Source organism: Ciconia boyciana, chromosome 9 (assembly GCF_034638445.1).
Source record: "Ciconia boyciana chromosome 9, ASM3463844v1, whole genome shotgun sequence".
Classification (NCBI taxonomy): domain Eukaryota; kingdom Metazoa; phylum Chordata; class Aves; order Ciconiiformes; family Ciconiidae; genus Ciconia; species Ciconia boyciana.
This window is the reverse complement of record NC_132942.1, coordinates 2,285,362-2,415,124: the sequence shown is the minus strand read 5'-3', so window position 1 is coordinate 2,415,124 and position 129,763 is coordinate 2,285,362. Positions and strand designations below refer to the sequence as shown.

General features: G+C 47.8%; 2 protein-coding genes across 14 annotated transcripts; one reads left to right on the top strand and one right to left on the bottom strand.

Annotated features, from left to right (window-relative positions):
- Positions 1-3,796: 3,796 nt before the first annotated feature.
- Positions 3,797-35,463, bottom strand: P4HA2 (prolyl 4-hydroxylase subunit alpha 2). Of its 13 annotated transcripts, none has more exons than XM_072872440.1 (18): positions 35,391-35,463; positions 26,667-26,766; positions 24,524-24,620; positions 22,189-22,340; positions 20,489-20,626; positions 18,981-19,220; positions 17,006-17,217; positions 16,033-16,209; positions 12,020-12,090; positions 11,686-11,785; positions 10,452-10,505; positions 7,934-7,993; positions 7,800-7,865; positions 6,785-6,857; positions 6,579-6,604; positions 5,582-5,650; positions 5,030-5,126; positions 3,797-4,301 (listed from the first exon to the last, which is right to left on the bottom strand). In XM_072872440.1, exons 2-18 carry the CDS (start codon positions 26,746-26,748, stop codon positions 4,231-4,233), a joined length of 1,785 nt encoding a protein of 594 aa, XP_072728541.1. In that variant the 5' UTR covers positions 26,749-26,766; positions 35,391-35,463; the 3' UTR covers positions 3,797-4,230. The 13 variants fall into 13 exon arrangements, 8 of the variants coding, with proteins under 8 accessions (XP_072728541.1, XP_072728543.1, XP_072728544.1 ...); XM_072872442.1 differs by having other exon boundaries at positions 35,415-35,463; XM_072872443.1 differs by lacking the exon at positions 35,391-35,463 and adding an exon at positions 34,090-34,204.
- Positions 35,464-69,057: 33,594 nt separating this feature from the next.
- On the top strand, positions 69,058-123,673 carry PDLIM4 (PDZ and LIM domain 4). The gene is made up of 7 exons (XM_072872552.1): positions 69,058-69,258; positions 85,028-85,179; positions 95,924-96,008; positions 112,855-113,033; positions 115,420-115,577; positions 119,775-119,895; positions 120,855-123,673. The coding sequence occupies exons 1-7, from the start codon at positions 69,166-69,168 to the stop codon at positions 121,057-121,059; spliced, it is 993 nt and encodes a 330-aa protein (XP_072728653.1). The 5' UTR covers positions 69,058-69,165; the 3' UTR covers positions 121,060-123,673.
- Positions 123,674-129,763: the final 6,090 nt, after the last annotated feature.

Here is a 129,763-nt window from a genome sequence, read left to right as displayed (position 1 = left end):
TACACGTGGGTTAACCGTATCTTCGCATTGCTATTATTTTATGTAATCTTCACACTCTTGTCCAAAGACACCAGAACAACATGCTTTCTTTCTGGGCAGTGTGTCCCATGCCAGTCCCCAAAAAGATCTTGACCCATGCACTGCGTATCACTGCAAGGTACATGGAAGATTAGGTATCCACCGTTGCCCTCGCGCTGCTGGCAGTGCCACACAGATGCCTCGCCAGAGTTCAGGCGATGTTGTAGAGGAGAGGGAAAAGGGAGGCCAAGACAGGAGTCGGCGAAGCTGGAATCGGAGTTCCTGGGGGTTCCTGGGGGAATAAGGGTTCCTGGGGCTGCACCGGTCTGGAAGCACTTAACTGGAACCATCCTCCTTTTCTGGTTCACCTCTACCTCAGAGGGACAGGAGACAACCATGCCCAGAGGGCAGCACAGAGGCAGTAACGACATGAGCGTTTGGGAAGGGATTATCTGAATCACTACAGAGGACAAGTGCTGACCTCTGGTTAAATTAACAGATCCTCAACACGCACAGCCTATGTAGTCTTTTCCCTGCAGGATCAGACAGATTGAGGACTACACATGAAATTGGTCTCTTTAAACTCCCGCCACCTAGAGCTCACAGGTGCCGGGTTTGGCCCTTTTCAGAGCCCTGACAGGGATTCCTCTTATTTGGGCCAAAGAAGCACATGCCATGCTGAACCATACCCCAAGCATCATCACTGGTTACAGGAAGAACAGAAGGGAGAGGCTTGGGGGACAGCTATATCCTTGGCTGCCTTTTATCTACACACACACCCCCACACCATCCTCATCTCAAATAAAACTTGGCATCATTGAAAAAAAGACCCTTCCTCTTCTCAAATCACGGATGTTATAGCTCAGCTGAGGTACACAACTCTTGTATAATATAAACACGGTCCCCCGTCCCAGCAGAACACCCCCATTGCCCTCTGCCATAGCTCATGTGGCTTCCCTTGTCCATCACAGCCAAACCCTTTCTCTGCACACTCTACACATTTTAGTCTGGATGCCAGTTTTCCCCTCTAAGGTGATTAGATAGGTGATTTTCACATGTTTTTCCACTGTAACAGGAAAGAGAAGTAACTTCTAATGCAGAAAAGAAGATAAGTACTTCGCAGAGTCTATGCAGCTGAACATTTATGCTTTAGGTGATTTCCTAACCTAGCTGGAGGGCTGCGCAATTGCTCAGTGACACAGCGTATGTCCACGCAGTAGCATTCAGGCCAGGAGGTAAGAAACCACGTGCTCGAACTGGATGTGGATTACTGGCATGGCTGGGGGTGGCTGTTCTTCTTATGACTACCTAAGCCACGACAAAAGACCATCTTTCCATGAGAGTTCACATGGTACCCGCTTTCACCAGTAGCTGTTATGCAAAGCAGCGCCTTAAAGACCACATCAGCAAACTAATGCTAACAGATGTAACCTGAAGACCTCTCTGAAAGGTCCCAAAGCACTTCAAAGTGTCTGGCAGCCACCTGTCCACAGGAAGCCTTTGTAGCGCGCATAAATATCTGTACTAAGTACTGAAACCCTGTGAAATCAAGGAGAGTCAGCAGTATGTCAAGAGAAAAACCGTTTCAGTCTAAACAAGATTTAAGTACTTACCATACCAGTGGTACGCTGGCAGAAGCTCCCTATGCCTAGATGGAGGAAGGCTTATTTGTTCCAGCATATGAGTCTTCTCTCTTTTAGGTCTACCCCTTAGGCTTAATTTTAGGCTAATTGCCATATTCCGTTCCTCTTCTAGAATGACAGAAGACAGAACAGGGAGTATAATCTACCAGACTACACAAACATGCCTGGGAGGTTACTGAACACCCATGAGTCACATACGCTTTTTTCTCTAAAATAGCTATTATTCTTCAGAGCAGATTAGCAGTAAGCGAATCCCGCACACAGCACAAAAGCAAGCTTAGCATTCGAGCAGTTCTGCATCCACACTCATCACATCCTACTTCAGGGACAGACTGAAGCAAAGCGGAAGTCACCTCAGAGAAGAGGATAGAATTTTTCCCAGAGAAAACAAGCAAGTAAAATTAGCTTTAAAAAGTCCAGTATAACACAGTTAATGGTATTTCCCAGGCAACTACACTATTTCAGAAGTGGGATGTGCAGATTCTTGGCCAGAGTCCTGATGTGAACTTTATCTGTCAACATACCACGTTGACAGAAAGTCTAAGTAGATTCCTCTTCCTCCCCCTGAAATCCAAAGTGTTCCAACCAGAGATTGTGGGTTTGGCTCATCAGCAGTTCTTCACATCTGTGAGGCTGTCATTGTTGAATGCTTTTTTTATAAAGCAAAACTCCTTATTTCCTAAGTTTATGTTGTGCTGAGAGATTTTACTAAGAAAACTAGAGGTCAGCAATGAAATATTCTGAACAGACAGCCAACAACCACAACGTTCATGGCAAGTGAAGGAGTGCTGAGAGAGATACGAGAGCAACTATTGAGCTATGCTGTGCTAGGTCATTAAAGCTTTTAGGAAAAAATCTTGCCATTTTTATAGCTACCTTCCCAGCCTTTCCTAGGAGGACAGCAGGTTCATTGCTTCTAATCCTGCCTGACAGTTGTTTTAATTACCTCATTCTAGCTCATTCAGTCTTCACACGACATAGGGCAATGGAGAAGTACAAAGGAAACCAGTGTTTGTCATACGACAATCATGACTGCAACGGGATGTTTCAGTGTCATTGAACTTTCTTTCACTCTGTCGAGCCAGTTTCATATGTTGCTGTATTAACAATGACCCAAGCTAGTCTTTAAGCAACAACTTACGGTTGTAAAACCAGTACCATTTTTGGCTTTAAGTTCACCTGCAGTCATCCATATTCCCATGAAGTCATGCCCATACCAGAAACAGCCACCAAGAGATCTGAAGTCAATCCACCCTGCACAGTGGCATATCGATACAACAGTCTGGTACTAACAGCAAGTTTCTACATTTCTGAAACATTTGTCTATTTCTCTATAACTTTGCTCATTTATTTTTTTGCAATTAACTGCTATTTCTTCTGAATTATAATTCAAAAATGGGATTTCCTTTCTATTGTGGACAACACTGTCTTCCATGTGTGGGCTTGTGGCCGTTACACAAGAGCCAACAAAGCAAAAAGGCAAAGGAGAATCTGAATCCCTGTGTTCAACGGGCATAATTACTCCCAGCCTGTGTGAAGGGCAAGACAAAACCCTGCTCCGGTCTACAAAAGTAGATTAAGATTTGCTTGCAAGCCATCCTACTGACTTCCATAGGTGTCACGCTCTGCCAGATCAAGTGTTACTGTGGTAAAAATGCAGTGTTTCCTCAGCAGACACCCCTACTTTTCGGATCAAGAGTTGTCAAGACTGTTGAAAGTCTTGAAAGGCTTCAGATTTTTGTAAATGCTTGCATCAAAAACAGATAGCACCCCACAAGAGAAAAGTTAATGTAACAGGGAAAGGCTTCTCATAAGTGTAATAACACTGAGGTCGCAGTTGCCATTGGCCCAAAATGTGCAGCCTGCCTGCTCCCAGGATACATTATAGTTTCCATACACAAATTAAACCTTTCCAGCTCCAGCAGAAGGTGCAACAGTTCTGTGTCGTGTGCTGGAGCCTTAAATAAAAGTGTCCAAAACCATGATGTATTTTCTACAGGAAAAGGGCAAAGCAGCAACAGGCCCTCAAACAAACAGAAAAAGTAAAGGCCCGCTGCTCCCTAAAACCAAGTACCGATATACCTGTTAAGGACACAGAATAGAGAATCACCTTATGGAAAGAACATTTATTTTTGTTTCAAAACTTGCGATCCATAGAAATACAACAAAATCAACATGTACACAAAACTTTAAAAAACCCCGTTGGTTCAAAGAAATATTTAACATCTAAATCTTCTGAGGTACAAAAGGCACAAGACCAGGCACCCAAACATACTGAATCGCCCACAGCACTGTTTGCACCACTAGTACGGAGAAAGTTGGGAGGGCGGAAGGCAGGTCAAAGGAGGACGGCAGGGGCGGGGGGAACATGGAAATAACAGCAACCAAAACACAAGTATGTGTACAATGCCATTTACTTTCTTTCACAGGTGTTACATATTTTGTTGTCCTTTTTTGGTAAAGTGCCAGGACTCTTGGAGAAAAAGATGGACCATTTCTTAGAAATGAACTGGAACAAACAACAGTAGAAAAGGAGACAGAGAAACAAAGGCTTGCAGCAGGTTGGGTTTCAGTCAACCTCTGTTCTCCCACAAGGTCTTAAGAATTCGTTTCCTCTTTCGTGAAACCATTTGTTTGAAACTGTGGAACAAGGACGTGAAATTAGTTACCACCACATACCCAGTGCATGTATCACCACAAGCCAGATGGTTACTTCAAGTAAAATCTCATCTTTCAGTCTGAGGATCCTTGCTTATACTTTTCTACCCATCCAATGGGGAAGACATAGGAAGATGCAAAGGGCTGGGGAAGAAAGGATCTTTCCAATTGCACAATTCGGGGGCCCTCAGTAACAGAGCAGTATATTCTGAGTCTGGTATCATTTATAGATCAGTATGCTCTGGCACTCCAGGGGAATACCGTGGAGGCTCAGGGAGGTGGGTATGGGAATGGATGACATGAAGCTTGAGAAGCTTTCAGCAGTTAGCAGAAATTCCCAGTGTCCAGACATTCACGTTTACCTTACAAGGAGGCCTCCTCCTTTTGCAGCTAAAACTATGCACAAATCTTTGTAGGAACAGACCTGATTCCAGTCAAGTGACACTACACAAACCCAGTGACATTCTTACACACTTTGTGCTGTCACTAACACAAAACAAACTCAGTAGAAGAGCTACGGCTGAACAACGTAGCTGCTCAATACTACATGATATTGATGGCGGGAGTTTTCATTATGGCCAAATGACTCCAGTAGTTAAAATGGCAACACCCAGGTTATTAAATGCTGCTATATGGGTTCAGTATATCACCAGCTTTGCATACACATGAGCCTTCCCTTCAGGTTTTGATCCTAAAGGAGTATTACTCACCCCATTTACACCCTACTAGTACTGGACAAGCTGCATGCCTTGTTCTATAATCACCCTCGCCACTTCTGAAAAGATTGTACCAAAACACTGCTGTTCCCTGAAAAGTGAAATCAGATCTGGATTAGTCAGAACCTAGTCAATATAATTATTCAGGTTACAGTAAGGTGGGGGGAAGTGCCTATTAATTCAGCTGCAGGCTCTTATGAAGCACTTTAACATAGGCCATCGCTGACAGCACATAAAAAACCCCTTAGTCCCACTCTATTAATTCAGCCATGTTCAGAGTAGAGAGGAGTTCTACCTGAACACCAATGTTCTTGTTAACAGCTCTACGCAGGAACTGTTCACATTATACATTGTAAAACAAAGGAAGCAGCCCTGCAGGCTGCAAGATCAGCTCCAGCTGCCTTGATGCACAGCAGCCTGTTGATCAAGTTGCAATGAACAGCACTTTGTCACATTTGCTGACTTTTAAATGGATGTGGGACTGTACTGAGGAAGAGACAGTAACAGGAGAGAGCAGAAATCAAACACCGCACAAACAGACTTTACCTTCTTGGGCCATATTGCTGCCCCAAAATCTGGGAAAACTGTAGCTCCTCCAGCTTCTACATCACTCATCTGAGAAAACAAAGTCCACAAACTCTGTCCATTTACAAGACTTTTTGCACATGCAGTCCCAAACGCTAAAGTGCCCCAAGCCCTAACACAGGGAGATTTCTACTTGCACCTCTACGAGAGGCACTGGTGAGGAAAGGACGCACTTCAACCAGCACGAACTGCAAAAGCAACAGTACTTGCTATTGAAGGCTTTTATTTCAGCTGAAGGCTTTTGTTCAGCACTTTGTCTAGATTATATATGATCTACTGCACAAACAATTAGCCATAAGAAGTTGTGTACCTGCAGTGTTAATAAGCTAGTACTCTAGAATAAGGGAGAGGACTTCAGAGTAAGTCAGTTTCAAGAATTTCATTCCAGTTTATGATCCAATTAGGAAAACAAGTAAGCGTCTGTTAAACCACATGTTTCCTCATAAATTGAAACCATGTCTTTGGAACTGATTTTCATAATTTAGTTTATGCATCTTGGTAAACCACTTCAAAAACCATACAAACTATTAGAAAACCTCACTGTCTGCACTGTTTCTATGCTGTTCACCAGTGATGTTATGCCACTTCAAGTGCTTTATGCATCTCAAGCTTTACTACGTACAGCTATGTGACTCAAAACAAAAGCATATATCTTTATGCTTTGCCCTTCTACACTGGAATGAATTTAACCCTACTGAATTCATCAGTAACGATGGATTCACTATAAATTCTAGACTTGATCCAAACCCCACTGAAGTTCCTGGAAACACTCCCATTAAAACCAGAAAGTCTTTCCACTGATTTCCGTGAGTTTTTGATCAGATTCTATTTAAAGGAAACAAATGAATCAGATCCAGCTCCCACCAAATTTAAACAGCAGAACTACTATTAATAAACTGCCCACATCCCCACATTCTCTATTGTAACTTGGATTTCTGTTTAAAGCAGATGTTATTACCACTCTGGTGTCCTCCTGCTTGGTACCTACAATAAAAGGGCATAAGATGCCATAGGTGCACAGGTTTTTGCCCCTTCCAACTAGAAAGCACGTGCATGCAACTTTGCAAGTTAATACCTACATCTCAGCAACACAACCACTCTTTTTAGTAAGGGTGTTGGTACACGTATGGTATGTTTTACATGGGACATACAAGGGTAAATCACCTTCGACCATGTACAACTGGTAGAGAATAAGGTGCACGTCATTCACTCTAAAAATCAAGGCTTGCCCAAAAGTCTGAGAAGCAAACAAAATACAGATAAAGACAATTTAAAACTAAAGCCTCTTAGCAGCAGACTATTTCACAGCTACTTATCTTATTCTGATTCTTGTTTCAAAGATTATTTCCTCCCCCGCCATATCAAGTTGAAAGTATTTCTGGTTTGAGCTGCATTTCACACAGAACATACCAGCTCAGCCATAAATATTTCATCACAGAATTTTAAATTTGACGTTGTATGACTCAGAAGTTAGGCACAGAAGATTAGGTGATCCTAATTACTGATATAGTAAGTATAGGTTGATAGATAAAATATTGTCAGAAGACTACTGTGCAAACATTAGGCCACTAGCATCAGTGGCAGCTACGTTTATGATTCCAGTGTACATGGTCTGCAGGCTGTATAACGCATGCAGCTAATGAATCTTTTCAATTCTGCATTTGTAACCCAGTTGCACCGAGTCTATTAGCTACGTCTCCTCCATTTGCTGAAGCGACAGCTATGCCAGAGTAACTCTAGCTTTGACAACCAGCTAAAATGGAGGCTGACAGACCACAACATCAAGTGCTGTCAAACAGGGGTGGAAGAACATGACTGTCTCACAGGAAATGGCTGATAGTCAAGTTCTCAAACAGCGTACCACGAGGAGTACCCCAAGCACCCGCCTTTGAGAAACAAGCCAAATTCTCCTCTCCCACCAACAGGAATCCAATGAAATCAAATATTTCATAGTAGAGTGGCCAAAAGGGGAAGCTGGGCCCTACATTCAAATTTTCTGCTCTGAGGTTACATACCACCAGAATTCTGTCAACTCAGATGGGACAGCACCTGATGCTGCAGGAATAATGAAATCCCTACTTCCAGGTGCCAGGGAATCTCTACAAATAATCGACTGCACAAGCTGTAAACAAGATGCTGCTAAAGTTACACTCAATGCACAAAGGATCATCATACTTACATAGTTTAAAAAAGTGGCCACACGATTTCCAGTCCCTAACCGCTTGAAAGCATCTGGCTCATCTTTCTATAAAATTAAATGAGAATAACTGCAAACTTCAAGCTCACAGACAGCAGACAAACAGAGGTACTTACATAGTTAAGAAACGTCGCTAGCCTATTTCCTTCCGATTTGAGTGTGCTGTCAAAGGGTCGCTGTAACAGACAACAACTTTAACCCAAGTTCCAAACAGGCTCACACTAGTGCTACATATGTGTAGCTCTGCAGAGAGATCCTTAAGCCCAATTTAAAGAGTTGGAATAAACAGGGGACAACTGATACAGGGCAACATTAAAGCCATTACAAATTGCAGCCAGGGGGCATAAATGCATGCACAGAGCACTCAGATGCTATAAGGAGAAGTAGCACTGAAGCAATTCTTCAGGCAGAGTAGAAGCAATGTTTTCAGGGCCTGTGGCACAAATGTTATCCAAGTAAAGTTAAAGTTAACAACAGGCCACTACTGTACTGGGCACTGATCCAAAGTCAACAACTGAGGCGATCATGAAAAAAACCTCATCTTCAGTGGGCTTTAGATAACACATTAGATTCTCGTAAATGTAGCAGTGACTTAACGAAATACTGTCATGAGAAGAGAAAATGCATTTTTTGCCAGCAAGCAAAATTGCAGAATAGCAATATGAACTTCTTTCAGGTGGTTGACTATCTAGGATTAAGGACCACATCAAAAAGATCAAATTGTCTTTACTCTGTAGGAAACATTGAGTTTCATTTGTTGAAGTATGAGATTGTGTTGGTGCCAGTTTAGAAGCGGAAAGAACATCTAGAATATCGATGGGTCTCCTCCCTTCAAAAAAGATGCAATTAAAAGTTTATTTACATTGCTAATAGTCAGGAAGTAATTTCAGCCAGGAGACAGAAAGGTGCATTCTTCTACACAAACACAATAATCTCCAACATTTAAAGAAAAGCAGAAATCAGTATTAGAAAAAACAAACAGCAAGGAAAACCACAGCCACCATCTCTTAAGATGTTAGAGTTCAATCTACTTGAAGCCTATTTCAAGAAATAAAAGGCCTTTCCTGAAGTGGCTTCATAAAAAAAAATAAGACTTTTGCACCCGCATATGCAAATTCCATCTAAGAGCCAACAAAAGAGCATTGAGATATAGGGGATTCCCTGGTTTCTGCCACCACTGCCAAACCCAGGTCCAGCCATGCATTTCTGAACTTCAATATCAAAAGATTTCTCTAACTTTTGAGCAACCAGTAAAATCTCAAAATTGTAATACGTAATTATTAATGTGTCCCTATGAGAACTGCAAGGGAACAAAAAGTTGCATGGCTGATCAGGAGGTGGGGAGACACAGCAGTATCTCTGTATTTCAAATACAGAAATCTGTGATGCACAGAGAGCCTAGAGGACCAGTCCAAAACTATGGCAAATCCTGCGACTGCCTTGCCTTAACTGATGACTGCAGCCAAGGTTATGTTCCAAGTGGAGCTCTGCCCCAGCTGCCTAATCCAAAAGTCAAGTCCACCCTGGCCAGTTTGATGGCTGAGGTCCTTGAGTTCAAAGGCTTCGAGGAGAATTTAAGAGCATTTGCTTGACTCAGGAAACGAAGCAGCCTTGAAGTTAACAGGAAAATTCTCTCAACAGGCCAAAGCTAACGAATATGAGCTTCCACAGTGTTGAAGTTCAAGATTTTTTTATTTTTATTTTTTTAAACAGTGCTAAGTTGGGTGGCTTCAATTCTGCACTCAATTATTGGGTTGCGCTCTGGCTGCAGCAATCCCTTCTACCAGGTAAAACCACCGGGACAGCCTGAATTAAGCCAGATTCCATTGCAATGCCACGGTTCTACTGGAAACCAAGGCATCAGATGGATTTTATATTTGAAATTCCCAGGCGCCATAGCTCTTCAGTACGATTAGCATGTTCATAAACTGTTTCAGGGTGACAATTAAGAATTTCTGTTCCTCTTCTCTCCCCACTTGCAGGAAACCAGAGCTGTTACCTGCCAGGTAGAGCCCTCTAGTGCCTACTGCAGATCTGGCACCCACCAGCTGACAGTTCTCCTGCTCACTGTAGCACTGCCCTCCTGAACACCGACCCACCAAACCCTCTTTGGACCCTATAACTGCAGCCACACTAAGGGTTTTGTCAGAAGGGCTCTATGACACATGAATATTTCCATAATGGCTGCTTTTCTGAAGGGAGGTGGGATGTCGTCTCCTCCTCAGCCAGCTCCTGCAAAGTGCTTTAAAATATCCACCAAAGGAGGACTCGGATAACCTTGCTGAACTTGGAAGCCTAACGGAACAGCACAGACTCACAGGGCTTGCAGACCTCAGTTTCTGAATGAAGTAATGGAAAGAGCATATTCGAGTGCTGCATGACTATCTTTTAGTGTCTCTCTACTGTGCAAGGAACCGAGGTGACAAAGATAAGCAGGCAGATTTGTTCATTGTTCTCTTGAACTTTCAGCGTCAGAGAAGGCAGCGCGAAGGCTTTTCAAAAGTCATAATCCATACATGCAACAGGGCTATATATTAAGTGTTTTAACAGAAAACAGTTTCAACAGTTTTCTCTCAAAATAAACTGTTCCCCCCTCCCCACCCCACTAAGAAATAACTGAAAGTGTGATCTTACCCTAGAAAAATCAAAGTGTGGCTCATACTGCCCTCCCATTCCATAGTTGGCAACCTACAGCATGGGAGAAGGAAGCATAAACATCCATTGAACTGCAAAACACTGCTGCAGGAGATACCATTTGCTCTTAGAAATCCAAACCATGCTTTGAGAAACAGCACTTTGTGGCACGATTGTTATCTACAGCACATTGAACTTCTGTTTAGATTGCCAGAAATTATGTATGTGGATGAGAAACAACTTAAGTGCTCTCTCCCTTTCACAGTTTAAAGGTTTCACCGAGAATATTTCTCAGTACCAAGTGTTTCTCAATGGCAGCACTCTACTTAACACTACAACAGCCTGTTTAACATGAATTAGCAGCAATAATTTTACCACTCTCTTGCTCCCTCCTCTAAAGAGGAGGGAGCCGAGTGCTTGTAGTTCTCTAGTATGCGCGTCCAAACTAGGAGATACACAACCTAGAATTACATTCTGTGTCACACATGTATGATCTGTTACATACACATGCCCATCCAGGAACACAGAATGCTCAAAGTAGCTTAAAAGCACCACTTTGCTTACTTTATCTGAAGATCACATAACTTACAATTTAGTTACTCTGAGGCTGCACATAACACGTCTCCAAGATCACTACACAATTACCTGGTTTCTGTGGACATCCAATAATCAACAGCACTTCAATCAGGCTCTAAAACAGGAATTCGAGGAGCATGGAGGAAGAGAAGCAGTAAACAGGCTAAGGCACAGCTATTCTGGCAGCGCTGTACCACTCCTACTCTCCTTCCTCTTCCCAACAGACAGCCAAAGATCAGGCGTCATATGAGAATACAGCAGGACTATGAAAGATATTTGCGTCTGTGAAGGGTTCAACTAGGAAGGAGGTTTAACTTTTGCAGACTTGAAGATAAGTGGCAGGCATTTCCCTCAAACTGATAAATCACAGATTCCTGCACAAAGTTATCTTCTATTTCTTTGATATCTCCACCCTTCGCTGCCTGGCACACAAAGGAAAAACCATCTACCTGCCAGGTCCTTACAGCTAGCAAAAGCTGGGAACACTGCACACACCATAAACACCTTACCTACTCCGTGTGCTTAGTCAGCAGACAACAGAACCCCTAAGAGGGACTGGACAAGAGCCAGCCTATGTTTATATCTGCATAAGCACCAGACCACCCTGACCAGCAGCTAATTTTACCAGGATGAAGTCTAACAAGACAAGCGTACCAACCTGCAATAGTTCGGCTGTTTTCACTGTTAACCCTGTGATCTGCTGCATTCGTTGATTCACTTTGGCCACAACAGGATCATCTTCCTCCTCCAACCACGAGCTAGGATAAGGGAAGGATTGAAACATGTTATTTTGGAATACCAACCACAACAACCCATTTCCCAAGGCAGAAGGATTCTTCTGCCCTCAGTCAGATGGCTAAAAGAGCCATCTACCATGCATTTGTTGTGCAAGCTTTTGCTACATGCAAAGCACTTCAATTTTTCAGCTGTAGGTAGCAGATAACAGCTGTTAAGCACAAAAACCTTAAAGCTAAACTCTTCTCTATGCTTACCTTTTTGATACCCTGTAGCTAGCCACTGTAAGGACACCGGTTTTGGGATCACGTACTGTGGCCCGTGCCAGCTGTGTCAAAAAAAGGCCCAAGGGGGAAGAAACACATCAACTACAGGTTAGAAAAAAATTCTCTCTCATCTTAACCAAAATAAACACCTGATTTGTCCAACTTCAATACATCACTGGATAAAAGTTATAGCTCCAACCTAGAGTTTGTTCCGATTTCATGTTAGAACAGTACACGCAGAAACACAAGTGCAATCCATCACCTGCATTTGGTCCTGGAAAAAGAATTGGACTGACTGCACAAGCCATGATATTCATTAAATCCACAAATACTGCTTGCTTAACAGGTTTTGAAGGTACTTTTTTAAACAGCTGGAGTCAATATTAGCAAGAGGGAACAAAACAAAAGTTAACAACATACGAAGCCCAAGTTCTTGGCAAAGAGAAAAGCATTAGATACTCCATAAATTTAAACAGCCTGCTCCTCATGTGGACTGAAAAACCTAACCTCATTCTTAGGTGAAAAATAAGAAGTGAACACTTTTACAGAATGAGTTACAAATTATGGGGCAGGCAAATCCACAATGGTAGAAAACTCCTGAGGGCAACTCTCAACATTACCATGCTCAGATTTTCCAGTTGGAAGATGCCTGGAACATCTGATTCACAGAGACGGTTTGAGATAATGTTACTACATTATGAAGGTAATGCTGCAAAAGCACAGTTCACCTATACATTTTAACCAGCGAGTAATGCATCACCACCGTTAGGCCACATCACCATATTTGTAGGAAAAATTTGGAACTTGACAAAACTGATCATATTTGCTGTGACAAAACACTAGACTACTGCTAGCGTAACACAACAGGTCACTTTGGTTTTATACCTGCAACTGAGAAGAACTGGGACACTCCTTTCTTTGACTGTAAACTCAGACCACATCTAAATTTAACTCCTGCAAACCACAAACACTTTAAATCGTGCCTCCTTCCTTCCACTTAATTATAGGTCACAGAAAGCCTTTTTATTTGCATTTTCTTCAGCGCATGCAGTCATTATTTCCTTCATTTTTCCTCCATTAAGTCTCCAGCCAGCTTTACAATCCATGTCAGCTGTCTTGTCCCTATACAAGAGTTCTTGGCACAGCTGTTCCTGTAATTCTGAGTCACTGTTATTTTGTTCCAGATTTCTCCTGCATAAATCATAACAGAAGAGCCAGGCTGACTGAATGTTGTTCTTCACTCGTACAACGGAGCATAGCTTTTAGGGTATAATTTAGCTTCCCAAGCTTTTCATTCCACTGCCATTTTGAAGCTTGTATTTCTGCTTGATTGCTTGATTTCTGCACCTAGCATTTGATCTAAATAAATCAGAACTAAAATAAGCCTGCCTACATTCACATTATTCCGTATCTCCTCTTCTCTTTCTGATAGGCAGGCTTCTTCATTTAAGACATACAATCTATACCTCACTTGGTATAGCCAACTGACAGTGAGGCTTCCTCTCTCAGGGTGGAGAAAGCAGCCTTATAATAGGCATTTGCTGGGCTTCATCACAAGAGATGATTCATCATCACACACTGGACTGGTCAGAAGCTTCAGCCAGCCTTCCTCTTAGAGTCTGTGTTCAGCTTAGCATGCACTCCATTGGCTTTTCCTTCTGAAATTCTATATTGCTGAAATCCTATAGCACTGAGTTGAAAGATATTCATGTGTCCACCCCCTCCATGCCATATTTTTGCCTGTTCAGGCATGCCTGTATTGCAGATAACATCCAGAATTTTGGGAACAAGGTTCTCCTACTTTCATGGCAGACCTGTCCCGATACTACCCACACCAATAAAGTTAAGAATTTTCATGACCCTTCCCAGTCAGCTCTGATGTATTGCCTGACAAGTTGGAACTACTTTTTGGAACTGGAGTAAGTGATTGCATTTTGCAAAACAAGCATGAAAACCAACTTGAATACAGTTACTCTCAATCACGTACAGATGTTGTTTCTCTACAAAACAAAAAATATTGGCAAGTGTAAACTGCAGATAATGTTAAAGTGCTCGGACCCAAAAGTAGAAGTTTCTTGCAAATGCATTTTAGAACAAAGGAAATGCTTGTCTTTCTGAGCCCAAAACTAACATACTACTTCAGAGTTCTGTCTGAAAGCTTCCACGATTACTAACTAAAATTTCCTGACTGAAATTAAGCTATATTTATTCAGGACCATCTCATCACAGGACTTGCATTTTCCATTCTTTCAGTAGTACTGCAGAATTTAAATCTATTCCTGCAGCTGAGCTACAGGCAGATTTAGAAAAAACAAGTTTTAAGAAAATGATTGCCTTTTTTTAAATTGAAAACTTTAATCTGAATCTTAAGACTACAATATTTACCTACTCTTACAGGGACTGATCCCAGTTCTACACTTCATAGGCTATATGAAGAATTCCTCTGACATTAGTAATATAAGCAAAACTCAGTGAGCAAGACTTAAGACTCTCCACAAAAACTTTGAACAAAAAGAGAAAACCAAACAAAAAAATTAATAGCTGCCTTATTTAGAATTTGCTTAATTTGATAAAATAGATTAAACTATACGCTTTATTTGAATGTTCCCATTTTATCTGAAGCTCTTGAAGTTTTATAGTATGATGTAATAGGAAAAAGTCTCCATTTATGGAGGTGAGGGTCCTCATCAAGACAGGAGTGTTCTGCCAACGCTCCCACAGCTGGCTGGTAGTCACAAAAATCCCAAATTATTAATGCTCTTAGGAAGCATCAGTTTCTCAATCTGTTTCTAACTGTTTACATTTAGAACTACATACAGAAAGGTAATTCTTGACTGGAATTTTAGTACCACACTTCATAGCAGTAGCTAGAAGAATGCTAAATTTATAGATGAACCATTCATCTATAAAAATAGAAGTGTTTAGTTTTACATGCTTGCCAGACCTGACAGAAAAGAAAGCTGTAGCATCTACGACTGACCGCACACTGCCATACTTTTTTTGCCAGAAAGGAAACAGACAGGAAATTCTACCTCCAGAAAAATCAGACAAGATAATTCCTAGCTTTGCATTAGGTAGCTGCTTTTTTATTGTGTGCAGAGTCACTAGAATTCACACCACAGGTAACAGGTATTGCATCAAAACTAAGGTTCCCACTCAAAGCTGCTGCCTTTGCATTGGATCTATAGTTAGCATACTGAAGCTGTCGCATCTGTTTCTCTGCTGCCCAACAGACAGCTATCTGGGTTGAAAAGTCAGATCTAAAGTGCTCTGGGAGAACAACTGCGTTGTGCATTCATCCTTACAGTACTCCGTCCTTCCCAAGTCCCAGATTGGGAATTACTTGAGAGCACAAATGATTTTTTCTCCACTTTGTGTTAGCTGTATCACATTATTCCCCATGAGCTGTGTGCGGCTTCAGGACAACACTGCAGTTCCACTTGTGGGTGCACCATGGTATCTAAAGTACCTGCCTCTGTGCAGGTCTAGACTATGGTTTAACACAGCAGCAGTGGATTCCAGGTTACCCAAAGCAAAACACCAAAACTCTAGATAGTCTTCTAGCACAGCTTAAAAAGAAAAAACAAACAAACATTGTTTCTTCCCATTTCTGTTGGGATTTGGGCTTTTTAAATTTTGTTTTGAAGTTCGGCTCCATTTCAAAAGGCAGACTTAAGGTATATTGGACACCTACTCCTATCACTGTAAGGCAGTCACTCATCTAGCTTTTCAGGTCTAGTCCCTAGTTTCCTAAAAGGTTTCTATGCCACTGACTGAGAACTTTGCATAATTAAGTGCAACAATGCATAAGTACCTTCAGGAGCCTGGGCTTTATGGTCCTACATCACCAGGCAGTTTCGAAATCGTTCCCCTTACACTGCAGTTGTGAGCCTATCATCTGTAGTATGAAACCAGATCTTTCAAATCCTTTGCCTAGTCTTTGCTAACAGAGATTAAAGCACGGAATTGCCAGTCATTAGTGAGATGGAAGAGGGGAAACTTACCCTTGGCTTAGCTAGTTGTTTGATTTTCTCAATTTCTTCATCAGACATGACATCATAGTATCGTACAATATGAGGGCTGTCCCATTCGTCTTCTTCCTTAAAGGGAGCTATGAGCAGATGAGGGTTTCTGTTTCCATCATGGTACCTACAAAACAGCCTTTTCTGTCTTCGAGGTGTCTGAAACAAATGCCAAACAAAACATTGTTTGCTCAACCACTTTTCATGAACTTAAAACAGGCAAGACAAAAAAGAAAATGAGTTTCATTCTGCAAACGCTGTAAAAGCCGTCAGCTGACTAGCAAATTTAAGAGGTAAGCATGGGTGATTCTGCAATTTACTGCAAATAAAAAACAACATATGCCACTCAAGATACCACTGAGCAACATCTGAAACACTAACCTTCAGGAGAATTAAATCATAATAGGTTACAGATTAAGCAAATAACTACACAAACAGCAAGCTGTAAAAAAAAGTCTGGTTCTTATAATTAAGACTATGCAGATGGAATACATTGATTCCTTTCCCTGCACTGAGAATTAAAGCTATGTCTGTTGAGAGGTACTGGAGACTGGTTGGTCAAAATAGTCACCCCAGAAGGACATGTCTTTAAGAGGCAAAAGAGAAGGAATAACGTGATTCCTTCTTAAGCGTGGCAAAGCATAACCAGTTCTCAGTGGAAAAAGCCTCCTAGTATATCTGTACAGCTGGCATTTGAAATGGCTGAGTAGACCAATTGAGGAGAATCAATTTTCAACAACCTTTAAGAGGTACAGTTGAGAGCTGTTTTTCTGTCTAGGATTAACAGCTAAAGAGGCCAAGACATAAGGCACAAATCTCAGCCTGGACAGAACTACATTTAGTTTTTTCTTAAAAAAAACCAGCTTCACAGAATGCAAAGCTTAACATGTCCCACCAAGCTTGATCACCCTTATGCAAAGGCAGCATAGTCAGGAAATTCTTGCCTTTCTCTTACCATTTTTACCCCTTCACCTCTGCAAAGGGCCTCATAGATATCACGCTCCGGCAAGTAGTCAAGGGGCCTCTCATAGGCACCACTTTGCACCACTGGTTCTGTCGTTGTCATGGTCGTGTTTATTGACTTCTCTTTCTCCTTCTCCTCTCTCTCCTTCTCCAGCAACTTCTCAAAGTACCGCAGATTACTGCCTGCTCTCTCATGAGTACTGTCTTCATTGGGAGAAAAACAGACAGAACCAGTGATTTATGCAATCTCAGAAACTGTTAATACAAACAAGTCTGTGTTGAGACAGCAATAATTCTCCCCTTCTTAAAGCATTAGTTGGCAACCAAAGAATTGGCTCCAGTCTGCACTGAAAGCCAGCACTGGGAAGTTTCTGTCTTTGCAAAGGGGAGGTAGGTACAGTCTGCAAAATAATCTTTTCTGGAAGGACCTATCACAAAACTTGTATTCCAAGGGGAAAAAAAAAAAAAAAAAAAGAGTGGGAGTTTTTGATCCCTCCTTTTCTCTCAACTTTTCTGCCCAGTTCTACCCAAGATAGCAGATCAGAGCTCATCAGCAGAGATCAAGCTACTCTACTGGTTGCACCCCTCCTCTCCACCATGCCTCTCATCCGCACTGCACAAGCATGCTTTAACCAAGGACTGCAGTGGGGTCCCAGCCGCACACGCAGTCCCAAAGACCTTCCAAAGTCGGGAAGCTCAGAGGTATGCGTTACCACTTAACAGCCCACCTACAGCATCCATCTCTAGATGTTTATAACAAGTTTCTATGGGAGGTATCCTGGGTCACTAGCATCATTAGACCTATCATTAGTGATTTATTAATGATGTTGGTATGAATCAATAAGCATCATCAATAGATCTTTACCCAGCATAACTAAGAAGGAACAATTCCCTGTTCACCAGGAAGTGTTTCTGGACACTAACACCTAGAACACTTTCTTCCCCTTCTGACCCTCCCAAGCTTATTGTTTCTCTTATTTAACCAACCCAGAAGGCCACAGAAGTATTAACCACTCATTAGAGCATAGGCTAATAGTGGCCAGATAAGGAAGTCAAGCCCAGAGCAAAGCAAGCTGCTGCTCCCCAAGAGGACTGCCAAGTCTGTTCCACTGTTTGGTGCTGATAAGGATTTGCACTCTGCTATCAGTGCTAAACCCTATTATTTTAGAGGGAGCTAGATTCAATACATATTCATATTCTCACAAATTTTAATCTATGAATTCCAGTGTCTGCAGAAATTGGACTGATACATATTTTCCAAGAGAAAGGCTTCACCCACTCTCAGGATACAGCTAACATGTAAATTAAGAACCACAGCTGATTAAAAAAAAATATATACAAATACATAACACAGTAGATGTTAATTCTAATTGGAGAGGACAAACCTTTCCAATGCAGGAAGTAGGCAAAGTTGTTTAGGAAGCAATGCTTATTTGCTTACTCAAGAGAAAGCTAGAAACAGACCAGAGATAAAAGGAGGTTTTAAGAAACTCAAATCTGTTCTGAATATTCAGAAATAAATACTTTAAGATCTCAGGCAAAGTATTCTTCTAGCATCAAAGAGTATCTGCACTGAGGAATAAAGAGGAATATGTGAAGTCAGTAGGACTTTACAGAAGATACAGCACTCTGCCTAAGTCCATGGTAGCCCTGATCTCCGCTTGAGACAACCCTGGCTTTAACCAGTACCAAACACAACATCTCAGTACACTGAAGCAAAGCACACAGGTCCTGCAGTCAGACACACATTTGGTCTTTGGGTAATAACAGCACAGATTATAAGATAGCTTGTTAAAGATACTTCATGTATAAGACTGGGGGTTTTTTTCCAGGACCTATGTTTACTACAAGTCATCTGACAGGATATCCTTCCCGTCAGCTCACCAATATGTATGGGCCATGACTGTTCTTGGCTCTGTTGCTGGCAACACTCCCCAGCACTAGAATAGCAGGTTTTTTGTTCTTACCAAGGGATATCAGACGTCTGGTAAGCTCCATGGCTCTGTGTAAATCCCCAAACTGGAAAACAGCATAGCTGAGATAATCTAGGATCTCCACTTTGCTGACTGTTGTATCCTCCCCCTCATCGTGTTGTTTTAAGGCTTGTTCCATCCAGAGTACTGTGTGATAGTAGTCTCCATCATTGTAAGCAGTCTTCCCCATACCAAAGCAGTCACCTACTGTCAAAGTGGATCTATATTTTGTTCCTAAAAACGGAAAGATAGCTTTAAGCATTCCACACAAAACCATCTTCGCCTTCAAATACAGGGGGCATTGAGGCATATCTGTAAATACATGCTTCTATCATCCAAAAAGGCTTCTAAAAGACAATGGTTTGACAATGCTTTAGGTTCTGTACCAATACTTTAGATTCTGTACCACCTTCAGAATTCAAGATTACATTCCACCATAATTCTGTGGCATTAATTCCTTTGGAAACCAAGAGAAGCTTAACATAGAAATTAGTGTTAAGCTATTGCATTTTCTGTTGTAGACAAAGGCAGAGCAGACTAACAGCTTAACAGATTTTACCTAACCTACAAATTAACACTGTTAGATGATCAGAGAAGCCTGACTATATATATGCAGAGCTAGCTTGTTTGCTCTTTACTGGAGATGTATATTTGTGCATAAGGAAGCTGATTGTTGTTCAGACAAACTGGGTACCCATTTGACTGTAACTGGGCACTGATTTCTGGTTGCTCCAGCTCGGCAGATAAGACTTAAAATTAAGTTCATTGTTAATAACCTACACGTAACGACTAAAACTGTTTTGTCAGCTTATCTACCCACACTCTAATGAAGCCTATTCAGTTTGTAAACAGTGTGTTGCTAGCAACCATAACCTGTTTCAGTAAGTCTCTCATAAGCAGCAGCAACAAACATTTATCAGAACTCAGCTGCCAAAACACTGAAGCATCCCAATATATCTATGTACTTTCCAAAACATCTCTCTATGGCAAAAGCTGTTAGTCCCCATTTCACAGAAAGAACAGCAGCAAAGTGATTCAACCAAAGGCTCACTGGAAGACCATAGCAAACAAGAACAGAGACAAGCTTTTTAAGAGCCATCAGAGCAATGAATTACAGAGCAGCTCCTTCCCTCGGTGTGTTAGTTATTGGGGACAGGAAGTACCCATGGTATTTGCTTACACAGTAACCAGCACAAGAAAGTATGTCGTCCTTTGGTGTTTTGGTATAGCGATTATAAAAATCAGCATTTTCTTTTAAAGCAATACTAATTAAAAAAATGCTACTTGAGCTGGTCACTGCAGACCATGGTGCCTTGGCTTAGGTGGGAACAACCTCAAGGTTGTTCTCAAAGTGCTGAAGTAGATACACCCTCAAGCATCTAAGCCGCATGGACTTCCAGCACCATGGTTCTTCCTCACTACTGAAAAAGGACTTTTGGAGAGAGTTTAAGGATGCCACCACTTCCTTCCTTTTAAAGCAGAGGAGACCTTTGTGCACTTACCTGGTAAGTTTCCTCGAGAGAGAGTTTCAGGATCCAGTTTGTACGTGTCCTGCAGGCGCATCAGAGCCTTCGCAGCTCCAGTCTCATCTTCTTCAGTTGGAAAAAACTGACGCTGAATTGTAAGATTTGCAATAAAGCCTTTGCAATAAAAGGGAAAGACGTTACTTCCTGAGTTTGAATAAATATCAGTACTAGATTAAGACAGAAGAGGAAACATCTGCTTTGTTTGGGGAATTGAGATTCAAATAATCCAGGTTTAAAGCCTCTTATTAGGCTCTCAAGTTCCAAAAACATTGTTTTCTGTCTCATTTTAAGAAATACAGCTTACAAGCAAAAGATAAAGGATAAACAACTAAACCCCTCTGTTTTCTTGTGCCACACTATTACTAAAGTACAATGTGAATCTGATGATCTTCATTCTCCTGTAATGTCTCCTTCTAGCGTGAAAACTTAATAGCTTTCATCAGTTCTCTTGCAATATCCACACAGACAACTGCAGATCATAGTACTGGACAATGATTTCAGACTCTGTCCTCCAACCTGTAAAACCACGAGAGCTTTCCAAATCTCAGCTCAAGGGACAGAGAGCCTGATCCAGGATCCCCTAAGTAGGGGTAGGACCTTACTCAGTAAGAGGCTTTTAAACCTAACAAGTAAAAACAGGTGACGTGTAGGAATAAAATTAAATGCACTACATAAATATATCAAGGCTGTACAGCAGGTTGGTTGGGCAGAAGCGGGGGCAATCAACTGAAGGAAAACAACCCAGCCATTTCTAGTCATGAAGCAAGGAGAACTGGAAAAGGAAGCCTTTAGAAAAAGAATTAGTGACAGAAATACTCAATAAAATTGAGTATTTTATTTCCATCTAGGATGACTATTCCAAAAGGCAATAAAAATCTTGGCTGGAAAAAACTTCCAAGTACCTAAACTTTAGCATATGCAGAGTAAAAAGGGAAAACATGCAGTGTTCTGCCTGAAAAACATCACCTCTTCTCCTTTACTTTTAAGGAGTCCAGTAAAAATAAACCCGCATTTAAAAAAAAGAAAAGCTATGGAAGCAAATTCAGGCAGACACTTTGACAATATGATGCAAAAGCAAAGATTAGTACTGGAAACATTTCATATAGGATAGGTTTACAGATAGTAATGGTATATGATCCTGTTATCACCAGACTGACTACAACATCTGCCAACTGTTAATGCTGGGGCTGATATGAATTCCTTCACCAGTTCAGTATGGGTCTCATTTTGATTCTTAAGTCTTATCTACTGATCAACATGGTCAAAAAAAACAATGATCGCCAACAGCAGCAGCCGAGTGGGAAAGCAGATGAGCAAGTCTTTATATAAAGGAACATAAAGCTCAAGACTAGGTGTAAAACAATAGCTGCCAATACAGCTGACCACTTCAGTATATCCTATTCTCCCCTCTGCCCCAAACAGCACAAGCCAAACAAAATGTAAGAGGCCTAAGACAGATAACAGTTTCTTTGAGTCTTGACAGATGTTTCAGTGGCAAGGTTCACTTACTTGCATAAGCAGTAAACAAGAGGCCAGTCATTAGTTTAAGTTTCAAACAAACTTGACAATAATATTTAAACCATAACTGAGTTTGCAGCTTTCCAGAATACAAGGAGGATAAGCAACTGTGTTTAAGGCCAGCTCCTACTAGTATCTTCTCCCCTGTAACTCCTTACCATTTGTTGTATCCTGAAGAACCAGGTTTTCCAATTCCAGCCAGTCAGTATTTAAACGCTTCACCAGCTTATATGCATTTACAGGATGTGCCAGATACCCTTCTGGATCAGAGGTTGATTTGCTAGTCAGTACATCCATTTTTTCAGCCCAGCTGGAACAAGAAGTGTATGTCTCAGTCTGAGAATAATTTATGAATGCATGTCTTTTCTTAAGTCACCCTAATTACACAGCTAGAATCAATTTATTGCTGCTTTCGCCATCATAACTAGCTTTCAAGCTTTCAACTTCACAAGGATAAAGTGAAGTAAAACTGATTTTAATTACAATCGTCCTTTTCTTTTAAAAGGCATTTGTTTCCCTGCTGACTATTTTAAAGCTTACTAAAGTGGGCATGCATCTCACTTGCAATGAGTCTTAGCCATCAATTTTCAGCGTACTGCACTTCAGAAAACAATGAGATATAGCACACGATCACTGTGAGTATCATTTATCTATCTTTGTAAAAATATAAGCATAAATAAAACCCCAAGAGCTTTTTAGCTGTATGGAAACTAAACCATAAGCTTTCATTTTCAGACTGGAAACCCTCAGACAGCGCAGTGGCAGTGCTGTCAGTCACCTAGATTGCATCGCCGGTCAGCTCCAAAGCAGTAGTGGGAACGTCACCCTCTGTGTTACAGTACATTTGAACTGCCAACTACATTGCTGATGCTACAGTGAGAATTTCTTCTGTTGCCCTTCATCTTACCCCTTAAAACAAACATCTGGTCCAGCTGTGTGTTCCTCTCAGTACTCAATAGGAAGAAAACACTCTGCTGAGATAAGCTAATAACCGAACATAAGAAATCCCCTTTGAGCCTATAATCTCAAACTCAGTAAGCCAGGAACGAACCACAGTTACAAACAATTTTACATAAACACAGGTAAATATTGTCAGACTACCTGGCTTCTCTGTACTATGACCTTGCAACAGAACAAAAGATGTTTCTTCCATAAATCCTTTGCAGGGATATCAGATTAACAATATATATTAAGACCAGTCTCACCTGCACTCTCTTTTTAATTTAGACTTTCACTACTTCTAATACTTATTTTGCAAAGTAGTAAATACTGTCAAGTTCTAGTCTCTTTATTCCCATCACAACATGCTTTTGAATCATAAACATATCTCTGGAACTAAAACACAAAATACTGAAAAGTGTTACCATATTCAAATTATAAAATTTAGCACCTCTGTTACAGAGCATATGCCTCGTACACTAGCAGGGTGCAAGGGCTCAAATATTGACGCAGTGGTAGAATGCTCTTGCTTACAAATACACCAAAATACAAGTCAACTGAAAGTTTAACACATTAAAAAAGCACTTGCTTATGTCTGCCCATAAAAAAAGACTTTTTTTTTTTTTAAAAGACCAGTTTATACATAGATTGAACTGACATTCTTTTTAACAATACTTGAAGAGGAGATTGCTTTTCCTCAAAAGGGCAGCTTTTCAAGAAATGAACATTTGTGTATACAAGTGACAAGGAATTCGTATCATTTCACTTACTCCATAGCCCCATCCCCAGCCTACACCTCCAAAGGGAGATCAAACTGCCACATATAGCCTGGAGTTTAGAAATTCTTTGGAAAGCATAGCTCCATTTAGAGGCACTCAGCTCTTCTGAACATGGACCTCATTTAGACTATTCTAGTGTCACGCCCTATTAGATATTACTTTCAGCTAGATAAGTATTAACAGCCTTCTTAAGGAACACAGAAAATAGCGGTTGTCAGCAAGAGCCTTTCAAGTGATCAAAGCAAACAGGATAATGTCCGAGATGTGCTGTAGCCAGGTAGGCGACTGAAGAGAACAAGGCAGGAGAGCTGTCCCTGAGAGCAAAGCCAACACAGGAAGGAAGCCAGGGATTCAGTGTGTGCTCCACTAAACGCAACTGGCACACTCTGCCGTGGTAAGCAGTGCTGATGCTGTGAAACAACAGGTAGCACTGAGCGCTGCCACCCACAGGCATTTAACACGCATGGACAAGGCTCCTCTGATATGAGTAGCGTCTTCTCCAAAGGAGCACTGTGATGGTACACGGACAGGGAAAAGTGGGAAGAGCCCAGCAGACAACGGTTTCTAAACAAGCAGACAAAGTCAAAATGAAGCAGGGCCTCCTCTCTGCAGGTTTACAGGAAGAAATTACAACCAATTTAGTACCTATGGTCTTACTGTGACTACCTACTGAGGAAATACTAACAAGATCTAGCAGCAAAGAATGGTGATGTGGTGTAATTGAACACGGATGAGCCATTTCGTCCCCCTTCATTATGCAAACCTCTCCCCCTACCTTTTAATCTGAGAGAGCTTGTTCTCTTCTGCTCGAATGTATTCCTTTAATGACTGTACCAAGTCTTTCTCTGCATAAATCAGGTCTGTCATTTGACCTAAAAACAGAGTATGAGCAAACGTTTATCAGACCTAAAAAAGTAACAATTTCCAACAGCACAGAAGACAGACCTTAGATGCTCTAGGGCTATTAAAACCACCAAAGAACAGACAAATTAAGGGTGTGCACTTCAATGCCTGTAAACCACAAAAGCCATTATACATACAGGTCTGGCATTCAAATGCTTCCAGGGGCTTTTAAAATCCCAACTTCAATGGCTTGTGTAGCTTTGCTGTGACCCTTCCACTGCCTCCGAATTACTTTTAGTATTACAGTTGTATGCAAGACAATCAAAAGAAAGGTTTGACATTAATACAGCTATTGAGTCAAAGCAACGAAAGATCCACATAGCTGCCAAAGCATCTGTTCTACATATGGAGAGAGATTAGGTCACACTAATAAATTATTAGTCTAACCATTGGCATCACTTAAAATTACAGCTTTTCAATATGGGTAACTGTGGAAACACAACCTAACATTAAGTACAGAGGAATTTCAGACTAATGTTTCTAGACTGACACACACACTCTCTCCTGATTAGCATTACTGGAAATTGCCAGCATGTCAATCCTAATTGCCATGACAAACTTTGCTTTTCAAAGACCAAACACTGAAAAGACCGGATGAGATTTATAAATGCAGCCACAGCTTTAATAATTACTTTGGAATGCTGAAACTAATGAGGCATGATTAAGCAGATGAAAGTCAGCAGGCTGTGCTATTTTCAGAGTTAGGCAAGGTTCAGGAATAGGTGAGCGTAAAGAAAAGGTGATCCTTCACAGTAGCTTTGTACAAAAAGCCACTTAACTTAGGAAAAAAGAAAACCAAATAATACACATGTAGTTAAATACTGTTTAGCCAACTCCAGAGCACAGGAGCATGTGCTGGGGGTTGGTAGTGAAACACCACTCTGCCTTGCTCTGGCTGAGCAGTTCCACACAGCGGTGCAAAATAAACCACCGGAGTTTTGAGTTTTACCATTCAGAAACATAGCTCCACTGAGCTCAAAGCATATTCTGCAGAACAGCCAGTTGTAGTTAATCAATCTCTATTGTCCTTATGGGGGTAAATTCCCCACACTATTCTACAGTAAAACATTAGACCAAGTCACAGCAGAAAACTCAGCTTGTATTATTTTTAGGCTCTACCACAGTCATGCATGGTTATGTATGCTCTTAGAACACACAAGCTATTAGAACACAAGAACTGTGGGTTCACAGCTATTAGAACACAAGAACTAAATTGTCATAAAAATCCATCTTATTTTCAGGACTTATAATCATGTGAATTCTTCAGGATTTACTCAGGTCTTACAAAACACACATAAGGTAAGGGGGATATTAATTTTTCCTTCTGACACCTAAGTCCAGCTTTTTGAGAAGACAGGAGATTTCAGGTTCTGTGAAAGAAAAATATTTCACATACTTATCACTTAAATTCTATCATAGAATCATAGAAGAATCCTTTGGCTTGGAAGGGACCTTTACAGGTCATCTAGTCCAACCCCCCTGCAAGAGCAGGGCCATCTTTAACTAGATCAGGTTGCTCAGAGCCCCATCCAACCTGACCTGGAATGTTTCCAAGGATGGGGCCTCCACTACCTCTCTGGGTGCTTGGGCCAGGGCCTCACCACCCTCATAGTAAAAAATTTCTTTCTTAAATCCAGTCTAAATCTGCCCTCCCTTAGTTAAAACCATTGCTCCTTGAATTCAGGACAAAGCTTTTTAGCAGAAGGTTTGTGCTGTGTTCAAGATGACAACAGGTGCATAATTCTTAATAAAACACAGGAACTGTTTATTTTACTGACAGTCCCCAGAGAAACTTATATCACGTTGGTCACAATGTGCTAAGTTACCCAACTGCAAACAAATTGCACTGACGCAAGACTTGCAGTGCAGAATAGCATCAAGGATGCCGAAGAGTAGCTTTTCCTAATACGGACGGCGTTTGATAGGGCCATATGAAGAAAGCCATATGCTTCAACTGTAAACTTTAACAGTTTTGGCATTAGCTACATCACATCATGCATTGGTTCTTTCCATACCTATGGAGGTGAAGAACTCTGCTTCTGTGTGCCAGATCAGGAAAATACAGGTAAAGAACACCAACTGTGGCCAGGGCTTCATCTTCCAGATAGCTCAAACCTGTACAAATTAAAAGGAAAATGAGGAGTAAAAACAACTAACTTATTTGTGAGAAAAAAAAAAGAAACCAAGGCATTAATCTTCATCCTCAGTCATTTCACCCTCATGAAAATTATTTATGTCCTTGAAAGACTGAATTCTAATCAGTAAAGCTTGGAAAAAGTTTTCTTTAACCACAGGAGCTGTTACTTAACAGTCTCAAATGCTATCTGGTATACTCTTTGGGATTTACATGGAAGACACTGCAGTCCATGGAAGGCCCACATGACGGAAGTAACAGAAGCAATCTATTTGTCCACAGAGACAGTGAGAAGATATTCTGCAAGGGCAGCTCAAAGCCTTCCACATCATGCATAATTACAGCTGGAAAATAGGAGAGTATATAAAGTTGTATTATATTCCAATAATAATAAAAGTCTAATTTAAACAGTGAAACTTGTAGCATGCTGTGAAACTCAGTTATATAAAAACTGTCTAGAAAGACAAATAGTGAGAAAGCCAAATAGAGAAATATAGCCTTTTGTAGCGTGGAAGTGGCAGCGACGGTTGGAAAAGTTGAAAGCAAAATTTCCCACTCTGCTTATTCAAGATGCATCATCCCAGCATATTGGCCTCTGGGCACAGCCCTTACGACCTCTGTATTCCAAAGACTGTGCCAGCTTAGAAACTCAGCCTCTCGAGAGGGAGACTGAAAGCAGACCGTTACATTTCTAAGAGCACAGCCACCGAGGGCATGGAAGGGAAAGCCCGTCCGAGCAGACAGGCAGACAAGGCAGTAGACAAGTGAAGTAAGGGATGCAAGGTCTGTACAGAAGAACCTCCTGGGAGCTGTAATTCTCCTGGTAAATTTGATGGCCAGGACTGCCTCTTCCAGGGAATTTATGAGGAGCCTGCACTGCACTTGGATCAGCCCACAGCTCACTCCAGAGCTGCCTGTTCCCTGAGCACAAACAGCCACCACAGCCAGCCCTCACATATGAGCACTGCTGCTCAGCAAACACTGAGCTCTCGTAACACCCATGCACACAGCGTCAAAAGGAAGATGACAACTGTTCACCTTAATCCAAGAAGCAATTATTCTTTTTTCCTACCCATTGTAACTGGGTAAACTGGTGGCTGGAAATGACCACTTGCAACCTGCTCTTACTCCAAATACAGTAAACAGCATGCAGCTATTTGGGGCAAAACGGAATCTCTTAAATCTGATGAGAAAGGGGGATGGAAGGGAGAAGGGAAGAGAAAATACATGGAATATCCTAAAGTTTCAAGCAATGCAGCAAGCGGGAAGGTATTGAAATAAGATAATGCTGGAACAACTCTAGCTCATTGTTCCCTTAGGCTCCACGTATCTGCCCGCACAACGTGAGGCAGAAGGCGAGAGGTGGATATCGCCCTTTCCTTCTGGGTTTTCCAAGCCCACAGCATGACAGAAGCCCTCACCCTCAGTTGAGCTCACCAGTGCCATGGACATAAACATCAAGCACACCGTCAATGATGCTACCATCTCTAAGAACATTAGAAATAGCTCTGTTCTCTGCTATGTATTATCACGTGGCAAGATGATAATTTTTAAATTATTCTTTTGATTGCTTTAAAAGACCTCATGAGAAATCAGAAACATTTACCGCAACAGTTTGCAAGCATGAGTAAGCAGGAAAATGTCTCACAGCATCATAATAAGTCTTCTCCTTTCCCTCTTCTGTTTCCCACCCCCCTGAAAACCGCATATTCCCAAACTGCTTGTTTAAGTTAGTTCAGAACTAGTACATGGGTAATCTGAGAATTGAGTAAAGCTGAATGAATAGTACCATGCAGAGGTCTGCCAATACTAAAAGCCACAGTAAGTGATGTAGCAGAAAGCACAGCAAGTCAAGAGCACTTGGGAAGTACATTAATTTGTATATATTAAGCCACAACTGTCCATCTGCATAGTCTGTCATCGTTTCATGGAGTGTTTTTTTGGATGCACTACACAAAGCCTGGCAAAACAATTACAAGGGAATTTTCCAGTTAAAACAACACAACTCTACATTCTCCGCCCTGCACCTCCTCACCATGTTCTCTCATGGCTGAGGATATCTGCCAAGAACACTTACAACAGCTAGCAGCTTGTCTTTATAGCAGATCTTTAACAGCTTTGCCATCCTACTCAGATTTGCTTGAGTCAATAAACAGAAACCTCAGTAAACAGAAAAATCAGCTCTTGCTTGAACAAGCAGGACACCTGGCTGCAGGGTTTGCAAATTGTTTGTACACATTCTTTTCACAGCTGTTACTTGGAAAACCAGCACAAATAATGAATTACAGGAGGCTGAGCATAATGTTATAACCACATTCTTGGACAGCACGAGCATGTGTGCATGCACACACGTATGCATGCCCACCCCACCACAGCTAAACCATCTGCTGACAAAGAGGGTAAGAGTGGCAGAAGGGACATTAGCACCTCCTACCTCAATAACTAAATTGAGACAAATGTTTATTATGAGTTTTATTCAAACAGAGAACGGAAGAACGTAGTTACATAGAAATGCCAGATAAGAAGTCTGTGTAGGACAAATACTGCCTACATTCCTGGCTTTTTTTCAACAGCATCTTCAAATGATGAAGGCATCATACCAGACAGGTGAATTTATGACCTCTTTTTATTTAAGTGAGAATAACAACGTTCCTCTACAACAGACTGAGAAGGCTCGAGCAGAGCCACTGGGCTCAGTTCAGCCTCGGGCTACAAGAACCCCTCATGCAGGAACGAGGTGGCCAGCTCACGCTGCCCTGAACTAGGGCTGTAAGATGGCCCAGGACAACAAGCGTGCTGCCCTGGCTCATCAGGCTACGCCAAGTGCCATCAGCACAGGGATCCTAAGGCCACGTGTTCCTCACAGATGAGCACTTACACAACTGCCTTACCGGAGGGACTGTTCTCACTGTAGCGAGAAGCTGTTGCAGCAACGCTGATAGAGCTAAACTTCTCCCCATACAGTACCAGATACTTAATGCTTTGCTGCTTCCCTTAAATGTGCCCAGCCAGCCAACCAAGTGGATATTGTACAAACACTTCTTCGGGAGTGTAAGACCTCAATGAATCACTGCTCCCACTGGAAAGAGTGCTGTCAGACTTCAGAGAGCACTGGCAGAAGGAAAAAAAGGTTCTTCTAGACAAAATAGACCAGGATGGAATTTTTCTCCACAAGTTAGACTGAATTCTTTATTAAATAAGCTTTCTAAAAATTCTTAAATCAAGAAGATATAAAAACATGGACCTGACTTAGAAAAGTTACTTGCACATCTACCAGGGTTATCAGTTTCTCGCCCACTCTGAATTTCATATCTAGTCATGGGGGATTCAAGCCAGCTCCCACACAAGCCAAAGGGAGGATTTTTCTCAGATCAGAAGAGGAAACAAATACCTATTACTCATCTAGTCCCTTTAGGGCTCCCACTTCTGATCAAACTGACAGGCTGCAGTCTCCTTCGTATGCCACCGAACAAGAGCATGATCCTCACAGAGCCTTCCTTTAGACAGGAGGCAGCACATCTACCCACACAGGCTGAAGCTAGAGGGACTAAAAAACATTAACCCCTCTCTCCCCCTTCACCCCACAAAAGAGCCTCAGCAAGTACCATTCAGTTGGCACAATGGTGTATAAGGGGACGATTTGGATTCTGCAGCTTTTTTAAAAAAATGTATAGTAGCAGCACACATGATAGTGCAGCTCGCATCTCGTTACCTATCTCATGGCCGATCATGCACTCCTGATGTCAGTTTTCATTCCCAGATAAGGGTGTGCTCAGAAGAACAAAACAAGTCAGAAGAAACCCTCCGATTGCCTGACAGCCTAACTAAAAACAGGGACTAACAAAAGTGAGTCCTTCATCCAGGCTCCAAAATTTGTACAGACTTCTTATGCAGAAGAATTAAACTAAGTGAACCCGGCATAAGACCCGTCCATGTAATTTAAAGAATAAAAGTCACACCCCTTATCCTTGCTTATTATGGCAAATCAGGCCAGAGTGCGACTCCTGCTGTATTGTGAACTCTCATTTTGATCACAAACTCCAGAAAAAACCCACTGTATTCTTCCACTCCACCGCTTACACATGATAGCACTCCCTTTGCTATCAGGCTTCTCCTGGGGAGGTATGGAAGTGGGGAGTGATTTAGCTGCTCCAAACCTCTACCAGCAAAGTCACCTCTCTTCCCAAAGACTAGGTGGGGGGAAAAAAGTTTCACAGGGTTAATTTCAGCCCCCGTGAATGCATTTCTTTAAGTCTATATTTCAGTCTCCAATCCACAAAAACTCAGACGACGTTACCTCACAGCCACTGCAGGCTCGTTCACATTCAGTACAGTGATGCAGTTGGATAACAGCTAAGACAGGCATAATGGATAGATCAAAAGTGAGAAGAGAGCACTAGGCGTGCAGTACTTCACTGATCCATACGACATTACAGTCAAAAACCTGCATACCATCACTGGTCAGCAGACTGCCAACTCACTGCGTCAGAACATTACCAATACTGAGCACAGATCACAGCAGAAGTCACTGCTCTGTCAGTATCTTAGGTCACCAGACATTCTCTGCAACATTTCCTTCATGACAAATTTTAACGACTCCCAACAGATCTAGTTTCCTATTTCTTCCAGGTTTTTGGTTTGGTTTTTTTCCCCAGAGCATACAGCAATGGTTTCTTCCAAGCAATTAAGACAGACTACTGTTCCCTAGTTCAGTTCCATTCTTACAGACCTATACCCACACTTTGCTATGGAGGAATAAAGTTTGTGAGACAAAGTATCATAACTAGATGCTGTCAAAATCCGATCAATATACCATTTTTCTGAACCATCACAATGCAACAACTTACAAGCTGATGACACAAATAAGGGTTACAGCCTGCCTCCTATTAAAGACACCTGGAAAATCACTGCAAAAACAGCTGCTTCCACATTGTATCTAAATTTAAAGTATCATGGTGAAATCTAACAAGCAAATCACTACTTCAAAGTCACCTCGGGCCACAGATGGGTTCTTGGTGCACATACAGTTGTGGCCCACATGCCAGGCTGTGAAGAACGGTCCATCCTCAAACAGCAATTTGAGGTTGGACTCTTGGAAGAGACAGGTTTGTTTGCAGATTCTCCAAATGCCAGTGCCTTCCACCCACTGCCTTACAGACACAGCAAGAAGTACAGAACTGACTGCCCAGCTGGCTTCATCCCCTTTCCCCTCCACAAACAACGGAGCTTCAAAAGTAGGCAACAACTTGCTATATCAGTATTGATGGCTGTAGATAAGGGTAATTATACTTAAGTGGAAAATAGCACAAACAAAAAACTGCAAGATTGCTTAGATGCTTATTTAGAGCCAAAAGATGGGCTGAATTGTAAACAGATTTTCAGGATGTTGCCAAGGAAGAGCTTCTCTCAATACCTCTGTAAGAAAAGCAGCCATAAAAAACCTCCAGCTTGTAGCAGTATTTCAAGTCTTGCAGATTAGCCTGACACACTAGCCAGGAGATGCCCGGAACATTATAGCAGCTATAAAACTACTTAAAAATTATTAACTAGTAAGGAAACATATTAATTTGATCCTAAGAAAGCAAACCTTCACCACTGGCTGAAGACTTTGAAACAAGTAATTCAGGGCTGAAATTCACTATCCACAGGAACTCAGATGCTCCAATGTTCAGCCACTCCTCTGACCCAAAGAACTTTGGATTTAAACGCCTGTCAGTGTCCTACCCAGACCGCACTGCCACGTCTTAGACCTCATGTCAGGATTCACCACACTGCCAGTGCAGCACGCAGTTAGCTACCTTGCTCCAAATAGCTAGCTCTCGGTCATACCCAGGGAGACACAAAAAGCATTGCTCCCTTTCAATATCAGGTGCCTCCTCGCAAGCAAATTCTCTCTTCATCATCAAATAACTGCTTCCCAGCTCCTTCCTCCAGTACACGTTGGATTTACTGCTCAAGACGGCTTATGCCAACATCACTACCTTTCTTGCCAAAGGGTTTAATGTGCATCTGAAAACAATTATAATTGCCTAGCAAATAATACAACATGATTGCCTTGTATTTTTCAAGGCAAGCCAAAAGAAAAGGAGGAAAAGCTGTTCATTTGCACACATTAACAAGGATACAGTACGCTCATGCAAAACTGCATGCATGTCTGCTAATACAGAATGGCTTGTTATCCTTCGTTATAACCACCTTATAAACTATAAGCATCTTGATTAGCTCCCAACAGTTTGGTTGGTTTTTTTTTAAACCATAGGAAAGAATATTTCTTCCGCACTCCAGCAGGCAAGAAAATTCATGCTAGTCTAAGGCACAGCAAATCTGCCGGCATCTTACTCTGCAGTGTCTGGAAGCTCATCCCATATGAAACGGCCTAGAGTCAAATCGCTACCGTTAGCGAAGATAGGACAGCAAGATTGCATGCTCTTTTCCCACTAATTTTTCAGCATTAAAATTTAGACTGCATTTTACTGTGCAAAGCCCATAATTTTAGGACATCATGATACTTAACATAACCTTCCATATGCTCATACCGCATTAAAAAATCTTCCTGTTCAGAAAGAAGGGGGTTTTTTATACATAAAAATGGTCTACCATCAGTGAACCGTTTCTTTCAATTAATAACAGCAATTTAATTAAAATCAGACATTATCTCAGAGGTGCAGGGGTTGACTCTATTCTGAAATCACCCTGGAACGTGCCCCCTACCATACTTGGCATTCTCATTTCTCAGATGTATAGAAAACCATACACAAAAATCAGAACTAATCATAGGAAAAATATCTGTGTTTACAGCTTGCTTCTTTGGAAGGCTGCCAATATGCACAGCATGGAAATTATAAACAGACTGGATTCCTCACTTAAACCTAGAATGAAAAACTTCTTATACTAAATGGTAAATCATGCTCCCTCTGCTGTTACTGTCTTTGAAATACATAATCATCCTCTGGGCTCGTACTTCCTGCACTGGGAAGAGCTACATTAAAAAAAAAGGAATCTCAAGAAATTATGGCATAAGCAAGAAGCAAAATTCTTGTCTGTTAGCGTCATAGCAATGCCAATTTACAACTGTAGAATAATGCTCTGCCTGTAAAATACAACTTCCAGTCATTGGTTGCTATATATATATTTACAACACACCTGCGGGATTATTTTCTAGGTCTTTAATGCCAGAAAGCTGAAATGTTACCCTGGTGAAGATGGCTGAGGTGGCCTTTCAGCTCAGCTTCACCCTCACAGAGGGCCTATAAAATTAAGGGGCAAGAGGTTTTGTCACAAAAACATCTTCTGGGAAAGCCTACCTTCAGTACTTTCTACTGAGGAACAGGGGTGATTACCGGCTAAGAATACCAAACATCACAGAGTCAGCTCCAAACATAGTCTTTATTTACACATCCTCTTTCCTCCTTCCTTCCAGGTTATAAGGACGTTCTTTGCTGCTTGAAATAAAATTATTCCTGTCTGGTCAAAAGCATGTTTTGCATTACTATGACATAGCAAGTTACTATTCCCCAGCTGAGCTGTCGTAACACCCTAGGGAGTGCCTTTAGCTTTCAGGCCAGCCTGCCCTCCACTGCCTTGGCACAACCCTTTTCCACCAAGGCTTCGATTACTACATCGTACCAGTCGCGCACAACTGCCTGCGCTCTCCTGGCTTATCCACAGCTCGGCTGCACGTCGGTGTGCTTTGACAAAAATAAGGACAAGCATTTTTTTGGAAAACAAACCTCAGGTCCAAACAAAATGAGACAGGAGTAGCACAAGCGGGTTTTGAACATCTTTATGAAGCTTAAGGGATTGTCTGCTCTACCTTGAGCCTAGGGCAGGCTGGAACCGCACATACAGCCAGTTAATGCAGCTGACACACGGTAATCTAAGTGGTAATGATCAGTCATACCCAAACCCCAAGGGCAAGGAAAAAGGGAATTAGCCCTTCCACATTTTCTGTAACGATGATACTTCTGACATGTTTACAAAACCCCAGTGATTGTTTTGAAGGGTAATTTTCGGCTTTTTCCCCCCCAGCTAAGCTGCAATCCCCCGGCAGAGGCCAGCAGCAGGGAGGCAGGACAGAGGCCGGAGACTGCCATTTGCTAACCCCGCCGTGAAGCCCCGTAACGAGCCGCTGAACCGCGGGTGCTGCTCCCAGGCAGCTGCCCGGGACCCGCGGACACCAAGCGACGGAGAAGGCGCCCTGCGGGGCCGGTCGAGCGTTTAAACGGCGGCCCCTCAAAGCTGAGTCCCCCTTTCCAGTCAGCTCCCAGCCGGCTGCCCAAAGGCGCACCCGCCCTGACCCCCAGCCCAGCCCCGGGCCGCCCCGGCCCCACCGCTCTCCCCGCTCTCCTCACAGCGCCCCTGGGGAGCCCGCTGCCGCGCCAGGCTCCCAGGAGGAACACCCGCGAGTCCCAGGGGACTGCGAGCCCTGAGGGGACTGCGGCACCGGGCACAGCCCGCCCGGGGTGAGCTGCCGCTGCCGCCCCGCGGCCCCTCAGCGCGGGGGAACGGCTTCACCTGCGGCCGCGCCGCCGCCCCCTGCCAGCCCGGAGGTGCCCGCTCCGCTCCGCTCCCCTCCCTCCCCAGCCGAGGCCCCCGCCCGGCTCACCCGGCAGCACGCAGCCCCTCTCACCGCGCTTCTAGAACCGCCCCGGCCCTTCCAGCCGCGCCGCCGCCCGGCCCCGCCCCGCCCCCAGCCCCGCTCCGCTCCTATTGAGCCGCCGCCACGTTTGAAGCCCCGCCCCCTGCCCCGCCCCTCCTGCCGTAATGCCGCGAGTAGCGCCGCACAGACCCCTCAGTATTCATCCCCCGGGGCGCCCCGCCCCGCCCGGGATCACTTCAGGCCCCTGAGGCGCGACCGTCGGGCCAGGTCTGGCCTGGAAGCGGGGTGTTCTCCGGTTCAAAGCGGATTCCACAGAGAAATTAAACACCACCTGCGAATTCTGCTTGCTTTCTAAAACTGCCTGCCCAGCTCTGAAAGCCTTCCCTGCGGGCTCACTGTTCCTGCGGCTCCGGCATCGCCCGCATGGCCGCCAAGCCAGCACAAGTCGGGGTACCTCCATCACCCGACATCTCCGTGTAAGCCTTAGGCAGCTGGTAGTCTCATAAGGAGAAGGAAAATTACGTTTAAAAGGGAAATGAGAAGGTGATCTCTGTAGTGGAACGTGACCGGCACGTACGGGCAGGGTGTGACAGGTTAAGGAGGGAACTGCCGGTCTCCATGTTGGCACCGGCGGCCTGGGCTCTGCCAAGGAGCGGCCCGAGCCCCTGCTGCGGTTCACGGGGTCACGGCACACTTTCGAGCAAGGACGGACTCAACGACTGAGGCGTGGACAGAGCTGAAGCAAAGCCAGAGATCATTTCCCCAGCTCAGCGGGAACATCTAATTTACTTACTTTCCCCTACACAAACCAGTATTCACGCCAATTCAGAGCGACCGTCATCATTACCAATCATCGTAACAATTACCTTAGCCAAAAAAACATATTTTCAACATTAAATAGAGTCAGAAACCAAATCAGACCGTACAAGACACCAAGAACAAGCTACCTCTTGCTTTCCAGATTCACTCCACCATCACAAGTCCATTCGCTGAACAGAGATCTAGCGAAATGTGACTGAAAAAGCAAGGTTTGGGGAGATGACTCACCATGCCAGAATCCATAAAGAAACTGGAAAATAGGGAAAGAAATATCTAACATAAGGGTGCAATTTCACTGAAGCTTTTAGCAACTGCTAATGTCGTAAACCATAATAAAAGGGTCCGGCTGTCCTGTCACCAGAACATCCTATCAGAGCTCCATATGTTGCACACACATACACTTTGTACATTAACTTGTACATTAATTGTACATTTATTTGGGTGAAGTTGATTTCCATCATATATGTAGAAACTATTGCGTTACTATCAATGAAAGAAGCAATCTGTAAGTCTGTGACTGCACTAAAGGTATTAGTTCATTTCAGAGACTGTAAAAACAGCCTTAGTCTGGCATCTAGACAATGATGTGATTCAGAGCCAGTTCTTAGTCAGTTCTAATGCTGCTTTTTTAACCTATTTTTATGATAGACTTTTTGCTTTTAAGTTATGGAGATTTTTTTTCCTCTGTTTCATTGGAAAGGACTAAAAGTGTGTTTGTAGAGGGAACACAAGAACACAGGAATCTGTCTTTGCTCATGTGAATAACCAGCTGTGCAGTCCTTTTGACTGTACATACAGACCATACGATGTAGTATTAGCACAAAGAGCCTTGACTAGTTAATGTTTCTAAATACTATATTGTGTTAGCCTTATAAAGTACCAGTTTTGCTTTATCTAGATTGGCTTTGAAATTCTTTTACATGAAGCTGCTGAGCTTGCAAAGTGGCCCTGGCTGGCTCTCAGGTTAAAAACACCTCCTTTGCTTCTGCCCCTGGAACGAGGGCGAGACATTTCTGGTAGAAAAGAAGAAGGAGGAGACACTGCTCACTAAGCCATGGTCCAGCGAGAGCAGGGGGCAACGGCTGGAAGTGTTTTTTTAACATCTGATTCTACCAGTCCAGGCTGATGTCCCTTCAGCACAACCCCAGCTGGCACCTGAAGAGCTACGACATGGCGATCTGGTTTAAAACCAGGAGAATCAAGCATCCTGTGCGTGTTTCAAGCCCTTACCTTCTGTAAAAGTGGAGGCAAAATCCCTTTGTGGAGAGCTTGGCTGCCAGATGCACACACAAGTATTTTTGGATGCCCCCTTGTCTCTCATATTACAAGGCTTTTGTCTGAGAAATTAGCAGAGGAAATATTAAAACTATCTAAGAGTACTTACATAGTGTAGTATAGTATTTCCCATAAAACAATGTATTGAGTCAGAACGGAGGAGACAGGGCTATGTCTGGATAACAGAAGTCTTTCTGACCTCAGCGTAGCTCAGGTCTCTCCCTGAAACTGTAGCTAAAAAGTACATGTGTAAAAAGACCTCGGACATAAATAATTCTAAATTTAGCTGTGTGTCTGTTGCTCTTCTCTTATTTTTTATGAATGAAAAAACAATCATACCAGATCCTCGAAGAGCAGGAATGGAAGCCAAAAACCAAGGCACGCCAACATCCTCTCTATGCTGTTCAAAGATTCAGCCAAAAGTCTGACCAGTGTCTTTACATCTACCATAGCTAGAAGATCATGCTACGCTACAGAAGTGGTGTCTACTGAAGTATCACGTAATTATTAGTCTTCCTTTAGTGTGTGCGCAGATGGATCTTACAAGCTGAGAATTTGGCGCACCAAAGGAAATACAAACTCCATCGTCGAGGATGGGCAGAAACAGGGGGACTTCTGAAGCGAGGGAGAGGGTGGGTGCCAGACTCGGATGAGTCTCCTGCGCTGGCTGTGCCTGTGGGCTCAGCGCTGCTGTTACTCAGTCACTGTCTGGTACCCCGCGGATAGCAAAATCACGGAGCATTTGCTGATAGCAAAATTCCTGAGCATTTGTCAGGAAGCTATCCTGAATCAGAACCCCTGAGCATTAGAGAAACATGGTCCATCACCAGGAAGAGGTGTCACTAAGATGCAAGATTGGCCAAACAGGGGAAAAAGGCTACGCAGCCGGGCATACACACCTCGTTATGAACAGACTTGGGTACAAGTTCCTCTTTGAATGATACACGGTGCACAGCAGCAACGGAAAGCTACGCCAGGTTATTGCACATCCGTAGTGCAGCACCACAGCCCACTGCTCCACGCACTCACGCTGCTCCTCCGCTTGGCATCTGCTCTCTGGATTGCAGGTAAATTTGTCCAGCGGCCAGCTCAGGCCAAGCTCAGGTGTCTCTGTACAGGGCTGCCCTGCACAGGCTAAACAAACCCACAGTGTGTGAAACACTGCGGTGTCAACTACACCGCGCTTTGTCCTCTGACAAAACTCAGAGACCTCGGCTGCAAACAAACTCCTGCTCTGAACGTTTCCCGAGCAGTCAGACCTGCGCCAGGGTCCTCCTGGAATGGGCAAAAGGCCCTTTGCGCTTACAGTCGTTTGGGAGCTCAGTCCTGCGAGGTCCCGAGCCACCCTGACGCTGGTGCGCAGCCGAGCTGAGCAGACTGGGGAGGCTGCAGGCAGCAGTCAGTGTTATTCAAGATTGCACCCCTTGAGGACACCAAAGTGCAACCAAGATGAAATGAAAGGATGGGATTTATTTGTTAAATTCTGCTGCAGATAAGCTCGAGGAGCTAACGTGAGATAAACACACAGTGTGCAGATGGAAAAGGTCTGTCATACGGAGCGGTAGCTCCAGCTGATGCTGTGCCAGGTTTGGGAAACTGAAGCTGGATTCGCCGGGAGCGTCGGGAAGATGAGCCCAGGGAGGAATCCGACGGCTCGTGTTCCTATTTAACGTAATTATGGTACAGCCGAGGCTGGTCTGGCAGCGCTCTGAACCGTGCCCAGCTGCACGTTCACAAGGTCATTTAAACTTCTGCGAACATAGAAATAACTAGTAATTGCCTGACGAGCTTATTTAAAACTGTCTAAGTGCACCCATACGGAATTAGAGGTGTCTGACTACAGGGAAGGGAAAAGACACATATTCTCCCTGTCTTATCTTATTTAAAATGACACTCCCCATGTTTTAATCAGATTTTCCAAATTGTCCAGGGATGCCCAAAAGAACCAGGGGACGTAGGGATGCAAATCGTAGCCCTTGCTAAGCACTGGAGGGGCTTGCAGGGAGTGAGGCAGCTTTTATAGGTGATGTTCAGATGTTCTGCTCCGAAATCTGTCCATGAGCACTTAAGGCAGGCAGCTCTGCGAAAGCACTGAGCAACTGCAGCCCCAACCGTTTACGTGCATAGCAGGCACTGTCCAGGCTGAAACATTTTTTAAATCATATCCACATTTTTTAATCAAAGTTTGGCCCCCTCCTCAGCAAATGAGTAAGCTCTTTTGTAAATTTGGCTAGCAGGAACGATGAATCACCCTGCGTTCCCTGTTTGAACTAAGGGGAAAATGCTGCAACTCGTGGGAGTCCAAGAGAAGATGCCGATCGCTGTGGCAAGGTTCAGCAGCAGCCCCAGCTGTGGCCGAAAGACGCATTCCCATCTCCCCGTGTCCCCGCACTCTGGGGTGTAAGCGATGTGGAAGGCACCTGGGCTGCTGGCAAGCAGGCAGCGGCCGAGCGTTGCCCGTCTGACCTCTACATTCACCGCATAGCAGTCATTTTCACTGTTAACAACAGTAAGAAACAAAGGCTTTGAAGTAACACGGCCGGACCACCCCAGCTGAAGCTCAGAAAGCAACCTGCGAGGGATTTAGCTTTGCAACGCGTTTAACATAGAGGTTTGTGGAGGAGAAGCACATTTCGAGACAGAATAGAGAAAGTCCAAGAGGGAGCGTGGAAGAGGAGTCGGGTCATCCCGCACTGCACTGTGCAGACCTTCCTCCCTGCATGCCCTGGGTTTTAACACAGATCTTGTACAAGACTGAGCAGCCAATGTAAAGCAGGCTCTATGAGTCATTCTTTCGCAGACTCCAGCATAAATCAAATCCAGAAATAGGAAAGGCCAACTGGTCACATTATTCCTTTTAGGTTTAGGGAAAGATGCAGTTAAGAAATGTGGGTAAAAGACATTACAAGACCATGAAAAAAAAAAACCAACCAAAATCTCAACCTGTATTTTATTTAGGCTACTAATTAGTGGATGAAAAGCCAGACCTTAAAAAAACACATATTGAACCAGGCTGAAGTCTGATCAGTATGAAACCTTTCTCTCCAGAGAGAGGATAATTTGCAGTCACTGGGCTTTAGGTGGCTATCATCTTCCGGGCATAGCTCCTTCTATGTGTGTGGGTTTTCTACATGGAACTGAGATATATTTATCCAGAAGAGATTCCACAAATGAGGAAAGGGTCACCGCATCTCTTTTTTTGTACTAGAGAGAGCAGCCCAGCCAAACGCTGCCAGCAGGCTCTGGGGTTCCACGGCTGACTAGCTCCAGCGCTGACTATCAGCTCCATACCATTACTCATTCTGCGTCAGCCTGCGCCGGCTTGTCACATCCCTTCTTCGCACACAATGTATTTTACAGACACCTTAGAAGGGAAACCCAGCTGCTGAAAAATGCTCACGCGGAGGACTCGTTAGCTTTGTGCTGAGACTCTGAAATCTCAGATCTCAGAATTAAAATCCTAGGGAGGATGACAGCATCCTTCCTAAATTTGCTTGGTCACAGATGTAAGTTCCACTCTGACAGAGCGATGTTCATCCACGACCTCCAGGCCTGCCAGCAGTAAGCAAGCAAAGGGAACGTATCTGTCCTCCATCTGCAGAGCACTTGGTCCTACAGCTTCTCATCATTCTCACCCATGACATCCCTTTCATTTGTGTTCCGTATCAGTCGTGGCTCACGCGCAGCCTCCCCGGTCAGAAGGTGCTAGGGTCAGGCTTCTTCCCAGAGGTCTCCCCTCTTCCGTCCGATCAGGAGCTGCTCCTGCAAAGGATCTTTTCTGAATTCCCATTTCAGTGTTGAAGCAGGGCAACCCTGGCAGCGTGAGTCCTGATCCTTCCTCTGAGCAGCAACATCTGCACAGCAAAATGCAGCGGTGGAATTGTTAACTTCTGGAGTTCCAGAAATCCTTTCTGGCACATCACTCCATTTTAAAAATATTTGGCTAACTTGAACAGTAGATCTTTATTCCTTCCCAGGCAGAAGAAGAAGTACAGTGTGTGCACTGTATACTCAGCGTAAGTAAACAGTCAATGCCTGAGCATGGACATTCATGCAGAGGTATTAAATAAGGCAGTGAATTCCTTTCACTTCAGCTGCTGGCAGGGGAAAGCACGTCTTCTACGTATACCCATGCTCCAATTGCATTCGTAAATTCACACCGTGCACTTGCTGGGGTTATTTCAGAGCAAATACTTGTCCTTGCTCTGCCTGTGATAGGACACACAAGGCAGTTCATTTCTGGCGTGATCCAGGGGAAGTGTAGGAGCCAGAGGCTTCTCCCATAATGACTGGTTCTACAGCAAAGAGCGTGTGGTGGAAGCACCATTCAGCTCCTCGTTTTCTAAGCACATTTGAATCAACCAAAGAGCTTAAATCAGGATGGGGTGTGTTCTTCCCTTACATTATAAAATCATCAACAAAAAGAGGAAGAAAGAAGTAGACAAGCAAGGGATTTAAACTGCAACTGCAAGAAATGTAATTCCATATCTGTAAAGAGTATATACACTTAACAATTTCTGACATTTCAGCAGATTCAAGCATTCTTTATAGGCACTTTCATAAGTCCTGATATAATTGCGATGATATAACTGTGTGTTTTTATTTCCTAGTCTGCTCTTTGCTATATATGTCTTTACTTCAGCTCTATTTAGCAATTCCTGAGCTGAAGCATTCTAGTTAATGAAGATTTAAAGCTCCATGGTTAATGCAGAAAAATAATATGTTTGGACAATGTGTATTAATACAACCAAGAGGCTAAGTAACAATATCTGCTGTAAACATAAAAAATGTCCCTTGGCTTTTTTACTTTCTCTAGAGCTGGATGGAAATTCAAAAGAAAATGAAATTATATTTTCTCATTTCTAATTCAAGAAACACATTAAAATACTATACAATAAATCTTCATTCACCTTTCCAGTCTGCTGAATCTGGCTTATACTGCATGTATGGGTGTGACAGTGGAAACTTATCATGCGAAAAATAATTTTGGCCCTACAGGCAAATCTTCAGCTAGTATAAATTGTAAAACCCTACTAATTTCAGGAGAATGACTCTTCTTTAATTAGCAAGGTTTCAAGCCCCGAGAGACGAAGCTATTTTTAATCAGCTGTGGATCAGACCCTGGTATTGTGGCCTAACATGCTGTCCCTGTAATGATTTTGAGGATCCAAAAATTAAAAGAATCACCCTGGGCAAAACTAGTATTTGTGTTAGGTTTTCTTCAAGGATGCAGCTTGCGGCACAGCTTTGCAACTGCGGTTTTACACGCCCGCGCACACGCTGCCGGATGGGCAGCCAGCAGTGACGGGCAGCCCAGGGAACACGGCCACGGCTGCCCAGCTGCCCGCAGGGCTTCGCACGCCAGGATCTGCCCTTTCCACATCGCTTTTAGGGATCATTTTGCTGCAGGAAATTAAAGGACACTCTTGGGCCGTTGGAAAGTTCCCTTAGAGCCATTTGGCTGGGCAAAGTGACTTTTCATGCCTCGTTGCGGCAGTATTCCCTGTTCATTTCACCGCAGCCATCTCGAGGCAATGCTGTGGTTTCTAAGGTGGGCTCAGCGTAGCGTTGGCCCCGCGCTGCCGCCCAGGTCCCCGCAGGACCCTTGGGAAGTGTCCTTAAAATGTCACTGCTCGCCAAGGGCTCCAGCGGCATTTCCTCCTCTAAAGGAAGGTGTTACAGCTGTTCTCCCCCAGGCCCCGGCTTCTGGCCAATGCAGCCTACCAACCCTCTCCCACGAGGGCGAAACACCTCTTTTTTTCATGATGCAGAATTAAATGTGGTTCCTAATACTTTATTAGCTCCTCATTAGTTGTACCTCACCAAACTGCATCCCAGTAAAAGCTGGCACTAATCTTCACCCCCAGGGCCACAAACAGCTCAGCTTTACATTCTTCTGGGGACCCATTCGCTCTCACCATAGCCAGGGTTACCGAAAAAAACATATCCACGCTGCTACAGGATACCACACGTACGAAGAAACACCCTACCTCCTGCTGGTCCCAGTTGCCCTCCCTTTCCCCTCCGGCAGGCCACGTCCTCTGCCTAATTCCCTAAATTCCAAGTGAGGTGTTGTGGTTTAGCCCCAGTCAGCAATTAAGTACCACCCAGCCGCTCGCTCACCCTCCCTCCCGGTGGGATGGGGGAGAGAATCGGAAGAGCAAAAGTAAGAAAACTCGTGGGTTGAGATAAGAACAGTTTAATAATTGGAAAAAAAAATAAAATAATAAATCGTAATGAGAAGGAAAACAAAAAGAGAGCAAGAGACGAACAAAACCCAAGGGAAAAACCAAGTGATGCAACCGCTCACCACCCGCTGACCGATGCCCGTCCCGTCCCCGAGCAGCGATCGCTGCCCCTGGCCAACTCCCCGTAGTTTCTATACTGAGCATGAGGCCATATGGTATGGAATAGCCCTGTGGCCAGTTGGGGCCAGCTGTCCTGGCTGTGCCCCCTCCCAGCTTCTTCTGCACCCGGCAGAGCAGGGCAAGCTGACAAGTCCTTGGCCAGTGCGAACACCGCTTAGCAACAGCCACTGTGCGAACACCACTTAGCAACTTAGCATCAGCGAGTTATCGATATTATTCTCATCCTAAAATCCAAAGCACAGCACAGTACCAGCTACTAGGAAGACAATTAACTCCATCCCAGCCGAAACCAGGACAGGGGGGTCCTCCGGTACAATTACTGCCCTCGGACAAAGCACAGAGCACTCCCGGGAGCCCCCGCCCTCGGAGAGCGGCCATGCCCGGGCCCGGAGAGGGGCCAGGGGCTGCTTCGGCCAAGGCCGCTCCGGCCCCGCTGCTTGGGCCGCCTGGGCTCGGCCGCGCTCCGGGCCGGGCCCGCAGGGAGGCGGCAGGGGGGCCTGGCCCGGCCCGGCCCGGGGAGCTCCGGCGGCTGCCGCGCTGCCGTTCCCGCAGCGGCCGGGAGGGAGCAGGCCGAGCCCGAGCAGGCCCGGCCCGGCCGCGGGGCGGGCGGCGGCTCCGGCCCTTTCCCGCACGGCGGCCGGCGGCCGGTCGCGGAGGCGGGGGGGGCCCGGCTGCCCTGGGCGAGCTGCAGCGGGCCCGGGCGCCGAGCGCAAGCAAAGGCTTGGGCTGAAGGGCTTCCCCCCCAGACCCCCAAGGCTGGGTGGGCGATAAATAGCATCAGGTTTAATTTGCAGCAGAAGAGATTAAGCTTGAAATTATTATTTTCTTATCAAGCTGCTGGGGCTGCAACTCCTGCAAGCAGCTCTGCGGGCAGGACGAGTAATCTGCCAGCCAGCTGTCGGAGGAGTTTGGGCTGGCGTCTTCAGCGAAGAGCAGGATCGACCAGATCCCTGGTCAGCCAGAGCTTTCGCCCTCTGGAGAGAGGGGCTTTCGCCCTCAGGGTGAGGGGCTTTCGCCCTCAGGAGTGAGCTTTCACCCTCAGGGTGATGCCTTGTCTAGCTCTACATGTCCACGCATCCATTTCCAACCTAAAAACTTCCACAGCTGAGGCTGAACATTGAAATAATGAACATCTTTTCTTGCTGTAGGTGCCCAGGACAAATCCATTTCCCCCCCGATGGTTGTGCTGGCTCAGCATGGCTGTGGTAAAACAGTTATTATCCCCGAAGGGAAGAATCTCGGCCAGCCAAGGAAGCAGAACTGGATAATATGCAAGTACTAGTTGCCTCCCATCAAACTTAAATATAAATTCACATTTTGCCAACATGTTGTGGCTACATATGTAAGCAATATATTTCACTATGCCTCACACAAATAATTATTAACATGATACCAGCTTCTCCCAAACACTAACAAAGTGTTTGGTACTAACAAAGTAACTCTGGCACAAAATTCAGCAAGTAGATTTAATGGCTCCAACGGTTCTGTTACAACCCAGCTGGAAAACGATGGGTATTTCTGTATTTAGGATGTGTGCCATGCTTCTTTTAAAGTAAAAGAATGGAAGTATGTTCTGCAAAACGTGAGGATCCTGACCTTGTCCTTAAAAACATTAAACATACCCGAACACAGACTCAGCAGCTTGATAGCGAAACACAGAATTAGTGGGATCAATAGGCTCTCAGTCACGCCGGGATGGGTAATGCCACGCTTACTCTCCTGATCTTGATGGAATTATTTTGGATTAATCTGATTCAGCTGAAGGGGAAATCTGCTCCTGCCAGGCGGTCAGTGCAGGAGCCCAAGCTGGCTGCGAAGGGAAGAGGGTTTGTGACGGCCTCTGTGAATCACTGGCACAAGCAGAGCAATGTCCGGATGGCATCAGCCGCTGCCATGGCTCCTGCTAAATGCAGCCTTTGTCACCACTTCGCCAGGGCGGCCAGGACACAAATGAGCAGGAAAGAATGAGCTCCCCCTTGGCACTCGCCCCCCGGGGACCTACGGAAAGTGTGCGGCCCGAAAGAGCCTGTTTCTAAATTAATTTACTTAAATTGGCACCGTCGCTTGCTGGGTGGGAAATCAGGTGAGTGGGAAGCCAATGTTAGCTGCTCTGCATCTGACCTCACACCGGCCAGCCAGGAGTTGCATCACAGATTCTGCTGGCTGAAAAATCAACTGAGACACAGCAGGACTATTTCTTTGCATGGTCTTACAGACGCTTTCTCAAGGAAGGCGAAGTGAATTGACACCAAAGTTCATCATATTACTGCCTGGACTTTACCCTGCATTCCCGCCCCTCTTTCGACCGTGAGATGAGCACCAGCGGCCAGGCGCCGCTGGTCCCAGCTCTGCGCAGCTGTGCAGCGTGGGCTGCGCACGCCCGGGGCCCCGACGGAGCCGTCACCGGCAAAGGGCTCAGAGCTGCTGCGGCAGCACCCCACGCCCTCCTGGCCTTGGTTTTGGGGTGGCTGCAGGAGGAGGGTGCGAAGGAAGCGGAGACGAATCATGCAGAGGGAGAAGGGATGGAGTCACCCGCAAACCCTGTGCGTGCATCCTGGAGCACGGCTGAGCCGGGGGGACCCACCGCCCGCCGCCCTGGGTCAGACCTTCCCTCCCCTCCCGGCTGCCCGGAGCCGTGGCCGCCCTCGGCCGCTTGCTCGGCCCAAGCAGAGCCCGGCACACACACACACACACACACGCTCCACACGTAACCTCCACCCCTTGGGAGAGGGCAGAGGAGCCAGGGCTGAAATCCTTCTTGAGAGAGAGAAAGTAAAAAAGAAATTTAACACAACTCCTGAAAGCTAACACAGGCACGTAGTGCAAAGGGCAACGAATATGTTAAAAATACAGCAGGAATTTAGCCAGTCGTGAGCAGACACTCCTGTCAGCTGGGTCTGTTTCTCACCGCAGTACAGTATGTTTAGTACACCCTCCCTACAAGATTTTTTTAAAAGCGTTTTTAAAACTCCTGTGGAAAGCGGCCAGCAGCTGTGACGCTACCTAATAAAGGCAGGCCCTGCCAGGAGGGCCTGACAGCCCATCCATAACCCTGCTCCCTCCTGCACGGCCCCGGCCGATAAGGCTGACTCAGCCAGCCGAGGGCTTGCTCAGCGCCGCCGTCATGGGCCTCCGGCTCAAAGCCGAGGGAGTCGTGGCGTGATCGCCCCACCCTGCCATGTGAAAATCACTCCTCTGTGCTAGCTCAAGCTCTTTATTCCTCCTCCTCTGTTGATACGATGTTTGGCTCTGCCTTCCGGTGATGCATCACAGATGTGGATGTCGTAAGCCAGCAGAAGACCAAATTCCCACCAGCTTTGAAGAAACAGTAATTTTTGAGTGTCCACCGTGGGACCCCACTTCTCGCTGGGTGTTTTCGGTGCCTTGACATGGCTGGGGCGGTGGCAGAACTGGGCAATCACTGCCTTGCACTCGCCTGCCGCGTGTTCGTGCAGGTGGAAATGCCCCAACGAAGAAACGATGGGAGCTGGTTCCTTGCCGTGGCCTCACTGCAAAGCTGCAGAAGTCCATAGTTTGGTTCTAATCGCATCAGACCAGCTATACATTAGCACAGGGTGGATCCCAGTAGATGCTGGTGGGAAAGGACTTTGGGGACAGAGGAAATTGGGGCTGGAGCTGGGTGCGATGCCGAGCTCCATTCTTCCAGCGTTGGTGGGAACCAGCCCCAGCTATTTAAAGTACCTGCACCAGCACCGGGGAGCTCGTCAGAGTCACGCTGTCTACAGGACACATGTGGGGCAGTTTGACCTTCCTACTCCTCCGTGGCCTGGCGTTTTTATAGCTGCAGATGTGCTCACTAACCACAGAAGTGTTCAGCTCTTCTTTGAATCCGACTCGTTCCTAAATAAAAGCAACCTAGTGATAAGACTGAAAGATGAAAAGCCATTACGTCGAACATCTGGGTACAGACTGCAGAAGGTCTCATGCATTTGTATGTGAACAGAAGATATTTATGTGGGCTGAAGGTGAATAGAGTCTTTCATTTCTGGATGAAGTATTTTACTTTCAGAAAGTCACACAAAGAGAGAAAAGTCTCATTTATTAATGCAAGTGCATGAAAAATCACGTACAATATAAGATTATATTATGAGACAGTCATAAGAGGGACAGTTTATAGTTAAAGGTCAAAAGAAATGGAAGACTAACCCACAGAGCAGCTCTTGGCCTTTCGTGTCTCATTCTTTTGCTATGTCATTGTTCAAAGACAGAACTCTGGGCATCCTCCACAACAGGCAGCCTTCCGCCATCTGATGTGCTGTATTTCTGGTTTGAGCTCCCATTCCCACGGCAACAAAACTCAACAACATTATTGGTATTTTCCATACGATCATGCAATTTCCCCTCTGCCGGGAGACGGAGGGCCCCGTGACCGCCAAGGGGATCCAAGCACGTGGGCAGGCGAGTACTTCTGAAAGTGTTGGAGCAAACAGAGCAACAAAGTAGAGGCTCAGCTTGAGAGAAATCCAGCGTGATGGTGGTAACGTCCAGACACGAAGCCGAGGCAGACAGGCAGAGCCAGTGCAGCTTCTCTTGTTGATACCGCAGCCCAAAGTCACCCCAGCCCGCTAAGGCAGCTGAGAACTGCCAGACATCAGTGCAGCTCAGAGGGGGAAGAGCACTGAAACCAATGGAGTTAAAGGGCATAAACCAGATCCGAGTGATGGGGGTCAGCTCTACCGTTACAGCTCTGTTTCCAGTCAGTTGATTAACAGCATCAAAAGTTCTCCAAATACCTGCCTTGGGATAGGTGTGTGGTTCAAGCTGCTCCCCCCACCATGGGAACCTTTGCGGATGGGTTATTACATGACACATCGCCAGCACAGGCCTGTGACCCACAGGATGAAGCTGTCCTCAGAGTGGTTATAGTAAACCGCTGGTTTACACACAGAGATCTGCAAATGCCACTTTTGCTCCTTAAATAAAGCCAGATTTTTTAAAAACCAAAAGCACAAGGGGGGAAAAGTCTGATTTCAAACCTCGGTTACAACCCACCAACACTGCGAGATCACACTCGGCATGCCAAAAAGTGGAATTGTCGAAGAAAGGTCACTTACTTCATGGCACTGCTCCAGAAAAGGACCAGCGTGCACCATGCACAGCCGCACCGGCTGGGACCTGTCCCGCAGCAGCACCGGCAGAAGGGTCCCTTCGTTCGTCTCGCAGAAAGCTCTCCTGCGTGTGCTCCGGCACGGTGCTGCGCGTCCCCGCGGGACTCGCCTGGGGCCGGTGATTTCTTTGCCTCCCACCTATTCTCAGCAGAAGTGACTGGTTGTTCCTCACTTTGCAGCTACACAGTTTCTGTACTTGGTACGTGTCCCCACTGAGCTGGGTCATAACTTATTTCAGATGTTTCTCTTTAATGAGTTTGCAGCCTCTTTTAGCTTTGTGTCTTCTCCAGCTCTGATAAACAGGCTGCCTGCCCTTGGCAGGAGCCGGGACAGCTCCTACTGCATTGCTTTTTGATAAGGGCACTCAAGGCTGGAGGATTTTTCTGTACCCCCCTTACACTGGAGAAAGGCTGTTTCCTGGGTGACCTACGTGCGGATGCCAACACCTACGGCCAGACAAAGCCCCCTCCCGAGCGCCCGTGCTTCTAAGGAGTTAGTCCAGAAGGTCTACCCCAAAGCAGCCGTGGTCGCACAGTACTAACCCATAAGTCAGTCCGGCAAGAAGGCAGCGAGTGGCCAAAATTAAGCTGCTGGTCTAACACCTCTCTCCATCCGAAGGGAGTTGGTTTTTTTCTGGGGGGTTTCATACTGGATGAGTCACTTTTCCTTTTAACCTCACTACTCCGAGTGCATGGATGTACATCTGTCATCCCGGCCACGGCTGGGGTAATGCAGAGGTCAAAGGGATAAATAGCAGAGAGGCTTTATGAGCACTCTCCCCCACAAAAAAAATCCCCTCTTTGTAGCCAGGAAATAAAAATCACACAAAATCGATCAAATTGCTTGCTTGCGTAATAAGACATTACTGTAAAAAATACCTTCTGTTGACTTTCTTTTCCTTTTTTTCACCTCCTTTCTAAAACCCTGTGGAACAGGGTTCCCTGTTTTCCATGGTCTCCTGACACCGTGCCAAACAGCAGAGAGCAGCTGAGGCCGTATTTTGTCAAATAACCCAAAAGCCAACATACTTGGCAATAAATGTGCACAAGATGTTACGGTCATTTTGATACAATGAGTGGATTTCATTCCGGGCCAGTCTGTTTTCATTGGTCTTAAAGTATTCGTGGCAATGCTCTGGCAGGATGATTAGTTTCATTCACAATCAAGTTAGCAATTTGGCCCTCGCTAACACCATTATTACGCTAAATTATCAGGAGAGCTTGCAGTCCTTGCTCGCATCTGCTGTCCACCTCAGAGACCAGAAATATGGACCCAGCACTCCTAATTCTGTGTGGTGTTGAGTCTGGAGGGAGAGTGGAGTGCATTTCTGCCTCTCTAAATCCTCCCGACGTGATTAAAGAGATGTTTGGAAAACGAAGCAGGGAGCAGCCCCAAGGAGAGCTGCTGGGAATTACCAGGGTGCGGAGCTGAGGCAGGGGAGCCCTTGCCCTGCTCCTGCAGAGGAGGAGGAGGAGGAGGAGGAAGCCCTGTGTCCCACAGGGAGAGGGAGGAGGAGGAGGAGGCAAGGCAAAGGGCTGTGATCTGGCCCAGCTCCTGCACCACCACCCTGCGCTCAGCACAACACAGAGCAGCCTGGCTACGCGGAGCTCTTTGTAGACGGGAATGTTTGCAGCGGAGCCGGGAACCAAACGCCTTTCGGACAACGGATGCTAACCCTGGAGGGCAGCGGCGACGAGGGAGGGCATGTTTCCCCGCTCTCTCGTGGCAAGCAGCTGGGGCCGGCTGCACCTCTGCCTTCCCCAGCCCGTCCCATCCCCGTTGGTGCATGCAGCGGCTCCTTGTAGACACCCGCTTGTTTTCCATGCAAACGGACATCCTCGCTGATCGTGGTGCTTGGCCAGGCCTGCCCTCTCTGTCACGTCCGAGTTTCTGGGTAAAATGGGTACACTCGAGAATCCAGACTCCTGTGCTGTCTTTGCCGGTAAAAATCCACATTTAAGAACCACCACTGATTTCCCCAAATAAATAATTAGCAACGAGTCAATCAGCGCGTGAGGCCAGAAGCTTAGCTGAGATAAATTGTCAAAGCTCCGTTTGCAGAGGTGCTTTCCAGACTTTAAAGCAAACAGAGAGTCTGAGCGAGCTGCTTACAGTAGTTGTGCGACCGGCTAGCTCGAGCGGCACCGTCCAGCCATGGGGAAGGGCAGCAGCGGAGCTGCTCCCCACGCCGCTCCCCGGGCTTCGGGCAGCCGTGGCTGGCTCCGCTGGCTCCAGCCTCTTGGAGTTGTTCTCCCCAGCCAGGACTCACAGCTGCAACCACCGTGAAGGTGGTGACAGGAATTTCGGGCTAAAACGCCTCCATGTATTTCATGCCGGGGCACAGCGATGCGAACAGCTGGAAGGGAAGGAGAGGGCAGCAGCTGAAAATAAACTGTGTTTAGCCAGGATGAGCACAGCCCAATAACAATGAAGTGATGTAAACCCAAAGCATATCTTCAGCAATTAATTAACGTGATTCCATATAAACAACCCCAATGGTAACCCTAGCTTGCCTTCTGCTGTAAAAGCAGACGCTGGCTCACAAACGCTGCCGTCTGAGATTTGTAATGGCTTTTTTGGCTACCGTCACATAGAGAAAGGGCAAAAAATTGTAGGTTGGGCTCAAGGAATAAATAAAGAGCAAATCCTTATGAACCTCAGAGCCTATTTTAAAAATGAAATAAAATCCAATTTATTTAAAAACTTCTCTGAAGCATAGTGCCTTTTGGAGTTTCTAAACGAGCTAATAATCCAGAATACTGCGCTTTATTCAGGGGGGAGGCAGACTCCAAAAGAAAGAGGCTATTTCGGAGGGGTTTTATGCCCAGAGCAATAGCAGCAGTCTCAGATGTTGCTCCCTCTCTGTGGATCTCCAAGTGTTTTCCAGCAGAAGCCGGAGACGTTTCCCTGGTTTACCGCAGGACCGGAGGAGCGCGGGGCTGGGGCAGCTCCCGCAGCAGCAGAGCCAGGACCGGAGCAGACGCTCTCGGGTCCCAGCCTGCAATGCCCAGGGCTGCACTGATTGCCAACCCAGGCCACGCAGATACTCAACAGTCAATCAGGGCTGTCCCCCTCTGTCATTTTAATAATTCAAGGAGAATGGGTTACTTTTGTTGTTCTGAAATGGGGAAGTCCGAAGGGAGGTTGGTTTTCTTTCCGTGTGGAATTGGCTGATGCTCAGCGCAGCAGAAGCTGACATTCGTTAGGTGTCCCTCATCCAAAGATTTGCCCTCTGATTACTAAAAAGCTGATTTATAAATTATCTGGTTTATAAACTGATTGCAGAGAGAGTATCCTGAAAAATCTGAAAAATCCCTGAAAATCCCTGAATCCCTGAAAAATTTTAGGGACATGGTGTAGTGGTGGACTTGGTAGTGTTAGGTTTACGGTTGGACTCGATGATCTTAAAGGTCTTTCCCAACCTATACGATTCTGTGATCTCACATTCATGAGAGGTTATCTGTGGCGCTAACTGCAAATGTATGTCGGATTTCAGCAGCTGAAATTCTCCTTCACTAAGCACTGTGATAAGGAAGAGCTGACACATCCAAGCAGAAGATCCATTCACTTTAATGAAACATTTACTTGAATTAATCAGAAACCCAGATTCTGTAGAGCATTACTGCTGCCCTGAATTCAGTTACAACAGTATATTCAGTAGTCAAACTCAAATTAATCACGATCGGCTGAGTTCAACTCAAGATACGCAAGGTACACAAGACACACTAAGAGTTGTGGGAACATATTTTCTTAACAGGATCAAATTATTTTTCTGGTCACGTTATTAATGCTGTCATTACACCAGTGGTGTAGATCAGCATACGTGCACTCGTGAGCACCTGGTCCTAGAGCATAGAAACAAAAAGCCTAAAGCTAAAAAAAAAATCCTTATATTTTTTTCCTTGGCAATCACAGCAAGTGAAATATATGATTTCTTCCACATTTAGAAAACAACAGGTTTCCTCGGGGTTATCCTGAAGTGAACTCCGTTTAGGGCCCCAGCCCAGCCACAGCAAGTTAAAAGACGACTTTCCACTAACTTTGGTGGGAACCAAAGATCTGCGAAGGAAATGTTGGCACATCTTTAACAACACAGGAATTTTGTACCGAGTCCTTTAGGGAGTAATTCCTTCATTAAATGCAGAAGAAATATAGGGCTGTGTGTTAGTTATCGTCCGTGAAGAGAAGCAGGTGCTCCTAACGTGACTTCCAGACACCGAAGGAAATGAAGACCCAGCGCAGCCCGTAAGCTCTGGCAAGCAAACTTCACGTGGAAAACATCCATCGCGGCGTGCTTGATTCTCCACGTGCTTTCGAAATACCCACTGGGAGAGCAGCGAGTGCCAGGGGAGAGGAGCCGTGGGCCCCTCCAGGCGTGACAGCCCCGGGCTGGCTTCTGCTGCCCGCTGCTCCCACGCCGCTGTTCCTGCCGGAGCGGTGCCGGCTCCCCGAGCGAGCGCGGTGCACCTCCAGCCAGCCAGAGGGGAGCAGAAAGGGTGGGTTTGTATGAGTTCATGGGACTGCAGATTGCAATTCAAATTGAAAGACACGGACTGTGCTTTTGTTCCCAAAGGCCTCTGTAAGGTCGCTTCATTTCTGCACGTCTCAGCTTTGCAACCTGAAAAAAAGCTCTTCCTTCTCTCCATCTCACAGCAAGATTTCCAGCCTCCGTCTGTTAACACTGGCAATACCAGGAAGGGAGCCACACCAGATCCTACCCGGTGCCAGGCCGTGCTGGCTGGTTTTACCCCCACCTGCAGTTGCAAGAGGGCAGGAGGATGGAGCAGAGCCAGGGCCAGCTCAAAGGGACATACCAGGGGGCTTGGGAGAGCCACCAGCCAGGAGCCACAGAGCTGCCCTGGTGCCAAAACACTCCCTACAGCTCCGCCGTCGGACCCGCAGACGGACGATGCTATAGAAATAGTAACTATTGCCACAGAAACTTCTCCTCACCCGAAAAGACCAAAACCACAATATCCTACTCACATCCACCATATGATTTTATTCACTACGATCACGTTTTATGACACAGGTGTGTTTTGCTTCTGGAAGAGACAGAGCACCGCTCTCAGCAAAGCATGTGCATTTGCACTGACTCCAAACTATTAAATGCATTTACTGGTCCAGCCATACTGCAGGATGGAGTACGGGGCATAAAAGGCCGGCAGAAATTAGGATTAAACATGTGCTGTGGCATAACAGTGACACGTTCATGATAGAGATGGGTCTTGTGCCTGTATGGGCTACACTGTGCTAGGAAGCGTGCACTGTTTGCACAGGGCAGACGGTGCATGAACGTGCCCAGCGTCACCCAGTGGTTAACGCTCTGCGGCGAGGTGAGATGGGGCCGGGGGTCCGGCTGAGCCCGGGAGACGGGACTGTGGGAGCAGGGCTGGCCTCCTCCATAGTATCTGCTCAGTGGTGGTCTTACGGGGGAATTTCCTTACAGGCAATGGAAAACAAATGGGGTGGTTTTATATGTCACATAATGCTGGGCTAGGAAAAGCAAAACAAAGGCTAGAACTTCATTATGTTTAGAAACATCCCTCTTTCATTAGAAACCAAATACATTTCGTCTTCAGTGACTATAAAGCAAATGCCTGGCAAATATCACAAGCAATCCATTCCTTCTTCTGGCCTGCTCCGAAAAGCCACATTGACGGGAAGGCTCACGTGGGTTGGATCGGAGCCAACACGCGAAATGTTTAGGGGCCCCTGAGTGCGTTCGGCAAAAGTAAATCCCATTTAGGCTCCAGCCTCACTCAGAAACTTCCCTCTCAGGCACCTCCAATGGGCCAGAAAGGCCTTTTCTACACCCAGAAATCATTTCCGAGCGTCTATGCATGACGTATCACCTGGAACTCGTGTCTGTCTGCACCCATCCGCTTCAAGTCTCCTCTTGCTTGCGGTGAGGGGGTCAGCCGAGGAGGGACCACGCGCCCGACAAGGAAAACCCGAGTTTTATCCACAGCCCCGTGGAAGCGTCCCCAGGCACGACAGGGCACAGCAGCCCTTCATTCAAGTCCCCAAGGCTATGCTGACTCACAACCCGTGAGGAGGTGACCCTATGTATTTTATAGATCTCTAGGAAAACTTTTTTTTAAGAGTGCTAAGGATCTGTCACTAGGAGCTGCAGAATTGCCATGCTGGAAGGGTTTAGGAAATCATCAGGCTGAGGATTCGAGGCACACAGCCTCGCACTTTTGTTCTCCCACGGCGACGGGTGCCAGCAGCCGAAGGTTAAGGCACCTGCGTTTCCTACTGACATGCAGGCCAGGAACGCAGAGGAAGTGCCTGGGAAGGGCGATGGAAGAGAAACAGATTTCTTTGTAAACTAACAAGCCTCAAATGAACGTTTAAAGGAAATTACTTTAGTTTCTTGCATAGAAAGCTTTAGGTGAATGTGATCTGACTGCCTACGAGAGGAAAAAACAGGAGACAGAAAAAATCCCCTCCTGAGAACGCTTTATAGCGGAGTTACACAACCCCGGGAGAAGCAGAGACCTCCAGCTACAGAGAAACCCTGTCCAAAGCAGCGAGATGCTGGGATGCGGGAGGGGGGAGACGCGAGGGGCTGGGTCCGCTCCAGCCTCGGAGGAGGCTCTGCTCAGCAGCTGCAGGACCAGAGCTTGAAAGCTCTGGTGGCCACCAAAAGGTCTGGCTTTGGTGGCCACCAAAAAGCCACCGGGGACTGCTGTGCCCCCAGCCGGCTCCGACCCGGGCAGCCTCCTTGCCCTTCTTGCAAACCAACACCCTTACAAAATTAAGGTATTTCTTTACCACTTACCACAACCATTCCGGCTTTGTTAAGCCCTGTTTTTTCTGTATCGCAACTAAGTTAAGAGTTTTCTCAGTGTAAGAACATGAAAATACATGAGGCAAACTGTTAGCTGGCATAAAGCAGCAGAGATGAATGCACTTGGACACAGCTACGCAGACTGACACCAGCCAGAGATCCAGCCTCACTGATTAGCCGCCCACGAGGAGGATTATATAAAAAAGGCTTTTAAAAACATGAACAATAAATTTGCCACCTGGGTATAATTTGTGGATTTTGGTATTTGTTTAGGTCATCACATATTTTGTCTCAAATGAAGCAGCCATAAAGTAGCATAATATTCCGTCTGACATAAAATAACTCCATAAATGGAGATAAATTAACAAGAGTTCAGTTCAAACCAGGATCAGGCTTTGCGGTTTGTTTGGGCTTCTGCATCCTGCCTGCTCTGCCGCTTGGGTGCGATTCCGCAGCAGAAAGCCTTTCCCCGTCGTCCCGCCTCGAGCTGATGCTCAGACCTAATGGGGCGTGCAATTTTGTCTCTTTTTAGCTTTTCACAGTGGGCAACCCAATCTGATGAGCTAACAGGAACCTTACATCATTACAGAGGAGAAAGCTCTGTCCGGGACTAAAAATACCACGTTTGATTGTCCAAAAGGAAAGAAAAAGTGTGCTTCCCTAAGCATGTTGTAACTATTCAGTTGGACACCGGCCGTAACGGCCTCTTACTCATTAATTCTGGCTTCATAGTCACAGAAATAGAGAAAAGACCTAATAAGCTGCCTCACTCATTCAGTGAAGAATATTTTCCTGACAGCACTGTCCAAACTTTTTTTGCCACGTTCAGCAAAGGGACTTCCACTATTTCCTTTGTCAAATCCCTTACAGGATCAGAAACTCTTAGGGATTTTTTTCCCTGGTATCTACTGTTGTCAGCTGGATTTCATCCCTGCCCGACAGCACGGAAACGGCGTGTGCACGCGGGGGTCTGCAGGAACAGTCGATGGAGGCGGCGTGCTGGATGGGGACACGCTGCCAACAAATCATTTCCAAATGAGTCATCAGCAGTTGACGCTCACTGACCGTGAGATGCAGAGAAACCTCTCTGCTGTTGAACTCAGCTACGTGCCTGCTCCATCCCGGCTTTAGTTTAGGAACCATCAAGATGCTGGAGGTTTCTGTGGCATTTCAAGAGCACTACACACCTCTCCTTTTTCAGCTCGTCAGACCCCATCTGTCTTGGAAAGGGGATCTAACTACAGAGCTGGCCCTGCTTTGAGCCAGAGCTCAGGTCCGATGACCTCCGGAGGTCCAGTCCAGCTTCACGTGCCCTGTGATTCTTCAGGGTGTTTCGTTAGTGCGTGTTGGCCAGCATATGCTAACAAGTGCGTTTCTGAAAGGCGAGTGTGGGCAAAGCTTGTACCACATACAAAAGCCATGGCCGGGGTTCCCACGGCTACATCTGCACTACGCTCCTGGACTGAGTTTGCCAACACAAAACAACTGTGTAACTGTAAAATCTTTCTCTAATCAAGCCTTTGCGATGAGCATCCACTGGGGACGGGCGGAGCAGGGCCAGGAGCAGCCGTTCCCGGGCAGGGTGCATCGCCCAGCACCCGTCCCGCAGTGCTCCCCGTTCCTCACGCCGCTGCTTCGCCACCTTTGGGCCACCGACCACTGGAGACATCCCAAAGCAATCTGCGAAACTGCTGCCAAAACCCGTCCAAACCCATCCACACGTGTTTCTACATACAAATGAAACGGGGAAAAACACAACCCCCAAAGTAACCTCTTTATTTGGCTGTAAATTAAAACCATTGCGCCAACGCTACACGAGAAATCCAATGAATTTTTATTTCCCCCAGAAGGTTACATTGACCTCTGGTGAAGAGGATTTGAGAAATACTCACTTGACACATACTTAAAAGGCGTGAAGAGGTTGGCCATGCTGTCCTGGAGGGATGCTGCCCGTGGCCGTGGCGTGGCCGGGCTGTGTCTCCCATGGGAGCCGGGTGGAGGGGCCGGGCGCGGGAGCCCCCGGGAAGGCGGGCGAGGGGCTGGAGCTGTGCTGGGCTGTCCCTAGCACTAACTCAGCAATTTACTTCCTTTGCAAAGTATGGTCTAAAGAATACTTCTTCTGTCCAGAACTATTTTTTCAGTCTCTTTTAGAAGAACAATAGTACACCTATTCAAGAAATTCTACAAAAACACAACTTGGAAAAATACCTGGGGATCCATAAACTAAAAAAGCTTCCTTGAACACATGTTTAAACTATTCATGCTTCTCCCGAGACATTCCGAACAGGCACAATCGACTCCACGTCCATGAAAACAGAAAAGTAAATATCGACCTGCGCCAAGTATTTGTATTCTCTTTCCCCTGGCAGTGACACTGATCGCTGTAAAAGTAGTGCTGAAATTAAGATATTGAAAGAAGCAGTGAACGGTTCTTGGGGTGAACTCAAGAAAAACGATGGGACTTGGGCTTGACGAGTTTTTCCTGAAAGCAGGCGAGCAGAGGCAATGCCATGGTGCTGTGCGGCCGCGCGGCAGCGGCAGCCGGCCCGAGAGCAGCTGCTGGCCACGCTCAGCAGAACCATCACCAGATCGAGGTTACTGCTGCTGAGAAAAAATAACGAGCTTTAGAGCACCGTTAAGGTTTCAAGCCAACCAAAAAACCATATTAAATCTTCAAAGAGGCACAGAGGAATTAAAAAGGCTGAACCATTCATCCTTCCTGCACATTTTATGAGCCCCCAGAATTGCTAGGATTTGTTTGATCTTGTGACACCTCACCTTGCATTCCTAAACATCCATAAAAATACCATATTCTTTGGCAACCAAGTGTTATTTTGTATGATATCTTTAAAAGATGCAATCATTTGGTGGAATACCCCTAGCTTCTCCTGCTAACTGTTGGTGTATCCAGATGGGACCTCGGGGCAAACGATGGGGCAGAAGAGGACCCTCAGTCCTGCGTGGGCTTTTGAGACACATCCACCTTTTGCTTAAACCACAGGAGAGTGAATCAGAAGACCGAGTACAATCTCTTCTAGCACGAGCTGCCTGTTTGTCTGGGAACTGGTTATTTAACCATTCGATGCCACCGTCTCACTCATTTGTTAGAAACACTATTCATCCTGTCTGCCAGGACAAATTTGGAGATGAGGTTTGCAAAAGGCCCTCAAATGCCTCAGTCAGAGAGGCAGATGGGAGGTATTTTCCTAATCATAAATTAAAGTTCAGATATTGGTTCATTACCATAATGTAATACTGTGCTTGAGGCAGACAAATACTTCAAATGTTCGTAACATTTGCTTTCCATGTTCCTTAAATTGTAAGTGGTTTTTGTTATTTTTTCAGAACATGAGATATTTTTAGTCCACAGTCAGGTCATACCCTTTCCTAAGAAAGCCGGAGGAAGGCTGAGAAACACAAGGAGCTGCATGTGTTAAAAAAGAAATAGCGAGATCCGACTCTGTATTAGGTGGAAGCGCTGATTATCCTAATGCCCACTAAACCCTCGGGATAACGGCCAAGCCGCTCGGTGGAATGACATTCCCACCGTCACTGGTGGGAGCTTTTCTGTTGACGTCACTGAATATTGGATCAAAGTTTTCAATGCTGTTAGACACGTTTTTGTACAATATCACCTAACAGCCTTGCAGGTTCTTAAATATTGTTTATTTTGTTTAAACTCTGGGGGCAAATTCTACTCCAAATCATGCTACGCAGCTCTCTCAACCTAAATGAGTTGCCCAGATGCAGCCGCAGGCAGAACTTTGGCCTGGCCGATGCAGTTTCTGAGTGACACGTTTCTTTCTCTCTGCTTCCTTGCGCTCCAGTAAATGTCAGACCTATTTCTCTGAGTAATGACAAATCCTTCAAAATATTTTAAACGTTTGTTTCAGGCTCAGCTTTTCCATGTCCAAGTAACTGCATGCTTGGAATGAAGGGAAAAAGAAAAGGAAATTACCATTTGTGCAGAAGTAGTTTCTTCAAGGAATACGCTCCAGAAGGTAACCTAGCACAATGCTCTGAAGAGATCAGAGGAGCATCGTCAGTGGCAGGAGCCTGCAGCTTATTAGCCACGTAATTATGTGTCAAGAACCTAACGATACCAGAGGAAAGGGATGGACAAAGATGTGCTTGGCCTTCTCTGAACAGGGACGTCGATGCGTGTTGTCCTCTGACTGCAGCCATCGCGTTCTCGGTCTCAGCCTAGACCATGCCCATCTTAACCGTCGTTTCAGTCCCTAGTAAGAACGCCCTACGACGAAACCTGTTAAAACTAATCTTGTTTGACTGAAACCTATTCATGCAACCAGCCAAGCAGGTACGGGAAGGGTGCTGCAGAACCGGAGGGGATAACTTCATCGCCCACATGGCTCCGGCAGAAAAGGATGGGCATCCAGAACGACAAAGACGGGGGAAATCCAGACAGCTCAGACCTGAGGGGGCAGGTACGGAGCTGTAGGCGGGCGGCTGTAGGGCCTGACAGATGAAAGGAGCACTGATGGATGGTGTTGTAGCAACAGTCACTGCAAAAGCAGAGAAGAAAACAAAAGAAACAGGATACGGCTGTTTAAGGAGGTTGATATGTTACATTCCTGCAAGCATTTATGAATCCCTGCTTATGTGCTAGAATACAAATACTGGCAATTACTTTTATTTTTTGCCTACTTGGTAAAGTTACTGCCTGTATTCAGGGTTTCTGAATTTGTGCTCTTACATTTGTGTAATCTGGGTGCACAAATGCAAACTTAGGGAATATGAAAAGAGAAATAAGACAAGAGACATACTAACTCAGAAGATCAATCTTGAATTGTTATGGCGATCTTGGAAATTATATTTGCATGTTATTCGCCTGCTTTTGGTCTCACTTGGTGCCCAGGAGATTCACTCCCAGAAATGGCAGGATTTGGACACCAAAGCATCTTAATTCTGGCCTGCAGGCCCTGGCCCTGGCCCTGGGAGGCTTAGTCCATTTGTCTCTTTACAGTAACCAAAAAATGAGGGCTGAGCTGAAGCCCACGACATCCGTAGGGAGCTTCTTCATTTGGTGTTATTGTTGCGGAGTTTCTTCATTTAATGCTCATGGATGATGAATGCTTATTCTTGTGTCTAGCTTGAGCATCTCATAGCATTTCACCTCAAAGTTCAAGCAAAATATTTTTCGAAAGATTTTTGGAAATCCTCCTCCAGCAATCCGATGAACTCAGGAAATTGGGAGAGTTCAAATTGTTAAACACGCCTCTCGCATCCAGGATAAACACCACCAAATATGCGCTGCATTTTCCATTTAATTCTAGGGGATGTTTCCTTCAGTTCCCCCAAGGCAATAAGAAGTGATGTTGCGACTGTGTATTAGTGGTTTTTCACCTGTGGTGTGAAGATGCTGGTGCCTCCATCGATAACTTCTGCAAAAGTCCTGTAAGCGATGAAGAACAGCCTGCGTGGAGGGAGAAAGCATCTACGCCAAGTACTGAGCTAAGTGTGTGCCTGACATCCTGTTCTCATGCCCTCAGCAATTTTATCGGCGTTGCTTTGCCCTCGCCATGAATGCAGTTTATACTTTGCTCTGGATGAGGACTGCTCGCTCCAGGTTCTCCCTGGCCAGCGTATCGCATACCCTCGGCACAGCGTGAATGCCTTAGCACGGGGCGAGAGAGCAGCTGATGAACTGGGCTAACTGAATTCTGGCAGAATGCACAGGGATAAGGTATCACAAGGCTTATCCCCCCCATTTTTTAGCGTAGTTTGTCCCTCTGTCCCTATCAGTGTAAGGCTCTGGGACATTCTGAAATGAATGGGGACGCGTCGGTGAAACCCACCTACAGAAACCTTTGTGATTACTGAGGCTTAATCCCGGCATCTGTGGAACTCAGCCTTTCAAAAACAGTTTGCTGTACTTATCTCTGAACGATAAAAGGCAAACTTTCCTTGACCTGCATAAATTGGGAACATTCAGCTTAATTTTCTCCAGTTGTCTGCATTCTGGAGCTGTACAACACCCAAAAAAGGAAGCATCGCTATCAACGGAGTCAAGAGTTGGGGCGATAAATGCTGAAATCCCAAAGAACAGCTGGGGACTTCCTCTGCTGAATAGGTACAATCGCTTGGTTTCTACTGTATGAAATAATGATACTAAAAATGTACCAAATTCGTTTGCAGAATATACCAACAGCTGACATCTGTCATGATTTCACCAGAAAAAAATACAAAAGCTTAGTGTTTAGCTGTTTGGTGAAGTGACTCACATTATACCAGAGGTTTTGACTTTGTTCTTCCAGGCACCATTTCTGACGGGAAATCAATCAGTTTAATCCCATAATGGGAACAATTAGCCTTGCAGAAAAAGCAGATCACTTGTAATCTCATCTTCTGCTTACAATATTATGCCAATATTTCTTCTTATTTTCTCCACTGCTGCTCATCGGCCACATTGCCGTGCCTGCAAAGAGGTTACAGCTCACGTAGAGGAAGAGCCGGGGTTAATCCTGCCCTCGCTGTCAGCACCAGGGCAGCAGCTGAAGCCGTCAGGAGGAGGTCATGCACCCCCAAAGCAAACAGACCAGCTCCTTACATCTGCTCGATATATTCCAGGCTTGCAACCTCACGGGTGAAATGAAGAGGAACCGAGCATCTCCTCCGGTGCGGCCGCTGGTGGTGGCCAGGCAGCGGGACGGCCCCGGCAGCGGCAGGGTCCCCAGCTGCCCGCTTCGTCCTTGCCAGGCTTGTCATGGGTTAGTCTCAGTCTGGGGATCAGCGATTGGGAGTAAGATTAGACCCGAGCTAACAGGCATTTGCTCATCTGTTTGCTCTGCCGCCTGAGATGGAAAGTGGGACTGAGAACGGGGTGAACACGGAGCCAGTTCATTTTTCAGCAGAACTGATAGGGAGCAGTGAATATAGAAGGACTGTATTTCATTTGTAAACAGTACGATGGAACATTTTGTGAGCTTTCCATGAGCCCCGATGAGCTGCCTTGTCCTTCTCCTCCACAGCCTTCCTTGAAGCTGCCCTTCATCAAGACCAGGCTGCTGCTGTGCTCCGACACGAGCCGACCACGCTGTGTCATTGCTTCCTGATGTTCCCCCTTGGGAAATCCATCCGCCGGCTCTTATCTCCTGTTTAGTCTGCAGTGCTTGTGAGGTAGGGATTTATCCTTGCTGTTCAGTGGGCTGCAAAACCCCAGCCCTATGACGTTCTGGTAAATGGCTGGTCTGATGAGCAAGGATTAGAATAATGTGTAAAAATTGTCTCGTTAATATTTGCCAGAACACAAGAATAGACTGCGTGTTGGGTCGGGCCCTGCTGCTTTTCACCCTCTGAATATATTTTACAAAAACAAAGGATTTACCTTGGTCCTTACTGTGAATCTGCATCTGCTGCACGGTGTTTAAGAGAATGAAAGATAGAACTGACCTTGCACAGTACAGCTCCTTGCGTACAGTTTTCTCCGCAGCAATCCTACAAGGCTAGAAAGCCTTGGGAGGCAGCAGTCTGCTCCACCTGAAGGCGATTACAGAATAAGAAATTCTACTGGACCCACGCGATTTCTTTCATTATCCTAATGATTTCTATCACAGCTGGATTTTTCTCTGAGGGACGCTTAGATCCACGAGATAAACCTTTTAGAAATGATTTAGACAAACAAATGCATTCAATAGAATTCAGAATGACAGCTCCCAACACTTGGGCATCCGCCAAGGACCTTTCAAAAGGCAAAATAATAACTCAGATCTGAGAGATCCTGCAAAGCCTATAAATTAAGTAATCCTTTGGAAACCTGCTGTTAAATCTGCCATAGGGTTGAGATTTGCCTGGGCTCAATCCAAATAAGGAGTTTCAAAATTAACTGTTTTCACAGGACGTTGGTTTTTTGGATATTTTGGATTTTTTTAACTATTAAGTAAAGAAATAAACTGAAACCCTTAAGAATCTGTTGTACATGAATCCCATCGGGTTAGGAAGGCACCAGAAAGGACTCATTTAGGCAATGGAAATGGAAATTAAGATGAAACTGTCAGGGACTACTGATGAATGTAAGAAAGGAAAAGAGGTTATACTCTGAGAAACGCTGACTACTGGGAGGGCAAAGCGCACAAATGCCACGAAACATTGCTTGGAGTCTTTACTCCCACAAGAATTTTGAATTCCTGGGATCAGCATCACTTCCAGGGACCGTTTCCAATCACAAATACTAAGAGGAACAACCAGCCTTAGAACATAGAACTCAACATTCACAACAAATGAGTTTCAAACACAAAGCATGAGCCGCTGAATGTGAAACCCAGCCCACGAGGTAACATCTAGTTTGGTGCTTAAAGCTACATTTAAGTGTCGAAGGTCTGTATTAAACTGTTCACAAATGGTCCAAAGGGCCGTTATTGATTGTTCCACGCTGCAGCCAAGGACCTATCGTAGATTCCCACCTTCATATAAAATTAAATACGGATGCTTTTATGGATTTAAAAAGTGCATCCTATGAAACATATATGTACATTAGTTTAAAATATTTCCAACAGCAGCTACACTGAAAGGGAAAGATCTCATGCCTTGGGTAACCATCGTGAGTTGAAACAGAGGGGCTATAAAAATATTTTCCTTACCTTAATGATAGAAGTATTTAAATTCTCATGTGATAAAATTAACTGGAGTTTGGGATTTTACGTTTGCTACGTTAGACGTCAGTGCAATAAACGCTCTTTCAGAGAGGTCATCCATCTGGAACGTCTGGGTAAATAAGCTGCAAGAAGTATTTCTGAACTTGATGAATGTTACTTCAAAATGAACTTTTCATCATATTGGAGTTTGCTACTTCAATGAGCAATATGGGGAGTTGCACTTTCTTGCGTGCAAAGGATGTCTTTGGGCTGGTTAGTCACCAGTCCCCTCCGCCACTTGGCTGCCTTGCTCCGGGTCCCCTCCCGCTTGTAGCTGCGCCGTGCCCAGCGCCGGCACACAGCCTGGCTCGGGGGGACGTCCAAGGATTCAGGTGGCAGGAGAAGGACCAGGGGAGGGGGACGGGCATCGCGTGGACTCCGCTGAGAAGCGGCTATTGATAAAGGTCATCTCTGCGTTACGCAGGAGAGGCGTCTTTGTAATATAAAGGAATTACAGACCTCTCTTCACCCAAAGGCATGTGAATGCAAGAGAAGTTCAGTTAATGCTTTTCTCAAGAGCTTTCTATATGAAGCAGGGACCTGCCGAATGAAGCCTTATTAAAACTTCTTGCAGTTTAATCATTGGTACTAGTACCAAATAATCACCTTCCCACACTTCAGATGCCCTTTTAATCCATGTCTTCGGCCAAAAAATGTCTGACTGTTAACTTCGTCTTCTTCAGACGCCATTCCATCAATGTACTGGATTAGCGTTTCCAAATGTGCCCTTTCTAGAAGGTAAATTAGGCATGACTGATGGATGAGTGAAAACTGTAATTCCCAGCACATTCCCAGCTACAGATCCTCGTTGAATAGTTAATCGTGCAGTGAAACATATTCCGGCTAGGAACGGAGAGGTAGCCAGCGTAACTACCAGATAACAGAGGTGCCAGCAGTCATGCTGGGGACTCCTCAAACGTTTGGTGGTTCTACAAGAAGATGCTGCTGGTTTAAGGGAGTCATAAGTGCCACATGAATCTCATGAAGCCACTTCAAAACCCAAGCCGTGCCTGCCAGGACTAAAGCAGAAAGTGCATGATGATACGCTGAGCAACTTGTCAAGTTGAGCTGTATGCAGCCAAGAGAGATGCCCCTGCTCTAGCAAGCAGAGTTGTACGGGTAGAGATTTTTAGGCTCTCACATAAAAAACCCCATCCATCTATAGAGGGGCTGAATTCTACCTTAAACTCTGAAAAACAAAGAAGCTTTGGCTTAGCAAGCCTTTTGCAGACCTCTCTGACAAATGTAGTCATTTATTGAAGTTACAAGGTTTATCAGGTTGGGTTTTTTTCACAGTCTAAAAATAAAATCTTTCATGAAGGGCCTGGGGGCAGTGCAAAGAGGACAGCAATTGATCACTGACTGATAATCAAATCTACCAAGCAATTTATGAATGACTTGGTGTCTACCAAGCAATTTATGAATGACTAACTTCTAATAAGAAGGAAAACACTGAAGAAAACGTTCGTAACAACCCATACATCAACTTACCACCCTTAAACTGATGTGAAAATATCAGAGGATCTCATTTCTACTTCCGCTAGGCCCAGCCTGCTGCTATAGAGGACTCATGGCTAACTTCAGCCTCCCGAAATCGCTCTAAGGAGAAAAAGCCATAGTCCAGAAGAAGGCAATTTGTAGAGCAAGAAAATCTCCTGACCTGGAGAAGAGCTATCAAGCCGTAACGATGCTTGAAATCACCCTCATGTGGGCAGATGTTCAAAAAGAGCATCGCGGGGTCAATATCAGGCCTCCCAGATAAGCACGGGACCTCTGCTAGACATTGGGAGGGTGGCAAATGGAAAACCTGAATGCTCATTCAAAATGGGACACAGAGATGGATATCCGTAGTTTGCCCAGTCGGTCTGTGATAACAGAGGAAGGAAACCGAGAGTGTCACCAGCGGCAAAGGAGAGCCAGAATGGAATATTCAAAAAAGAAACAAAGAGGTGATAAGACTTTGGGGTGGAAAAATACTGGAAACAAACACCGAGGAAAATATTGGGGGGGGGGGAGATAAAGTGAATGGAGTGATGAGATTGAATTCATGAACACGTTTGACCTCTCTTTTGAATAATGTGTGGTCTTTGTTAGAGCTCGCTGTAGGGTTTCAGCACTCGGCAGAAGAACGAGCATGTTGGAGATACTGTATTTTAGCTGGGTGTTAAGGCTTGCTCCCACAGCAAGGTTCATACCATCTTCTGTTGGTTCTGTTGATTTCTGTTCCAGAAGTAGAACTCCAGTTAGTTTTTGGAAATGACTTCAAATGTAATTTAAAAATTCTCAAGTTATCAAAGACAAAAAAAAGACATTTATGAGCCTACTTCGGTTGATTGAAGTGAGAGCGCGACTGGGTTCTCTGCAGGCTGCAAAATTGTGTTGGCTTTGCTCAAAGAAAGCACGTGCGGAAAGGTGTGCGAGCAACTGGAGGAAAATGAGACACCTGTGAAATGTGGAGTTCTTTAGCTAATGTTCTTACTCCCCAGATCCTGGGAAAAAAACATCTATCGCTGATAGAGGGGTGCCAAATGAATTCCTGATGCAGTTCTGAAATCTGAGGGCTGCTCTGCACGTGGAGGCTTTCCATCAGGAGCAATTCAACTGCAGATACTTTTATTCCGAGTAAAACTGCCTCTACTTCAGCTCAGTTTAATGTATTTTGGAATGTAGCCTCATTTGGAATAAGCACACCCACAAGTTTATACCAATTTGGCTAATTCTAATTGTATTTTACTTGGGTTAAGTTTTGACAAGCCATAAGTTACATGAGGGGTAACCCAGGCTGAGCATTCAAAAGGCCTTGAAGAGAAAGTGCCTTGGAGCCAGCAGCTTTCCCATCAGCTTTTGAAATGAATACTTTAATAGTGGGGATTTCTGTGTTTTGATCATCTATTTCCTATGCCAGCAATTACTTTGAAAACCCCGGCGGTTTGCTGCGCAGCAGAGCCTGCCACTCACAGCCCGAGTGCAATTTAGAAACCACCCGGTAATGAAGCCCTGATGAACGCCAGTGGAAAATGTTCGACTCCACAGAGCTGCTGTCTCCATTTTTTTCTCTGCTCCTTTCATTTTCTCTGTTTTTATTGTTGCTATTTTCCAGCAAACTTCATTTCTTTTACAGAAAAGATCTTTTTTCTTTCCCCTCCGAAGAGGGAGATGCCAGCGCCAACACACCGCATTTGTGCACATCTTTAGCTCAGTCCTTCGGGGCAGTGCTCCTTGTCACCGAACAGCGAGAGCAGGAGAGGTGGGACATAAACTCGTCCTCCAGCTCTCTGCAAGACAAATTTCGGTGTTTGGCTGGGTGGATTTTCTAACGCAAGCAAGGAAACCTCAGGCCAGCCTACTCCCAGACTTCTGCAGGCTCGGTGATATCATACAGGAATGATTCATCACCAGTTGCACAGACAAAAGTCAGCTTTTATAGCCTCTCCCGGTGGAGGCACGCGCACGCGTGGAACAAAGAGCACGGGTGAGAGCTCTGCTGGTACCAGCTGCAGCTGAACTGCTCCTCTGGAGGCACCTTTCTAGCAAAGCAAACAAAGGTTATTGTGTTTTGGCTTCGTAACACAGAACGCTCACTGTATTCACGTTGCTAAATCACAAGGCTGCAGCACAGCTCGGCAGCGTGTTTAAAAGTCTCAGCTCCCACCCCCGTCCCGGACCAAAGCCTCCCGGATAACACGGGCACGGCGGTGAGACGGTCACACGAACCTTCCTGTGTCACGAGCAAATGCGTGCAAAAAGACTTCACAGCAAATGGCACATAAATCAGAGTCACAGAAACGGAGCAACGAGAAGGTAACTTGATGAAATGGGACTTTTCAAACAATGAATCCTTTGTTAGGCCCTTTTTTGAAGTGGGATATTCCAACCCAGCCCTTTCCAGGAAGAGAGGGAGTTTTCCAAGCCCAGGCATTTTGAGTTTTGCTCTCAGCTTTCGGGGGAAGACGCTGAGCAGCTGTGCTGCCCACCCATCCCACCTCCGAGCTACCGCTGCATGCCTACAAGCCATCGCTTTAAACACCCTTTGCAGCACGGACATCTTCTGGGTGCTGTGATGGGCACCGATTCGGGAAGTGGGGATGCTCTGCGATGCCTGGTGCCGCCCCAGAGCCCCCTGCAAAGACAGGGCGAATCTGGGGTGCATTGGCCAAGTGATTCCCAAAGTGCTTTAAACCCAACGTGATTATTTTCTTGCCATTTTCTCTTTTCTCCTTCAACACAGAATCATAGAATCATTAAGGTTGGCAAAGACCTCTGGGATCGTCTAGTCCAACCGTCAACCCAACACCTCCGTGCCTACTAAAACTAACGAACATACTGCTAACTACTAACATTAACTAAAACGACCGTCACCCTGCCTGTGGCGAATCCAGCGGTCGTGACTTCACGTTTACCGACTTATTACATCATTTTCCTTCCACTCCAGAGGAGGAAGGCGCGGGAAGCAAAGGCTTCGACCTCACCAAAGGCAGACGCTTCACTTTCCTACTGCCAGCGCTCGCTCCGAACCCCACTGGTGACAACGGCCAGGGGAAAATCTCTGCTAAAGCTCCCCCCCACGACGATCGGGACGGGTCGGTCCCGCCTCCCCGCCACGCCCCGCCACGCGGGGCGTGGCGGGGAGGCGGGACCGACCCGTCCCGGGGATTAGGAGCCGCGCGAAGTGGTTCGGTCGCCGGTCGCGAGTGGGAGCCGCAGCCACAACCGCCCGTGGGCAGGGAGCGTCCCGCCGCCGTTATGTCCCACTCGGTGGTCCTGCGTGGTCCTTCTCCGTGGGGTTTTCGCTTGGTGGGCGGGAAAGACTTCAGTGCCCCGCTGACCATCTCCAGGGTGAGCCGGGGCCGGGGGAGGGAGCGGAGCGGGGACCGGCGGCAGGTGATGGGCGGCGGCGGGGAGCGGGGCCGCGCCGGCGGGGACGGGACCGGGCTCGGGTCGCTGGGACCGGGGACCGACGGGCAGCAGCGTTTGGGCTCTCTTTCAATCTATACGCTTCTATATACAGGCAAATAAGCGTTCCCTTCCGAACGCAGCGCCCTTTCAGCCGCTTTTCCCTGCCTTAACGCCGGGCAGATCGCATTCTCCATGCTTTTTATTTTTTTGTTTTGGATGTGAATTCATAAAGATCCGCTTTCAAAGTTGGTTTTTTTTTTTAGTGCTCAGCACTACAGAGGGCTTGGATTCGTGCCCTGGACCGAGTTCACAGGCTATTGGGGTTTTTTTAGGAAGGCACGAATAAAGTCAGCAAGAAGTCCCTCCGCGCAGGCTGCTGCGTTGTAGGGTCCCCGTGAGCTGGTAGTAAGTGCCCTCACCCTTGTACTGAACCTCACAAAAGATGTATTCTGGAAACTTCTTTGCTAAGACACCGCGGCTAGCTTGAAACAGGCTTTGTGTGTAGATATACGTGAAAACAAATCATCCCCCTGTGCAGGAAGGAGCGCAGCGAGGTGGAGAGATCGGCTGCGTGATGGATGAGGTGCTGGGCACGTTCCCGTGGGCATCGGTGTTTCCATCGCCATCGGGCTGCCCTGGGAGAGGGCCGGACACCCGAAGCTGCCCTGCCTTCCCCCGGCGCGGGGAGGCTGCGTGGGATTGCTGGGCTCCCCTGGGCAGCTGCTGCTGGGGCGCTGGGACGAGCACTGAGGGCATTGAAAGGCTTTGAAAGGAGCTTTAGCTTAAAAATATTGCCGTAACGCGTACAAGCTGTTTGCCGTCTCTTCATTCATCTGCCAAAGCTGTGATGGAAAAGGGAAAACATGTACCCTGAGTTTTAAAGAAATAATTATGGAAGAGAGCGTGTTTTTAAAGAGACTTGGTTTGTCTTTGAGTTCAAATGCGCCTACTACACAGCTTTATGTCTCTGTTTTCACTTTGGGCTGTCCCTTACCAAGTGTTCCAGCGAAGGCTTTTTTGGAGGAGTAGCAGGAGGAGACAGATGGAGAGGAGGGAAGACCCGGCCCAGGAAAGGCCGGGGCGGTGGAGGGAGCAGCAGCCGGCGGGGCTGGCCGTGCTGTCGGGGTCGGCCAGGCGTCCGCACACAGCCGGGGTGTCCGCGCTGTAGGGCAGGCACTCGGCTTCTGGGGCTCAGCCTACGCCTCCTGGGCACAGGGAAGTCCTCTTTCTTCCCCCAGTAATGTGGGATGTAGCACAACAAAACACAAAACTGCCTCTCGGTGACTGCAAAAATGTTGCTGTTGTGAAGGTGAACATCTTAATTTAGCGGAGGGAGTCTGTTTTCCTGTTACTTTGAAAAAAGTTTGGTTTAACATTAAACAAGAAATAACAAAGTCTGCTTTTGCCTAGGCAGGTGGCTTGCCAAATTCCTTGTTTGATTCAGCAACCTGGGAGGTGTGGGGATGATTCTCATCAGGCTTTGGATCACAAGGAGCTGTAACGCAAGTAGCAGTCGTAGGGTGTTATTTCATGTGACTGAGTGTGGCAGCCTTTTAAATTGGATCCTTTTTTAATTCTGCTCCCACTGAAGAGAGGAGTGATGCTCCGATGTGCTCTACGCTACCGGCTGCTACCAGAGGGTGATAAACAACTCGCTGGGAACGTGAATGTGGTGTAGGGTGCTCTGCTTGGGCTCTAGTCTCTTAACACGAGAAGAGACCTCACTGGCTTTGCAAATAATACCTCAAAATGTTAAAATTGGGGAAGAGTTAGCTCCTGCTGCAGCTCCTGGCCGTGGGGGTGCAGGAAGGGGCTGCTGGAGGGCTCCCTGGGGAGCCAGGGCTTTGCTTGGCGGTGGGTCCGTGCAACCCTGCCTTCTTTGCAGAGCACCGAGTGTGGCTGGTGTGCTGCCGTGCTCGCTTTTATTCTGTAATTGTCTAGTTAGTTTAATTGTCTAACCAGTAAATCTGTTCTTTCCAGCTCGAAACCCAGGCAAGGGGGCTGGGGGCTCCCAGCGTCCCGGGCTGGGTCGCTGCAGGAGGGCGGGAGCCTCTTGCTGTAGCCTAATTGTTGAGGCTTTTGGCTGACTTCTGCTTCCTTCAAAGTGCTGCTTTTTTTTTTTTTTTTTACATTTTATTTGTTTTATATTAAAATGCCATTAAATTACAAACATATTTTGAAAAGCAGAAATTCTGCCGGGAGGCGGGACCAGACTCTGGGACTCCCGCATCCAGCTGCGAGCCCGAGATGCTGACATGCTCTGGGTGCGATGGGCTTCCCGGGGGATGTGGGTTTGCTGCACCCCACTTCTGTGCCCGAGGGGGGCTGAGGACCGATGTGCCACAGGGTGTTTGGGCTGTCCAGCTCTGCAAGCATCCTATCTGGACTGGTTACGTTGGGAATTTATAGGTTGCTGTTTGGGATTCCCAGCATCCAAAGCCACCCACATTCAGTTCTGGGTGCCAGAGGCTGGCTGGCTGCTTATAAAACACAAATTCCTCTGTGTAGGGGTTGAAAAAAAATTATTCAGTCATTAGTAGGTTGGCTTTCTCTACTCTGTGCTAAGCTACTACAGGAAACAATTTCTCCCCAGACCTCTCACTAGCTCTAACAGGGCAGAGATGTGTCGCTGCCCTGGGAGCCTCAGCGAGCGATGCTTTGCTGTCTGCTGGGGGGACCCTAGAAGGGTGCAGCTTCTTCTCCAAAGCCTGCCTTGAGTGTCGTTGCTCCAGGTTAAGTGAAGGCAGAGTTCCTTAATGTTGCGTTTGTGGGACCCGAAGCTGAAGCGTCACTGCTAGAGGGAAAATAATGAAGCAGTCGGTGTGATTGGAGCTGCCAGACTGGGCTGAGCTGAGCGGGAGGCACCGTGGTGTGGCTGAACGCCTGGCGTGGGGCAGAAAGGAAGGCTGAAGGTGGCTTGTGACAGTATTGTCAAGGGATAAACTTGAAAAAATATGGATTTGGCAATAAGGAAAATAACAATCATGCAGTCCTGCTTTGGAATGGGACTTGACTCACTCACCAGAACTTGCTTTTGCCTTTAGCCCCCTGCGAGGTCACTGCATCTGTGCAGGTACAGCTGATGGTGTTGAGCCCATCCCTTGCAGCTGTGTCAAATATGCCCATGAAATCGAGGAATGATCTGTTTTTTTCTTGAAAGCAGGTTACTTCCCTCTGTGGTTTGATCAGTCTTAAATGGCAAGGGGTAGAGATCTGATTGCCCAGGTGACTGGGACCAGCTGATGCTGAGCCCTGCCCTAAAGAGGCCGGGGCTCCCATTGAACTGTTAAGTTCTTCAGTATTAAAGATAAGGACAGATAAATGCAAATCCAGAAGGGTGCGCTTAGGGCATCTTTCTCATGTGGTCACATAAAAAGCTAGGTGTGCTAGCCACCCTTTTTTCCCCTGTTTTTTCTTGCGTTTTCTGGGGGACCCAGATGAGCAGGGCTGGCATTTGCTGGGCTGGTTTGGGGGTGCGCAGCCCCGAAGGGTGCTGCAGCGGCTACGTGCAGGGGTGATGCTGGTGCGCTGTCAGCACAGTGCTGGGAAGGGAATTGTAGCTCAAGGCTGTGCTCTGGGGAAGAAACCCAGCTTGGTTTATACCCACAGTTACAGTAAGAGAAGGCTGGGAACCATCATGTAATTGATGGTTCCTCCTCCTAGTGATATTTATAGGGGTAGGGGAATGACCCAAAACATCTGCTTAGAGTTGGCCTTAATGACTTGATAGAAAGTGGTTTTAAGACTTAATTAAGTTTCTGGTAGCTGACAGCTGCTTTTCCTTGGTTGAGCTGGCTTACAACTGGACACTGTTTGCCCATGGTGGGAAAGGAGGCTTGCTGCAGGGACAGCGTTGCCTTCGACCAGCAAGCACGGTTCAGGAACAGACATGGAATAACTTACTCACTGCTCTCAGTGTTATGCTTGTAACCACATCACTGAGTGCTGCGGTTGTGTGTGGGATCACAGTTGATCTACCCCTTGCCTGAGATTAAAAGATAATGGGTCATTAGTGTAACTAGAGGAGCTGAATGTATTTAATCACTTGAACTCGCTTGTCCAGCTCCTAGAGCAGTCAATGTCATCATCTACCCAACTCTGCCAGTGTTAATCCAAGCACTTGCTGCTTTTAGAATCGTAGATAAATTACGTGGCTAAACAGATAATTGACGATGGACTGATTCCAGTATTTTAAAAAAGCTTTTATTACAGTTTTTCCTTCATCTGCTGGCTTCAACATTAGTTCACCCACTAGTCTCTAGCAGAGCAGCAAAAATGCATTTTTCAGTGTTGGCTTGGAACTGTAACACAAGAAGGGTGAGAAATAATTGGTCTGCAATCCATTATCCAGGTATTGTTTGAGTTAAGGCTGACTTTTAAATTTAAGGAGCTTTTGTATTTGAGCAAATACATGTCCTGTTAAAGGTTAGGATACTCGAGAAGGAATTCTGCTGAGGGAGGAATTCCAGTAAAAGTTGTCTCGTTGACTCTGTTGGGCAGCCGGCAAATGCCCGAGTGCGTTGCTGTGATCCCACTTGAATGCATAGTACCCCCTCGGAGTAGTAATTTCTGGGGTGGCCTGCGAGGCTTCTCCTTGTGTGCTGCGGGCTGGGGATGGCAGAGCACGAAGGGCTCTGCAGACCTGGGGCCGGGTTCAGTTACCCCAGGAACTCCACGTATGTTGGCGGAGAAGGCAGGAACCAGAGATGCCAGCGAAGGGAACGGGGCTTTTTGCTTTGCTTTCCATAAGGTTTTTTTCCTGGTTTTATGTGTAACTTGTACGTATTTGATCATTTATTAAATGGAAATGATGCACTTTCTGTTTAGAGCTCCCAAACGGACTGCAGTAGTTGCTCTGTGTTGATGAATCCGAACGCTACGAGCCCAGCTGATTTCTGCTGACCTTTGCTGGGTTCATTGCCTGTATAGAACTAAGTGATGCTAGCTCTTTCTCAGTTGGTTGCATATTAAAGTTTGCTATAACATAATAGTTCAAGTGGGATGATTTTTTTTTAAGTGGAAGGAAATAGTTTTGCTTGTCATTCTGTTTTGTTCTCATCATTCTTCCAGCGATGGCTGCTTGTAAGGTCTGGAGTGAGAGGTCTGGGTGGCTACACTTGAAGCTGTAGTGGTACTTAACAGTTAATCCGAACTACAGATAAGAACTAACAAAAGTATGTAACAAATATATTTGCTGCTGAAGTTATTCTGTCACTGAGGCTTTATTTAATAACTGAAGAGAAGAATAACTGCTTGTGCTGGTTCAGGAGACGGTAATGGTAGAATATGCTGGAATGAAAGCCTAATGCTAATTACCGTAATCAAGCACACTGATACTCCAGAGTGGGAAAGCAGGCGGAAAGAATGATTCATGTAGGTCCATTCATGCAAGGTCTGACCTTGGGGCGAGTTTAGCAAAATAAACCCAGCACACCCTTGAAAACACTTCGGGCCTCTGCCAGCTTGAACAGAGCAGAATGGGCTCAGTGTAACTGGGGAATTTGGAGTTGGGGCTGGGGCTTTTTCTGGTTTGGGGGGTTTTTTGTTTGTTTTACTTTGGTTTGTTCTTTTAAATGATGGTGATGTCAATTTTCTAACTTCTTGGGAGATTGAAAGATTGCCTGTTGGGACAGGTATTCAGAGTTACTTCGGGAAAAGTGCATGGTTGTATCCCACTTGATACAGGGATAAAAGAGAATAAAGTTAAATAGCAGACGTACTAATATGGCCCTGTTAGTGTAGGAAGCATACAAGGAAATATGTGGAATTTATTATTTTTTTTCTTAAACTTGTTGCTGTATAGCATAATAGATTATGACAATCCTGGTCCTGCTGGGGTTAGATCAGTCCTTTAATTTTAATACAAATATGCCATTATGGATTGTGTGGAATTAATGCAGACTATTGCAATTTAATTTTTTTTATTGTTGCTTGGGGGGAAAATGCATATCACAAGTCTGCAAGAGTCACATAGCAAATCCTGGAAGGCACAAGTCCTTTTAAATATAGTATTTCTGAATTTGGTATTTGATTTCTGAGCTCTTAAAATGCATTGACTCACGGTTGTTAGATACCCAAACGCTTAGTGAAAATGTTTTTGTTTTTTAAGTCATCTGTGACCACAGGTGCTAGAGTGTGAAAGAAAACTCAAGATCTGGTAGTGTTGATAAAATAGCTAAAACAAACATGTTCACAGAAAATACTCTGCTTGATTTGTCGTCAGTGCGGCACTGCTAGATGTGTGCCGAAGCCCACCACGGTGTATCTGGCGAGAGCTTGTTAATGTAGTGGATTTGTACACAGCCGTTAACGCCGTGCTTGCCCCAAGCCCTGGAAGATAAGGTTATGTTTGGTTTCTACTTCAGGACTTAGACAAAAACTTCAAGCAAACCCAGGATTCATCGGGTTACTTGGAGGATTTGCAAAAATGTTGAGCTGCAGTGTGGCATTCACGTAGCTTTTACAGCCGGCAGACACCTAAAATAAACCCTGCTTTCTCACTGGAGCGAACAAGAGCTCTATTTTAAAAAAAAAAACCAACACAACTTTGCTGTGCAAGGGTTTTTCAGGCAATGAATTTTCCAAACATCATAAAGATGCCTCAAAGCCCATGCCACACTCAATCCTTCTTGTCAACCAGAGCAACTCAAATTCACACCCGTTAAACCTTAAGTAGTTTTACGTGTTGTGTGGACTGATAGCAGATTACGTGCGAATGACATTTTACAGTACAAGCTTCAGAAAGCAAAATATAACAGATTACAGAAGATTATTTAAAGTAATTATTCTTAATTACCAGATACGGGCAATGCACAGCTAGAAGAGAAACTTTCTTGAGCAGTTCGGTGCAGGACTGTTCAGCAATGGGCACTGTGGAGTAGAAGCTCAGCTGGGAGGTTTACAGTACGCTGAGTCTTAATGCCGTCTTTCACTGTAAGCCACAAAACGCTTCCCAGGAGCCTTTAGCACATGTAAAGCTTCTGGTACAAAAGACCAAACCCTGCAAAATACCTAGTGTTCGCAATTAAACTGGGAGACAGCAGCCGCGTTGCAAAGGCACAAATCCCTGCGGTGTGTGTGAGATTAACCTCTTTCACAAGAGCGAAGCTTCAGGTTTACTCACCAGCAGAACTGCAACTTTTTACGTCGGAGAACTTTCTTCTGTTTGGAGATACCTCTGTGGCTGCTTTCCTTTTGATAGGAAAAAAAGTATCAACCCACCTTCCTGGCCGAGAAGGCCGGTGGTTTGAAAAGGAGAGCTCCAGCAGCTCCTGCGTGTCTTCTGCTAAGCACCCAGGGGTTTCTCCAAACAAGGGTTGAGGAAGCCCTGCTGCTGGCTGAGAGGTGTCTGAGAAGGGGAGGCTTCACTGGAGAGCTGAAGATCTGTTGGACATGAACCAAATATGATCATAAAAGCTTTCTCTGATGCTGCTGAATCCAGTTTGCCAAGTGGCATGCAACGGTGCAGTGTCTCGGGGACTGCGGTGATGCTCCGAGCGCACCCACGTCACGGGTTAGCCGGTGTCCCCTGGGGCAGGCTGTCCAGCCCTGGCCTTGCTCCCCAACGTACCAGAGTGAGGATGAAGCAGACTGAAGTGTCATAGCAGCCGTAGTGGTTACGAGCGGGTCATTCTGTGTGGCAGAGCAATGCATCTGCAACGTGTCCTGGGAGGAAGGGGTAAGAGGGCTCCTGGTGACGGTGAACGCGGCAGGCAGCGCGGTGCTGCGCTCGCTGCTGCTCCTGCTCCGAGTGCTGCTCTGGGTGCCCTTGGGCCGAGCAAGGGAAGCTTTTGGCAAGATAAGCCAGGCACAAGTGTCTGAACAACCTCTGCCTTTCTCAATCAGCTCTTCGAGGTTTGCACTTGGGTTATGTGGTTGGTTGCTCTAAAATTCATTGATTTCATTGATTTTTTTCCAGCCTTTTCTTTGTACAGAGACCTCAGCCTTTAAGCTGGATTAGGATCTACTCGAAGAATCTGATTCTAAATTTGGATTTGGATCCATCAGTACTTGAATTCAAAAGGATTTTCAAGTGCCTTGCCTTTTTATAATGCTCGTACTCTGGTTCCTTTCCTTGTATGCCCTTAAGCTGCTGCTTGTTTTCTTCAGTAGTTACATGAATTCCCGTCGCATAAACGATGCTCTTCGTTTACTGTGCTGTGCAGCATACCTAAATAACGTCTTGATCCGTTGGACTTCTATATAAGCAATTAGAAAAATGCAAATGGATTGGTGAGGAATGTATGTCAGTTCAAGGCATGATGCTTTGAAAAGCTGAAGAGAATCCCTGCAAAGAATGCTTGAAGGATTCGGGGAATTTATCTTCATTAGTCATTTAACTCTTGGTTCTTCCTGTTTTAAAAGGTATTGCTACCGTAAGATCATCTGCTGCCCCGTAGCATGCTTCCTGATAATAGAACAGGCTTGCTTTGTTTAAAAGGTGAGAATTTTGTCACACTATCTTGAAGGCCTCTTGAGGGCTTTAATCAGGCCCTTTTGATCACGCTTGCAGAACAGAGAATTTCCCCAGACTTGCCTGTAACAAGCTACCCTTGATTTAAGAGAAGTGATGTGGTCAGTGTAGGCTTGTATGGGATGGTGTGTTTTAACCCATTAAATTCTGGGAAGATGGCTTAATTAATTGATGCGTTGTGTTTTGTTACAGTAGCACTTTTTTTAAAAAGTGAAGGAGATCCATGAGAGAGAAAGCTGCCTTTATTATGCAGCTGTGATCGGCTTGACTAGGTACCTTTTGTTAATTTGAGTAAAAACTACTGGGAGACTAAATACTAAGTTCTTCTTTCCGACGGCTGTGCCAAGACCCGCGCAGGCAGCGAGGAGGAACCGCGTCCCTCGTCCTTGGGTCCTGGCGCAGGTGACGTTACAGAGGCGGGCTTCTGGGTAAAAGAGTTAAAAAAAAAAAAAAAGGGGGTGAGGGAGGTTAAGTTACTATAACAAATTAACCTTTCACTAAAGCGTTGATTGTTTCAGCTTGTGGTGTTGGCCCAATTCTAGAGATGGCTTGAGCAAAGCTGCTTCTGAGCTGAGCCGCTGCCGTGGCGTGTGGCTTATCCCTGCGAGATGCAACGAGGCTCAGTGCCGGGTCCTGCACTTGGGTCGCAACAGCCCCACGCGACGCTACAGGCTTGGGGAAGAGTGGCTGGAAAGCTGCCCGGCGGAAAAGGACCTGGGGGTGCTGGTCGACAGCCGGCTGAATATGAGCCAGCAGGGTGCCCAGGTGGCCAAGGCGGCCAACAGCATCCTTGTATCAGGCTTGTATCAGGAATAGCGTGGCCAGCAGGAGTAGGGCAGTGATCGTCCCCTGTACTGGGCACTGGTGAGGCCGCACCTCGAATGCTGTGTTCGGTGTTGGGCCCCTCACTCCAAGAGAGACATGGAGGGGCTGGAGCGTGTCCAGAGAAGGGCAACGGAGCTGGGGAAGGCTCTGGAGCACAAGGCTGATGGGGAGCGGCTGAGGGACCTGGGGTTGTTCACCCTGGAGAAAAGGGGGCTGAGGGGAGACCTCATCGCTCCCTACAGCTACCTGACAGGAGGGTGTAGAGAGGTGGGGTCGGTCTCTTCTCCCAGGTAACAAGTGATGGGACGAGAGGCAATGGCCTCAAGTTGCACGAGGAGAGGTTTAGACTGGATATTAGGAAAAATTTCTTCACTGAAAGGGTCACCAAGCATTGGAACAGGCTGCCCAGGGCAGTGGTGGAGTCGCCATCCCTGGAGGTATTTAAAAGCCGTGTAGACGTGGTGCTTAGGGACATGGTGTAGTGGTGGTCTTGGTAGTGTTAGGTTAACAGTTGGACTCAATGATCTTAAAGGTCTTTTCCAGCCTAAACAATCCTATGATTCTGTGAGACATGGGGGACTTTGTCCCCTAAGACTTGATCTGCGCTGACTGGTCTTACAGCCCTGACACGCTTCTGTGCTTGATCTCCAGGGGGGAAAGTATAACACTATATGTGTTTCAAGAGTAAACTCCTCTCAGCGCAAATAATCTTGCTTACTAAATTAGATTGCACAGCTTCCAACACCAACTGGCTTAGTGCAACGGTTGCCTTAATGTGCTTTATTTTATTGGCCTGATGTCAGATGCTAGCACTTAGTAAATCCTAACGAGGCTCCAGCGGCCAGATAAGATAGCCGCTGCTGGCTTTAGGGTTTTTCCAATCTGTTCCATAGCATCAGAGTATCCACTTGGCTGGGGATACTTGAGGCTGGTTCCCTTGGAGGAGAGGAGAGTGGTGGGTGGTAATCTTGGGAAAGGTGGGGGGGAAAATAATTGGGAAGACTTATTTAAAAAAAATTGGTTTGTAATTGTGCAGATACAGTTGGTCGACAGCAGAATTGGCTGGTCGATGACTTGGCAAAAGGAGACACTAACTTGTGGGGTGTTGGTCCAGTGCCACAGCCTGTGGGTCACATCCCCCCTCGTTGTCCTCGGTGTGGGGGTGCAGCTCGCAGCGCTGTGACCGAACCTCCTGCGGTGACGGAGGAGGCAGAGGACAGTGAGAGAAGGGCTGTTCAATCTGAAGTCTGTTTAATCAGGGGTCTCTTTCTTTAAAATTCTCCTTTTCCTGCTGGAATAATATAAAAGGACTGAGCCAGGCACCGATACTGGACCTCTAGTATTTTTTGAAGCACAGCGCTATGCGGAGGACGTGCAAAGGCGTCACAAACGAGACTTGTCCTGAGGGGATTAGGGAGAATAATACGCTTTTTAGAAAAGGGGGGAAAAAAATACGTGCTGGCTTCCTACTGGCGTGAATCCCTGCAGCAGGCACGCTGTGCGGGGAGAGGCTGCTCTGTGCTCTCGAGAGCCTGGAGCTACTTACCAGGAGCACACGCTCTGCAAACCTCCACGTGCCCGGCTGTTACAATATTTAGCTGTGCATGTTTTTTGTTTCTCTTAGTATTTTCAGTTTCTAAATACTCTTATGCGTCTGCATTTTTTTGAGAGAAACGAAGCAGCAGCTGCTTATTTTTGTGGAGGGGTTAAATGCAGGACATTGTTCTCTCTTGGCTTTATTTAATTTTGGGAGAGCACTAAAAATGACATACGTTTACGCTGCGTTCCCGGAGCAGACGCCGTGCTGTGCGTGCGCGGTCTTCTTGGGCAGAGTACACGCAAATGCGCTTCTACGGGCATAAAAGGAGCGGTGAAAACACGTGTGCCAGTGACCTTCCCAGCACACTGGCTGGTCCCGCACGGATTTCGTGCTCGGTTCCTTCCTGCTGAAGATGCAGAAGTGACGAGGTGATGGGTAGTGGGTATTGCACGTATAGTGCTGTGCGGGATCTGCTTAATCATCTCATGAAGAGCTCACCACCAGCTAACTCCATCCCTCCCCTGGGCCCAGATGATGGGTCCAGTGCACTGGATCCATTACTCGGAGTTCCTTTGATTCACTCTCAGAAAACTGTTCAGCTCTGCTGAATTGCGTCCCAGGCTGTGCTTAAAAAAAAACAAACCCAAACCTGCTGAGCACCAGGGCTGGCACGAGGGAAGAGCCTGGATGGCACCTGGGAGGGGGAAGGTGCGGAGAGAAGGTCCTCTCCCCTCTCGTGGGCAAGCTGTGGGGTTGGCTAAGCTGTCTGGTGCAACTTCACCCCAAGTCTCCATCAGTTGGCTTTAGATTTATGTTGGTGGGAAAACATCTTTAAGTGCAGGGCAACCGTAACTAGCAGCCTAAGTTACCTGGTGGCCTGGAGTTCCCATCAGAGCTTGGGTCACTGCTGTATAAAGTTGTGGCTTTGGGAGCTCGGAGCTTCCAAATGAGGCTGGATTCTTGTCTAGCTGAAAAAGAAAAACCTTTAGGGGAACTTGAATAAAAATATTTATGTTTCGTTAAGCCTGCGGTGTTTGCTGTGGGTTTGGCTCTCAGTGCCATACGCTTGACTGCTCTGAACGCGTAGGGCGCAAGCAGAGCTCTCTGGGCGCTGGGTGCCTTGCGTGGAACGAGACCCCGTGAGCTGCCAGCAGCACGAGGGCTCAGACCACCCCGTCCACCCGCGTGATTCTCCACCAGCCCCTTGCTCCGGCACCGAAATACCAGCACCCACGTGGGGCCCTGCAGCCCCGGGGGTTAGCAGGGTGTGAAGGACTGGGCTGGCTCCTTGCTAGCGTGGAATGCTTACCCTGCTTGAGCTCTTCGCTGGAGAAAAGCAGACAAACAGCCCAAATGCTGGCAGGCACCCAGCGTGGGCAAGACGAGGCGTGGCACACGCAGGGCGCAGCAGGCTCCATGGGACGGAGCCCGCGCTCGGCTCCAGTGCGTGCGCTGGGGCTCTGCTTTAGGGTACTCGTCGTTGCTCGTAGAAAGGCAGCATGTGGTGGGGAGACGCAACCCGTCCTGGTCCCGGGGAGACCGCTTACACCACCCCGAGTTACGTATCCATCGGTCTTGTCTTGGTCTGTGTTCATGCAAACTTGATTTTTAAAATGGTTTGTTCTTAGCACTGATGGAGAACTTCAAAAACAAACAAGCAAAAATCTTATCACTGTTTTTCTTAAGCCTATCCTGTTCTCAAACCTCAGTTCCTTTGGAGGCCCCTTTTGAGAACACAGGGCTCCAGTGACTCGGTGCAGGTTTTGGCTGCAGTGTTTTTAAGCTCATAACGTTATCCTGTTACTCTCAAAACCGCATGCACTGTGGGTCCTGCTCACGGCAGACCCCAGGCCCCGCTGGAGGGAGGCATGAATGTGATCCTCTGGTAAAAGCTCCATCCCCAAACCTCTCTGCACTGCTGGGCTTTAATGTCACTGCCCTGGAGAGACCTTACACCCCCAGGCAACGCACGCAGCTGTAGTTACATCCCTTAGCCATAGCCCTGGAGAACAGACTAATATGCAAAACAAGGTTATCACTTGAACGACAAAAAGCTTTTTTTGTGGGTGTACTTGTTCATAGTAGTAGGTGCGGCAGCTCGTTGGGCAGTAGCTGGCCTTTGTAAGGAAAGAGGCTGGTTAAGGAGCATTCTGGGTTGAGCCGATTGCTGCTGGCTGTGGGTGCTGGCTGCTTGTAGCTTGATGGGTGCCTGACCGAGACACCCAGGTCCCTCCTGCTCCTTCCTCGTGTGTTTGTTCGTTTCTATGTGCCAAAAGAGGGTCATCTTTCTTGGATGTTTCACCCCAAGCATAGACTCCGTTACAAAAATAACTATCCTTAAGATTGCATCCTTGTCCTTATGGAGATCCTGGTTTTGCTGTAGGCTGGCTGCATGGATCCGCGCGGAGCGAAGCAGGTGGGACCCTTGCACGAGGATTCGGACGCAGCCCAGACCACAGCCAGGCTCGTAGGGCTTTCTGTGGCACGTTTGCTGTCAATGGCTTTGCACAGCTGCGAGTTAGGAGAACTTGGTTTGACGTATTTTAAACATTATTCACTAAAATACAAACTTTGGACCTGACAGACGTTACAATACTGATTCCCAAGCTGCAGTGACACTGATGCTGTATCTCAAACTAATGAGTTCTTGGAGTGCAGCTCCATTTCAAGCCCTCAGTCATCTCCATGGATTGCATAAAATGCTAATATGAAGATACTGCCAAAATAATTTGAAATAAACCAGAATCTAAAAACGGGAAACACCTAAGAGCCCCGTTTATGAACAGCTTATTCTCCAAGGAAGCTACAATCTGGTTAAGATCAGTGCAGGGAGAAAAAACTATCAGGCATCTAGACAGCATCGAATAGAGAAGAACAAAATACAGCTGTCCTGGGCCAAACTGAAGGTCTGTTAGTCCAAAAGTCTGCTGGCAGCTGGGGCTGCAGGGCAGACATCGAGGGAAGCAGATGACAACAGGCAAGTGCATGGAGATGCTTCCTTGGAGGTGCTGGTTGAGCTTCTGGTGGGTCTGGCAGCTTCTGTGGCTGTAGAAGGAGCCTCATGCTCTGTGGATGCCATGTCTTCCTACATGGGTTCAAAAAACCAACAGGACGAATGCATACCAGGGAAAAAATAAACCGATCCTGGGTTGAAATGCCCTGTGTCAGAGCTTTACGGCTAAGGTGTGCTGTGTTCAGAAGTGCCTCCTGTTGTTTGCTCTGAGCTGAGTCACAGGGGAGCCTGCGAGCAGGGAAGGAGTTGGTCCGGCAGGTTTTGTTAGAGCAAAATAGCCTGGCTGCAACTATTGAAGAGCAAAGGGCAAATGCCGATTTACTCTGACAACGCAACAAAAGGCTTGGTTCAGGCTGCCAGTTCTACTTAAATGCAAAAAAGTGGTTTGGAGCTCCTCAAACACCTTCGGGTTCATGTTTCAGTAGTATCATGGCTGTAATCGCGCAGGGAGCGGTGCAGTGGGTCCGTGTTTCACCGGGTGCTGTCTGCCTCTCGCTGGCTGTTTTATCGGCCTCGGTCCATGCGAGCAGCCCCAGCACGTCCCACAAAGGGCTTTGGTGTTAAGGCTAAACCCTCTTCAAATTCCCTATGAAAATAGAACTGGAAAAAACAGATCAAGACGAAAACAGACTTTCTAAAAGACTGCCTGTTTAACGATGGCCTGCGGTGGTCAGGGGGCTCGTGGGCACCATGGAGCAGATGGCCAGCACTTGGTGGCAAACTGTCTGAAAAACCATACCTGTTGTTAGCGTCTGGTTGCCCCCATGCACGGAGGTAAGCTACGCCCGAGGGGAGATGGAGGATAGAGCAGTGATCCTGTTGCCTCAATCTTTCGAGCAGGGTGCGATGGAGCAGAGATCCATCGCCTGAGACAGGGGATTACACCCGTGTAAATCAACACTAAACAGAATCAAAGCACCATCGCACTCTACGTGCGGTGAGAGATGAATAACCCCAAGTCAGACTCTGCTTTCTCACTTGATAAACCATGTGGTTGGTTAGCGGAGCGTTAGCAGATGCTCTGAATGACTGAAGAGGAAATTAGAAGGCAAGCACGTAGCTATTAAGAGTTTAAACAGACACATTTACCTGTCCTGCCTATGCCTTGCATCACTTTATATTATTGCAAAAATTAAAACCACATTTGGGCTGATGTAAATGAAATGGTCATTTCTCGAGAAACTCTTTTATGGGCTGCAGGATTGGTCTTATGGCTGACCACAAACAGTACCTGGACCTGTCATTAGTTCCCCAGGAAAGAAGTTACGAGTTTTATAAGGTTCTGGCATTCCTACAAAACCAGGAGGAAAGAGTTGTGGAGACTTAACGAGCTGCGTGATATTCCATGCAGGGCTAGAAAGAGACGAGTCATTGGAATGATGGTCAGGAAAAACTGATGTCAGATGCAACCTCTCCACAGGAAGCAATTAGGATGACCGTGCTCATCTTCTAGTTAGGCAAGGAGGAGGGTTGCGTGTGCTCTTTAGGGACTGACTCTCACAGCATGATTTAAGGCCTGCAAGCCAAAGGAGTCTAAAGCATCTCTTTTGAAAGAGGGTATTGCATTATTTTAAGCAAGAGACAAATCTGAAGAGAGGATGTGGTCATATGCTGACGGGGGTTGACAGAAATCCCTTATTTAAAAGGGCGTTGTTGTAGAGGATGGTCCTCGGAGAACTGGGGCTGACCCGAGAGCCCTGGTTCTGACATCCAACCTCTGGTAGATACCGTTGGCGTAGGCAAAACACGTGTCTTCTCCAGAAATAACTATTCCCTTTATCTGCTGCTTATTCCAAGAAACTGGACTTTTTAAAAAACAAACATTCTTTTAAGTAACCCCTTCTTTTTCCCTGCCTAGATTAACCCTGGCAGTAAAGCAGCCATGGCAAACCTGTGCCCAGGAGATATTATTCTGGCAATTAACGGAGAGAGCACGGAGAACATGACACACCTAGAAGCACAAAACAAGATCAAAGCGTGCATGGACCAGCTATCGCTCTCCGTGAACAGGTAGGTCCTCTTCTGCTTGATGTGCTCGTGTCAGCTTTGCTTGGCTCCTCCGCAGAAGGCTTGCGGCCGGCCCCGGAGCAGATGTGCCCGTAGGTTCTGTTCTTGGTGTGTCCCCGTGGTCCATGTAACTGTTCTGCATTTCTAAAAACAGTGAGACAAAATTATTTTCTAAAAGGTCACTGATACCATAAGTGGGTCCAGTTCCTTTATATAAGTCTGGATTATCATTTGCACCTTGCAAGGCTCGTGCAGGCTGTGAGCGGGGTCAGATCCTTCAACCCAATGGAGGGTTTAGCGACTCGAGCAAGAGTAGCACTGGGATCAAAATCTCCTTTGGGCAAAGCCTCCCGCTTCATTAACATCCACCTACCCTTTTCCTAAACATCTGTTCAATGAATATACATTTGAAGGTCCTGCCAAATTCACTTTTTTAGAATATTTCAAAACAAAATGAAGGCTTGGGGTTTTTTTGCTTTCCGTCGGAATTAATTCTGTAGCTAAAGGTTCCTAATACAAATCATAATTTATCCAGTCAAAATGAACACTCCTTATAAGGCTCACAAATGACTAATGTTATCTGTGATACATTTAAATAAGTTTATACAATTTTCCACTTCAGATTAAAAAGGCATTTCCTGCTATAAAGAGCTATCACTTACTGTTTATACTTCTCTTGGAAAACATATAGCTTCTGACTGGAAGCCTGGGCAGTGGGGAAGGAGCCCTGCTGTAAATGGAGCAAAGCCTCGTTGGTTCCTCATGGTTCATGGCACAGTGGTGTCCGAGCCAGCCGAAGCAGAGTCCCCTGAGCTCAGCCCGTGCCACGGGGATGATGTGGCTTCAGCAGTAGGAAAGGAAGAAAAAAAAAAAAGGAAAAAAAAAAAAAAGAAAATCAAGAAAACCCTTAATGCAGGTGAAATTTCGCATAGCCAAGGAGGATGGTTGTTTTGCTTTCCATTAGGAGGAGTTTTAGGGAGACTGGATGGTCTTCTGCCCCAAACGGGGGCTGTACCCAGGGCAGGACAAGGGTTCCCTTCCTGGCTGTCCGCAGGCTGGTGGAGCTCTCCTTGGAAGAGGTGGAAATCCTCGTGTAGCGATGGAAGGTCTTGGTGAGCAGCTGCTCAGGTGGTTTGACAGCAGAACATCTTTGTCAGGAGTTAGGATAAGGTTTTGCTGAAAACAACTTTCACCTGCAGCGTGGCAGCATTTTATTCTAGTGTATGAGGGCTTCTACTGCATGGATTTATGGGCTGAATTCCCACTTTTACACCCCATTTTAGCCACTGGTATCAGTTGGTGTCTGTTTGTTGGCTGAGAGCGGACCCTTGAGTACTCCTCCGCAGGAGGCACGTGGTATGTGCACAGCTTTCTGCTGGTGTCCACCCGGTCCTTGTGGTTAGGAAGCGGCGCTTGAATCTTGCTGGCGGTAGCTGTGACCACGCTGGTGGTGGTAGCCGCTGTGTCGGTGTACGTGGTGTCAGCGGTATCTCTGTGAAGGGGCATCTCCTCTCCTAAGAGGTGACTTCTTGCACGGTTGTGTCACACTGATACAGCTCTGCTCCACCATGAGAGGAGCTGGCAGAGGAGCTGGTATGTACCTTGGTGGGGTTAAGGATGATTTCTCTGTTTAGCTTGCTTGAGATGCAGAAATGTTCATTAACGACCTCGCGGCGGTCTGGAAGCTGCTGTGTGGAGGACTTCTGGCAGCAGGAGGATCTGTGGCTTCAGGTTGGGTTTGCCCAACTACACCTTACCGAGGTGGATATTTTTAACTGTGAGACCTTGCAGTGTGCCCAGAGGAGCAGCGGATTCTCCATAGCAGGTGTTGCTGGTGATGACCCGCAGCCTTGCAGTGCTGCAGGGTTCGTGGGTGAGGTGGCCTGGGCTTTGCTGGGCAAGAAGGTAGGCAAAAGGATTGCAATGGTTTTGTCAGGCCTTAAAGCCTTCATAAATGCAGAGTTTAAAGGCTCTCATATCTCATAGTCAGGCAAAAATAAATGCTCAGGCTTCTGCAAGACGGGAACGAACAGGAGCTGGTGACGGTGAGGAACTGTTCAGCATCGGATGGCTCCTCTCAGGGAGGAGATCGCACTGTTGGATGGGTTAGGTGGCTCCTCCAAGAGCAAACACACCTCGGCCATGCCCAGAGAAGTCTGTGGGGTGGCCTCTCTCATGATAGGAAAAACTGAATAGTTTATTTTTTCTACAGTAAGGAAAGCAGCTCCAGTAACGCTTTATTAGGTCTATTTTTAGTTTGGCCCAAAGCAAATGCTCGGTGACATGGCTCTTGGATCTCTCTCTCCTGTTTCCCGAGTGACCTGTTGGATCCAGACGACTCTGCCCAGCCGTTAGTCATCGCTGGAAGCATGTCTGGCACTACCTCCTCGGTGTGAGCGGATCCCTGCTCCGGGACCTGCCTCCTGGAGAGCAGGGCGACCTGGTGCTAGCAAGGGAACCGTGTCCTGGGGCAGCGACGGGGGATTTTGTTGGTTTGTGTGCATGTCCAGCAGCTGCCGTTTGTAATAGCTGCGGATCACTACCCTGGACTCCGCTACGAGGCTGAGCTCCAGGAAAGCCCCGCATGCAGAGGCGTGGATTAGTATCTTCTGCCTCGGGCAGAAGGGTGCTCTCCAAGCAGCGTCCTTTCTGTAGGCTGCCTTCAACAAAATACAGTTTGCAAATCAACACAAGGAGATTTTTATTTTTTTTTAAATAAATGTGTTTTGAAATATATTTGAAATAACGAGCTTGTTTGTTGTATGTCTTTAGTGAAGACATAAGAAATTTGATGTTAATTCTGTTTTACCAAAGGAGGCTTCCAGCTGGGCGTGTGTGCCAAGGGAAGGCAGGGAGCTAGGCAGCGACCCTGGCAGCGAAGGGCTTCCAGTCCTCTGGTGCCCTCTGGGCTTCTTCCATCCCGTGTCCTTTCTCTGTGAACCCTTGACATTCTGTGTTTCCAAGATACAGAACAAGATTGGTTTTGTTTTCAAGCTGTGGTCAATAAATGCCCTTTGACTAGAAAGTTCAGCAGGGAAGGCGGAACGGGGGGAAGACAAGAAGGGGGAGTTACTGTGTGGTCTGACGGGATGTCCCTAAACCGACGCGGCCCGTCTGGATTTCAAAGTGTTGGTGATGCAGAGAGCCCATTGAATTTGATGGGCGGAGATGCTGATTATCCTGCTTATCAAATTTGCTTCGTTAAGACATTTGGATACACCGGTGGGGAAATACGTAAAGAGCCAGGAGGGCTGACCGTTTGTGGGAGGAATAAACCATTAGTGTGTAAAACTTCCCCATGCAGTGCAGGCAATATCTCTCCCCTATACTTTGGAGGGAACAACTGAAGTTAGTGGGATTTTGGTTGCGATGCAAACTTTGGTCACAGTCAGGCGTGACCGTGTGGCTGGACTGCAAATAGATGGGCACGTCTATCGTTAGCACAGTCTGTCATTAGGAACGGCACGCTGGGTTTGATGGTTTTTTCTCTTATCCGGCTGTTCCCGTACTCCGTCTGGAAGGAGAAAAACTGAGAGTTTCTGATCCAATGTGAACATGTAATTTCCAAACACCACGATGGAAAGCAGCACCCAGAGCGCTCCTCCCCGTGGCTCTGCCGGCCGCAGGACCGTGCCAGCTGTTGGGGAGCACATCTGCGGTGGCCTCGCTCGCCGGGAGCCGCACTGAGCTCCGGAGGGAGCTGGGGGGTGTCAGTGGCACCGGGACCCCTGGAGAAGTGAAGTTTTGAGGCAGCAGGAAAGACCCACGGTGCAAACAGCACGGCTGTGTCGGCAAAGAGGAACCGCGTTGTTTCCTAGCGTGTCTGGCACAGTTGCATGACAGCGCCTGGGAAATGGAAGAAACCTTTTTTTTTTCTCTCCGTGGGACACTCCGGTTTCCCTGGACTGGTTATGAACCCCGCAGGAGAAAGGGCTGGGGGTGCAGCATTGAGGAGGGACCTCTGGAGATGTGGGCTGTTGCTTTGCAAAGAGAAGCAGGGCTCAGGGCAGCTCGGCATCTGATCTTTCACGTAATTTTGGGGAGGCTGAAGGAGGCGGTGTCTGGAGGGCATCAGCAGCAAAACACACAGCATGGTGAGAAGCCAGCAGTGCCTGGGCCTTCTGTCTCCAAACAGTGGTTGCCTTGGCTGGGAAAAGCTATTTTGTTTTTGTAACAGCCACAAAGGATCCAGCAACACAAACCAAAGTAATTGCAGGCTTGATAAATCGCGTCTGGATTCTCTGTAGTGATGTATGTGCATGTGAACAAGTACTTGCGCATTAAAATCAGTATTATTTCTTGCAATCAACCCTTTCTTATCCTGGAAGGCAGTCAGCATCCAGGCAAGTGCACACAACTAGTGTACGGTGCAGAGATAACCAGCTCGGCAGTGTAGCTTGCCCTGTTCTCGCTTACATATTACTGTGTATTTTCTTATCTCCTTTAAAGAAAGCCCTCCCAGCTCCTTTGAATGTTAACATCTCTCGTGGTTATGCTGCAGCCCTGGTTTAGGGAAGACTTGTTACTTCAAATGGGGTCATGCCTCAAATAAAAGCAGCCATAAAATTGGGTTGGAGCTGTGCTTTGCTGAAACCGCCGCTTGAGAACCAGAGGGTTGAGCACCCAAAGGACCTCGGGTGCTGGACAGGAGACTCATGGCGTCACCCATGCTGTTCCTGCTGATGCATGCCGCTGGAGAGTCCTTGGCAGCACTGTCCAGACCTGCCCGTCTGTGCCAGAGGGGGAAGGCGAGCCCGAAAGCTTTCTCTGAAGCTTTTGTCATCTGCCAGCTGGGAGCACGGAGGCTTGTGGTGCATCCTTCCTGGAGGAGCTGGCCCCAAGCCCACACTGGGAAAACTGCTGGGAAGGGGATGGTGCAGCTTTAAGTGTGTTGGGGCTGTGGCTCCCCTCTATCCCCTGCAGCCCAGAGCTGGTGTTGTCCAGGGCACTCGCAGCACGGTGTCTGTGAGCTGCACCCACTCTCAGGCTGTCCTAACATACCTTTCTTTTTTTAAAATCTCTATTCTGCCCTTGATCGAGGACTTTCAGTGTTCTTGGGGTGGTTCTGCCCCATTCTCGAACGCCTTTCTTGGCTGGACCCCTGTCCCCACTGAAGTTAGCGGGCGTTTTGTCCCCCGTTTCATCAGGTCACGTTTGCCCCGAGATGTGCAGGGCTGTTCTGGGCAGCGGTACCGTGGAAAGCAAAGCAGCACAGTAGCCTTTCTGTTCCGAAACAGAGCGGAGGAAAACCCTCATCAGCTCATGAAAGGAGTCGATTTATGTAACCGATGCTCGTGTGGGTACTGATGTAAGGTGTGAGGAATTACCTAGGCATCCCTGTAACAAGGGGTGGGCGTTCAGGTTGTGGTTAATGGCTCTGAAATGCGAGGCCAGGAGTTCAAGTGGGCTTAGGAAGGCTGGAACAGCGCCTGGTACCTGGGCTGCAGGGAGGGGAAGGCGGTGATGGTGCTGATGAAGATTTAGCGGGAGGGTTCAGGATGCCCTGATGATAAATCAGCCTGTTCCAGCGTCGTCTTCCCAGCTGTTGAATCCCAAGCCAAGGTAGCACGGGGTCTGCTTCGCCTGCCTTGCTGGCATCTGCAAAGGGAGGGTGAGGGCAGGTCTGTGCCAGCTGGTTGCAGAAGATCCTGGGTCTTAAGCAGCCCCGTGAATTATTACTCGCAGAAACGTGGTATGGAGATCTTGGTATTTAGCCACAAAATGCATGCGTTTGACTGGAGGCCAAGGATCTCAGAGTTTTAAATAATGTAAATGTGTGGATAAGGATGATCATGTGGTAAAACTTGGTTTTTTTCTTATTTCTCACTGTGAACTTGTCTCTAAGTTACACAAACGAAGAAATTCCTTATCAGGCAAGAAGTGTGCTTTCTGGCTCCTCCGCCCCAGGATTAATGTGTTCATATTCCTGTGATGTGCAGGGAGGAATTCATGTGTGTGGTGAGACTTTTGGGAAAAAAAAAAAATATTTTTGATGCTGTTCTTCCCAGTCCAATCCAATTACAGCCCTTTCTTTCGGTAATAACGGTGGGCCCGGGTGGGTGGTGGAGGACTGGCAGCATCTGCCTGGCCCCAGGCACAGCCAAGGACCCCGGGGCTGTTGCGTTGTGTCTGTTTCCCAACTGTGGTGTCAAAGCATAAATCCTCAAAGGTTCGGGTTTGGTTCCTTCTGTCTACAATAATTCCTGGAAGCAGTTTCTTCCCCCTCCGTCTGGTGTGCGTGCTGCGGGAGCGGCACTGCTGGGCCCTTGCCCACGGAGGGAAGGTATTTCAGAGACAGAAACTCTGCTTTTTAAATAGCAGCTGTGGAAACCCCTGCCCAGCTCGGGGGACCTGGGGGGCTAGTTTGCTCTGTGCAACCCTGGCAGAGCAAGGACGAGGGGCTGAGAAGGAAGCAAGCGCAGGCTGGGAAAACCCAAATTCCTTTACGGATGGCAGTGGCATGCAGCGTTGCGCTCGCAACGCGGATCGGGTTTGTTCTCGTTTGCTTGAGACTGAGCAAGGAAAGCAGCGGCCCAAGTGCAGAATTGCAGTGAGGTTTGCAACCGCGATCTGTGCAGGATGGCTGACCGAACCCCACTTCCCTGGGGCCACGAAGTGTGCAGGGAACCAACACGGACCGATGCACCGTTACAGTTCTGCTGAGTCTGCTTGGAGAATTTGAGTATGAATATTTTCTATTTATTCCTGCTCTCTGTACAGAGATGGAGTTTCTCTGGAAGTTTCTAAAAGAGAAAGCCCAGTAAGCAGTCTGCTGGACGTGTAGCCCCAAAAGTCCCCGGAACCTCACGTAGTTGATGTTCTTCTGAGTCCCCCCTCCTGCCTCCCCCAGCTCGTGGAGGTTTTGTCGGGGTCCGTTTGCTGCGAGCCGCGCAGGCACGCTGCTGGAAGAAGGGAAGGATGACAATGTACGATGTTCTCAAGTTTCCAGTAAAAGTACAACTGAAAAAGTGAATCACAGCTTCCCCTCCAGAGCTCCTCGAGGACTAATAGAGGGGAAAACCGGCAGCTTTCCAGAGCCTCGATACACAGCAACGGTTTCAGCCGAGAGGAATGAACCAGGAGAAATCTCGCAGCTTCTCTTTCACGTACCCTGGATGAGCTGGGTCCATCGGGGCACTCGGCTCCTGCGCCAGTTCTCCAGGCTGGGCAAAGCCTTGCCCACCTTGCAGGGCAGGTGGAAGCCCTACGGCAGGCTGCGGGGATGGATCCAGCACCTTAGGGCTATCACGGCGAGGTTCACAGTCCTGGGGACTCATCAGCTGTAGCTGCTTCTAGACTCAGTTCAGCTCCTAGAAGGCTAATGGCCATATCGGTGATAAAAATCAGTCGTGACCGTAGTGATGGGCCATCACGGGGGGTGAAGAGTGTTCAGGAGATGGGCAGGAACCTGGAGTCACCGCCGCCCCCCAGAAGGGACTATACAAATTGGGGTGAAATACCGCAATAAGGTGGTTCTGGAGAGCTGCGTAGCTGTCGCCCGCTCACACCTGCGCGGCTGCACAATAGCAGACGGCAGCGTCCCAGGCCGGGTCTGGCACTTTCCCAAGTGCTAAATGTTAGTTTATAAGGGGATGGAGAAATTAGAAATTCAGTAAGACCCAGGAATTCTTGCAACTTAAAAGCAGCTCTATAACTGCAGAGAGCAAGACTTGCAGATCGTTACCAGGTGAAAAAACATTTTGGTAAAATATGTGAGCATATGCGAGTAATCTTCTGAGAATGACATTGAGTCTTTTAGAAAACAAATCGTGGGATAAAAGGTGTCTGCAACTTTTTTTTTTTTTAGTTATGTCTTGTTAATGGGTCCGTTTCCCACGAAGCCCCGTGTGGAAGGCCTAGCACTAACCTAGGCAGAGTTATTTTTCTTAGGATTGTCCTAGCAGCCATTAAAATAGAGTAGAGCGTTGTTAGTGCAGGGTAATGATTTCCACATAGCTGACTTTAATCCCCTACAACACATCTGAAAACACTTTTCCTGTCCTTGAGCCGTAAATTAAACGACTCGGAACATTTGAGCGCAACGTCTGATCTCTCACCCGTTACGTTAGAAAAGCGTGATTAGTTTTTGCTGTTGCCTAAACACAGAGCTCTGACTGTTGGTAGCGTGAACCTGCTGCCAGGGTGGCTTGGGGTGGCCGTGCTGACCCCCAGGTCCCCACTGCTCCAGGGCTTGCTGGGCTCCCTTGTCCTGGGGGGGCTGCCGGGACCCCCTCTGCTGCTGGCCCTGCTGGAGACGTGGCACAGGGGTGTTCCTGCAGCCGGGCTTGGGGCGGCAGCTCAGGCCATCAGCCGTTCTGCAGTCGCTGCCCACGGCATCTCACTCGTGGGCAGCCACCTCTGAAATATTTCGGATTACCTCGTATTCCGCTGTTCCCGGGGCAAAGAGGGAATCTCCTTGTGTAAGCATAAATGCTCATCAAACACGCAACTTGCATTTCTCCTTGGTGAGGCTGGTGTTTCTCCCAGTCTCCTTTGCTTTGCCTTTAAAAGTGCCAAATAGAACCTAAATTGTGCCGTTTCAGCTTAATTTCGGGGTAGTTCAAGTGGAAGCTGTGGCTGAGGTGAGCCTGGCTTTGCTCAGGCCGTCGCTGGAAGCTGTACGAGGCTGTCTTGCTTATACCGAGAACTTTCGGTCGCTCTAAAGAACTGATGGAGAAGCTTTGAGTTTAATCATTGAAAGCACTAAACTACAAATGAGCTTCCACATGCAAACCTAAGTCCGGCCGTGTCTTTCATTAAGTGTGAAGATGCCTATAATGATTTTTGGAAAACACAAGTTTAGCTGCTTTGTGGTACAGCTGGTGTGATCTTTGTTCAGTTAGGGGCATGGGGAACTGAGACACTCTGAGTAGAAAGTGCTGGCAGTACCCGTGACCGGATGCCATAGCTTAATGCAGAGCGAATTTACTGCTATCGCCCTCATCCTCTGCAATCAGAATAGCTTTCTGAACCTCGGTTCTTATTTACTGGCAAACTGAAATCTTCAGGGATCCTTTAAGCTGTGTTTGGCATGTGGGCTCCAGAGCTGAGCGAAGGGGAATGTCGTAACTGCCCCTTCTCGGCGGCAGCGCGAGCACACGTCAGGCTGATTCGGTGCAGGGGAAAAAGCACGGAAATTATAATGATGATCTCTGCCAATGTAATTAGGCATTTTCATTGTTCTGGGCCTCCAGATTAAATTCGCAATGTGGAAGCAATATACGCAGCACTGGATCGTGGCAAAAAGCAAGTTGGGATTGCTGGGAATGCTGCCGTTCCTGGGAAGGATGGTTTCCTTTGTCCCACCAAAAACAGTTGGAAAGACCAACTTTGAAGTGAATTGTCCCAGCCTAAAATCAAATAATTACAGTAAAGATAAGTTATCAGAACCAGACATCTAGCTATGAGAAAGAGTATGTTATTCCCAGTTGAAAAAGCTGATGGTTGTCCTGAGTAGTGGCTTGGAATAAAAAAAAAAGCTTAAATGCTCAGGGGTGGAGCCAAAGTGCGTTAAAGCCAGTGGGAGTCTTTGGTTTGATAGGTTTTGGATCAGACGCTGAATTTGGAAAGGTAGGTTTGTATGCTGACTGGTTTAGATGTAGAACACCAAAGGTAAAAAATCACCTCAAGAATTCCTGGGTTAAAACCGTGCTCCTTATTTTTCAAACTTGGACTCTGCAGATAATTAAACCAAAGCTGAGCGTGGTATGTGGCAGGGGCCAGAGTCCGGCGTAGGATGCTTGGCCTCAGGGAGAGATCTGTGCCCATCGGAACGAGACCTCCCATTTTCATTAAGGGCTGCGTACGCAGATTGTGATGCTAAACAGCATAGCTTGCGCTTGAAAACTGTGGCTTGTACTTCATGCAGTTCCCATCTCCCAGCTCAACCTCTTAGCATCCAGAAAAGGCTGCGTACACGCCTGCTGGACCTTCCCGGGGCCCTGCAGCTCCCTTGTGCCCCGAGCGCTGGAGAGGACAGCCACGCTGGCGATCGCCTCCCGGCCATGCCCCCAGCCACCTCCGGGGGAAAAAATGATCCGGCACATGGAAAATCTTTGGAAAATCTTTGGACAGTGGCAGCGTCCTGCTCTGGCTTGGCAGGACTGAAGATGCATTGGTGAATGGAAACTGTAGTTTTAGGAGTTTTTCTCTCCGGCACCTGTGTTGAAAGGGTCAAGATGATTCATACAGGCTTGTGTAAGCCTTGTCGCTGAAAGGCATTTATATAATCCCTGCTGTGGTCTAGTATATAGGCCTGCCGGGGAACGCATATATAGAGAGATCCATATACACACACGCGCGCATAATCAGAATACATTTCAGGATTCAGGGCCAGAATAAGGGGGCAAAGCAGGAGTATGCACAACAAGAACCACCACAAGCCTGCCTACTGATTTATTGAACTGAAATAAGTTCGTATCTTAAACTCCACACGACGTTGGAGCCTGTAGTTCAAGAACAGTTTTGAGCTTCATGGTTTTAATAGCATGGAACTGTTGTCATCTCTGTTTACCACTGTACTATTTCTGAGGATAATTTTAGACAGACATATCTATATTCATTCTCTGGCAAGCCTATATACTCTATATATGTGTTTGGGTTGGGGTTTTTTGTTGGTGGTTTTTGTTTTTCTTTCTTTTTTTTTTTTTTAAGAATTCAGGGGTTTTGTTGTTTGGGGTTTTTTGGGTTTGTTTTGTTTTGTTTTTAAAAGCAATTTAAGTTGAGTTTACTTAATTTCCTATTGCAGAGCTGAAGGGAAGACCTGGTCACCCCCTGTTCTGGAAGATGGCAAGGCTCAAGCATACAGGATCAACATAGAGCCGGAACCGCAGGTACGGCAGCAGCAGCCCTGCACACAGGCTGGTCTTCTTCTGGGGAGAGGAGATCCATATCTGAAATCTGAAAGCCCTCTGCTCTGCCTGCGGTCTTTCCAGACATTAAGCAGTTTCTATGCGTGGTTTTAAAGCGTCATGTTTGTTAGACTCTTCCATGCGGGTCTTGCTGTGCTTTCCTTGGGCTCGTAAAGCCCAGGCTCCTGGCTTAAGCCCAGCTCCATGATTGCCCTCCACCCAAGTTAGGCTTTGTTGAATCGGCTCGCCAGCGGCGTGAGGAGGCTGGGCAGCGCTGCGGGGGGGAGCACCCGGCACCGGACCCCCCGGGGCCGTGGTCGGCGGTATTTTGGTGGAGCCGTTGGGAGCCTTGCGAAGGGCGCTGCCCGACGCCTGCCCTTCCTGGGGCACAGCACGCCCGGGGTCTGTTTGCACCTGCCTCGGCCGACTTGCCTCCGTCTCGGCTGCTTCCAAAATCCACCACACCCTCCTAATCCCGTGGCGGTGATTCACTTCACGTGGTGGTGGATATTTTTTTTTTTTTTCATTTTTTTCTTTTTTTGTTGTTGTTTTTTTCTGTCTCACTCCTTTTTCCTCCTTCTCTGTTTTGCAGCTTGTCTCTTCCCTCTGTCTTCGGCTCTTTTCCCTAGACCCCCCTGCCAGCCCTCTGCCTGCAGCCTGCCCTGCCTTCCCACCCCGTGGCCTCTGAGAGCCGGGGCGAGGGCAGGGCCATCTCCAGCAGCAGCCTGCTCCTGGGAGGCAGATGGAGCTGAATGGATCTCCATCTTTCATACCCATCTCTTGACGAATAGCTCGTTAGCGAGGTCAGAGATGACTCTCGTTCTCCTTTCGCTCCTCAAAGGGAAGAGGAGTGGTGTCTCACTCCTCCCTTTCTGCCTCCCAGTTACCTGATTCTTGGGTTTTTGGATGTGCTGGCCCATGGTGCCTGCTCTAGAGGCACCTGGGGAATGAGGAGGAGATCAGGAGGAGGGGACGGGGCAGGGGGGAGCTCCTGCTGTCTTGCTGCCCCTTGGGTGGGTGCTGAGCTGATGCACATGCTGCAAGCTTTCCCAGGGCACACGAGGTCGTGGATGGCAGGACCGAAGCCTGCTGAGACTTCTCCCTGCTGCAGGTTGGCCAACTCCTCCCAGAGCAGCGGTGGAGGCACCAGAGCTGCCCGCAAGCTTCGGAAAACAGAAGTACATCAGTTCAGGCTGACAAAAAAACAATCCTGCGATTGCCACAGCAACGTGGGAGCACTCTTGTGCTGATGCTGAGCGTTCAAATATTGCTCATACAGTTTCCTTCTGCACAAAGGTGGTTTGTGTTATACGCGGTTTTGTGAGAGCCTTTTCTTCAGCACTTACAAAGTGCCTACGTGCAGATGCTGCTGGCTTGGCTCTGCTGCTCGTTCCTAGAGGTGGCTCTTTGAGTATCCTGACAAGGGTCCCGAGGTCCCCCCACAGCCCTCCCTCGGCTCAGTCCAGAAGGAATACAAGACCTGCAAGGGTGGAGAGGGTGGGATGATGCTACAAGGAGTGGTGTTGGCCTCATTTCCCTTTGAGGAGCGGGGAGATGGCACTGGCAGCAGAGACATCCCCGAATGACGAGGGCGGGGGTGAGATTCTCCAAACCCTACGAAGAGCAGACCCCCATAGTCGCGCCTGCAACTGGCCATTGCAGCCCTGTGACAGATCAGTAGAATTTGCAAATATTTTGCATTCCTGCCCTGGGGCAGCGGGGAGAGTGGCTGCAGAATGGCAGCACCGGCAAACCCGCCCCAGTATCGCATACGAGCAACTCGCCGGTCTGCTCATCTCTTCCTGTGCTGATTGACAGAGCAGGGCGATCTGTGTGCTTGGGCTTTGAGTTCTGGCCGTGTTTGCTTCATTAATCAATTACAGCAATCTTTTTTGACAGAGATTTTTTTGTAATAGACTTTGATGTGCCCAAAACCCAATGAATAATATTAAATAAGGACCAAATGTGCAGCAGTTCCGCTGCCAGATACAACATTTCTGAGGTTTAATGCAGATTGGATTTGAATCTGACTATTAATATATGTTACATATGGATCCTTTTAAAAATTAGACAGTTACATAGAATATAATGAGGGGGTAGAGTTGGATTTTCCTGAATCCAGACCTACACTGAAAATGTCTAAATCTGTGGCGTACTCGGAGGGTAAAGCAGACGTGTTTGTGGCAAGGCACCGAGAGAGGTGTACGAACAAGAATAGGCAGGTACAGACGGCAGGTTCCTGCTCTCGCTCTCTCTTTCAATGGCTGTATCTCCACGTTGTCTTGCTTAATGGCTTTTCTGGTCTCCTAGAGAGGAGGTACCACGCGCACATTAGAGTATTCTTGCTGTGGTTGCACCCTAGATGTGCTGGTTGACTCTTCTCCCTCCCCAAACCCACCGTGCCTTGAGTGTGGTTCACGCTGACTGCTCGGGACGTGTGCCAGTAGCTGTCCTAACCCCTGCCTTCTTGCAGATGTCCTCTGGCTTGCATGATGCTAAGGGTGATCATCGGCACCCAAGAGTGCAGAGCCTTGCAGCAGGCGTCCTATTCCCCAGGAGCAGAGATCACCCTGGTCATGGCTGGAGTCCCCTATGGAGCGATGCCGTATGGCCCAGGGCTGTCCTATGCTGTATTCATTCAGCCCCTGGAGCAAAGGCACTTATTAGATTGTGAGAAAGAAAAGACTCATTGTAAAGTAATAGCTTGGCTCAAAATGTGCAACCTTTAGGTGCACTTCCTCGCATCTGGAAAAAAGCACTCTGCTTTAGAACACAGGGAAAAAAATTCTGCTGGAATTCTGCCCGCGAATCACAAAAATAGGTTTGGGGTTGTCCTTGAAAAGGGTTTCGAGAGTTTCACCCCAAGCGGCCTTTCCAGTAATGTGGAGCACACGTCTTTCCTTCCTCCAGGTTTTACTCTATCGGCTTTTCCATCGTACTGGGCAAAGATGTCTTGAAAGTCTTTTGACTTGTGACTGCGGTAATTCTTGCTAGAGGCCCCGAAGCACGTGAGCAGAAGCAGAATGCCTAAGTCTGTGCAATTTTTAGGAAACCATGTACCCTATAAGTACATCTTAGTTTATTGAGGTGCAATTTTTGTCTTGAAGGCAGGGAGGCTTGCAGTTATCTTTTGTGCAAGAGAACTGGGAAGGTACGGACCAGCTGATGAGCTCTCCTCTTTCTAAACCTGCTGTGGTTTGTCAGTTGAGCTTTGTGGAAAACCCCTACTCAGAGACCAAGGATGTAATCGATCCTCCGTATTAAAACTTTGATTAATGCCATGACTGCAGGGAATAACTGCCTTCACAGCTGAAGAAGCTGGAAGTGGAGAGCGCTGCTTGCTCACGATTAGCAGAAAAGACACTGAACAGGATGCAAGTGAGTCACCTTCGTGAAATAATACTTTAAAAAAAGCAGACTTTAGTTGTCTGTTACACTAGACAAGTCTGTCCTTAACAGCAAAAGTCTATAGAGGAGGATGAAAATTCAGTGACGTTCAAACTTGCATCCTAAATAACGAAGGGCTGCGTCTTTGTCAGACGCGGTCGTGGGTGACGGCGGGACCCGCGGGGATGCTGCGGGGCAGCTGGGTGCTCTCCAGCCAGCAGCGCCGTCACGTGAAGTCACGATTCCCATCACGCAGACGTGACATCACTGCTGATGTGGTGGGATCTCCAGTCTCGCTTTGCCACCGGCTGTTTGCCTGGTGTCAGTGTCGCTGCGGGCACCGGCCCCGGCTGTCCCCCCCGGCAGATGGGGAGAGCGGAAGCTCCCATGGATCAGTTTCTGGAAGTCCCACTGTCTTTGGCTTCTTGTAGCATGAGCTTGCTAGTCAAAATACTGCCATGTGGTGCTAATAAAAGGAGAGGATGTTTGTTTTCTTGACCGTTCCCATGCTGCCAGAATTGGCAGCTTTCTGGCCTGGCGGGGCTGGAAACACAGGCTTCAGGCCGTGGGGCAGAGCCCCATCTGCGCTAATTGACAGTAGATCAAATGTCTGGGTGTGGGAATAATTGCAGCAGAAATTAAATTGGCGGCACGTAGCCGAAGCTGGAATAGGATGCAAGTCCTCCCAAACCTGGACGCTTGGCTAAAATAAGCTACATGGGGTGAAAGGCTGGGTTTCCTCTGGCTGTCTGGAGAGGGAGAGGCACTTCCCGCCGGCGGTCGCCAGCACCGTCCCCCTGGGAATGGCATCGCAGTGCCACCCAGCTGGCAGAGCGGCACCCGTGTCGGTCTCGGGGAGGGATGGGGACGGTGGGTCGGTGCTCCTGGTCCCACTCGCCTTGGTCCTCTCCGTGTGTCCTGGGAGCAGGGGCTTTCCAAGCCCGACCGTCCGACTGAGGGGCGAGCCCCGAGCAGTGAAGAGCTGGTCATTCCATAGTGCAGGGGAGTCGTACAGAAAGGATGAGAAGGCTGTTTCTGCTCGCCAGTTAAGTGTTTTCTCTAAAAACACTTAATATTTTGTGCTCGACACCAAATTCTCAGTTATTTTGTGCTCGACAAATTTGACCAAAATTCTCAGTTATTCTCAGTTTGGTCAATCGACCAAATTCTCAGTTATTTTGTGCTCGACACCAAATTCTCAGTCTGTAGAGATTCGTGTTACTTTGCTCTGACTAAAATCAGGTGCAAGGCATGCAGCTGGCCCTGTGAAAATACCAACCAGGATGGGGTGAAGAGGAGGAACTGGGGCAAACTTGCGTCTACCGTAGCTGTTCCAGCAGCCTGAACCCAGGCAGCGCAAGAAACCCAACGCTACATGTAAGCCAGGCCAATGGAGATGCAAACATACCCAGATTTCCTTCGTTAGAAGCACTGTTGTCAGGTGGGCTCGGGTCTGGATGGTTGCAGGACTAGCGTTACGCTGGCTGAAGAGGCAGAAGACCCCGCGTTCTGGTGCCTGGCTGAAGACCTGCACATGTCCTCCAGGCAGCGTGGGCTCTGGAGCATCATTCCTGCCCTTGTAATAGTATCAGTCTAGTATACTGCTGATCGTACTTGCTCCTAATTAAAAAAATATTTGTTTAAAATCACATGTGGTCTTCAGGTGCGAGTCTGAGCCTCTGGTGTCCCAGCTCTGGGCACCTGGGGACAGCAGTGGGGTCCCACAGTGGAGCAGGGAGGGGGGTTTGGTGCTAACTTGTCCCTTAGCACTGATTTTACCAGCTTGAAATATTCTCATATTTATTTTTTGGTCTCAGTAGATTATCGTTACTTTTTTTTAATTAAGGATGAATGACTCCCCGTTTGATTAATTGGCTCCGAGTGTTGCTTTAAGTTCTCAATGGGTTGGTGTCGTGCAGGAAATTTCTATATATGTCTTTGCAAAAGCATGGCATAAGCCATACTTATTTCTGTGAACAGGGGGTTAAAGCCTCCTCGCTGGAGAGGTGGAATTTCCTTTCCCAAGGTGAGCGACCTTCCTTCCTCCTGGTCCAGGATGGGCCATGGCAGCTTCTGGGAAAGCTCTCACCGGGACCCCCCGCTCCCGCACGGACTCTGGTGCTCTCGGGGCAGAAGGAGAGGGAAAACGTCTGCCTCGTACTTTTGGGAAAACAAAGGATGAGATAATGCCCTGGCACGAGACCGGGCTCCCGTCGCATGGGAACTCCCAGCGTGTTGTTTGAGGACTGATTTAATAGCAGAAACATGCTGAATCCTGATGGCCGCTGTCAGCGGCGTCCGCCCTGGGCTGCTGATACTCAGGCAGCATTTCTCACTCAAATATCAGGGGTTTGTACACCACCAAAATCTGCTGATATAATTTACTGGGTGCAGAGGTTACACACAAGTTGGTGTGCACTTGTGTTTATTTTTTTTTCCTGTGATATAATATTGAATCATTTGAAAGCAAGGGAATTTTTGCAGTACCGCTGTAATGTGTCGAACTGTTGCAGCTGTAACCTTTTATGTGAAATGCTCTATACATCTCTTACATAAATCAGCATCTTTGCTAAGTGAGCTTCAATAATCCTGGTATATGAAAGAGGAAAAAACAATCCTAGGATAAAGGGAAAAGAAATGGGAGTGGGAGCTTCAAAACGGTGTTTTCTTCTGTCTAGGTAGCTTGAATAGTTTGTTCTTGTCGAGGGTAAACAGGAGCTGTACTGAAATAGTAACAATGTGGGTTGATTTAGGACAAAATAGAAGATGCTGTTGGATAAAGAGCTAACACAGATATATACTGTGTTATTTTACTTGATAGCATCGGTTTCAGCGATGACTGTTAACACAGGTAAGGAAGCTGCCTGCTGGTGTACTCAGAAATAGCGAGCGTTTGTTTGGAAGCACACGTGTAGTTCAGCGTTTCTGTTCGTATCCATGGGGGAAAAATAACTTACGCCATTACATTGTCCCTTGTTGCTCGCTTCAGGTGAAGGAACTGCTCTTTGCAGGCACTTGTGTGACTGCTGGGGTGGGAGCGTGCGGAGAGAGCCCTCCCCGGCTGGCCGGCGTTGGGGGGTGCCCGCGGTGGTCCCCCGGACTCCTTGCAGCCAGCCAAGCGGCACGGGGCAGACCGGCCACCAGCGCAGCGGTGAAGGGCACGGGGCGAGGGCAGGGAGCGGCTCCCAAACCTCTCTTTGGTGGAAGGGGTCGGTAAACGGCAGCCAAGGGCGTGCGGAGGGCTCGGGACGGCCGGGCTGCGGCGGCTGCCCCCCGTCCCGTCTCGGCACAGCGCGCTCCTGCCGCGGAGGGCTGGGATGTCCCGCGGGCACTGCCGGGGCTTGCTTGTTAGCGGGAAAGCCAGAGACACGGTTTTGGCTCAAGCTGAGTTGATCTACTTTATTAAAGAGCAAAAGGTTGAGGTATTCCAAAAATGACACCCAAAAATATTATCCTCTTGTCTTTGTTGTGTTTCCTTGCGTACCTTACCCTGGCTTTTACAGGAGGAGACAGTCGGATGAGCCATGCTGATGAAGCAGGCATCTTTTGCTTTTAAGCATGTAATATTTATGTGGTCTGAAGCTTAGCTTGTTGCCAGTGATGTTCTTTTCTCTCGGTTAGCTGCTGGCAGTGGTTATGGGAAGAAAATCAGAAAGTGTGCTATGATAACACCTGAAAATGCAACAATTGTCCCAACTGGGAGTAGAAGGGAGAGACAGTAAGCAGAAAAGGATGAAATCAGAGCATTGCCTGTTAGTGTCAAGCTCACTAGGTTTGCTCTTTAAGCCAAATGCCAGATGGTGAGAAAAGTGATTTAATGGTAGCATTAAACGGTGGCTCGGTCAGGTAGCACCGAAATGGGAACAGCAGCATCTTCCCTAAGAGGAGGGGGAGCAGGCAGGAGGCCGGGGTGGATACTTGTGCTGGTTTTTGTGGGTTCTTTTTCCTCTGTAGCAGACATCATTTTCTATCGGTGGACACACAGCAGCCCGTGCACGGCGGGAGCAGCTTGAGGCTGAGCACTGGCAGGAGCATCAGCCTGATGCCTGCACTGGGCAATGCTCTCCCGCGCTGTAGCTGTCTGCTCCTGGGCTGGAAAGGTGACCCTGACCGTTTGGAAGCAGAGAGAAAATCCTTTCTAGGGTTTAGACTGTCGTGGAGCTTAGCTATGGCTAGACAGCCTTCGGGCAGGAGCACACCGCTGCTGCGAGAGAGAGGAGGAGATTTCAAGGCTCTTCTACCTTTGTTAACCGGGGTTATTGTATCGCCAAAATACCTTGAGGTTTCGCTGATTATTTTCTATTAATAGTCCTGAGGTATTCCTGTATGGATGAAAGTTAAATGCCACTTATAGGATACATAGAAATTCTTTTATTCTTAGGCTTCTTCACCTACTCTAGTTTCTTCTACAATTACTTGTCATGAATATTAGTTCTGTTCACATGCGAAACTGTGACTGAGGTTGTCCTAGGACTGTGAGAGCTGGCGATACGCGCCCCTAGCCTAAGCCTTAACCCGAGTTTATTATGTTACTGCAATGCAGTAGTTGCTCCCACGTCCAGACGTATTTACGTTGCCTCTGCAGAAGGCCTTTGTCTGCAGAGCTTTGCCCGAAGGGGTTTTGAAAATGCAGCCGGTATATCCTGTGCCCTCCAGTTCAGCAGAGCGTCTGATCCCCAGCTATCTCGCTTCTTTATGAAAGTGTTAATAAAACCGATACACTTGTACAAAGCCCTCCTCTGTCTGCTTGTTAAACCCCCTCTTGCACCCTTGATATTAAAACCATGCCGTCTGCACTGGAGCAGGCGAGATAAGTGGAAACACATTTTAATCATTCTTGCCGGTCTTGGGTAACTTTTTTTCCATTGCTGTGGATTTTTAAGAGACCGCTGGGAAGCCAGGTAGCTTAAGGGATAAAGTCGTGGCGTTGCAGCTCAAGTCCCTCTTGAGCTCTTTGAGTCGCACGAGGGCTGTGGCTTCTCCCGGGGGGTGAAGCTGTTTGCCGGAGTCACTGGGAGCCACCAGCCAACAGGGCCACCAGCCAACCGCGTCGGGGCCACCCGTGACCGCGTCGGGGTGGAAAAGGGTTTGCTCCTTAAGAAGGGTCTGTGTAGCTTACTTCTCTCTAATTGTGAGAGATTGTCCCTGGGTTAGATGTACGCTGTCCTTGGGTTGTGCCATATATAGTGTAGAACACGTGCGCGTGCAAATATAGAGCTGGAATATTATCCTAGCTTACCCTAAACCCACTTTTTTTAATAATACCTCATTTTACATCACAGAGCTGCTTCTCGTGAGAGCGTTCCTTCAGAAAGGGGTGGATGTCTTCCTCCTGGAAGTTAAGAAATTCCCAACCATCGTTTACAAATGGTTTAGAGACTTCCCCGTCCGTGCAAATATGTTTCGAATGACTCTTGTCGAGGCTGCTATAACACTGTCAAAAGTGACAAATCATTTAAAGCTAGTAGGAAACGTTCACCTTTTCCCAGCTTTTCCCTCTGGTGCTGTCACTCCTGATCCGGTGCTCTCGGCGGGGTGAGCCGCAGCCCGGCACTGGCCGCAGCGGCTCTGCGGTGCCCGGGGCGAGGGCAGCGGGTGCTTTCGGTCAGGCCCCAGCTCCTGGAGTCATGTGTTTATGGAATTACTCCTGAAAAACAAAGCCGGGCTGCGGTGTGTAAAGGTATGTGTGTTTTGCCTGTGGAAATGGGGTTTTGTGGTTGGAAATTCGCACTGATGGGAGATGGTGGGGCTGACCTCGGCCTGCTCCCTGCCATAACAACAATTAAATAGAAAGCAATGGAGACTTTGATGTAACACTTTTGCTTGCAGGGGTTTCGGCAGAAATTGCAGAATGTAATGCAGAAAGAAGCACTTTAAAATGAGCCTGACTGCCGGGTCCGAGACCGTGAAGCTGAGCAAACCTTAGCAATGCTGGCAGGGGCTGCACCTCTGCCTGCCCGGACGTGACCCACGGGTGTTTTTCAGCGTGTCCAAGACCCGGCACGAGGCCGTGGGGCTCCTTTTGAGCCCCTGTCCTGAGATCTCACCTGCTGTGCGCTGACAGCTTTGTGTGCCTTCTGCTGTGCCTGCTCAGGGTACGGAGCGTCCGGGGGATGCGGGCGGGCTGGGGCTCAGCCAGGTTGAGTCATGTTTCACGGGAACGTTGTCTGTGGCCTTTTAACTAAAAGACCATCTGATTTTAAGGGTTTGGTCTCTTACTTAGAGAGATCTGAAAAACCAATTTGGTGTTTAGCTGACGACTGTGAAAGGAGTGTGGCAAGAAGGACATGATGGGTAAAGTTTTTCTTCAGATCGTGGTATATGCTGAAAGAGGAACTTGGCAGAATATTTCTTGGCAGAATAATATCATAAAATAACCCGCACGCTCTGTTCGTCCAGCTTTAGCAGACTACACCCAACCTTTTTTCTTATCTGTTAACCTTCTGAGCTGAGCTAAATAGTGGGATCGTACTTACTAGAGCTTTTTAAAGTTAGATTGAAGCCTGCTTACTCTGTAAAACCAGCATCTCAACAGGACATCTGAACTGTGCTCGTAGGGAAACGTGTTAAAATGTGTGTAGCTTTTAAAATTTGTCCTTTTCTCCCAGCTTTGGGGCAGCCTTTGACATAAGGGTTCACCACGGGACTTCCTTTGAGGGAGTGAGCTGGAGAATCGATCCCGCTCCTGCGGACACCGGCCACAGTGTAAATCTGTTATTTGCATTCAAATGAAAACAGTGCCGTCCGTCCCATATAGCTCCTCTGTGGGGTAATAACAAGCATTTCATTTCTGGGACTTTTGAACCAGTTTATCAGAGACAAAGCACTGTCTTTGCTATTTAAAAGCTGGGGGGAGGAGAGGAAGGAATCGCTGTATTGCAGTTGTCTGCTGTGCAGAGCTTGAATTTCAGTCTTGAGGGTGTCGTGGTATGCTAGGATATGTCTGGGTGTCAGGATATGCTGGAATATGTCTTCAGGCTTAATTGCTTGACACATTTGCGTGAAAGAGGACTTGCAGCAACGAACGCAGTAAAATCTCACCCACAAAAAGCCCTCTGCCAGGAGAGGTCAGAATCAGGTTGTCGAAGTCCGACTGTACCCCTTGGGTCAGAAGAAAAAGCAGCCACGGGCAGAAATTGCACCTTTGCTTTAAAAAAAAAAATCCTCACCCGTATCCTGTCCCTTTCTCTTGCTGCCAGGTCTGAGCTAGTCCAGTTGAGCCCCGGGCAGCCAGCGGTGCCAGGTGCCATTGGAGAAGCCGGGGAGTCCATCACCGGGCTGTCTGGGCACGTTGGACAGCAGAAAAGTACTCTTGCCCTCTTCTCTTTCATGGTAGGCAGCTGAGGGACCCATGCCAGGGACACATCTTTTAGCCATGTATTGCAGGGACAGTTGGAGAAGCGCTGGCCGGCTCTCTGCAGGGCGCAGCTGGGCTCGATTACCAAAGCTCGGAGCAAGGGAGAGAGAAGTGAAACGTCGGTGAGGAGCCGGAGCGTGCGGGCTCGTCCTGCGGCTGCCGGAGGATGGCCACAGGTAACCAAGCGTGCTCACAAGAGGTACCCCTGCAAGGTGACCCGGAGGCTAAGGGATGCTTTGACCTCCTGGTGCATAAATAGCAACGCTCGCATCCCTAATTCAGCATTTTGGCAGCAAACGTCGAGCTGACACGGATCGTGTTCTGGTTTTAGGAAGGGAGTGGATCTGAAGTACATCAAACAGAAAACTGCCTTCGGCTGAGCCAAGCTGTTAATGACCTTCAGCTCTGTTTAAGTCTGATGCAGCGCGTGTTTATAACCGAGAGCGGGACTGGCTCCCCTGGGTTTCGGAAAATAAACATCTTGCAGGTGATCCCGGCTGCGGCTGGGTGCCTGCGCCGGTGGGAACCAGAGCTGCTGCTGGTCCTTTCCCGGCAGGTCTTCTCCCACTGCACAGGTGGGTTCCAGGATGGATTTGGGGCTCGGAGGTGTAATTCTGGAGGCATGTTCGGCTCTGTGCTGGTGGGTCTGCCCCAAGGAAGGTTTCTCAGATATGCCAAAGCTGCCATCGCTCAAAGCTCTTCCCGGTCAGGCTGTGGGTGTAGGCGCTTCCTTGGAGGCTGTAGGAGCCAACGCTGACCTCTCAAATTAGCAATCTTCAGTTTTAATCTCTGTCTGATAGTCTGGAAAATGAGATCAATTATTTTGTTCGTACTTCTGGCCTTTTAAGGGTCTAATTTGTGAAGTGGATGAACTTTAAATGCTTTGGATCAGAACATGAAGTCTGATGTTCTTTAAAGCTGTGTCTAAAACCTGTGGCTAAAGCTAAAGAAAAGAGCTAAAGACTTGTATTTTAAAAAGTCTGGAAGGACAAATAGGGCATTTTGCAAAATATTAAAAAAAAAAAAAAAATCCTCCCTCCCCCCCCCCTTGAGAATAAGAACTTGAGGAAGCAAAATGGTCAAGCTTTAGGAAAGTAAGGTTGGATATATTTTACCAAAGTGTATCAGAATACAAATGCGAGTTCCCAAAACTCTTAAGAAACCACGTCTGGTATAGCATCTTCTCTGGGTGCGAAGGGCAGTTAACTCCTGCAGCTCTGCAAAACGCAGCCCTGAAGAGCGTGGCTGAGGGTGGCCAAAGCGGCCAGCACGGGGGACTTCTGCTTGCCAAGAGACAGGCTTAGGTTCAAATCCACGAGTTAAACCCTTCCCAGCTTTGGATCCCAACATTATTCCTGTTAAGCAGACGGCTGAAACTGTGTGCTCACCTCGATGCGTTTCAAAAATCTGAAGAGATTTATGCTTTTTGTTGACTCTACAAAAGGTGGTTTCAAAAGATGATAAACTGTCTCCAAACGAGACAGGGTCTGAGACTGATTTTCAAACCTTTCGAAAATTCCTGGTTGGCCGCATGTTTTCCTACTTATGGGAACCCTTATTTCAGCAGTGATTAGCTTGATAGCAGTTTTTAATTTTTGAGTCTTCTGTCCTATTACAGGTTTGACTAAAAATCCTGAGGGATGAAAGTGCCTCAATTCAGCTTCTCCAGCGGAGTCGGGGCACAACTGTAATGAGCAGGCAAAGCCGATCTTCTTATCCATTACCTAGAGCACGCATTAGCTCTCCGTGGTGAAGCCGCAGAGTAGATTTGGATTTCTGTTGAAATCTTCGACTTGCTTCTCTTAATGCTCCCCTATATGTTTCCTGAAATTGGAAACAACGTGTCCTGCGGAAAGCATTTGAGCTTCATTACTTTGCTGATTGTGCTCATTGCTCCGCTGGCTGTGTCCAGGCATCACGTTGTAGAGAAACGAAATACCTTCAGCTGATACAGGGGGAAAGAGGTTTGCTAATAAGCAGGCATGGAACAGAGGGACGTGCTAGAAATTGCATAAGTACTTGTAGAAGAAGGAAGGAAAAAAGCTCTCCCTATTTCTGGCTCTTTGAGGAATTCCCAGGATTAAATCCAAGCAACCTGTCATTCAGCATCTTTCCCTTAAATGTAAAAGGAAAACCGTTCCTTTTATGCTCTCTGTGCTGCGTTGTGTGGTGGGGACAAGAGCCAGGCATCTGAAAAACAGTTCAATTCCTCTTTTCTCCTATCTTAATAAATGGTGGCACCCAAGAACGTGCTTGAGACTTTGTACGGAGCGAGGTACCGCTCGGCGTCAAGCAAAGCTGATGGCATCTGGTTATTAGTGTCCCAGGGTCAGCGGAAAGAAATGCAGTAGCTCAGGCCCAACAGCCAGCCCAAAGTGCCCGATGGCACTTGATATCCCTACAGCAGCTCGGGGCAAGGCGCTGCTTGCGGTGCTCCTACCACGGCTACGTACGCACGACTGCCCCGGCTTCCTGCGCCTCCTGCCAAGAGAAACACTCCATGCGCTGCGTCGTGTTTTCCTTCTGCTGGAAATAGTTCCTCGGGATATAAATGCTGTATCAGTAAGGGCAGCCCTTACCTGTACGTGATAAGGCATGGGCTGCATTCGTGCAACGCTGATAAACGCATCTCGAGGAGGAGGAGGTGGTTCGATGAGGCTGTGCAAGGGCTGGCCAAGGCAGGTGCTTGCTGCAGGTTGTCTTTTTTTGTTTGCGGTGGCTCATTCTCCTGCAAATAATCCCTTTTTCTCTGCTCGTTCCTTCTCCTGGTGGGAAGGGACAGGCTGGGGGTCTCCAGCAAGCTGGTGACCAGGGAAGGTCGGTCTGGCAGGGCACTGGCTGCACATCATGCTGCATCGGCACTGCGGCTGTGCACAAAACCACCCCAAAACCCACCTGCTCCCCGGGACTGGGACTTCGAACAGCTCCTTTCTAGCTCTGCTTCGTGTTTTTCTGGTGTGGGACGGCTGCGTGAATCGTGTTTGCCAGGAGTGGGGAGGCCTGGGCTCCAGGAGCTCCAAATGCTGCATGTCGGGAGGTTCGTTACGCTTTGTAATTGATGGTCCTGGAAGGCAAATGTGAGAAAACAGATTGCAAGTTTCTGTTTTGTAGGCTAAAAGAGTTCTCCTCGGTGAAACTTCGCAGGCCAGCTCTTAGGAAGGGTTTGCAAACCCTCTTAAATTAAGAGAGGCTATAAAAAGCAGAAAAAAAAGCCAGCAGAGAAAAGCAAATTAGGTCCCAAGGGGGGAAAATTTTTTCTGATCTTGAATTTGAAAACTGGAAAGAAATCCATCTGGTTCTAGGTTTCTGAGAGCAAATGCATGAATGTTTTGCACAATGCGAGGCCTTGCAGAGGTCTCACGGGGAAACGCTGAAACAGCCTTTGAGATGAGAAAAAGGAGACTGAGCTCAGTCCCGGGAACAGCTTTTTGTGCAACAAGAAAGTTGCGTAGCACAGAAACTGAAAGCAACGTGGAAGGCAAAGACTGGTGTGCTCTCAGAGGGGTAAATACTTACTGTGTGTTTCCGACAAAGCCATTAGCTGCCCTTGACACGAAGCACAGCTCTCCAAAGCCTGCAAAGAACTTGGTGGAAAAGGCTGAGGAACATCCATTGCTTCATCTCCCTGGTCTTGGTCTGGTAGGTGTTGGGGTGGCAGGAGTGCCCCGGTGTCCATCAGGAGGAGCCCATTGATCCCTGTGGATGCTGCTGGGTCACCTGTGGCTTTATAGCGTGGCTGAGCAGACGTAAGGGTGAGCTGCCACCACCACGAGCATCTTCCTCCCGCAGGGACGGGCAGCCGGTAGCGACCGGGGATGCCGAGCAGCTCGGTAGTGCAGGGAGGGCTCTGAAACGCCCCGTTCCCATCACCGGGCTTTCATGCCTTTTGGAGAATTGCCCAAGCAAGACGTTTTAGCTTTATCGCAACGTTTGCTCTTGACGTACAAATTGTTGAGCTTAACGGGAACGAACGGCCAACGCTTCACAAATTACCTCGGATTGACGCAAGTCCCTGGAGATTTATGGTCTCTAGGCTCTTGGATGGAGGAGGTTTTCATGCCAGAAACAGCCGCCAGCTCCCCAGCGAAGGGTCTGGTTGTCCCTGGTCTGGAGGAGCCCATGAGGCCAGAGGAGAGGAGAGCAGAGGACCCTGCCCTCTTCTCTGCAGGCAGAGGCTCCAGCCGCCGCTTCCTTCAGAGTGCACATCTGGGCCCCAATGCACAGATAATTAATGATGATGGCTTTTTAAAAGCATAACTCTGGCCTGCCAGGCAGCATGGGCCATTCCTTTTTTCCCCGAAATGTTTACGATCCTTCTTTTCCTCTCTGTGTCACGGTTGAAAGTGTTTTCTTTATTTCCCTTGAAATCATAATGTAAATCTGGGAACTGGAAACCCATAGCCTGGTTGTAATTTTTTTTAAAGAATATAAATTGGGGCACAGTTAAAATTATATTATTCCTGGCAGCGAAATTCCTTTTTTAATAGATAATTTGAAGTTATTATGTTGGAAGCGCGTTTCCCCACGTGTGTGTGCATGCACGGTGTGGAAGGAGCAGTGCCAAGAGGGCTCGGGGTGGCCGTCGGGGCTTTCGAGGTGGTGGAAGTGCCGGGAGCTTGCCGGAGTCTGCAGTTTTTCAGCTGGTGGCAAAAAAACCCTCAAAGGCACCATCTTGCAGTTCTTAATTAAGCCCGGTTTTTATCAATGGGAGTTTTGCCTTAGGAAGAACTGAAGGATTGGACTTTCAAGATCTTTTTCTAGCAGGATCTGGTTTTTATTTCTCTTCGCTGTTCATTTTTACAAGGCTTGGGAGCACCGGTGTTTTCTGCTATGCACCAGTGACAGACATTTGTTTCCAATTAGTATTTATTGGATTATTTTAGTCAAAAGTAAGCTTTGTATGAGAGCCCCGCAATATGCACTTTGTTATTTGCTCACGGGACAGTGTCATCTTTTTCTACTTGGTTTTGCATCGGCTTCAGTCTACTGAAAAGCTGGTGCAAGGCAGCATCGCTGGGGATCTGCCCCGAAACAGATTAAACCAGATTAAACAGATTACAGCCTCTTATACAAGCATCTCTTTCTTCCATCGGTACGGGTGTGTTTCTGACTCGCATGGCTGGAAATAGCAGCAGCCGGCACGTGTCCTTAGGCCGTGTCCGGCTCGCTGCTGCTTTTCCCGATAGCTGGAATTAGCCCCTCTCTGGGGAAGGGGCTGCCGGTGGCTCCCCAGGCTGAGCGTCAGCGGGTAAAGCCTGGCTTAGGTGGCTTGTGGCAAGATTAGCAGTAGGTACTGTTGGATTTATGGGTGTGCGTGGGCTGACTAACAAAGCTTTGGAAAAACACACAGGTCATGTTTTATGTAGGTAAAATAACATGGAAAACTTGGGTTTTAATGGCATCTGAGTTCCTGACTTGAGGTCGTGCGACAAAAAGGTTTCCGTAGTTTGCCTCAGGAATTAAAAAGCCAATGAAAATATGAATACCAAGCTAAGCCCTTGACCGATGCATTTCTCGTGCTGCTAATGACTGATCTTCTTTGGGGAGAAAACCTCCCGAAACGAACACGGATCTTTGTGGGCGAGGGTAGTTGCAATTAAGTGAAAATACCAGGACTGGTCCCTTGGCTTCAGGTCTTGCCCAACCTCTACGCGTAGCTGCAGAGCTTGGGTTTTATCGTGTTTCGCTAATGTAAATCAGGAGTGATTGCCCCGAAGTCAGGAGAGCGATAAGTGCTCTTGGAGTGATGTAACGCGAAATGAGAAGCAGGCTCGCAGCCTTTCTTTTGCGGAAATAACAAATATGCTTTTACAGGAGAATAAATGCAGAATGCTTGGCAGTGGCTCACCGTGGAGAAATAGGCAAGTTCATTTGGTCAGAGACCAAGGAAAGCTGCTTAGATTCAGCGAGATTTAACTGCAGGTCGAGTCCGAGTTTTCCTTTTCCTGCTGCATATCTCCGTTTTCCACAGCGCATATAAAATATTATTACTGCAAACCGCATGTCCCAACGCAGTCTCTCCGTGTATATCATACTAAGAACTATAAATCTCACAGGCTTTTTCTGCTTTTTCTTCTCTTCCAGGACAACGGGCCTGCCCAGAGCAGGAGGCCGATGCCCCACGGGGCTGGTGGCAACCCCGTGGACAACAAGCAGATGCTGAACGTGCAGCATCACCACCCGACCCGGCTCTACGCTAACAGCGGCTCCGAGTCGGCTCTGCCGGGCCAGCTGAGCGGGCTGCACATCGCTCCTGCCCAGAGGTAGGACGAGAGCATGGCTCGTGCTCTGGGTCCCGCCGCTCTTCGTGCAAACTCGGTTTCAGGGGCGCACGTTGAGGCTGTGGTGCTCCTGGAGCTCCAGAGATGTTGGTTCAGCTCCTGCCCCGTTAGTCAAGGGTAGGTGGGAGGAGAAAAAGACAAAAAAAAAAAAAAACGACGAACGAAAAAAGGGGTTTTGGAGATGCCAAGTTCTGAACAAAATGGCCACGGGTATGTAGGTAGCAACTGCAACACTGAATTTAAGCTTGTGATGCTGAAGCGATGTTCAACCGTTTATCTCGGAGCTGGGTAAAGGTGCTGGTTTTCCAGATCCACAAGAGATCCTCCTACTGCCGATGGGGTAAGGTAGATTAGTGGCATCGGATCCAGTCCCCAGGCTGGCACTGGTGCCAGGGAGCGTCACAGACGTTAGTATCCTGGTTTTTCAAGGTACATATTCAAGGCAGGATGGAGGGGTTTGCCCTCCTAGGAGCGGGGATCACACTTCCACAGACCCCGGAGCAAACGCTTGGCCTGAGAGCTGGAGGTCTCCGCAGAGAAAATTAAGCCCAGTAAACTTTGGATGTTTATAAATGTAAGATCTGCTCAATGCAGCTGTCCAGGAGGCTGGGAAATAAATAATGCTCGTAGGAAGGAAAAAGCTTTTGTGTAGCCAAGAACAGTTTGGGTGGATAACTCGGACTTTGAGACAGGCCAGGTTGTGGACTGCGATGCTTTCGCATGGCTTATGCTGCTGATGATTTATGCTCCTCCAGACTGGCAAACTATTCTGCAAGAAAGTAATGTCTGTATCAAATGCAAAGAGCAAAGAGAGTTTCTTCTCAGCTCGGGAACTCTGTGCCTGCATGAATTCGTATTTCAGTGACGCTGCGAGCCAGCTTATTCCCCGTGCTGCTCCAGGAAAGTTAATGAAGTTGGAAAGAAGAGAACTGCACAAAAAATACGGAGAACAAAATCTGATGTTATCTGCGTGTGAGCCAAAAGCCAGGCGATTCGCTTGGGTGTTTGAGTAGAGTTGGGTCAGAAGTGCATTCTCTTTGAATTTGTGCTTGATCAGGCTGGACTGGTCCAAACCCGCCCTTTTTCGCTGAAAATGGGTGAGTTGATGAAGGAGCAGGCCATAGCAGGGCAGGTAGGCGCTCGGGGCACACGTGGAGGGTTTGGGCTGGCCAGGAGTCACGGGGATGGGTCCTCAGCTGCCTTGGCAGCCCTGGTCCCCTCGTCTCGAGAGGTCGCAGCCACCGGAGCCACGGGAGAAGCTGGCAGGTCGCTCCCAGAAAACGGAGCTTTGGCTTTTCTTGGAAAGTGAATTTTGTTTGGGTTTCTTTTCTTTGTTTGAAAGTGATTCTTTTTTTTTTTTTTTTTTCCCAAGCAAGCACAAATGTAATGCTGGTGGAGAAAATGAGTCCGATGATGGCTAAAATGTGTTAAGCTGTCTGATGGGGTTCAGGGCTCTTGCTGTTTTTATTGTTTTTTTAATGACCTTGATGACCTTCTCCTTAAAAAGGAAAAGGAGCCCCTTCCCACGAAGCTGTGCTGTGGGGCCTCAGCGAAGCGCAGCAGCACTTGAATTCGTCTCTACTCAGCAGGACACTTAAACCCGAAATATTTCTGATTCCAAACTACGCTTTTCACGTTTTGATATATCGAATGAGCTGGAATAATGGTTTAAATTACTATTTGTTGTCTGTTGTACCCCAATCTTGCCACCTACAGCCAAGGAGCCGCTTCAGGTCTGGATGCTGAAGGTCGGCGCGCGGTGGGGAGGGGAGTTACGGGGCTGCCCCGTGTCCCGTCCTCGGTGCTGTGCCGCCCGGTGGGGTGGTTTTCTCATTTAAGTTGTGGGCTGTGTTTGGCAAACGGATCTTTTAATGCAGCCACCTACAGAAACGCTAACTTCAAAAGAGGGGCTTGTGGATGGTAAAGGGGATTTGCCGTCATGCCTGTGCCCGGCAGCAGCACCCGCTCTCCCCGTGCCGGATGCCCTAATGGCGGCGCGAGGGGTGGGTGGATCCCCTGGCCCTGCGTAATTAATGAAATGCATTGTTTTACCTGTTTTTTTCAATAAATTCCATGTGTGGCAGAGCAATTTACAGTGCTTGTAAGCAGCTGCCCTCTTTCCCGAAGGCAACTGGTAACTGGGCCAGCCCTAGCTGTCTTGCTCAATCGGAGCCGAAGAGGAAATGAGTTTGACTCCCCTGGTTCCATGGCTGTTCCTGGGACAGGCGTACCTCCAGGCAAAGAAAGGCATGGGAACAGAGGTGTTTAATTGAATCTGTGGGAATGGGGAGGTTCCAGTACCTCCCTGATGAGCTGACAATTGTTGTTTCTGTGTGACTTGAGCCTTTCTTGCTTTTCTTTAAAACAGCCTCGACCCCTTGAAGTCTCTCCCACGGAACAGAAATGGGATTGATGTGGAGTCAGATGTCTACAAGATGCTTCAGGATTATGAAAAGCCCGTTTCGGAGCCTAAGCAGTCCGGATCCTTCCGGTACTTGCAGGGCATGTTGGAGGCTGGCGAGAATGGTAAGGAGGTTGGCGCCCATAGCGTGTCCCAACAAGTCCCCTACACGCCCCAAGGACCGGGGCTGCGGCACTGCGCTGCTGCGGGGCTTGAACCATCATTCGGTCCCTCGGCACCCTGTTCCGTGGCCCCACACCCACCAAGTTGGTGTTGCAGGCTTAACCTCCTTCTCCTTCCCCTGCTGAGGTCCAGAAGCTTGCAAAGCCGCTAAGGGACCCGTCTGCCAGAGCTGATGGGGTGGGTTTGCAAACTCCTCTGCTCTGTCATTTTACCGCACGTGGCTTCTGTGCTGAGGCAGCTCAGCTCAACGCGGGAGGGCCCGAGCACCCTGTGAGGAGGAACGCCCGGGTAGCAGGTTTCAAATCAGGGTTTCAGAAGCTCAGGCCAGCATCTGGGGGCTCACCAAATTTTGTGGCTGACTTTTGAGCATCGTGTGAAAGTTGGATTTGCAAAATCAGCTTCTGCGCGGCAGCTGCTTTCCTGAGATCCTTTATGAAATGTAATGGCCTAAAGCGGTTGTGCAAGATCACCGGTGGAGAACCGTAGGCCTGTTTGAGTAAATGGCATTTGCATAAGGACGTGGGATGGTCCTCAGCAACGCCGGGATAGAGATCAGGAGCTCTTGGCTCACTTCTCGGGTCTGTCACAGCTTCCTGCCTGTGTCATTAACGCAGGCAGGAGCCAAATCTGAGCATTAAATAATAAGATCCCCAAACTATACATTTCAGCTTCTTTTTATTTGCCTTTCAACCTTAAGTCCATTGGGGCTTTTATGTTCAAACTTCCAGGCTTCACTTTACAATCGTTAGGGCAAGACTCTTCTTTCTGCTTCCTTCCGAGAGCCTCGTACTCCCATCATGTGAATCCAGGAACTTAGATTTTTATGGGAAAATACCAACTACTGCAAATCTCATTACGAAGCTGCGAGAGGTAGCGAGTCAGGCTCTTGCACTTCAGTTTCTGTGTATATAAAATGAGGGAGAATGGTATTCTTTGACTAGAAGGATATTGCTTCTTGCTTCACAAGAAGCACGATCGCAGGTAACTTCTGAGCATCAAGAGATTCCACCAGTTTTCGTTTTCTCAGTAGTACTTAGGCATGTCCACAAAGCATGAGATGGGACCGGCCTTGGAAGTACTGGGTGTAAATATTACAGCCCCTCCTGGGCTGGCAGGAAAACGAATGTTAATTACAAGTTCCAGATGTACCTTCAGGTCCTTCACCGAGAGCAAGCACAAGCAGCGTCCCAGCGACGCGTCTGCTGCACCCCCAGGTCTCCGTTAGGAAGAAGCAAATAGGAAGCGCTTGTATTAATCCCAATTAATAACGCTGCTGCCCCTCTTCCTCCCTTCTCTGTGCCAGGGAAAGGGAATAAAACGGAAGCTTTTCTGGTTTGCTGCTGCCTCCCCTTGCATCCCACAGCCCTGGGGTGGCAGAAACCCAGCGCTGCCCTTTGGGAGGAGGGGAGAAAGAAAAGGGTGTGGGCTGGGGGAAGGGGAGGACAAAGAGGTGCCAGGACAGTCCCTGGCCCCTGGGACCGTCCCCACCAGTCCTGGACCTCTGCTCACCCCGGCAGAGTCCCAGCGCCAGCCCACTGCTGGTGCAGCACTGTGGGTTTGGAGCCTGGGGCTGGGACGCTGCTGATGGGTACGAGGCAGCGTGGCGGCAGGCTGGAGATGTCACCTCCCGGGGCTCTGCCACCCACCCTTTCCCCCTCGGCTCTGCCGTGCAGCGGGCAGAGGGGATGTGCGACTGGCTGCAGGCACGGTCTTGCTCGTGCCTGGGTCGTTACGATGCTATCAGTGTTTATTTCATAAGGGATGAGAAATTAAGTGAAAAGCATCTCTCCTGGCATAAAGCTCTGATGTTTCAGCACAGTTGAAATCCCTGTGGGTGTTTCTGCTAGGTTGTTTTACAGCTTCCACCCCTGCTCCTTTTTCCTTAAGCCTAAAATTAGACATTTTTGCCCGAGCCTGCTGTGCGTTGTCCTTTTAAAGTCAAGATCTCCTCTCCTGAGGAGCTGGGTGTCTCAGGCAATGACCTGCTTTATATGGAAGGTGTTTCTACTGGAAGCCGTATTTTCTTCAGCATCGCCAGCTCCATCTGGCACCTGTAAGGAGCAACGCTTCCTGCTGAGGATCCGGTGGAGGCTGGAGGAACCGCAGCAGTTGTCTCCGTAGGTGCCCTTGGCACGGGAAGGATGAGCACTGCAGCCACAAACGGGGACGGCGATGGTTAAGATTGTGGAGTTAAAGCATCTCACTGCCTTGCTGAGGACCATAAATTACGATGAGACTGTGGGCTGGTAAATAGAAGGAAATGATCCATCGTTTGGGAAGATGGGAAGCAGCCCTCTCTGCAGGGCTCATTTTGCTGTAAAAATCTCTTCCCCCCCCTCCTTTTAAGCAGCTTATCCAAGTGCTGGGAGACAGTGACAGCTTAACTGTTAAATGTTGGCAGATGAGCCTGTCTAGTCCAAGCGTGCCGTCTCTCACGCTGGGGGAAGCCAACAGCTTGAGCAGTTGTTTCGGTTTATTCCCAGCAAGGCAGCGGAAGGACTTGACAGGCGAGCTTGGCTGGAGCCAGCCAAGTGCTCGGAGGACCCCTGGGGTGGAGCAGCCCCAGTCCGCTCCTGGGCAGGCAGACTCGCACGTACCAAGGCTCTCGGCATCTCCAAACACTGTGTTATATCTTGGGAAAGTGGGGTTTGGTGGGAAATTGGTTCTTTTGGTTTTACTCGCTTGGCTGGGACCGTTGGCAGCGTTGGTCTCTGGTCTCTGGACCCCATCACGGCTGGAGATGGGGTCTGATGGTGCCTGGGTCACCCTGGGGGGATAGGGTCGGGCGTGCTCCCTCCTCCCCAGCCGAGCCCAGGACAGCGGGCGCTCCGGAGATGCGCCGGATGGGGGAGCGGGGGTCTCTCCGTGGAAGGAAGCTCTGACGAGCAATGGGCTTCAAAACGTACCGCGTGAACCTGGACGGGGTGAGTGAGCGAGCACCAGCGATGATGCACCGCTTCCAGGTACTAACAATTCACGTTAGGAAACGCAGAGACGTTCCTGGCGCCGCGGCGGGCACTGCAGAGCAAGATCCCAGTGGAATTTTCCAAAACCGATGCAGCGCGTATGGATACCTGGGTCAGAAAGTGCCTGGGCCCCTGCTGAGACCTCCTGGGCATCGTGAGCTTTAAGCACACGTTTAAGATAGATTGACCATGGGCTGAATGAAATACCCTGGGAGCTCAGGGAGCATAGGAAGCCCGAATGCTGACGAATGGCTTGTTCATCCAAGAGCTCCTCTGCTTCTTTTCCAAACCGTATCAACTGATGGAGTAAAATATATTGTCCTTTGTCATGAGCTTTTCCTTTCTATAACCTCAGGCCATCATGGAGGACCCACAGATCAATATCTACCCAAAAGACCAGTCAGTTGTGAGCCATGAAAAACCACGCAGTGAATATTTGGAGGCTTTTAAGTGTCTGTGGTTGGCAACAAGCGTGTTTGTGTTGTCCGAAGTGCGAGGGCAGATGACAGATGATCTGTAGGGAGGGGGGCTGCAACACTGAAAACTTTGCTGTGGTATTCTTCACATGCACAAAATTTTCATCGCTTCCTTTCCCATCGTTGGACCTTCATGAAAGGAGGCTTGGTGCCCCAGAAGACCTTATCTGCTGTCACGATGTTTTATTTTAGATTATTTGAGATTAAATGAGTGTTCTAGGAAGAAAAATGCATGTCATTCTATTATGGTTTGGTTTTGTTTGCCTAATTCTCCAAAAGGCTTTCATCTTTGTCACCTTGACTGATGGTGGATCTACCAAGTGCACCTGAAATGTTGGTGTGATAGAACCTCTTCCTTCTGCAGCTTTTCTGAGATTTTTGCTGTTTATATTTCTTAACTTACTAAATAGTATTGCAGCTGAACTCGTCTCTAGAATCATCTCTAGAATCTGCTTTTCCTTTTGACACGGGATATCTCCTGAGCCGGTGCTGTCACAATACGTGGATAGATCATCTGCTGATGCAGCCAAGGGCTTCTGCCACCATCTGTGCTTCGTTAGGATGAGCAGTTGCAAGTTCTGTTGTGACAGGCAGAGAATCATCTGACTCCTTAAGAAAAAAAAAAGGGGAAAAAAGAAAAAAAAAAAGCCCCAAGAGGACAAGTTTTCAATCTGTGTCTGTTTAAAATTCTTGGCAGGTGAAAAACTCGACAAACTGAGCAGCCCCCGGAATCTGAAGTGCCCAGTGTCAAAGCTTGGCGGTGCCATGTCCGGGCTGCAGATGCTCCCTGAGTGCACCCGCTGCGGGAACGGCATCGTGTAAGTGTCACATCTCACCGGAGCCTCCGGTTCGGTGGGGACAGTAATGCAGGGACGTGGGTCGGGTCCTACCAGACATGGGGGTTAGAATGGATAGCAGAATACCTTGCATTTGTAGCAGAATACCTTAAATCCCTTTCTGGTTTTTGCTAACCTTATGTTAAACCTGGAATTGAGGAATATGGTTTGGATTGCCCCTTTTAAGGGAATCTTGCAGCAAAACGGGGATGATTCATGGGATGGTTTCTGCCCTGCTGATCGTTGTAACTGCCCGGGGACTATGAATAGCACCGGCAGCGCTGGCACTCTTTCGCTGCCTTATGGAGGGAGAAACGCTTCGAGGGTCAAGTAGAAGAGGTCTACGGATTATTTTTGTTTGTTTGTTGAAGGCTTACTTCAGACAGATGGATGTTGGTTCTGATTTCAGAGAATATAGGTGGTTTTCTGCTTCATCACGTTGTGATTTATGTTCTGTTGTAATTTACATTCTGCTCAAACCAGATTTGCTGGCTGAGGGTCCCCTGCTCTGCAAACACCTGTAACCACGTTCTTGCCGGTGCTGTGAGCTGAGGGTCTCTGCTCCGAAAGCCACAGTGCCTGCGCAGCCCCAGCCCTGCCAGCGGCGGTTGCAGGGTGCTGGCTCCCGGTGTTCAGATCCAGGCTGAGCGTAGATATTTGAGAGTCCGCTTTGCATCGAGCCGTGGAGCGGTGCCGCAGAAGGGGGGCGGACAAATGGGGACGGAGCATCCCTTCCCGCAGAGATGTGGCGGAGCCGTGCCTGGAGCAGGGTGGCAGCTTTGGGTGGGCTGAGATGTTGGGATGGGAACCCACGACAACACCCTTGCGTGCCCCTACGTGCCGCTTCCCTTCACGTACGCCGTTTTACTCGAGGCAGCGGGAAAAGCTGTTTATGCACGTTGCTTCTCCATCTCACCTGAGCTCTCCCCGTCTCTCACCAGGGGCACGATCGTCAAAGCTCGGGACAAGCTCTACCACCCCGAGTGCTTCATGTGCGACGACTGTGGCCTCAACCTGAAGCAGAGAGGGTATTTCTTCATCGAAGAGCAGCTGTACTGCGAGACGCACGCGAAGGAGAGGGTTAAGCCCCCCGAGGGATATGATGTGGTGGCTGTTTATCCAAATGCTAAAGTTGAACTTGTCTAAACCCAGGCTGTGCTCTGGAGAGGTCAGGCGGCCGCGCGCCCACCCACGTCCTCCCCGCCGGCTGCGCAATGTGGCTGTAATCAACCCCGATTACCAAAGCCCAAGTTAAAATGCCTTTTCCTAGATAAAACCGTTTACACTTGGGATCTCCAGGGGATGGTGTTGAAAGCATACGAACAGGTTTTTCCCTTCTTTTTGACACTCTGCTTTTTGGGTTGCTGTGTTGGGTTATTAGTGTGTGCCATAACCTTATCCAAGATCTTTGTAAATATTGATTAATTCTCTACTCTGTTCCATATAAAACCAGTATTCTTTTTTTTGCCCCCCTCTTCTGAAAAAGCAAGGAAGACGTTTCAAAGCTCAAAGCAAATAAGGCACTTTAACAAAAGAAGCTGACTCCTATATCCTGACCTTAATCTTCTGCCCTCCGGCTGCCCCGGTGATTAAAATCCGACCCCCTGAGGAGTCTGGGACGCGGTACCGGTGGGCCGGGGTCCCCGGCTCAGCCCCATCCCAGCAGACGTGCCGTTGAAGGGCGGTCTCTTAAAACAGTAATTGCCGTGAAATCCCCTGGATCAGGGCAGTGCAGTTTGAGGCTGACGCAGACCGACCAGAGTTCCCCGAGAGATCTCCGCACTGAGCGTGCGACGAGGCTTTTTTCTTCCTTCTTGCACTCCTAATGCAGTTGCTCTCTGTCATCTGATCACCCGAGCAGCACCTTTAAAGGACACTGAAGTAGTACAGAGCCCACCTCAGCTCTTCCCACCTCCCGCGCTCCTGCCCCACGGCTGTCCTTGCTTTGGCCATTCTGACTCTGCCCCGGCTTTTGCTATATTTTTGTAGTCCTTTATTTCTAGATCCCCAGGCTGCTGCCATCTGGGTCTGCCTCGCAGCGGGGAGGTGGGGATAAAATCCCTCCAGGCACTTAGGAGGTAACTGGAGCTGCGGCGAGCCCAGCTGTGAGCCCCGAGTCCAGAGCAGCGGGTTTGGATTTAGACCCGTATCCCAAGGCTGCGCTTTTAGACAGGTCCGTTGTCCACTTTATTTGACAGGAAAAAGTTTTTAAGGATCTTGGGATGTTGCTTTGTTGGAGAAATGGGTTTTTTTCAGGTTAGTGTTTGGAGGGGAGAGAGTTTAGTCACCCAGCTGGTGGGTGCCACCGCACGTGGTATGCCATGTGTTTGGTACCACGAGGTTACTTCTGCGTTGCGACAGCCTCCTTCCTCCTCCTCACTTGAGAGAGGAAGGATGTGGGGGAGAAAAAGAAATGTCTGTGCTCACTTCCCTTCCGTGGAAAAGGAAAATAAGAGATGGGGCAATGGCCAAGGCACTCCTTCCCCTTCTGACTCGCCATAACAGGGGTCTGAGAAATCTGGGACTGGAGGAGGGTCGGGAGCTCTGTCCAGCTGGGGCTGGGCGCACAATTTCTTCCTGCAGATTCTGCACCCCAGAGGGAGTAAGGATTTTAGGGTGTTACAGGGCCACATTTAGACCTTTTCTTGTGGTGCCTTATAGGGATTTAAGCTGTGCCTGGCAGGGCTGGGCTGCCCGAGCGTGCAGCTCCCTCCGGCCGGGTACCGCCTCGCAGCCGGAGGGATGCTGGCCGCACGAGCCCGCTAGCAGCAGGACATCCACCTCCCCCTCCTTCTGCCATCGGGATTTTTAATTATTAAAGTGCAAGAAACATGTGGAAATTTTTATCACAGCTCTGAGCCTTGTTTTTCTTGTATTTGCTTAGCCTGCCTTGGTAGGTTGGACCATCTGAAGGGAAATACTTGGGACAACTGTAAGTGATGAGGAGACTAACAATAATCAGGTGGAAAGTGTTACTGCCCTTGTTTGCAGGCCTCTGCTTGGAGCTCCGTAGTTTGCCGTTGTCAGAAACATTTGTTCTGAATTACTCCATTAACCTGAGGCATTGCTGGGCCAAGCTCCGGTGCCCATCGCTTGAAAGTTCAGGCTTCACCCAAACCCAGGACTGAATCCAGCTCGGCTGAGCAATGGAAAACTCACGACACGAGTGGCCCCGGGGGGCTTTTCCCATTTTCCACGCAGATGGGGACGCTGCCAGCTGTATGTCACTCTGCAGCTCTTGTCCCCTCTTCGCCTCTATCTGCGCGGCGGTTGTGTCCTGCGGGGATGCCAGGCGTCCTGCAGCCCTGGCACAGAGAACACCTTAGCAATTCATAAATTGTTTTATTGCCCTCGTTTTGAACACCTAACTGAGCAGGCTGCTGGCAGGGCATCCTTGGTGGGGTGGTCTTGCCCGGCTGCTGCACCAGTACAGCACTGGGAGCACTGGGCATGGGGCTTCGCTTTTAATTTAAAACCAGGTTCCCACAAATCAATTTTTCCATGCAATTGTCTCGTGATACCCTTTCTTAGGCGTAATCGACTCATTTGAATCCCCCTCGAGGAGCTTAAAGCTGGAGCCGCCTCGCACAACCCCATCCCGGGGCACATTGATTCCTGGCTTCAGGCCACGTCATTCACGTTATGGGGTTTGTAGGAGCTGCCACAAGCGAGCCTCCCCTGTCACCGGGTAACGCTATTTAATTCTGTAAAACGTGGGGAGGGTGCCGTTTGTATGAAATACAAAATAAAATTGTATTGTCGGTTTTATGTCTCGCATTATTTAGCCTGGCCTTTGCCGGTCCCTGGCTGGCTCTCCCATGGCAGTACCCGTACGGGCAGGGGTCCCTCGGCATCCACATAAGGAGGACGCTGGATAAACTTTAAAAAGTGTCTCAGAGATGGAGAGCTGCGCTGCTCACGGCATTGTGCATTGAGAGCCTTGTTTGAGGTTTGGTCTGTGTTTTGGGGGGGTCATTGGTTGGGTTTTTTTAACTCCTGGGACCCTGCGTCCCATCGGGCGCAGAGATGGGAAGGGCCATCGTGTCTCTGCCCGTTACGTGGCTGCCCAGCTCCTCTCCACCCGTGTGACCCAGCTCATCCTGCGATGGTCCAGAGCTTTACTGCATCTGCCTGTGCATAAGGCCAACGGAGCTATCAGCAGCGTTTCACCAGCCACGGTGCTGCTCTGAGGGTATCTTCTCCCACCTGATGGCCCAGACTCTCACCGGACCTGGAGCCACAGCTCTGCAGGTCCCGTCACCGTGGGAGGGATCCGGGCAGCACCCAGGCTGGAAAACACCCTTCTCCCCAAGGATGATGTAAACCCCAGTACAGCTGTAAGCAAGCAGCGCTCCTCAAAATCCCCTTGCACGGTGCCGGCTGCGGCACTGTGCAGGCTCGTTCACCGTAAGCCAGCACAGGGAGCCCTGAGCTGCGACGCCGGCACGGCGGGGGCAAAGCCGGTCCCAAAAGTCCTGTCCCACCCCGTCATTGCTGACCCTCAAACCCCAGAAACCCGCTGGGTGGTAGGAGCACGGGGGCTCAGGAGGATGAGGGCAGGCTCGCTGGGGTTTAGCAGCTATATGATGGAGGGATGTTTGCTTATGTAGCTAAATCTCCATAGGTCTGGTTTTAATAGTTGATTGGTATTTGATTCACTGGTGTCACGGATGGAGTGAGCGTGCACTTCACTCGTTAGAAAGAAGTAAAAAATATAGTTTATTGATACAGAATAGGGAGTTAACAAAGTTCATTGTGACAGTGTTTTAACAAGATTCGATGGCGAGGCACGCTTGGTTATTTACTGCATAGAGGACAGGGTCAGACAAAACTGTCAGGGAGACCCTCCCGCTGAGTCATGAGGTTCGGAAGGATCCCCTTGCTTTCTAAACTCCTTCTCAGAGAGGAGTCTAGGTGCGGCTAGATCCAGTCCTAGTCCCAGACTTGGTGAACGGTTTATGTCTAAAGGATTATATATGCACAATCAATCCTTTATATCACTTAGCTAAGATTTCAAAGTTTAGCATGCTATTAGTCACTTACCGAGGATCTGCTGTGGCAAGGAATCTCTCAGCCTCGAGGAGTAACCCTGAGAGGCGTCCCTGCTCAAGGGGAGATCCTGGCGTGCAGCCCGCTGCCGTGCAGGAGAGCTCCAAGGGCTCTGGGGCTGCTCACTATTTATGGGGATAAGATGATTGACCCATAGTCATATTTGCATGCCAACCACAGGTTTTAGTTTCTTCGGTGGGCGCACTGCACAGCAGCCCGAGGCTATTGTGTTGTTATCTGTCTCCTGAATCCACTCTGAGCCGATGCAGCCATCGTGACCAGCTGCATCCATGACAATCACCACTGGTGGTTATCACCTGAGCAGGGCTGCAGGAGATAAAGGTCGGGGGCAGGGGAAGCACACTGTCACAACTGGTATGTGGGAAAGTCAGAAGTAAGGTGAGTTAAGATATTTAATCTAAAAGGTTTTATTTGGAAAGCGTTCGTATATGGAAATTGTTGCTTGTATGTGCCTAAAAATATTTAAAAAGACAAAGCCTCCGAGGAGCTGCATGTGGCATGAAAGATTTTCGTATAGTTTGGGTCTGTGGAACTCCATGTCTAATTAGTGCACATATTCAAATAATTAACATGCTTGTGACTCCCTCCCCAGTGAGTGATTTTCCACTCACCCTTGAATGCATGTGCATGTCAGATGTGTTTATACGTTATAGCCACCGCGATCCCCGGCCCCTCTGCCCTGGGCGCTGCCGCCGTGAGGCTTCAGTCCCACGGCTGAGCTCCGCGGGGGATCCCCAGGCCTGAGGCTGAAGAGGGGGACGCAGGGTGCCTGGGCAGCCCTGGGGTCCCTCCGAGACCTCCCCGCTGTCCCTGTGGCAGCCCCGGCCCACGCAGCAGCCGCTGTCTGACCTGCCCAACCCTGGGATCCTCCTCTGGGCTCCTCGCTGCTTTGGAAAAAACAAGGCGTAAGATCAAACAGGACGAAGGGCACTGTTTATTAACTAAATGAGGTGGGACCGAGGCCAAACTGATTCAAGTTCTAATTGTTTAACTTTTTTCCATGTATCATCATTAAAGTTTCCTACTTAGCCGGGCATTATTTCCACCACCACACCCCCTTTTTTTCTGCTGCTTTTGTTTGGAGTTGTTTAACTTTGCTTTCATCATTGGATGGCTGCCCCAGGGACCTTAAAGAAAAATCTCAGCTGGTCCATTTGTATCAGGATAAAAGTCCTTGTGCCACAGGAGGGGAGGTAGAGGAAAAGAGGCTCTTTGGAAAAGTTCCATCTCCTCCCTTTCTCCTGTGTGAAAGAGGCTATTTTAATTACTTCAGGGAAAAAGTCTTCCCCACACATATAATAAAACAGACGAAACTGCTCCTGACTGTAAGGGCGCTTGTCTGCAAGTTACTCTGCAGCTCTTTTTCTCCCTGGGAAAGCACAGGCTGTCGGGAGCCACCCACAGAGCTCCCCCAGCCCGGGAGCAGCTTCTCGCACCGGGACGTTGAAATATTTTGAATTTTTACATAGTCCTATAGCAGTTCTTTCACGCAGGGAGAGCTGGTGGGGAGGGCCTGGGCTGCGGCTGCTTTGGGCAGTTAACGGGCACAGGGTCACTCTCTTGCTGTGCAAAGACGCTGCTCAAGCACGCTTCAAGCTTTTAGCTTTATTAACGAAAACAACTACTTATTTTTGAAGAAACACCTGAGTTCTTCACTCCCAAAGCCGAGGGGTGCCGGGAGGCCAGTGGCGGGTGTCTGTCCTCCCCAAGCTGATTGACTTAGAGGAGACACAAGGTGCTGGCAGCACAGGACAGCGATGCTGGGGCTCACCCGAGGGACACCGAGCACCAAGGCTGGAGGGGACCTCAGGAGGCCACCCGGTCCCTGCTCCTGTCCCCGGGCAGCACCAGCCACCTGCGTCCCTCCCGAGAGGTGTCTGATCTGTCCTGGGGATGGAGACCCCCGGCTCCCCAGGCGCCGTGTCCCGGGGGGGGCAGGGGGTGCGCGGGATGCAAAGGAGCGCATCGGTGCACGATGTGCAGAGGAATGTATGGGATGCATAGGGTAGGTAGTGGTAAATGGGGGTGCCTGAGGTGCATGGGGCTGTACAGGGTGTGTAGGGGATGCATGGGGGTACATAGGGGCAGATGGGGGACATGGGGTGCAGGGGCATGGGGGCAGGCCGAGCCCTAGCCCAGCCCAGGCTAGCCCTAGCCCAGGCTAGCTCTAGTCCAGCTCAGCCTAGCCTAGCCCAGCCCAGCCCCGCCGGGCGCTGCGCCTGTCTCCTGCACCATCTAGTGATGGAAACCGAAATAACCAGCGGTTTCAGGTAAGATGGGAGAAGAACCTGCGCCGTGTGAGGAGGATTCCCGGCGTTGTGGGGTGGCTCCCGGGTGGGAACAGCCAAATCCACCCGGAGGGCAGCGCTTCGGAGAAGTCCCTGGCAAAGGCTGCTCCGGCAGAGGCGGGTTTAAGCCGCAGCGGGGGGTCGGAGCCCATCCCCTGGGCTCCTGCCTGCTGTCAGCCAGCCTGGCTCTTCTCTGGCAAGATCCCTTGCCTTTCCTTGCTCTGATGCAGCCCTGCCTGCCCCGACCCACATCACTGTGCCCTGACCCAAAGGCTGAGGGGCCAGGGAAGCAGGACAGGGTGGTGCTGCCCCACGGCACGGGTGCTGCTCTTCTCGGCAGGACACCTCAATGCATCTGCCCCCGCTGCAGAGCTGCGGCGGAAGCCTGTGCTGGTGCCCTGCTAGCTCGCAGGGTCGAAGTGACGCGTCTTACCTGAGCGGAGTGACGTTGCACCAGGTAAAATTACTGAAGTCCTTGGTGAGTGGTGGATGGTCTTGGGAAAGCTGACTCCACTGGAGCAGATGCGTTTAGGGGGTTTATTCCCATCCTCGCATGCGTGCTACAGGCAGGCACCCTGGCCCCATCTCTTTTATGGGATTCCTACCACAAACACGATTGCCTGAAAAATAGTCACGCTGAGCGCTTGTCTGCCCAGCTCTGCTTAGGAGGGAAAAAGTTCACACACCACTGCCAGGAACTGGGAAGCGATGGCCACAACTGCCCCTGAAAGCTCTAAGTCGCGTAAATCAATACGGTTTCAAGTCAGCCTTGCACCGGGCAATCCTCAGCACCGCTCCGTGGGTAAATGCCTCGCACTGCTGAGAGAGCAGCGAGGCTGAAATGGGTCAAGAGCCTTTTCAAGAGCTGCCAAAGATCATTTTTTCCCGGATGCCATCGGTCCAGTGGGATGTGGCCCCGATGGACACGATCACCAGCTCCAGCTGCTCTGGGGCGGACAGCAGGCAGGCAGGAGTGTCAGGCCAGGGCCTTGGGCAGAGCACGGCCGTACCGCGCTCTGGCCGGGTGGCACACGTGCTCCAGCACCTGAGCACAGAGCCCCTCGGAGGACACTCTGCAGACTCAGCAAACACACTTACAAAAGAGATTTTACTTTGCCCCGTCATTAAGCAAGCTTCCACATGATCCGAGTGCTATGCAAACAACGTGGCATTACAAAACTCTGAATTATCACGTTTTTCTTAACTCCCAGCTCTTGAGATGGCTACTGGGAGAGTGACACAGTAGTCCCACCGAGGCAGAGGATCCCTTGAGAGGAGCTTTGCGCAAGCGGAAGAGAAAGAGCGGAGCCGCCACGGGCAATAACCACCCTAACCTGGAGCAGACCAGGAGCTCTGGTGATGGCTGTGCCGGGCGGCAGCCTCACACAGGGTGAGGGTGATGTGACCGCGCGCGAGCAGGAGCCTCGCTGCTCCGCGGCCGCTGGGCAGCTCACAGCATCACAGCAGCCCGTTGGGGCCGCTTCCTCCCCCAGCACCTGCCTGACTGTTTTAGGCCATGTTCGAAAACCTGTTTGCAGAAGAACAAAATATTTGCACAAGAGGTGGTTTCTCGGCTATTTGAAGATTCGCTCCTTCTCCCCCTGCGACGGAGGTACTCCTCCTTTGCTCTGCAGGCTCCTCAGCGTCTGATTTCACTTTACAGGAATCTCTCCGACCTCGTTTCCCACACGCTGCTCTTCATCTGGTAGCTGAAAGCGTATTTTAGAAGGCTGCAGTGCAATACCCTGACCGCTTTCAGAGGGGTCATTTGGGAGAACTAGGACTGGTCCTTCCTCTACAGTCAATTTGCTCCACGACTGCCCGAGCCATTTACCAACCACTAATTCTGTGTGGTTTTCGTAATCTCCGTGCCTGCGTTGAAGCATCCCTGATGTTGGATCATGAGGGGGGTTTGCAATCTGGGGAGCACCCAGCAAAGGCTGGCAAGAGAGCGGCATCGCTCTGGGCTAAACTGACGGTACGCAGTAGCCAGCGCTGCTGTGGCAGAGCTGGCTGGAACACAAGGTATTTCTATAACTACTACCAATGTATGTAGATTCACAATCTAAGAGAAAACCCCATGGTGTTTTCAGGTTGCACACATGAAATTTATCATACATTAAGGATTAATCTGCAAACCAGATAAACCTGAGCGTCGTACATGCCTACCTCTTTTGATACGCTAAATTTGCAGTCTAACCACAGTTATTTATGAGCACTGCAAATTATTCCTCTGTAAACAATTACTGTTGACTGAATAACATTAATGCTTAAGACAATACCCGCCCAATTCCTTATTTCCTCACGGGAGCAGGCATGCCTTGCCTGTCTTTACTGTGGTTCTTGCACAGCCCCAAGGCAGGGCAGGGCAGGCCAACGGCTGCTGCCTGCGAGCCCCTGATCTGCCCAAATTGGCCCCTGCCCTGGCTCCCGCTCCGCTCTTATCACTGGGGACGGCTTTGGCTGTGGGGTGGCCCAGGCCTGGCATCAAG

Bases quoted from the DNA above. Each gene is read 5' to 3' on its own strand.
- P4HA2 (XM_072872440.1), bottom strand. From the start codon at position 26,748: ATGAAGCCCTGGCCACAGTTGGTGTTCTTTACCTGTATTTTCCTGATC. The intron at 17,218-18,980 runs GTAAGAACAAAA...CTCCCAATGAAG, and splicing joins CAGACGTCTGATATCCCTTG to ACAGTACTCATGAGAGAGCA. The intron at 12,091-16,032 runs GTAAGTTTCCCC...TTTTTGACACAG, and splicing joins AACAACTAGCTAAGCCAAGG to CTGGCACGGGCCACAGTACG.
- PDLIM4 (XM_072872552.1), top strand. From the start codon at position 69,166: ATGTCCCACTCGGTGGTCCTGCGTGGTCCTTCTCCGTGGGGTTTTCGC. The intron at 69,259-85,027 runs GTGAGCCGGGGC...TTCCCTGCCTAG, and splicing joins CCCCGCTGACCATCTCCAGG to ATTAACCCTGGCAGTAAAGC. The intron at 113,034-115,419 runs GTAGGACGAGAG...TCTTTAAAACAG, and splicing joins CACATCGCTCCTGCCCAGAG to CCTCGACCCCTTGAAGTCTC.